We start from the raw sequence: 121,896 nt of genomic DNA on the forward strand, positions 1-121,896 counted from the left end.
GCTCAACATCATTGATCAGTAGAGAAATGCAAATCAAAACCACAATGAGATACTATCTCACACCAGTCAGAATGGCTATTATTAAAAATTCAAAAACTAAGATATTCTGGAAAGGTTGTGGAGAAAAGACACTGCTTACACACTGCTGATGTGAAGGTAAATTTGTTCAGCTAGTGTAAAAGCAGTGTGATGATTTCTCGAAGAACTTAAAACAAGTACCATTTGACCTAGCAATACTTTTATTGGGTGTAGACTCAAAGGAATATAAATTGTTCTACCAGAAAAACATGCATGCATATGCTCATTGCAGCACTATTTACAATAGCAAAGTCATGAATTAATCTACATGCTCATCAACAGTGAAATGGATAAAGAAAATATGGTACATATCCACCATGAAATACTACGCAGCCATAAAAAAGAATGAAATCATGTCTTTTGCAGCAGCATGAATGAAGCTGGAGGCCATTATCTTAAGTGAACTAACACAGAAACAGAAAACCAAATTCCACATGTTCTCACTTATAGGTGGGAGCTAAACATTGAGTACACACAGACACAAAGAAAGGAACAATAGACACTGGGCCCTACTTGAGGGTGGAGGATGAGAGGATGGAGAGGATTAAAAAATTAACTATCAGGTACTAGGCTTATTACCTGGGGGATGAAATCTTCTGTACACCAAACAACTTGACACATAATTTGCCTATATAACCAACCCGCACCTGTACCTTTGAACTTAAAATAAATGTTAAACAAAAAATAAATAAGTAAATAAACATAGATTGTACATAGATTATACACCTTTCAAAAAATTTACTCTAACTAGATCATAGGCCTAAATGTACAATTCAAAACTATAAAATTCTAGGAGAAAATATAGGAGAAAATCTTTGTTACTTTTTGTTTGGTAAATGAGTTTTTAGATATAGCACCAAAAGCACTAAAGCAAAAATAGATAAGCAGTACTTTATCAAAATTAAACACAGTGACATTGGGCAAAATTTCCTGCTGTATAAGAAATAGCTACTCAAACTTCTTGTTTAACTCACTCCCATGGCTTTAAGGTTGCTTGGTGTTTAATAAAAAATTAATAGCAACATATATCCATATAATAATTTTATGGACATATTACTTTAACAAACTTCTTGTTGCTGATATGTCAGGGATTCTGTTTGTTGGCCAGGACAGCCAAGACTTATTACCTTCAGGTAGAGAGGAGACACAGAGGCTCAAAATGGTTAAAAGACTACTTAAGGAAATAGAGTTCGTTGATGGCAGAGATCAATCTATTACTGAGGGCTTCTAACTCCTACCCCCGTGTCCAAAGAAAACTCTGATCCAAAGTATCAATACTGCACTTGACTTACTGAAAGTAACAAACTGTACTAATGGAAGAAGCCACATCACCAAAAATCCAATCATACTATTATTTCATAGGCATATGCCTATTGAATTGGTAGCCCCTACACATTTTGGAGGAGAAGCCAAAAGACACAATACGTTCCACAATAGAAAACATAACCTTCCATCTATTGCTTAAATTATAACATCAAAGATAAATTCTGGCCCTTCTACCTTCTAGCTGTGAGAACTTGGGCAAGTTATTTAACTTTTCTAGGCTAGTATTTATCAATATAATAGACATAATGCAAAGAGCCACCACAAAGTAGTATTGTGAGGATTAAATGCATTAATGCAAGTAAAAGACTCAAAATAGTGCCCTGCACATATGAAGCATGTAATTATTGTTAACTATGACTTAATTGCCCATGAAAATAATTCAGGAAATTCTTTTTAAGGAGTGTAATGAGAGATCACTCAAGTCCAATAAACATTATTTATGTATAATATTCACTACAGCTACACATTCTAAACTCTTTGAAGATCAGCTATTTTTCCTGTTGAGCAATTCATTAGTCATGGTTCTGGCCTTAAGAAAGCACATGTGGAGCTGAAACCTTACCTTTCCCTCCCTAAGAGAACTGATGTCACCCAAGTTGCCACTCTACAGTCACGATCGGATAATTGAAAATCTTGTAAAGAGAAAAGAATGTTGCTTGAAGGCCTCAAATCCTAGACATGTCTCCGATTCAATTTGGTCAATTATTGTTTTTCTCTTTGTGATACAAGTATATAAATACTGATTCTGTAGCCTAATAAATGAACTGAGTGTGAACTCCTTGATGAAGACTCTTTCATGGTAGTGATTAATGGGCTGCAAATATTTTGAAATAAAAACCTGAAACCACAAACTAGTCATATAGTTGGCTAAATATTTTGTTTGGGTGCTCACATCCAACCTACAGATAACCTTGTGTTGACCCTGTATTCCAAACCAAGAAGGAAAGGCTGGGGTTTTCAAAAGGATGATTTGTGGTTTGGGTTTGGTCTGTCTGAAAAGAGTTGTGGCTCACAGTCTTAATGAGGTTCATCTTCCAAGTCTCTGACCAACTGAGCATGAGGTTCTCACAGAAGCAAGTTGTGACAGCTGGAATTTGGCATCCACAGCTTCTCAGAAAAGGCTGCTGATCCCAGACTGATAGTTTTAAAACCTTAAAACAAGCCTGTTACCATTTTTGAAATTTGTTTCAGCAGGCGCCAGGGAGGAATGTTACTGCCCCTCATTGCTAGACAAGAGTCTCGTCCCAGCATAACTCTGAAGATCTTCTGGGGTCTGGGCTCCTGCCTCATTCAGAGATTATGTTTCTCTGTCTGTGGCAGGATGCTGGCAAAAACCACATGCTTTGTTTAAACATATGGAACGAGTGGCAAGATCAGCAAAGGCCCTTAAGGCCAATGTCAAAAGGCCATCACCATATGAGAGAACTGAGCAAAATGCACTGAGGACAAGCAATTTGTCTGAATCTTGCGGAAGTAGCTTTTAAATCCTTTATAAAAATTTAAGATTTATTTTTGAATTTTGATACATCTTGTCCCGCTTGTAATTTGTGGACTCTCATGCAAAAGAAACCATACATATGCTATTAACTCTTGACTGTGTAGAATATAAAACTCAATTTGTAGGTGATTCATGATCTTTCATTTCCCTGCTTAATTTTTCATTTTTTCTAATGCTTTAGGACAAAATTATTTCTTCTATCAAAAAAATAAAAGTCAGCAAGGAATAAGAAACTTAAATATTTCCTTCTTTGTAGCATCTTTGAGGAAAACAGCTCTCAGCCCTGGAGCGGGACTTTGTAATTGGTGACAGTTAAAGACCATAGAATATTTATGTGAAGACACGTAATTTTTCCTAATATTTCAAGTTCTTGTTCTGTCACTTACTAGTGTGTGATCGTGGGCAAGACTCCAAACCTCTAGAAGCCTAAATTCCCTACAGTAAACAATAATAATAAAGTTATGTGTTGGCTGTGAGGATTTAATGAATAAATATGAAAATATTATTTGAAAAAAATCAAAAAGTGTTACATTATATTGTTATCATCTTTGCTCATGTTTATTCAATTATTTATATTTTCTGTTATTTATAAAATAGAATTTAAAATTATAATATTGATAGATTTATTAAGTTAAATAGAGGTTTTATTTTTAAGTCACACAAAATTGAGTAGGAAAAAAAACAAGAGCAAAGCCATGAAGAGTTAGAGCAGGCCAGTTGGAGTCAGAAGTTTAATAATTGCCTCCTAGAAGCTGGAGGGGTCAGCCAGGAGGTACTTCTGGTACTGTGGGACTCCAGCATGCCCCAATGGCTCAGGAAGGAATCCTGGGCTTGAAATTTCAATTGCTTTAGTCATCATCCCTTTCAGTGTCAGTGAAAGCCAACTGTAAGGATGAATTCACAGAAGGAGTTAACAGGATGAGGGGCAAATAAAGACCCAGGATTGAACTCTGGGGGTAGGAAAGAACAGTATTTAAGGAATGCTTGGAAAAATGTGACCATCCAAACCTGAGAAGCAATACCTAGCAAATTAGGAGAAGAACCTAGACTGAATGGTTATTCTGAGAGCTAATGGGCAAAATTCCAACAAGGAAAATGTAATCATTTGTTATGCTGTCAATGCCACTGAGAAGTCAAGTAAAATGAAAACTGGAAAAGGTGCAGTAAAGAGGCCAGTAATGAGGTTGTATGAGCAGCTGAAATGAAATGATGAGGGAAGGGTCTAGCTTTCAGTGAATTGAGGTCTGACTAGCAATGAAGTAAAGAATGACCGCAAATGTGGACCACTCCTCATCTTTTTCTTTTAAGCCAGGAGACACTTGATATTGAAAAAATACCTTTAGATAAATAAGAAAGAAAGTGGAATCCCAGGAGAAAAAGAAGGATCACTGATGGAGTAAGTTCTCTTAGGAAATGAGAGGGTGAAATACCATGCATTGGCAGGAAGATTAGATATGAGGTGGAGAGAGAAAGAATGGAGAGAGATCAGGATAGCACAGACAGGGAAGTTTACAGGTTTAGAAGCAGGAAAGAAATTGACCATCTCTATTTTACATATGAAATGCTCAACCTTAGTATGCTGCTATATATATTATATTTAATGTATTTCAACAGAGTTCAATGCAATGAAAATAAAATGGGAAAATTTAATTTGAGCTATTGATTTTTATAGTTAAATAGTGACCAAAAGAGGTGCAGAAACAAAACACTATGAATAGCTATCTGTTTGCTCATACATTTCAATTAATATATTGAGAGCTTAGCAAGTGTGATAAACTTTGTTTCTACTGAGGGTACAAAAAAAGCGCGAGATTTAGCTCCGACATGAAGGATTATAACTAACCATACAATGCTATGGCTTGACTATAAGAATTCTTAAACATCAGAACGGAATCCTTGCAAGAAAATCAAGTATTTTACAGCTGTCTGGAAAACACCAATGGTTACTGTTTTATCTAAGACTATTTAATATCTAAGCATCGACCTGTTGCCTGGGTGGGGATTGACAATGTGTCTTGTTCAGGGAATGAATCTCTAGAACACTTCTGAGGCATTTAAGAATATGATATCGAATCTTGTGTGGCATAAAAGTGGTCCCACAAATTTAAAAGCAGGACAAAAATGTAGATATCCTCCAATATTTTTACAATGTGCAGAATCTTACAAAACAATACATGTAATATTGTTTCTATACTGTTCATAGATGATTAGTATTATAACAAAGAAAGCTGTTAATACTTAAGGTTAGTATATTTGGGTTGAGATACCTTTACTGAGAAATGAATTTGCCTTTTGGGAAGTTATTCTAAATATCCAGAAGCGTGTGTGTGTGTGTATGTGTGTGTGTGCGTGTATTCCATTATAAAAACTTTAAATAAGCTCAGTGAACATTGAAATTTACCATGGAAGTATATAATATTAATTTTCAGTAGCTTACATTTTGACATGTATTTACTAGATAGAATTAACTAAACTGTTCTCCTAATAGCAAAATTTTAACTTATGAATTAGTGTAAGATCATTTCAGCTCCACTCTAATTTTTACATTGATTAATAAGACAAGGAAAATATAAATTAAATTCTTAGAAAAATTTAGAAAATTATGTGTGTGTGTGTGTGTGTGTGTGTGTGTGTATTCTTAGAGTTGTAAAAAGCCTATAAGAAACTAGATGTTTTGAATTAGTCTGAAATTAGTATTCATTAGCAGGCATGTGCTTTTGTAAGAATGTGTGAGGTCTTTATGTCTTAATTTTGATATTCAGTTGGATGTTTACTGTTTTAGACTTCGGTCTTTTGTTTCCTATTTTTCTTCCTATTAAGAGTTACAGATTTTCTGGGGGGTTTCAGCCCAGTATAAAAGAGCAACTCTGTCTATATATAATAAAGTGCACACAAATACACACATGTATAGATACTTGAGTAACTACCATGCTATTCAATTTTTGGAACGCTATTTGTGTCATTTCATTTTTCTCTTGAGATCGAGCTTCTGTGAGATGGATTTGACGTTGCAGAATGGATTAGGTAGCCACAGAAGTGAGCTATCCTTTTCCTTACTCTTTTCAATGGAGAACCTGCTGTAGGAATATAGTAAGAGACGCAATTTACAGAAACTAATAACTTACGTTATCACTTATTATGAAGTCAGAGTTCCAAGTCTGAAAAGTATTTAATCTGCAATTGTTTTGAATTGTTCTTCCTTTTTAAAAACTGTCTTCTCAGGCAACATGTGAATGGACTTGTTAGCAACCATTTAAGTTATTAGAAATCTGTGTTTGCTGTTTAAGAATCTATTAAGCATAAGATTAATAATTCATTTGCAAAGATATAGCAGATACAATTGTCTGAAATTTTATGAATGATTAGATGCTTTTACAGACAAAATAGTTGTCTCAAATTATTGAGACAACTCTCTCTTCATGCCTAGGATGGTGGCATAGCTGACTGGCAATTAATATTGGTTAAATAAATACAGAGATACGATATTTATTTAATATGTGTGTATATACAGTCAAAATGTACATTTCACTCTTAATTTAAAGCAAATAAAAAATACAACTATTATATTAAGATTGAACTACTTTATTAGAAACGTACATTGATTAGTGCAAAGATCTCATATACAAATGACATAATTCTATACATAATTCAGTGATACTTTGTGAGAAAAAAACAATAACAGAATTGCTATTAAATGTAGCACAGATACTCTGACCTTAAAAATACAGAAAAGTGTATCTAATAAGTCAAAGAAGACAAATACTAAGGCCTAATAAATGACCTAAAGAAATTTTTATGGCATCAAAAACAAAGCATTTCTAGTTGTTCTATCTTGCAAATGTCGAGGACTATCAGCACATAGAATGATTTAGAAAAATTGGTTTTAGTGAGGTTGACAGATTAATTACAGATATCAAGGGAAAAACTCAGGAGTGCTAATTTGAAATTTTTTTAAGTCAGTGATAAAAAACCTTGGAATTATTTAAAGTTTGACTAGGGTAGTTGTCAGGATATCTTGAAAAAATATGCTTCTGGGAACATGGTGGTATGAATAAGTATTTCCTTTTCCAACATCTATGATAATAAATAATGATTAAAAATATGCTAGCAGATGGGAATGGACATTTTGGTGTTTAGGGAAAATTAGGTGGATTCTCTATGCATATAAATTACATGCTAGGAGGTGCCTTTGAAAGTTGCTTTAACTCTTTCAACTCACTGGAAACAACTTCCATGGTCTTTCCACGTCATGGAACTCCCCAGGCTGCCTGTGAGAATACAACTTGGACGTGACATAGGCTCTGATCAATCCTATTTTATCTAAGAGAACAGAAAAAAATAAAAATAGCATATATATATATATGTGTGTGTATATATATGAAACTAATATGTAAAACTTATAAACTTTCCTCTAGTTAAGTTTTATTTATTTGTTCAGTGATAACTTTATACTACTTTAAAATATTGAACTTTACCCACATCTGATACAATAGGAATGCAATTAAAGAGTTCATTACAGGAAAAAAGATGAATGATCTCGCAATTTTCAGAACTGTATAAAAATGTTACCCAGGCACCTTTCCCCCAAGAGAAGTCAGTGACAGAATGTGTTACCATAAACAATCCAAGTAAAATCAACAGAGTCTGTTTGGATCTATAGTTGATGTGAAACAAAGCAAAACAAGGTTGTTGTGGGCGGCAGTGGGGGGCTTCCAGAAGAAAAATGTTGTCACCCATTTTGCCCCATATTTGCAAGTATTTCATTAAAAAAACTCTAAACTCCTCAAAATGACACATTAAAAATGAATGTATTTACTAATATTTTAATCATTTAAAAGATTTATTTGAAAAATTGACTCAACAAAGATAAAAAAATTGTTTCCCTTTCACCACACAAGACTTTTAAAAAGCATCGTGGACTAGTTTTTTATTTCCCTTAAAAGGTTTTCCAAATTGGAATGCTGGCAGCTCTTCCTATCCCTGAGAAAAATAGTGAAGCAAGAATATTTGTAATTAGAGCTGCTTAAAAATCAGAGTTTATCCACATTGCAGAATATTCTCATGTTTTAACTAAAATAGCTGTGATGTCTGAGCCACACTTGGGGCTAATGAAAAAAGAAGGCCACAAGAAAACTAAGGTATGTGCATTCCCGTTTTAACTCTGTAAACGGAAGGAGAAAATGGCAAACACTTGAAAGGGCATCTTATGAGGAAACTCACTGATAGGTTTTAAATGTTTTCATGATTATTTAATATGCAGGTTTAGTGAAGTGAAACAATATCCAGCTTCTCTATAATTCTCAGTCTTTTACTAATAATTATTAAATGTTCTTATAAACATTGGAAAGCAGAATCCCATGATGTAATGATCTATAATTATCTCTGTTAACAGCAGAATTAAAAAGTCATTAGAATAGTTTCTTTGACTCTGAATTTTAAAAATGTGAAAATAACACAATGGAAAGAATAACTGAAATGGGTTAAAATACTAAAACGTTGTTTCCAAGGCTCCCGAAGGTAAATAACATATATAGTATTTCTAATGTACGTATGTTTAAACTGGAAAATGATTAAAGGGTTTTAAAAACAAAGTCTATGAAATCATTCTTGCATAAGTATAATTTTTATGTAGCTATGATTATGCAGTTAAGATTTTTGCTTTTTAAAATGTATTCTACATATACTGATGATTATATTTATTATTATTATCAGTGAAGATATTATTTTAACTCTGGCATAGGAAGAAATCACTCCTACATCTTTGGTAATGTTGACGTCTCTCTGGATTTATGAATTGTTTGGTGAAACAAATTAGGCCTTTAGCATTCTACATAACTCTGAATAAGTAGTGTTAACAATATTAAAGCATTCTCTTAAGAGCCTATTTGCTTTACTTTAATTATAAATATCTAAGTAATATGTACACTTATGTGTTTAATCCTTTAAAATTAATTTCAAACCCAAATAATTGCATGCCTTCTGTTGCAGTACACTTAGACAAAAATGCTTATTTGCAGTTTTGTTTCTGCCTGTGCAATTTTTTAAAGTAAAAATTAATTTAGTCAACATAGAAAAATGTTTTTTCAAGTACAATAAAGAAGCATTCAGTAAATTTTATTTTTTAACTTTTCAACCAATTGTTAACTTGCATTGCCAAGTCTCACGATGGCTAATAACTGGTTGTGTTTAATAAGTCATCCATTTTAGATAATAGATTAACAGGTTGTTTTTCCTTAAACTGACTACTTATTTTAATGGCTTAATTAGAACAAATGTTTGTGTGACCAAACTTGCAAATCATGTATTCACATTTTCAAAATCATTTAGTGAGTACTTACTACATGTCTGATGCTGGGCTAACTGCCAATGATCCATAAATGGACAAGTCAATTACAGTCTCTAGCCTTAAGCTGATTAGGATCCGGTTCCAGTCCCAGTCTGTTCTGCCTGTCATTAGGTAAAATGAAATTACTAATTTTCTTTGGTCATCATTGTGATTCTTCATCATTGCATCATTGTGCTTATTTCGTTTCTGACCTTTGGTAATGAGGTGGATATGTAATCATCGTAAAGACTGGCCATAACTTCTCTTTAGGGTGGAAATTATTTTTTTTATGGGAATATACCTTGGTCAGCCCTTTGGGAGTAGAGAGTGACTCTGAGGGAACTTGGATGTTTGAAAAAAACCGGAGCTGCACTGCTCAGTAAGAAATAAGAGGGCAAATTTCTTTATTTCTATGAGGGAAGAAGAGCAAAGAAAAACAAGAGCAGAGAAGAAAGAGGAAAGAGGCAGAAAACTTAAAGTTAGTAAGAGATGAGAGGGCTCTCAGGAGAAAGGTTAGGTGAAATTCTCTTGTGGTGGGTTTCCAGAGGATATTACAGAGCAGGAACACAAATGCCAAATGTTCAGTTCGAAGTTTTGTTGCTTGATGCTACTTTTTACATTTCTGCCATATAAGCATTTCTTCTACCGTACTCAAATCATCAGTAAATACTACAACTTTGCCAATGCTTTGAGTGAATGGGTTGTTTGTGGAACCTGTTGGCAGGACTGAATTTTACATCTGTTTTTGACTGGTACCAAAATGTGGTACTTGAGGAAACAGGAACCCAGCAACAGATGTGACTATAAGAACATAAATCTTCTCCACCTCCCAGAATGAATGAATGTGTTAAAGAGAGATTTGGACTTCCACAGAATGTGGAAATTATAATTTAACTAACTTTCCTGAGATTTCTAGAAGTCAAGAGACTTGTGTTAATCTAGGTTACTCATGTGCTCTAGAATCTGACAAGTGGTTTTCTTGCTTGTTTCTGAGACCTGCATGCCAGGCCTTAGTTCCTGGGTTTATTTTTTAAATTGTCTATACTCTTTGGGACACAAATCCTGTCGTCTCTTTAGAATCTTTTTATATCATTCCACCATTCCTGCATTTATTAATCAATTTCTTTACTCGAAGTTATCAAACATTTCCTGAATACCTAACCTATGCCTGATGATAGAGTAGTTGATAAAAATACAAAGATGAATAAGGTCTAGTCTCTGAAGATGCTCAGAGCCTGGTGTAAGAATAAGACATAAATTTAAAACAGTTACAATAGAAGGCAGTAAGGGCTAGGGCAGAGATTCGGGGAACATGAAGAACATACAAAAGGAAGACTTGTTTCTGTCTAGTTTTTGAGTTTCAACAAGGGTGAACAGCCATTCTAATTTACTCAGGGCTATCTCAGATTTATAGCTGAAAATCCTGTGTCCCAAGAAACCCCTCAGGCATATGCAAACTCAACTATGACACTTTCCGTACCTATGGAAGTGAGCACTTGGTCTTCATATTCAGAATTTTATTTACGTTTGACACAGACAAATAAGAAAGAGTACTTTAAGCAGAAGGGACAACAAGTACAAAGGCACGAATTTATGGAACAACATGCTGTGTTTCAAGAAGACAGAGCAGCTCATTGTGGCTGGTGTATCGTGTTCCCTTTGAAGATTGGTAGGAGACTGCTGTAAACAGGTAAGAGAGGAGCCAGATCATGAAGGACCTGGTATATCATGCAAGGAAGTCCGCATTAGATCCAAAAAGGCTTTAGGCGGCATCGAATGGTTGTAAGCAGAGAACTGATCTAAGTTTCATTTTAGAAAGATTACTCTGAAAAAGTGTAGTGAATCAATTGGAAGTTGACGAAGACTTTGGCAAGAAAACTGGTGAGCAGGATATTGTAATATTTGAAGTGAGAGATGATAAAATTCTGAACTAAGAAACTGGTGGTGATGATGGACAGTAGGAGGCACATTCTACAGATACTTAAGATTGAACACCACCATAAGTCTGCGCCTCGTTGAATGTGGGGCTGAGAACAGGGAGAGTCAGTCAGGAGGGTTAGGCAGGTCCCTGAGAGAGGCCCAAGAGTTGATGAAGGAGGAACACATTCAGAAAAGAAAAATTAATAGGCAGGAGTGAAACCATAAATAAGAGATAAGGAACAATTTAGAAGTGAAGTCAGCTCAGAAACAACTCAAGATAGATGAGGCCACTCAGAAGAACTTGAATCAGCAGTTGCATGTTTGTAGTTTATCTTTGTAGAAAGACATTGTATGTGGGTGTGTCAGTTTGGACTAAACATCCATGTGAAGGATGGACAATTACTTGGAATTGTCATTTTAGGTAAAATTGTACTTTTCGTGTTTTTTGTTTTGTTTTGTTTTTTTCCAAATTCATTTTAAAATTCTGTTTTCAGGCCGGGCGCGGTGGCTCAAGCCTGTAATCCCAGCACTTTGGGAGGCCGAGACGGGCGGATCACGAGGTCAGGAGATCGAGACCATCCTGGCTAACACAATGAAACCCCGTCTCTACTAAAAATACAAAAAAATTAGCCGGGCGAGGTGGCGGGCGCCTGTAGTCCCAGCTACTCGGGAGGCTGAGGCAGGAGAATGGCGTAAACCCGGGAGGCGGAGCTTGCAGTGAGCCGAGATAGCGCCACTGCACTCCAGCCTGGGCGACAGAGCGAGACTCCGTCTCAAAAAAAAAAAAAATTCTGTTTTCAGAGTAGGTACTGATCCTCATTTTTAATAAAAACAAGCTAGCATTACTCACATTAATACTCTCTATGTAAACTACTTATTTGTGACAGGAAAAGTGTTCACATCTTCTTCTATTGTTATCTATTAATTTGGTACTGACAGCAAAACGGCAGTTTACAAGGAGCACAGGGAATATTTGTTCTTAAGAGAGAGGTTTAAGGCTCACCACAGGAGAAAGTAGTCAACTGGAAGAAAATTTAAGCCACATATACATTCAATGTAAAACCTAAATCCTCCGGTTTTACTTTTTCTCATGCCGCACAGAAGATTATTTAAAATGAATTATTTTTAAAAATGTATACCTGTAATTTACCTGTTGAATCATTTTCTGAGATCTAATCAAGATGGTCTGTTTTCAAAACAAATGAACTAAAACCGTATTGTTAGCTTGTGTGTATTCTATGGATTTTTATGCTTATACACATTAAAGAATGGCTTTTATTAACACATTTTCATTTTTCAGCCCAATTTTCACATTGCACAAATTATTCCCTGGGAATAAATTGAGATCTTTATTTATATTTTTCTTTTTTAAAAATACATTCACTTCTTTAGATTACTGGTGTTCAGTTTTCAATGTATCGAAGTCATTATTTTTCAAATGATTTGCCAGAACACTTAATTCACATGATTTTAGCACGTATGACTTAAATCTTATATTTACGTAATCACTTCATTTTAATATGAAGGATCCTGATAAATCAAATCATCTGTTTCTGTTTGTTATAGCTAGTTACTTCCTTAAGCTAATAGCAGGGGTTTTCCAATTTGGATTGCCAACGAATAATTTGCTTTTGTTTTTGTTTTTGGTTTTTTTTTTTTGTATTTGTTTTGCTCTGCATAATAAGAGTTAATTTGCTAAGAAGACTGACACGACAATTATATAACAACAACACTTACAGTACCACAAAGATCAGGTGAAAAGCCACATTTCAATTTAACACTTTACTTTGAAGAAAGATGGAACTGTACTTAAAATTTTGTAAACTCTTTGAAAGTTAATATTTGTTGGCATATTTAATGTTGAGTAGATACCTCCTTAATGGTGAGTTGTCTTGCTTGAAACAAAAGCAGGAATTACTTTAAACCAATAGATACGGAAAATATTTTATAAATTAATTTTACATTAAAGTAACTTGTAAATTTTTTTTAATGTTTAGAAGATTAGTATCCTTTTTTTTTTTTTTTGTCTTGCTGCAAATACACAATGGATTAGTAAGCAAAGCCCTGGCCCCAGTGACCTCATTGGAAGTACATTTATATTAATGCACATTTCATTTGCAGGTGTCTTTTTTCCTGGCCACAGGGTTTCTCTTTATATAAAACTGATGATGGCATAAATCTTTGTGAAAAGACATATTAAAATTGTTCCTCTTCAAAATGCTTTGGGTGTTGCATGACAGTCAGTCTGGAAAGAGATTTTATATTCACTATCTTTTACCACAGTGTAATGAAATCTGCCACATAGTTCTGTTGACAATAATAAATGATTAATAATTTTGATAAAATATTTTTCCAGAAATTAAATACTGTCTACAAATCCATAAATTCTATATCAATGTTAACATTTATCTTGACATATAAAATACAATTTTGTACCATAATCAAATCATTAACTGTGTTCTCTCATTTTTCATTCACTAGAATGTCAGGGAAATAGGACACAGTGTTCAATATGGTCATGAATTTAATAAAATAAGAAACGGGACAAAGACAAATGTTTGGTGATCGTTTTTACTCCAAATGAAAACATTTGTGATGACTTTATCCTTTTGCATTTCTTTTCAATTATATACACCTAATTTTTTGCCCTGTTTTTTCACAATTAAAAGATGTTGATTATCATTTTAAAGGATGTGGAGCTGGAATTCTAGACTGTCTTGTTTTAGTTTTTCTCTGACTCTTTCAACTTTTCAATCGTAAAACTATTTTTGGGGAAAGATATATTTCTAAAATATTTTCTTGTATCAACATAAAATCACTTTTACTAGGCTAACTCATTTGAAATTATGAAGTTCTATTTGTAAAAACATAAAAATAAAACAAAGCAATAAAAATTTTAAAAAATAACCCACCGAAGTCAAAAGCAAAGGCTAAAACTGGCATAGTTAAGCAACAATAAGCTATAAAAATAATGTTAAATCTGTCTTTTTTGTATTTGTACCTTAAGACCTGGCACACAAGAGGTGCTCAATAACAATTGTTCAGTGATTACATAAATTAAAGTACTTTCTCAGCCAAGGATCTTAAGCAATATTGTATAAAGAATGCATGTAGCTTTTTTCTTTCTTATAAGTCTGGAAGCTCATGAAGCATAGTGGGCTCTCCTCCCCTCCCACCATCAGGTACACTAAACAAAGCAGGATATGCTGCCATTTAAACTAAATTATAGAACACTGATAAACACTGAATTAAATGGAACAATCTACTTGCAAAGTACTGGGAGGGCAATGCTGAGAATGAGAGAAATAAAGAGCCAAGGAGAGTGAATGTTTACTACTAGCCTAAACACCAAATCTAACTTCTGAGTAATCGGTTCTCTATATTAGCCAGTCAATTATTGCTTTATATTAGGGATATTGTAAGTGCTTCAACACCTACCCCTCCATACATGTATTTTAAACCCAAGCCCTTGACTATCTGAAAAAGATTAGGGCCTATCAGTCAGATACTGGAAAAAAAAAAAAAAAAAAAAAAAAAAAGAATGCATGTAGCTTTCATAGTTAGTGAACACCCAGCTTTTGCTATTACTACTTTTTGTAATTGAAGCAATCCCCATTCTAAAACTCAATAGCTAAGGACATTGAATATGTTATTTCGCTTCTCTGGTTCATAGTTTCATTGTGTGTAAAGTGAGGGTGATAATTTTGTGTGATTGTAAAGAAAAAAAATACTGTAAAGGGAGTCAGGGTAAATAATGTCTTTATTACCATTAAACTACTGCAAATACTAATATTAGTAATAGTACTACTGCTGTTGCTACTATTATTATAGACTATTATTAAACTATTAGAAGAACGCTGCCTCTCAATATGTTTGATAACACATACATAGTTGAATTACGTTATTGTTAATGTCAAATAAAATAATGTTAATCATTAAAAATGTTGTGAGCAAACTTTTTCAATTACTTTAAAAGTACATATGTTTTCTCTTTTTAATAGAAGGTTGTCATGGGCTGATTTATGTCCCTCACCTCTGTACCCCCAATTCATATGTTGAAGCCCTAGCCCTCAGTAGCTCAGAGTGTCATTGTATTTGGACATAGGTTCATTAAAGAGGTGATTCATTAAAATGACATGCTTAAGGGGGACCCTAATCTAATTAGACTGAAATTTATGAGAAGCAGAAATTTGGACACACAAAAAACCATCAGTGATGCCCACTTACAGAGGGAAGAACATAGGAAGACACAGCAGTGAGGTGGCAATCAGTAAGCCAAGGAGAAAGGCATAGGGAGAAACCAACCCTGCTGATACCTTGTTCTTGGACTTCCAGCCTTTAGAACTGTGAGAAAATAAATTTATGTTGTTTGAGCCATCCAGTCTATGGTACATGTTTATGGCATAAAGCAAACTAATACAAAGGTTATTAGATCTAGATAATATATTTTCAGTAAAATTTGTCTATGTTTACTACTTCGTTATTATTTTTTCTTTGCCTCATTGTTTCTATGGATTTCTTCAAAATGTTAAGCTCTTTAGGGGAAACTTTACCATGAATAGTTTTAGAAAGCAAGCTTGCATAAATGTCTGAAAAGGAAACATATTATTCATGGGTACATTTTAAAGTTACTTTAATGACTTATACCTTTGTTGCCTACATTATTTGATAAATGGTCTTAAAATCCTTATGAGTCTTAAATAGTAAACCCTGATTTAAAACTTTATTATATAAAATATAAAATTGAAAAAATATATCTGTTAAAACAATGACTTTAATCCTTTGAAAATTGTTATATCCATATTGTCAATGTGTATCTTTTACAATTTTTACAATACTTGCTATGAAATCTAAAGCACATAAAGTATGCCACCCACATTCATATATGAAATATATGAATTTCAAAATATGAAAAAAATTTTAAAATATTATTCCAAAAATTTACCTTACTAAAATAGTTTGTCTTATATTTTCACATTTATTTAGAACTATATCATGTTTTTACATGTCCCATCATAGAATTTGGACAATGTTTGCTATATGGCAAGAGATTCTGACCCATGTGAAATAATTCACATGCTTGAAATTAGAAAAATAAGATAATAGGAGTTCCCCCAAAATGTAGCTACCTTTCATAATCAATCCTAAAATAGTGTTTGTTATTCTTTAGTAGCAACTAATAAGCAATGTTAATAAATATAAAATATTCACAAAGTTTATGTTATTATGGTCAACTTATTCAATAAATTGATTTAGTCTTTTGTTAGACAATAAAGACTTGCTGAATGGATGAATGAAATGAATGAAGCATGGCAACCAAATAAATTCAGGCTAGCTTATTTGATACTATGTTAGTAACTAGGCTTCCAAGACATGATGACCCTTTTTTTTTTTTTTCTTTTTTTTGAGAAGGAGTCTTGCTCTGTTGCCCAGGCTGGAGTGCAGTGGCATGATCTGGGATCACTGCAACCTCTGCCTCTTGGGTTCAAGCAATTCTTCCTACCTCAGCCTCCTGAGTAGCTATAACTACAGGTGACCACCACCATACCCAGCTAATTTTTGTATTTTTAGTAGAGATGGGGTTTTGCCATTTTGGCCAGGCTGGTCTCCAACTACTGACTTCAAGTAAAAAAGTCTGCCTCAGCCTCACTTGAAATGGATTAACTCATGAGTTTTTTATGACAGGACATCAGATCTAACCAAATTCTCACCACTTTACATTGACTATAGATAGACCTATTTGTATCTGCCTCTTATGCAACATTCAAAATCTCATCTAATTTCATATGAGATGAAGTCCTAAGTTTTCTCATTAAAGTGTCTAAAATATTTTTTCTGTTGTAAGATAAAGAATAAATTTTTTTCTTTTCTTTTTTTCTTTCTTTTTTGGGGGAATGTCATTAATGAACCTTGAGACAATAGTATCAGTTCTTTTATATAGCCAAAAACCTATCCCCCCAAAAAAGAATGAAACTAATATCCCTAAATTGAAGATGTTTGCTTTTGCAATTGACTTGAATCTATTGGAAAAATGAGTATATCATTTTATTAAAAAGTTCAATCATTGATGTCAGATGTCAGAGCTTACAATAATCAGAATACGTAGCATTGTACACATCTTCATGATTCTAAAATTATTTGCGCAAGTATCTTGAGAGTGACAAAGAAAGAAAATGAATTTATCACTGAACACAGAAAACACATCATCCCTTTTTACCACCTGTGACCCACGCCCCACAGTCATACGTTATGATTCCATACCAAGCAATTTCAAGGAGACGCTCTAGGAGGATAATTATGGGAGGACTTTCCTTCTCTTCTGGATTACTATTTCACCTTTTGCTGTGCCAAGTCAGAATCAGAAAGACTGATATTCTAAGAGGTATTTAAAAATCAAATTCATCAAGAAACCAAGCATTCACTAAAGGCTGGTATTAATTTGGAAGTCTGCATTTTTGCATGTGAGTTATATAACCAAATCTTCATTGAAACATTGCAGTTCACTTTGCCAATCTTAGTTTTAGAATATGAAAACTAAAATTAAGTAGAGAACAAAGCATTTAACATTTCACAAGCTGGAAGAGGAACAATGGTTATTTATTAACATCAAACTTCAAAAAGTTATTTCTAGGACTGGAATATTGGCCTCCATTTTTTTTACACTAAAGTTACCATTTTAATATGAAAGACTGAACAGACTAAATGTTTTTTAAAGTAATTTATTTATACAATATTTTCACATAGTTCAACTTGAAACTGCACTGAGATTTTAATACATTGGAAACAAAATTTAATTTTCAGATCTGTCTTTAGTGTATCTTTTGAAAAGTTGTGTATAATGTAAACTTCTAACATGCTCTGGCCAAAAATGAATTTTTATATTCTGTCATTCAAATTATGCATGAGGTTTACTAAAAGTCCCATCTGAATTGTGAGAAACTGTTTCCTAAATGTGTATGTGCACACACAGACACACATTTATGTGCACATATATCAGAAAAACATTTATTATGTTATTTCTATAACAAGTTCTCCATTCTACTATCATCATCTGTAAGTTTCTGTGATTGCAGTAGTTTATAAAAGGGCATATCTTTCCTGTTAAAGCAAGAAGCATCCAAAACTCAGAGTGTGGATACTGAAAGTCTAGTTGAAAATAAATATCATTATTCATATTTTGATTTTATGCACAACTGTGGTCTTCCTTTCTCTGTTGTTAGCAGAGCTGTCTTCTCTTTTTAGTGAAAGCAAAACAAAGAGCAGATTGGAGATTCATTTATGGTGAGGGTTAATGTTAGTTAACATTCAATCTTTAGTTATAATAAGCATGTACACGTGTGGGTGTTTTATGTACATGTGTGTTCAATTTCTTCTACCAGTATGGTTAACCATGGATTTAAATAGTTTCCAAGTCTTTCCTTCATTAAAGGTTCTTTAATGAAAGGAAATAGATTGAGAACAGCAACATTAGCAAAGGTGACATTTGCTCGATGTTAATATGGTATGAATAGCAAAAGTCACCATGTCACCAGGTTGGATGCGGTGGCGCACGCCTGTAATCCCAGCACTTTGGGAAGCTGGGAATGATGGCAGGTGACTGTAATCCCAGCTACTCAGGAGGCTAAGGCACGAGAATCGTTTGAACCCAGGAGGCAGAGGTTGCAGGGAGCCAAGATCGTGCCGCTGCCCTCCAGCCTGGGCGACACAGAGAGACTCTGTCTCAAACAAACAAACAACAACAACAACAAAAATTATCAATAAAACCTGTGTATGAAATGCCAGGATTGCCCATGAGGAGGCATATGACCAAAGTTTCTCCTGTTGTTGTTTTGTTTTGTTTTTTTCTCCTAGAGCATCAAGAAAATTCCAGATTAAGACTATTCCTCTAAAACTGAAATGCACTCAATATTCAAACAAGCCTCAAAGATGTCTTTTAATTTTCACCCTCAGCATTTGTTTTGCCATACTGCAAGAACAATCTCCACATATTAATCCATGAGACACAGCGGCAGCAGACCATACATTTTAATGGGACCATTTTCTTAAAATGTCAGTAGTATACCTTGGCTTGCATATAAAAATATATACTGATAATTCATATATTTTCAACAAAAACCCCTTGCTTTTGAACACACTTAGGTTCACAACTCCCACAAATACTTTTTCCTTCTCTCAAATTTCAGGCAACAAGAGTGCCAGAAGATGTGGAATTTGTATAACCCCAAACTGTGTTTTCCTAACTAATCTTGGCAAGCTTAAAACCCTGGAAAGTCACAATTCACTTCCCAGGCGATCATCCTGGACAGCTCAACAGCAGAAAAGCAGAACAGGATATCCAGCTATTGAAGCCGGCCGCCGGCCCAGGTGGCCAGCCTTGCAGCTGTGGAGAGCGCCTACCAGGAGGGCCGCATGGGCTGCAGGAAGACACGTTCCTTTCGTCTGTCTGTTGTGAGCTGGAGAGGAAAGTACAGTCTGCACTCCCTAAACACTGACTGCCAACACAGCACTTTTCAGCAAAGGTGAAAAGAGAATATGTCTGTAACAATAAATGTCACAAGAGGAACAAATCATTTATGAGATTCAGGAGGCCTCAACTCAAGCAGATAGTTGGCAGTTTAAAAACAGCTTCAATTTTATTATTGTATTGAATGAGACATAGCTTCACAGATTTGAGACCATTTAAGACCATTTGTTTTTGTACCTAAAGTTACTTAAGTATATAGGATGAAAGAAGTAATGGGTTAGGGGGCTAGGGTTAGATTCTCTGGTCTTGTGCTAAGAGTTCCATGACAGGAATTTTTGTCGTTATTAATGACAAGGTCTTTCTCCTGATGCCATTCTTCTATTTTTGTATTTTCCTTTGTTTGTTTTTTTTTAAAGAATGAATTATTTTCATTTAAGTTGTGAAATCCTCATAACATTCTGCCTCAGAAGTCTGTTTATATTTATGAAATCATCTTAATTTATATTTATGAAATAATCCTCAAAAAAATAAATAATAAAAAGAAGCGGGAAGGATGATAGAAAACATGTATTTCCAAAATTGATAAAGCAATCTATTTGCTTGTCATTGTAAATCAATACAAAATAAATAATTTTTTAAAAATTACTACTAATCACAGATTCTTTTAAGAAAAAAATTTATATTCTTTACATCTAGGAAACTTTTATTCTAGTTCATAAAGTGTGAAGAAATAATGTTCTGTATGTAATTGTATATCCAATTGGCAAGGTAATATATGTGTTCATTTTTCTTCTACAACTGAGTCTCTGTAAATGCATATATATGATAAAAAGATGATAATAGACAGGTAGATAATAGGTAGATGATAGATATGACAGATGAGTAGATGCTAAGTCTACACAGCTGAGGAATCAGACCTAAAATTATACCATCATTTTAGTTGCAATTTTGTGCCTACATAATATTTAAGAAGCCTAAACATTAAAATGTAATCCTCCTGTTATCCTACAAGAATAACGATTAAAATTTGAATTACTGTAAAAAAAATTCTAAAAGAGTAAAACCAATTTACAATCGCAATATACAATCAAGATCACCCACATGAAGACAAAATTAATAAAGGTGCATCAAAGAGACTTTCATTAACTAAAATAACCAGTAATATTATTGTTTTCCTAAAGATTAAAAAGTTTCATTTTAAGAATAAATGTCAAATTCTTTTCAATTTGCTGTATAAGAATTACTAGTTGGCAAAATGAGTCAGTCCACTGTTGGGGAGCAATGCTGTTGGTGAACAGTGGTCTGTCAGTCTATACTTTGGGGAACATGAGCAGGATTGGTCATCAAAATGAGAGAAACTGACCTACTCTACTATCGTCTATGGGATATCTTTCATTTTGATGTAGGTTTCTCCTTTTAGTAAAGAGATGACTTTTTAGTCAGGAAAAAAAAACCTATTCTTTTCATCTCAATAGTCTTCTTATAAATTGATGAAGAAGCTTATCCATAAAGAAAAATTGGTACCCACCAGCGTTCACATAATATGTATCAATTCTTAACTAGATTTTGCCTAGGAGCTAATTTTTCAGACATGAAATTGTTTGGAAATACAGAAAGATTTTCTTTTTCATCTGAGGGCAACCTGGTAGCAATTTCTCATCCCTTACTAAACTTGAGAGTTTCTCGTGTGTGCCTAAGTGCATGTGTATTTATGTGGATGGGTATACTAGACTTTTCCTTTTTTTAGTTTATTTTTTAATTAAAGATTCTCAACTCAAAATATTAGAAATTTAGTGAAGCATAAAAAGAAAGTTATCTAGAAAACCACTACTCAAAAAATCATTATCAATACTTTAGTAAGTGTATATTCAGAATTTTCTATGAACAAGCTTATTTTAACAAAAATTAAAAAAAGAGGCATAGGCATACACACTGTTTGAGTATCTTTATTGTCTTGTTCATTACATTGTGACTATGTTTTCTATCAACCCTTATACATTTGAAGTATGGTAATAACATCTGCATGGCATTCCATTATGTAAATGACTCTAACCAATTTAACTAATCCCTACTCTGAGACACCTACTGTGCTTCTGACTTTGTCCCATTCTAAAAGATGCCTCAATTAATATTTTATCAAATCTTTGTTAAAACTGTGATAAATTTTTACTAGTGGAATTACTAAGCCAAAGTCATTGTCTACTTTTAAAGCTTCTTATTAATATATCCAAATTCTCCTCTTTAAAAGTTTGTATCAGTTTACTCTCCTATGAGTAGTGTATATTAACACTTGCTTTCTCACATATGCACTGTCACTGGGAACACTTGTATTTTTTCATATTCACGGTCACTGGATACTACTAAAAAATAAAAAATCAGGGTCAATTATTTTGTTCAAATGTGTTATCTCATTATTTGTTTTTATTTGTATTTCTTATTTTGTTATCGATTTTTTATTAGCCATTTTAATTATTTTTCTTTGCTTACTTTTCTATTATATTCTATACATTCTGTACATTTTCTTATCTTCTGTATTTTATTAGTGATATTTGGTTTCGATATATGAAAACAACCATTTGTGACAAATGAAACAAATATTATTTTTCAGATGGCCCTTTACAAAATAGTCTTTCAGTAGAAGAATGACTCTGGAGTTAGGCAAACTTGGGTTTCAAATCTGAATGCTCTAATTTACAAGCTATGTGACTTTAGACAAACTACTAGAGCTCACTGAAACTCAGCTTTAACATAATATAAAATAGGGATGGTAAAACCCGTTATGGACATAAATGCTAAATAGTTCTAAGAAACAGCAAGTACAAAATTAATGATAATTGTTATTATTTTAATTGTTTGTAATGTTTTAGACATTTGGACACTGTTTGAATGTTATAAAACCAAATCTTTATCTTCATAGCTTCTTAACGGAGCTAAAGTAGGAAAGTTGTTGAAAACTCAGACTTGGGAAACAGTCTAAGTTGGAAACCTGGCTCCGGTTTTTAGTAGTTGTTTGATTTTAGGCAAGTTACTTAACCTTTCTGAGCCTCAGTTTTCTCAACTGAAAAACAGGTGGATATTAATACCTATGTTATAAAGGCATTGAGACAATAAAATAACGTACCGCTTATCAAGCATCTAACACAATGCTTGGCATTTGAAACATCCTCAGTACACACCAGCTTTTATAACTATGAGGGTGATCATTATCTTTCTGCCTTTAATTGCTCTTGCATTGACTAAGGTTTTCTTAATCATTCAAATGGCATGAGAGGATTCCTCTAGATCTCACAATATAATCAAATAAATTATCTTAGGCTTTCTTGGCTACGTTCCTATGCTGGGGGCTCCTATGGAGTCCCTCAGTCTGGCTAAGAAAAGAATTTTCTAGGAAAATATCACTGCTTGGGTAGGAAATCTTGAGAAATATATTAATGTATCTTAATGATGCTGTGTTTGATAGCTGATATCTAAACAAGTACTTTCACATTTAGCCTAACTGAAATATGAGGTTTCTTTTCACTCACCATCTTTTAGTCTCCAGAATAAAAAAACATATTGTAACAAAAGTGATCTCGAAAATTTGAATCCTAAAAAATAAAAAAAAATTACCTCTGATATTTATTTATTTTGTTTGATATTTTATTTACTTCTGTCTATGTGGATTTGAATCCACATAGACAGGATTCATCCCAGCTCCTGGTAAGGGATAAAACCCTATAATGATGGAAGTGTGTTCCTGAGTAGGCCTAAGGAAAAGCAGTCACTTTCTAGTTAGCTAATGTGGTCCAATGATAGGTGACATTGTCTTTGCATTCAGAAAATAAGATTTTCAAACAACCCACTCTGATTTGCTAACTGGAATAAGCTGACAGTGATTGCTTGGATGTTGGAACAGTGAATGTGCGTGTATGGGCTCCTATCCATTGGCAGATACAACTTTTCTGTATCTCAATACAACCACAAAGCAGGAATTTTTGTTTGCTTGTTTTCTTTCTCCCTGTGGAGGACCCAGCAAAATGGCTTTCTAAATCGCATGGATTCTCTTTTTGCAGTTTAATTGGTCTTTGGAACAAGTTTGGAAGTCAGGATAATTCCTTAATATGCAAATCCTGTTGAGTTTTTTTTTTCCTATGAAGCTGACCTTCATTTTCATGGAATATTATTCCCACATAGCTCACTTTTCTTCATCTTCCATTGGCTGCATTCTCATGGATTGCTTTTGCTGTATATTTTGAATTAGTTCCCAGTTGTACTAGGTAGTCAGGCTCTAGAGATGATACTTTTATCCTCTGGTTATAGAATTTTCCATCAGTCAGCCAAGAATTTATGCAAAAGAGCACGGAAGCCTCCCATGCAAGTGTGACAGTTTTAGAAGTAATCCCATTCTCACTGATCTGTCATACTTGAGCTAGCCCATGGTCTTCTTCCTGCTGATGTCTCCTAAGCTTATTACTCTCAGCGGTGTCATATGAGACTTCACTTTCTCATGTCTTTATCCACTGTATTTTAACCAGAAGGTGTGATCCTTTCATCAAACCATAATTCTTGCTTATATTGAAATGTATGTAGATTTCAATATCAGCCTTCTTGATTTAGAATTCACAGCCACTTCTCACTGCATGGGGGTGAGGAGGAAGAGATGAAAACATCCATGTCTAGACACAATTATCATTGCCCAGATTCCTTACGTTTTGCATTTCTTCTCAGCGAGATATCCATTTTCTATTTGCAGAAATAAATATCAAACATAAAGAATTTGTAGAAATTACAGATCCTATTCTATAGTTTTTTATTGATATAAATGTCTTATCACATATTACTGTTGAAGAGGATTCTAAGTGCTATGCAGTGTTTACCATCTAACACCATTAAACTCAAGTCAGATTCCTTTGTGCTGCTCATCACTACTTGGGAAAATAAAGAAAAAAATCTTTGAAGTAAGTGCCATTTATGTGAAAGAAATAATTTGGAAAGGAAATGTTCCTTTACAATATTTAATTTTATCAAATAATGTAGGGGGAAAATAGAGCTTGACTTTCCCTTTATGAAGGGAAAAAAAAATCCTCTTATTTTGTAAAGTAGTTCCAAGAGACAGCTGGCATATTCAACATATAACAACCACTCTAGGGAGCAATGAATACAAACACACACAAGAAAATCTGTCGTTCAATGGCTAATATTCATAAACTATCAACAGAGAAATGAATTTCATAATTCAGGCAGAAAACCTATTTGCTCAGTGTGTTGCTGATAAAACATGCAACATAAGCAAATTAGTAAAAGCCTAATGGTAGTAGGTCGATAGAGAGCTCTGCCGCTTTCCCCATAATCCCATTATTCAATTAAGCAATACTACAGGTAGAACGGGGGACACAATCATTATCACCAACAATGTTGCCATTCATGCATCTACCGTACGCCAAACTTCTCTTAGATTTTTGTGGAAGGTGTTTGTGTGTCATAAATAAATAAAAAGTCAAGACACATATAAATTACATCTATTATCCTTTCCAAGGGTGATTCAAAGAAAATGTCCAATCTAAGCTGAAACTCTTAGTTGAGTCTGGTAAAGATATACTTTTATGTCTTTCCTTATTATAAATATCTGGCTCATTGTTTTCCTCATGGCACTGACAAATTAAATTTATATCATTGTCATCAGTTCACGTCCACTTTGCATGCACTGGAGGCTTGGCATTGTGATTAGCCAAATCATTATCAAAAGAGTTACTTAACTCCATATCAAATGGAACTGACTCAATAGCTAGAGAGTAAACCTACCTCATCACAAGCTATTAAAATACAAAAGGGAGATTTGAGACCAGCCTGACCCAACATGGAGAAACCCCGTCTCTACTTAAAAAACATACAAAATTACCCGGGCATGGTGGCAAATGCCTGTAATCCCAGCTACTCCGGAGACTGAGGCAGGAGAATGGCTTGAACTCAGGAGGCGTAGGTTGCTGTGAGCAGAGATTGCACCATTGCACTCCAGCCTGGGCAACAAGAGTGAAACTCTGTCTCAAAAAAAAAAAAAAAAAAAAAAAATCATTGCATATTTGATTTGCTTTATTCCAATATACACATCATCAAAATTTGTTAAAGAAATACTAATGGTTGAATATTAAAACTTTTATTCTGTGTTATTAATATTACAAGATCCTTTCCAAGGGATGCCAAAAACACAGATTTCAAATATCCAGTGCTGTTTCTTATTATGTTTAAGTCAAGTGTACCACGTGCATTTTAGGTGAATTGAAGATACAGATAAAAATCATCCCTTTAACTGATTATAATGTTGCATTCAAATGAATGGATAATTAAATTCCATCTTCTTTCACTAGTGTAGTAACTCATGTAAAGGTGCTCCCATTAAAATGCACAATTTTATAATACGGCTTTTGCAAAGATTAGAGGAAGTCTATGGTCCCTTTAATCTTGGGGATTCTAATTCATAGCAGTACTTTCTAATGTGATAGATGTGTTGTATTTTTGATGAGAGGAGTTGCTGCCTTGCTTATCTGCATGTGATCTTTTGCCTTAGGCGCCCGAGAAGTTCTTTTATAAGAAGGAAAAATTCCAGAAGTCGGGCTTCAGAACACTCTGCTATGGCTGTTGCTTCACTCATTCCATCCTCATGCCCAATTCAGTCTCTACTCATGCGTTGTACAAGGGAGTGAAATTTTGTTCTCAGGTGCTGGTATTCCTCAACGAAGGAGCACATACCTTTGGGAAAGACCCAGAGAAACTAAGGCTGATATGAAAACACAGACTTTTGTATGAATCATAAATAATGCAAAGTTAGTTTGAGACTCTTCAATAAAAATATAAAGGTGGTCATCAATATAAAAGACCAAAATAAATTTCAAACATGAAAGCCCGATGAAGATTTGAAGAGGTCCAACACTCTAAAATGATCATGTCCCCACCTCCCCACTCATCCATATTATAAATTTAGAATAAAAACAATACCGAAACATAAAATAAGTATCAGGAGATCCAACAAAGGTTTTATTTTCTTAACGTATTTTTAATGTCGACATGAAAGTCTTTGCCATGCTCTGCCAAAATATTTTGGAAGTCATACCATGCTGGTGTCAGCAAGCAAGCCTAATCTATTGATTAGACAATCTAGGCAGGGTAGTAGTTATCAGTTTATTTTCTTTATGGACACCTTGAACAACTGAGTAGTCTTAATCATAACACTTCATCTGGTGAGTCTTCAGTTTCTTTACCTATGAAAGAACAGGATGGCAAATAGGGTGCCTTGTTAACCTATATTATAAGGAATTGCCAGGAAAATAAGAAAGTACAGTGTTCAGTGCTGTTTCCTTTTCATAGATGAAGAAGTTTACTCAGAATTCTAATGCATCATTTGTCACACTCTTTAAAAGAAGCATAAAATGTTGAAATGGCAAGTGAAAGAAATTTCTGGCTAAATTTTCCCGGTATTTGTGCCACTTCTACCACATACAAGCACTACAATCCAGCTCCATTGTAGTTCTCAATAGAGAATTTTGTGTGACAAACACATTTTTTAAATATCAAGGAACATACGGAGAAATTGGCTATTTATTTTTTCATAATGACATCTTGTCATTCTCAATTATGAATGAACTACTAAATAATGACATCATAGTATCTACTATACAGATTGTCCCTTTTCTGCCTGGTAGATAACATAAACAAATGGGTAACATTATTACTAATCCCATACCAGTATTTCTTTATCTCAAAAAAATCCCATACAAGTGATAGAAACCAGATCTGGCAAATACTGAGTTAATTATACTATCACAAAAAGTTCATCTGGATAATTGATGATTTTTCATAATGTTTATTATTTAAATTGCCACTGTAATATTTCCTGCCACTATTGGAGGTAAGGAATATTTACTGGCTTTTTCTTTTTTAATAGAAATTATGAAGGATAATGAATCCAACTCTACTTTGATAGTACAGCCTGTAAGGCAGATTGCTAAATTACCAAGTCAAGGGTCTCGTAATCAAAGCTGGGAGTTGAAAGGGGCATTAATAATTACCAAGACATGGAATTGAAAACTCAAATACCTATCAGAGCCAGGTGGATAATGTAAAGTAGCACATTTCAGCTCGTATGTCCGTCTAATGTATACAGTAGCTATATAGCTTTAGACAATGGCTGCCATTGCAATACTGCAAGCTAAGGTTGCCATTTTTCAAGAGAAGCCAAAATGTTTATTTTTATGTGAAATCTTTCTATCACGTATTATTTCACTTTTGTTTGGTGCAAGTCATTTTGTTTCTTCAACTGTAAAATTATCACCTCCTTGAAAATAGGAGCCAAGACTATCATTCTCCATCTTCAAAAAGCATTAGCTGAGAGCAATAAAGAAAGCACTCAATGAATGTTGTTGATTGACTGACGGACACACTAATTGCTTGTATGTTTTTCAGGGCAGAGTAGGCTGCTGTCTATGGAGTTAATATTCAAAACTGTAAAAATATAAGCTCTTAGGATTGAAAGAATATCCAAGAATCTCAACATAGAAGAGTGTGGCCATGGCGGAAAGTAGCTGTGTTGGCAGCAATAAGATGATGTATTTTTGAGCAAAACCTTAATCTGAAGACGGAAAGTAGCCATTAATCATCTTGGAAATATACACACATATAATGGAGAAATATTAAGCTCATATCAAAAGACAGATTATTATTAAATTTAAATTTTTCGCTATTAATAACTCCTTGGCATTTCGTAGGGAAAAAAGTGACATTGAACATCTAATCACAAATTTAAAGTTACATTTTTAAAAAATTTAACCCTCTTAATTCAAAAGGTATCCTCACAGCTGGTTACATCATGTAAATAAAATGAAATATCTAGAGGAGAATTTTCCTAATAGAAATAGAAAGTGAGTCACTTTTGTAATTTTAAACTTTAGCAGCCACATTTTTAAAAAAGTAGAATGAAACAGGTAAAATTAATTTTAATAATACATTTTACTGACCCAATGTATCCAAAATATCCTTCACCATGTAATCAGTATAAAAATTATATACAAGATATTGTACATTTTTTAATGTCTCTGAAATATTTACCACATAGCTGTCTTTGAACAAGACACATTTCAAATACTCAAATTTGCATATACAGTACAGACATAGAGGAAAACTGCTTTCTCTATACATGTTAGACAAAATCCAATACTGACAATATTGTCTCCATAAATGATAACTGTCTTTAGAAAAAAATGGCTCATGTTTCTGGGAAAACTGTGACAAGAATGACTTCGGTAGCTCAAACCTGGGCTTCTCCTTCTTTGAAATGTTATAAAAGTCAGTAGCAGAATTTCCCCTTCCGGTATTTGTGCTCTTTTAGTGACTTATAAGTCAAACATGAACTCACAAAATAGTTTAAGTCACAAATGTTTTCTTAGAAAGCCACTGTATCTTCTTTCAATCATACGATGGTGGTTATGAGTTACTGTCTATTCCTTCTCAGCGGGGGGTTCATCCTATTTCAGAAGGCTTTGCTTACCTTATAAATTGTCTTTTAGGAAAGCCAATATAGCAAGTAAATTCCAAATGTATAGTCACAGAAACAGTTAAACTTGGTATTCTTATCTACATCTTAAAAGATCCATCTTTTTCCTGAGAATTAGTACATTTGTAGTAATTTATGTTTATGTGTTACAAACCTGGATTGCTACTCTCGTTATACAAAGTGAACAAGACTGCTGCACTTAATAAATATTTGTTACAGTAAGCAAATAACTACTTGAACTTAGTGTTTTTATATTATTGAGATTACTTTTTCTCATATCTGCAGACTCAAGTGTACTCTCATTCTGATAACATGGGGGAAAGGAGCAAATGCACATATTTCTTTTCTACTTCTTTGCCATATTTTGGACAATCCATTTGCAAATGAAATGCTAATCTTGAAAATACTGGTATTTTACATTTTAGTACAACAATTGTGAGGTGAGAGCTGTCTGTGTGTGCGCATGTACGTGCCTTTGGGTGTGTGTTGTTTTTGTGTCTTCACGCTCCCTACGTTTGTTGAAGCCAGAAGGAAAAGGAAAGAGGCATGTGAAAAAGAAAGGGAGGTATTGAGGAAATGGGGTGTGAACTCCTGTGTTAACAATGAGGACTATAGGCTCTTTTTGTGACTTAAGATAGAAAGAGTAATTTCATCAAGAGCCCAACACAGACCTTCAGGAGTGCTTATCAAGCGTCTTCAGAGAGGAAGCGGCCATTTTTTGTTTTTGCAAAACAAACAAACAGTGCTTGTTTTTGCAGCCCTGAACTAAGATCTCACCCACTGTATCCCTCTGGTTTTCAAACCTCCTCCCTGGATCCGGTAGCAGGTGTGAGGGAATTGAAAACAAAATGTTTAAACTAAGGAGTCCCTGTCCCATGTAAGAAGCTCTGCTACCCTTTGAGTTCTTGGAGAGGCACTGGTTGAGGTCAGCAACATCATTCTATGAAGTGACTATAGCAAACTGGCAGACAAGCCCCAAAGTCATAGAGAGTCTAAAAAGTGAAATATATGTTTCGTCATTTTTGTTAAGTTTAATATTTTGCATTTGTTTATATAGATTAAATCCCGTCAAATAAAAGTTTCCATCTGGATAAAAGGAAACCAAAACATAGAAGTGCAAGTTCTGTGACTGGAATATTTGAAGTTGGGAGAAAAGATAATCCCCCTCCTGTTCGGAGACAGGGATTTTTGCAATCAGGAGTCTATCCATTTTTCAAACCCTGAGGCCTGTTAGAAACAACTTCTTCCTTAGGCTATACAGTTTCATCTCTTCTCTTTGAATCACTCAACCCCAGCAAAGAAAAGCTGCAAACCAAATTTAAGCATTACACAATCTAAGTGCACAGGATGGGCCCGCAGGTACATAATTAGGTGCATTCTGAATGTCCATGTAAGGTTCCTGAGTCTGCTTTATTTTAATGTGGTGATTATTGTTCAGTTTATAAGACCTTATGAGAACTGAGTCATTTGGGTTGCAGCTTTGTGTTTGCTCCTATGAGAATGGCTAGTATGAAGGAAAGGGAAAAGGCTTGTGCAATACAAATCTATGATTATAAATAACCTCATTTTTCAAGTGACAATTCATTTGAGGGGGCCTACTAAATACTGACACGTCTCCTCAAATCCAAAAAAAAATCATATTACCCTCATTATAGGAATGGATCACACCAACACAGTCTCCTAAAGAATGATGAAAGAATCTTCCTCTGTCCTCCCTCAGTCTCTGACTCTGATGCACAGTGCATGCACATACACAACACACACTCTCATATATCACAAACATACACACACACAGCACATGCAATCACATACACAAACACATACACACACACTATATACACAGAAACATACACTGTTTTATATGAACATTTGACATCGTTTTTCCTAATAGTTGTTGCTTTTTCAGGAAAACAGCTTCATCATTTTCTACACCTATTAGGCAATTTACTCATCTTTCTAAGACTAAATTCCCATGTAAAATAAGAATCATAATCATAATTCTATATAGCACTATTATGAGAATTCAATAAAGTGAAGCATACAAATTATTTGGAAAAGTCCTTGGTATATGATAAGGGATCAGTAATGCTGAAAATTGTTAATATATATTTTTATACCCTGAAGCAATGGTTGTCCTTCTGAAACACTTCTATCTCATTTCTGAAAAGAATTGGAGAATAATATCCTGAACACAAGGTACAATTTAGTCTGGTAATTATTGCATGGATTTTATTTTTGTGTTATACATTTACAGAAAATTCTTCAGAAATCTTTCCTATCTCTACAGTAATGTGATAATCTGGTCTTAATTCTGTTTCCAGTTGAAAAAGCCATGGGTGGACTGGTAGTGAGTTGTCCTCTGATAAATACACATGCATACCTTGGAGATATTGTGAGTTTGGCTCAGAATCACTGCAATAAAATGAATATTGCCATAAAGCTAGTCACACATGTTTTTTGGTTTCTTAATGCATATAAAAGTTATGTTTACACTATACTGTGCAATAGCATTATGTCTTTAAAATGTACATACTTTAATTTAAAAATACCTTATTGATAAAAAATGCTAACGACTAACTGAGACTTTAGCAAGTCCTAATCTTTTCATTGCTGGAAGGTCTTATCTCTGTGTTGATGTTTGCTCACTGACAAGGGAGTGATTGTGGCAATTTTTAAAAGTAAGACTACAATGAAGTTTGCTGCATTAATTGACTCTTCCTTGCACAAAAGAGTTCTCTGTGGAATATGATGCTGTTTGTTAGTATTTTACCCACTGCTATAGTTTGGATGTCTGTCCCCTCTTAATTGCGTGTTGAAATGTGATCCCCAGTGTTGGAGATGGGGCCTAGTAGGAGGTGTTTGGGTCAAGGGGGCAGAGCCCTCATGAATGGCTTGATGTCATCCTCACAGTAATGAGTGAGCTCTTGCTCTGTTAGTTCATATGAGAGCTGATTATCTAAAATAACCTGGCATCTCTCTCTTGTTCCTCCTTTTGCCATGTGACATGTGTGCTCCCAGTTTGCCTTTCACCATGAGTAAAAGCTTCCTGAGGCCTCACCAGAAGTAGTGTAGATGCTTACATAACCTTCATGAACCATGAGCCATTCTTATACAGCCTGCAGAACCATGAGCCAAATAAATCTCTTTTCTTTATGAATTACCCAGTCTCAGGTATTCCTTTATAGCAACATAAAACTGACTAACACACACACACTAGAACTTCTTTCAAAATTGAAATAAATTCTCTCAAACTCTGTCACTGCTTTATCAAAAAAGTTATATAATACCCTAAATCTTTTGTTGTCCTTTTAATAATGTTCATACCATCTTTGCCAGGAATAGATTCTATCTCAAGAAACCACTCTCTTTGCTCAATAAGAATTGAGCAACTCTTCATCTGTTCAAGTTTGATCATGGGATTGCTGCAATTCAGTTACATCTTCAAGTTCCATTTTTAATCTCACTTTTCTTAGTATTTACAGCATGTCTGCAGTTACTTCTTCCACTGAAGCTTGAACCACTCAAAGCTATGTCTTAGTGCTTTAATCAAATTTTTATAAATTCCTATTATTGTAGACATTTCTACTTCCTTTCGTGAATCATGGATATTCCTAATGGATTTAGAATGGTGAATGCTTTCCAGAAAGTTTTCAGTCTACTTTGCCCAGACACATCAGAGAAATCACTCTCTATGGCAGCTACAGCTTTAAAAAATGTATTTCTTAAAAAATAAGACTTAAAAGTCAGAATTAGTCTTTGATCCATGGACTGTGGAATGAATGCTGTGTTAGCGAATACGAAAACAACACTGATCTCTTTGTGCATATTTGTCACAGCTCTTGACTGACTAGGTACATTGTCCCTGAGCAATACTATTTTAAAAGGAATCTTTTTTCCTGAATAGTAGGTCTCAACAGTGGACTTAAAATATTCAGTAAACCATATTTCAAACAGATGTGCTATCATCCAGGATTTGTTGTTCTGTTTATAAAGTACAGACAGAGCAAATATGGCATAATTCTTAAGGGACTTAGGATTTTCAAAATGATAAATGAGCATTGACTTCAACTCAAAGTTACCAACTGCATTACCCCCTAACAAGAGAGTCAGCCTGTCCTTTGAAGTTTTGAAGCAGGCTTTGACTTCCCCTCTCTAGCTATGAAAGCCTTAGATGGTATCTTCTTCCAACAGAAGACAGTTTTGTCTACATTGAAAATTTGGTGTTTCATGTAGCTATCTTCATTGATGTTCTTAGCTAGATCCTCTGGATAACTTGCTGCAGTTTCTACATCAGCACTTGTTCTTCTTGCATTCTTATGTTATGGAGATGGCGTATTTTCTTAAACCTCATGATCTGACTGCTCTCAGCTTTCAACATTTTTTCTTCAACTTCCTTATCTCATAAAATTAGAGAAAGTTAGGTCCTTGTTTTGAATTATGCCTTGGCTTATGGGAATATTGTAGCTGGTTTGATCTTCTATCCAGGCCACTAAAACTTTCTCCATATCAGCAATAAGACTATTTTTCTTTCATGATCATTTATGTGTTCACTGGAATTGAAGTTTTAATTTTCTTAAAGAACTTTTCCTTTGCACTCACAACTTTGCTAACTATCTGTAGCAAGAGACCTGGCTTTCAGCCTATCTCTTCTTTTGACCTGGCTTCCTTACTAAGCTTAATCATTTATTTCTAGCTTTTAATTGGAAGTGGGAGATGTATAACTCTTCCTTTCACTTGAATACTTAGAGGCCATTGCAGTGTTATTAATTGTCCTAATTTTAATAATACTCTGTTTCAGGAAACAGGGATGCTTGAGGAGAAGGAGAGAGAAGGTGGGACACCCAGTCATCAAAGCAGACAGAACACATGCAAAATTACTAAGTTCACTATCTTATATGGGCATGACTTGTGGTGCCCCCAAAACAATTACAATAGTAATATAAAAGATCATTGATCACAGATCACCGTAACAGATGTAATAAAATGGAGCAATTTTAAAATATTGCAAGATTACCAAAATGTGACACAGAGACCCAAGGTGAGCACACACTATTAGAAAAATGGTGTCAATAGATTTGTTCCATGCAGGGTTGTTGCATACCTCCAATTCATTAAAAATACAAAAGCCCTGGAAGACAGCCTAGGCAATACCATTCAGGGCATAGGCAAGGGCAAGGATTTCATGATGAAGATGCCAAAAGCAATTTTGACAAAAGTAAAATTTAACAAATGAGATCTAATTAAAGAGCAAAAGAAACTATCAACAGAGTAAACAGACAACCTGCAGAATGACAGAAAATTTTTGCAAACTGTGCATTCAACAATGGTCTATATTCAGCATCCATAAGGAACTTAAACAAATTTACAAGAAAAAAACATACAACCTTATAAAAAGTGGGCAAAGAATATAGACACTTTTCAAAAGAACACATACATGTGGTCAATGATCAGTCATATGAATAAAAGCTCAATATCACTGATTGTTAGAGAAATGCAAATCAAAACCACAATGAGATACCATCTGACACCAGTCAGAATGGCTACTATTAAAAAGACAAAAAAATAACAGATGCTGATGAGGTTGTGGAGAAAAAGGAATGCTTATACACTGTTGGTGGGAGTTTAAATTAGTTCAACCATTGTGGAAGACAGTGTGGTGATTCCTCAAAAATCTAGAAGCAGATTAAATATAGCATAATTCTTAAGTGACCTAGGATATACCAATTACTTGGCATATACCCAAAGGAATATAAGTCATTCTATTATAAAGACACATGCATGTGTATGTTTATTGCAGCACTATTCACAACAGCAAAGACATGGAATCAACCTAAATGCCTATCAATGATAGAATGAATCAAGGAAATGTGGTACATATACACCATTGAATTATATGCAGCCACAAAAAAGAATGAGATCATGTCCTTTGCAGGGACATGGATGGAGCTAGAAGCCATTATCTTTAGCAAACTAAGACAGGGACATAAAAACAAATACCACTTGTTCTTACTTATAAGTGGGAGCTAAATGATGAGAACTCACAGACACAAGATGGGAAACAACAGACATTGGGTCCTACTGTAGGTTGAGGGGGTGGGAGGAAGAAGAAGATCAGGAAAAATGACTAATAGGTACCAGGCTTAATACCTGGGTGATAAAATAATCTGTAAAACAACTCCCCATGACACAAGTTTACCTATGTAACAAGCCTGCACTTGTAACCTTGATCTTAAAATAAAAATAATATATCTGTGAAGTGCAATAAGACAACGTGAATAAAACAAGCTATATTTATATAATAAAGATAAATATATAAATACATTTCATATAAATAATAAATAATTATATAACAAGACTATTTATCAGTATAGTTATATAAGGCTCTGCACAGATATTCTGGGACGCCACAGATGGAAACGTCAATATGCTATCATATGTGCTAAGTTTATGCCAAAAAAAAAAAAGAATGAAACACAAAGAAGTACTTAAGCCACCACATTAAAGTAATAATTTGCCAAGCACACAAAAATGTATTTTTAGACTTGCTTTTATTTACAGTCATGCTCCTTTGTAATATTGTCAAACATCAAGTAGGGACTGAATAGACTGATTGGCTCAAAAGACTCTCTGCTTTGTAATTTTCACTTCTAAGACTCTGGCTTTCCAACATGTGATTTTCTTCAGGCTGGTTCAACTAGCCTGCGTGAAACATTCGGTAAATTAATTACCTATACTGCAGGCTGCTTAATAAACAGCCAACAAAAGACTGTGGTTAACCCTTAGGGAGTTTAGCCATTAGTAAGTAAGAGTACTCGTGATTACCAAAATGCACCTTATCGTATGGAGTCTATTCCTAATAAATCAAGAAAAATCCCTGTCTAGTATTTTCCATGGAGTATAATGGCTATAATTTAAAGAAAAGAAATAGTGAGCCTTTCTCAGGCGCAGGCAACATTTTCCTCATTCTTTGATTTTAGTTAACGTAGAGAAGAAAAATTTGAATGAACTTCCCAATGGTTTGGTTTGATGCTTTCGGTCTCTGCAGGGTATACTCTTTGGTACTGCTATGATTTGAATGTGTCTCCTAAAGTGCATGTGTTTAAAACTTAATCTTCAATGCAATATTGTTGGGAGATGAGGCCTAAGGGAAGAAATTTATGTCATGAAGACTCCACCCTCACGAATAGATTAATGCCAATTATAGAAGCACTTGAGGCTGTGAGTTCAATCTCTTGTTCTGTCTCATACTCTCTTTGCCTTTCTGGCATGAGATGACACAGCAAGAAGGCCCTCACCAGATGCAGCCCCTCAATCTTGGACTTCCCACCTCCAGAACTGTGAGTTAAATAAACATCTATTCTTTTTTTTTTTTTTTTGAGACAGAATCTTGCTCTGTCATCCAGGCTGGAGTGCAAAAGCACAATCTTAGCTCCCTGAAACCTCCACCTCCTGAGTTCAAGCAATTCTCCTGCCTCAGTCTCCTGAGCAGCTGGGATTACAGGCATGTGCCACCACACCCAGCTAATGTTTTTGTAATTTTTAGTAGAGGAGGGATTTTGCCACGTTGGCCAGGCTGCTCTCGAACGCCTGACCTCAGGTGATCTGCCTGCCTTGGCCTCCCACAGTGCTTTATAAATTACCAGTTTGTATTATTTTCTTTATAGTCACTTGAAAGGGACCAAGACAGAAAATTGGTACCAACAAATAGGGCTGTTGCTGTAATAAACACCTGAGAATGTGGAAGCAGCTTTGAAACTGGGCAATGGGCAAAGGTTGAAATAATTTAGAGGAGCATGCTAGAAAAGGCCTATCTTGCCATGAATAAAGAATTAAAGACAATTCTGATGAGGACTCAGAAGAAGAGAGCAGTAGAGAAATCCTAAATCTTCTTATAGATTACTTAAGTGGTAGTCATCAGAATGTTGCTAGAAATATGGACATTCTCATGAGGTTTCAGATAGAAATGAGAAACAGATATTAGAAAGTGAAGTAAAGGTCATCCTTTTTTTTGCGGCAGGGGGGAGACAGAGTCTTGCTCTGTCACCCAGGCTGGAGTGGTGCAGTGGTACAATCTCCTCTCACTGCAACCTCCACTTCCTGGGTTCAAGCAGTTTTCAGCCTCAGTCTTCTGAGTATCTGGGATTACAGGCACCCACTACCACGCCCAACGAATTTTTTGTACTTTTGGTAGAGATGGAGTTTCACCATCTTGGCCAGCCTTGTCTTGAACTCCTGACTTCGTGATCCACCCTTCTCAGCCTCCCGAAGTGCTGGGATTACAGGCGTGAGCCATCGCCCCTGGCCAAGGCCATCCTTTTTATACAGTTGCAGAGAACTTTGCACTAGGACTTTGTAAAAGGCAAAACTTAAGATGATGAACTAGGATATCTGGCAGAAGAAATATCTAAGTGGCAAAGAATTCAAGACGGTGCATGACTTATTTTAGTCACTTGCAGTAAAATGAGAGAAAATAAAATTGGTTTAAAGGCAAAATTTATAATTAAAAGGGAATCAGACAGAAAAATTTGGAAAGCTCTCAGTCTGGTCATATAATGAATAAAAAAGCATGTTTGGGAGAGAATATTAAGGGTGTAGCCCAGCATTTGTTTGCAAGAGAGATCAATATGGATAGGAGAAAATCAGGTTCTACTCATCAGAACAAAGGGAGAATGACTCCAAAAACATTTTGGAAATCTTTGAAGCTGCTCCTGCCATCAAAGGCCCAGAGCTCCAGGAGGGCAGAATGGTTTCAGTAGATGGAACCAGAGCACAGTCTGGAAACTCACTACTCAGGGCCACATCAGGCCTCTGTTCCCCACATTCCTGCACAGTATTCCTTGGTCACCTCAGTTGTGGCTCAAGTGGGCCCAGGTGTGGTTGGGCGATCATTCCATAAGGAGCAAGCTGTAAGTCTTGGCAATGTCCATGTGGTGCTGACTCCACAGACGCACAGAATTTGAGAGCTGTAGGGCCATAGTGGCCTCCACCTAAATTTCAAAGAATGTCCCAGATAGACTGGGGGAGCAAGTGGAGATTTGTCACAAAGGAAGAGCCATTGCAGGGAGACATCAATAGGGCAATGCCTCGTGGAGCCAGGAGAGCAAGGCAAATCCTAAGAACTCAGAACTGTAGAGCTACCAGCATGCAACTCCAGCCTTGGTGGGCTACAAGCACTAGACTCTAATCTGTAAGAGTTGCTGGGTAGACAGCCCAGTAAAGCCATAGGGACAGGGCTGCCCAAGGTCTTGGGAGCCCAACTCTGTCCCAGCGTATCTAGGATGTGGAACATGGAGTCAAAAAAATTACCTTCCAGCTTTAAGACCTAATGTTGTTTTCCCTGTTGAGTTTTGGACTTACGTGGTAACTGCTACCCCTTTATTCTTGCTAATTTCTTCCTTGTGGAATGAAATTTCTATTCTATGTCTGTTCCACCACTGTATTTTGGAACTAGACAATTTGTTTAATTTCACAGGCTCACAGCTGGAGGAGAATATGGCTCAGGAAGAATCCTGCCTTGACTCTCACCCATATCTGATTTAGATGATGTGTTTGTCTGTTCTCATGCTGCTATAAAGAAATGCCTGAGACTGGGTAATTTATAAAGGAAAGAGATTTAAGTGACTCACAGTTCTGAATGGCTGGGGAGGCCTCAGGAAACTTACAATCATGACAGAAAAGGAAGCAAACACATCCATCTTCACATGGCAGCAGGACAGAGAAGTGCTGAGCAAAGTGGGGAAAGCTTCTTATAAAATCATTAGATCTTGTGAGAACTTACTGACTATCATGAAGACAGGATGGGGGCAACCACCCCCATGATTTAATTACCTCCCACCAGTTCCCTCCCAGGACACATAGAGATTATGGAAACTACAATTCAAGATGAAATTTGGGTAGAGACATAGCCAAACCATATCAGATGAGAATCTGGACATTGAACTTTTAGTTGGTGCTGGAATGAGTTAATACTTAGGGGACTATCAGGTTGAAAGAATTTATTTTGCATGTGAGAAGGACATGAGTTTTGAGGGCCAGAGATGAAGTGCTACAGTTTAAATGTGTCCCCTCTAAAGCATATATTGGAAATTTAATTCCCAATGCAACGGTATTGGAAGGTGTCACTTAATGGGAGGTGTTTCAATCATGAGGGCTTCACCTTCATGAATGTATTAATGAAGATTGTAAAAGGATTTAAGGCTGCAAGTTTGATCTTTTTTCTCTCTCACCCTCTTTTTGCCTTTCTACCATAGGATGGGTGAGAAGGCCCTCGCCAGATACGGCATCTTGATTGTGAACTTCCCAGCCACCACAACTGTGAGGCAAATAGGTTTCTGTTCTTCAAAATTTTCTCAGCTTGTGATATTCTGTTGTAGCAATACAAAACAAACTAAGACAGGTACCATTTGCAAACTCCCCTACAAATACTTTTAAATTGCCCATGCATCACTAAACTCTGGTAAGCATTGCCAAGGAGAACTCCTATTTATAATACCTCCTTTTCCCACTCTTTTTTTCCTCAAAACAGTATTCAGATTGCTGCTGGGATGATCTTTTTGTAAACAAAAATATGGCCATATCACTCTGTTAATTAAGATTCCTGATTTATTTACCATTATCTACTTGATAGAATCCAACTCCTGAGCATGGTTCTCTGGAAGCCACTATTGTCTACTCCCGTATTCTCACTTTCAAGTACTTTGCCATTGAATGTTTCTATGAGCCTAGAATTCACAACTATTAGTAGTTCCTGACGCAACTCATATTTTTATTCTTCCTACTACCAAGACTCAGCACATCTGTATTCGTTTGGTAGGGCTGCTGTAATAAAATATCACAAAATGGGTGGCTTAGACAACAAGAATGTATTGTCTCACAGCTCTGGAAGCAGGAATTCTGAAATCAAGGTGTCAACAGGGTTAGTTCCTTCTAAGGGCAGTGAGGAAGAATTTGTTTCAGGCTCTCTCCTAGTTCTGGTGGTTTGCCAGCTATCTTTGGTGTTCTTTGGTTTGTAGACGCATCACTCTGACCTCTGTGTTGATGTTCACGTGACATTCTCCTTGTATGCTGCTCTGTCTCCAAATGTACCATTTTGTAAGGACACCAGTCATATTGGATTAGGGCCTACCCTAATGATTTCATTTTAACATGGTAAAGGCCCTATCCCCAAATAAGTTTATAAAGTACTGGGGATCAGATTTTAATCCATGAATTTGTTAAGGAACTATTGAACCTATCACACCGGCCCTCTTCTTGGGTTATTCAGAACCCACTCCCACCCCATTACCTTTTCCTTATTTGGTGAGTTATTATATACCTGTCAAAATCTGTTGAGTAAGGTCCTCCTCTGGAAGCCTGCCCCAAATCTGTCACCCTTCACCTATCTCTTGTGATATGTACTTGCATTTATTCCACGGATTGATAATTTTCAATTTTATACCTATGCATATGATTGTTATGTATCCATATTATTATATTACACAAATATTATTATAGTATCCATCTTTTGCATTAGAAAGGTCTGTGAGGCCAGAGTTTTCTTATTATTCATATTCTTCACACCTAATATTGTGCCTAGCACATCGTAAGAGTTCGATATATGTTTGGAATGTTTTAAAGTTTGTTCTATAAAATGGAAAGGAGGCAAAAATCAAACACTGTTTTGAATCTTTTGAATAAACATTATAAAGAGAAATATTTTACCTATGCTAGGTTGCAAGTGCTTTGAAAGGAGTGAATGTAATGAAGATCTTATCAGTAAACAATACCTTTTGACTTATCCTTAGATACTTTAAAAGTGACAAATACGTTGAACACAATATAATTTCTTTAAAAAGAACAGTAGATATTCTAACCTATGTATGTGTTGCCCCTACCAAGAGTTTTACATGATCAGCTTACTTTCTTATAAAATAATCTATAGTCTCTAAAGGACGTTCTCAGGTTTTGAAAAAATAATTGATTGCAGGTTTTTAAACAATTTGGTAACATTTTGCGACAATCGAACATGCATTTAACTATGTGAAGGGAGAGCAAAATCCAGCAGTTAGAGGGAGCTTCCTCATTTAGGTAAACAGGCTCTCTGACACATGGTTTACCTCCACCCCCATTCCACCATCAGAATCAGGTGTACAATCGGGAAGGGAAAAACAGCATCCCTTCCCTTCTTCTGAAGCACACGCAAGGCAAGGCAGACCTTCAGAATATTTGTGTCTAAAGGAAACAATAACTACTTGGGACCTTGAGGAAACAGGAATTGAGCAAGGAACTTCCCACCACCATTCTAAATAATAAATAACGCCACAAACAATGCCTAATCTGCAAAACCATCCTTCTCTATGGAGAGGGATCACATCTTTGAGCATCTTTTAAAAATAAATAAATAATGATAGCAAAGCCAACAAGCAACAATAACAACAACAACAAAACCTTTGGAAGGCAAAAGTCTGGTTATTTTAAATTTAAGTACACTTGACAGATACTTAGTGATTGTGGGTATTCTGAAATATGTACAATTCATTGATTATCACATTGTACTTCGTCTACTAATTTTAGACATGTTTAAAATACTTTCTATATCATTTAAAGAAAATGATTGATTAGAAACCCATGACACTTTTGCTAGTATTATTTATGCACCACTTCTAGCATTTTTACAGTTTAACATTCTCAAAAGAAAAAAATGCTTTGAAAAGAAGTTGTTGCTATGATAATAGATATGGGATATGATAATAGATAATAGATATGATAATAGATATGGGATAAAGATGCACAATATCACTTAAATATATATTTACTATATATTTATTTATTTAAATTAGAAAAAACTATGGTATTTCAGACAATAAGACATATTCTCAGGTAAGAGTGAAAAAGAGTACTAAGTTGAATTAGTTACTTAAGTAGGTATCTCCTGAGGGAGGAAAAAAATAATCAAAAATAAACATTTTTATATTTTCAAAGCAGTGATTCCTATAGTTCACATAAATAATTGACATTTTACATTCTTTGTTCAAAACTACCTTATGAATTATTTCAATTATTTGTTTGCAGAATAAAGCACATAATTCAAATATTTTCATCAAAGGTGACATTGGGCCATCTCTTTTATGTAAATATTGTATTTTGTTTATTTTCAGCACAACTTCCTTGGTATATACTTTCTCTACCTTGCAGCTTGTTCAAATTTATTGACAGAACATGAACTCATTATGACCTTCATGGCTTAAAATAACTTTCACTTGTCATGTATGATCCTGTATTTGTACCTTTAAAATACCAGTCAAATTCTATGCTTTTCCCCATTTAACCACTTGCTTTGATCTTGCACCAATAGCTGTACCTTTAGAGACACAGAGAATCACGAAGTATATTTACGTATATCTGGGACATAAATGTGCCTTCACATAGTGAAGACAGCGTAATGTTCAGGGTTCTGGACTGGGAGTCTAAGCCTAAGTTGATTCTTCAGACTTGCCACATGTTTAAGAGCCCTTGAGCAAGTCACCGCACACAGGTCTCTGGCCTCCTCTGCTTTCCTAATTTTGAAATAAACACTTTGATCTAGATGAGCTCTAGGATCTCTTACATTATAAAATACAGAGACTTAGAGTGACCTGTTTCTACCTGGACAAAATGTAATTTGTTTAGAGAAAATGCTATGGCACTCTAAGGACTAATTTTAAGATGTTAGTAAATATTAGAAGCAAAGTCTGTTGACTCTGACTGTGTTTGGCTCTTGAAAAAGTAAAGCAAAGAACAGATACAATTACATCATCATAATCATTTAAATTACTGTAACTCTTCTGTTAGAGATAGCCTCAAATTGATGGAGAAACAACTCATTTATTATAACAACAACAAAATCACTCACAAGTAATATCCTTTTTAAGCTGTTTGCTTTGTTTTGGCATTATTTCATGAGGAGATTGAGAAGAAAATAAAATTGGAGATGGATTGGGAATACAATGAAGTAAAGATGTTTAAGAATAATACCCACGGCAGTGTAAATCCTAGAGCAAAGATGAACTGAATAAATTTGGAAGAAACTATATAAAGTCCTCATGTGAGCTACATTCCACAATGCGTTATCACGTGAGACTACAATAGCAATAAAATGCATGAGATGATTACATCTCCTGTCTCCAATTTAGTTAGAAGAGATATAAGCTTTATAATAAACTCACTTATTCATGGATATTCTAATACACTGACATAGTATAAAGATCATGCATGAATGTCATCAGTTTTTGCTATAAGCAACAACAACAACAAAAGCCAAGAACATTAATTTTTATCTCTCACTGCCACAAAAACACAGCGATTGCAAAGAAACAATCCTATGGGGTGCTTGTTAATAGACATTTTGTTTCATGCTTCAGAAGGGAATTCCTTTCCTTTATCAGAAAGCCAGTTAAAATTATACAATCATGACATTTAAAAAAAAAAATTCCTATACGAATTCCACAATCCTTTTTGACCATATTCTGCTAGTAAGTTAAACTTGCCACCACAATTTTAGCAATTTTCTGTTAATTGTAAAATGGATTGCTGAAAGCAGTAAGGAAACATTTTTCTGGGTGGGATATGATTTTCTTCCATCAGCCTTACCTAACTGGGGACCAATTATTCCCCTGAACACACAAAAATACAGCTTACATCTGTTTAGAAAGGAGTTGGAATAGCAGCCTTGGCTATAAAAGTGAAACTCTTTGTCTAAAACTCCCAGGAAATAGCAGGTATTTGAATATGAAATTCACACAAGAAAAGAAGGTTACGTTTCTAAGGTTTGTGTAGTATTTAAAAATAAAACTATGTTTGCATTAAGAGCACCCTTGCACTTAAAAACAACCAGTTTTAATTATTTGTATCACCTGCACATTTGTCATGTAACTATGTTTAAAATTTGCCTCAACAGTTAAATCTGGATGTTGAGGTGAAGGTATAGTTCCAAGAGTAGAAATCTATTGTTCATTCCTATTGGATCATTGCTTCTTTGGGTGTCAACAAAATTAACCAGAACAATATTTAAAGTTAGCACAGTTTCTATAAGGGAGGGTATTTGGAGAACAAGAATAGCTTGTTACTATTTGTTCCCAGTGGTGTCTCCTAGAATCAATAGATTTTGGAATCTCCTATTCCAAATTCAAGACCATCTCAAACATCAGAAAGCTCTAAGTGGCAATCAAAGAGCTATAATTATCTTTCACATGAAAGATATCATAGTTCATCAGGTCATTTGTCTAAGTAATAGAGATTGATAATATTTATTAATTATTGTGTATTTTTAAAATAATACATTAAAAGAGAGCATTTTAATCAAATTTATTGGATTCAAATATCAGTATTATTCAATTGACCTTGGGCCAATGCTTAACCTCTCTAGTTCTTAGCTTTCTTATCCACTAAAGGAGTCAAATAATTATTTATAGGTTATTTATTAACATTAAATGAAACTCTGCATGTAAGCAGCTTGTTACACTACATAGCACATATCAAATACCTGATTACTACTAAATGATAAGCACTGTCCTAGATTACAAGTCTGGATAACCAGTTATTTTCTTAAGGATGCTTTACCAATACTATACAAATACTATACAAAGTTATATCCTCATTGTTGCTTACAAACTATGACTGCCCAACCATTACTACTACTTTAGAAAGAATGTTCACTTACTACAAATATTAATGAAAACACTTATTTTAAACAGACTTCCTATGCTCTAAAAGAGTGATATTTTAAATTAGGCTTAGACCATGGCACATGTTCAAAAAAAGAGGTTAAAAGAAAGATTATCAAAGCAGAAGTGTAAGGGAAAAAATTATTTTATAAATCTATGATAATTTTTAAACCCTTTGAAATCTTAATTTTATAATCCAATCTATGCTCTATTTGACAATGGTAAATTTTGAAATCAGAGTAAGTCATTTACATTTACAAAAGTCATTTCATATTTTTATGAGGCTGATTCTTAATATATAAATTCCTTAAATTACATATGGAAGATTATAGTAGTCTCTTCTTTTTTGCGTTTTCTGAAAGTAAAACTAATAATATGTGAGATCTTCTCCACTTTATTTTGAAATTTGAAATACATCAATAATTGTAACTTATTTGAAATTTACATTTCACATTTTGATTTAATTTTGGTTGTAATTAATATATTTCCATTTTGTACATCATCTTATTATGAATTTAAAAATCCCTATTTCACTTAACTTCACGGTCATTTGAATGATTACGTAAGTTGACAGCCATTATGTTAAGTGAAATAAGCCAAGCACAGAAAGACAAACATCGCATGTTCTCACTCATACATGAGAGGTAAAAAGTGGATCTTATGAAGATAAAGAGTAGAGTGGTGGGAAGACTTGGAAAGATAGAGAGGATGGGAAGATGAAAGGGAAAAAATAATATAAGTATATTTATTACTACTGATCTGTACAATTAAAAATGGTAAAGATGGTAATTTTTGTATGCATATTTTACCCAACAAAAATGAATTCATAGAACCGTAAAAAAAATAATATATATGTAATTGAAAGAAAAAATCTCTATATTTTGTTCTTCCTTATATTAATAATTTAACAAATTTTGCTATATTTAGTAGCTTTTTTCTATGACATCTATTAATTTAATTTTCATCTTTTAATTCTTTATAAGATATTTTGAACCACATAATCTTATCAGATTTTAAAATTCCCTCTCACAAAACTGCTTGCAATTTTCTCACAGAAAGTATTCATTTAATACAATTTTTAAATTAGGACTTCTCAATAAATTATGAATATTCATGCCATATGCCCCCTTGATTGACTTAGGAAGGTACATGTTTTTATAATTGTCCAATGACAATGATTTTCACTTGTCCAAGGGCAGAGGGAGGCAACTGTAGACCTTGAGTCTTGTTTGCTCCTGGGAGAAGAAATAAAGAATTGCTGAAACATAAAAGAATAAAACTAAGATTATTGTAAGGGAAGAATGCTACAGATTTCCATCCTAGTGCTAAAGCTAGAAATAGAGAACAATAGTCCACATCCTGCTTTGTATTTTTTAAAATGTTTTCATGTTTATTGGTAAATCTCTTGGACTGTGACTTAGTTCCTCTAAATTAACATTATAATTTTATCTATATTTTAAAAATCAGTAAAAGAACTATAGGTCTAAATGGCATATAGATGCTTTAAGTAACTTTTATTTATTACAATAAATCTTATACCTGGTCCTTGACATTGCTCTAACACAGCCTGAAAAATAAAATATGGTCATTGCAATAAATGTTTTTAAGGTAGTAATAAAAATGCAATAAAATGTTGAATCTGCAAAAGTTTTATTTAAATAATAGTGTCAGTTCATGAAACTTTTTCTTAAAATTATTTTTCCTTGATCCCTGGCATCACTCTTTTATTAATTTAGTCTCAGAGGAATTCGGGCTGCAGTTCTCAGCCTTGGTATATATCTGGCTTGCGGTTTGTTTCTAAGAGGATACCTTCTGACTTAAGAGCATTTCACTAGCTAGCTGAAAATGGAGAGCAGGAAAATAAGGCTAAAAATAAACAAAAAGGATGAATAAAAATGCCCACAAATGCTTGAAAATGAAAATATATATACCTAAATAACTGAGGGAATGAAGAAATTACAATGGAAGTTAGAATTTATTTTGACCTAAATGCTAATGAAATTATGACATCAAATTTATGGAATGCAGCTTAAGCCCTGCTTAAAGAAAAGTTTATAGAATTAAGTATAAACATACATTAAAATATTAAAATATATGTTTATATTTAATATATACTTATAGTTAAACATATTAAGTATAAGCATATATTAAAAGTGAATGAATACTAAAGATCAAAGTCTCTACCTCAAGAAATTATATAAGTAGGTCGGGAACTGTGGCTCATAACTGTAATTCCAGCACTTTGAGAAGCCAAGGCAGTGGATCACCTGAGTTCTGGAGTTCAACACCAGCCTGGGCAAAATGGTGAAACCCCATCTCTGTGAAAAATATAAAAATTAGCCGGCTGTTGTGGCGTGCACCTGTAGTCCCAGTTACTTGGAAGGCTGAGCCTGGGAGGCAGAGGTCGCAGTAAGCCAAGGTCACGCCACTGCACTCCAGCCTGAGTGACAGAGCGAGACTAAATTCAAAGAAACTATATGGAAGGAAATAATAATGCCAGTAAAAATTAATAAAACAAAATAAAACACACAATATGTTTGAAACAACTAAAAGAAATTGATAAACATGAGATTAGGATGGGAATAGTAAAGACAAAAAAGAGAAAGAGAAAAACACAAATCATCAATACTGGGAATACAAAGGGGGATATCACTGCAGATTATAGCATTGTTTACTAGTAAATAAGAGTACACTAGAAACAACTTCAGCCCAATACATTTAAAAAATAGATGAAATGGACAAATTTCTGGAAAAACACAAATAACCAACATTAGTATAAGAAATAATAAAATGCATGAATACTGCTATGTCAGTTCTTAAAATCTGTAATTAATAACCTTCCCCCCAAAATTCAAGGATTCAGATGGTATTACAATTCATTTCTACCGAACATTTAAGAAAAATATAAAATAAATCTCACACAAATTTTTCTAGAGATCAGAAAAAGGAAATACTTACTGACGTATTTTTTTAAAACCAGAAAAACTTGATACCAAAAACTGACAAGGACAGTATAAGAAAGGAAAATGACAGAGCAATCACCTTCATGAACATATATGTGAAAATCATAAAGAAAATATTAGCAAAGTACAGCAATATATAGGAATGATAATCTGTCATGATCTAATGGATTTACTTCAAGAATGCAGCTTCAAGTTGATTTGAAATTTGAAAATCAATCCTTTTAATTTGCCACATAAAAGGATAAGGTGTAAAAGTCACATGATATTTTGAGATGCAGAAAATCCATGATAAAATGAGATATCCAATAATTATTAAAAAGCACACAGTAGGCTGGGCGCAGTGGCTCACGCCTGTAATCCCAGCACTTTGGGAGGCTGAGGCAGTTGGATCACCTGAGGTCAGGAGTTCTAGGCCAGCCTCACCAACATGGTGAAACCCCATTTGTACTAAAAATACAAAAATCAGCCGCATATGGTGGCATGCGCCTGTAATCCCACCTACTCGGGAGGCTGAAGCAGGAGAATCATTTGAATCTGGGAGGCAGAGCTTGCGGTGAGCTGAGAGATTGTGCCACCGCACTCCAGCCTAGGTGACAGAGTGAGACTTCATCTCCAAAAAATAAAAAAGTATACATTAGAAAGAAGAGAAGACATATCTACAATGAAACATGATGCCATAAATAAAGGAATATGTATGAAAAAGGGGGTGGAAAGGAGGGTAGGAGCTCTTGGATATTAAAAGTGCGGTTAAAATATATATACCCAAATGAAGGTTTGGGTTATAACAATGAAGAAATCTTTCAGAAGGTAGACCAAAAGGCAACAACATGAAAAATTAGATGATTAGTCTACTAAGGGCGAACCCCAATAAAAGAAGTTCCAGAAAGAGAAAACAAAAGAAACAGAGGAGGAAAATTACCAAGCTACTTCTTTGGTAATTTAAAAAAAAAAAAAAAGAAAAAATCCCAGAATTGAATTCCGTATTTCAAGACAAAAACAGGCCAGCAGAGTGCCCAGCACCAATTAACTACAGAACTTGAGTGACAAACAGAACTCAAGTGACAAATATTCAGATGTCCCCTATATTTATTTGTGTATTCAATTCAATAAATCCTAATCACTTCACTATCTTTTGAACCAAAACTACCAATAAGGAAATTTATATGAATGTTAAAATTTTGTGTCTACTTCCATAAATAAAAAGCATGCTTCAGTGTGTAGAAAGTCTAGCCTGTTTTGAACTAGCACTAAATCAATTGGATATTTAGTTAGAAGAGTGTTTGGCAAGGTAATCCACAATAGAAAAGAGTGGTACAACATAACCAATAAGCAAATAAATATATATTTATCTAAATGAAACAAAATTTCACAATATAATATTTACTCTTACTCTATGCGAAGGACTCTTGTCTGCTGTATCCAATTTAAATGAAATAAACACAGGTCTTGAGGCTCTTAAATGGATTTCACAAAGTTCTCAGATCATTAGTTTAAGAAACGCTGCCTTTTTAGACTAAAGATATAATGAAACTTACTTCTAAGTTCCTTTATACTGAGTTTTTTTAATTGTAGTGAAATTATGGCAATATTATAATTTATCACAGCTCAAGGGGTTATGGGAATGTTGAAAAAGTTCAAGAAGAAGTATTCTTAGAAGTAAGATAAATTAAGTTTCTTCCATTTTTAACTATGTGCTCTAAGTAGCTGAGATTGTGTGCAAGATTTCCATTTACTACCTTTTTGACCTTAGAGGTGGTCTTCAAGAACATTATCAGTTTTTACAGTAATATTGTGATTCTGATTTATTGTTAAAGTGATCATTAGGCCTACCACCTGCTTTTGCAGATGTAGCTAAATCAATAGTATTCACCGTCTAAAGATCACTAAAGAGCAAAATCTGTTTACTTTTTTACAGAACTTAATGACCTTTACTAAACATAGTGTATTTCCCAGGTATCAACATCTTAAACTTTACAGCTTCATAGATCGTTTACCAAAAGGATGAGATCAAGTAAGATTAGAAGATTCTCTAATATACATCAGAGTTTTCCATAAAACTTAAAACAGTATTTTTTTTCTCTTTCTCAACTAATAAGAATACTATTGTTCTGATACTTTCTTTGTTCATGTTTCTGATACATCTGTACTTGTTGCTGGCTTTCTTTCATGCACCCCTAGGAATAACATTATTTTAGGACATTATTGCAGCAACACAGTGAATAATTTTATCTTAGTGAAATTCTAGAATTAGTTTAGGAAGCAGCAGTCCTCTTTAAATTTGATTAAATAAAAACTAAATAACTACAAGCAGTAAATAGCCAGAAGAGAAAAGAGCAATATTAGAAATGCTAATAATCTGAAGACACAATCTAAATGAAACACAGGATAAGGTAAACGTTTACCCAATTAACTCCTCAGAGCCCCAAGAGTTTCATTTCCTGTCTACCTTTTCCTTTCCTTCAGTTCTCAGTTTTGTGTGGTCATTGTGTATATCTGCATTTGTGTTTCCATTTTCCCTATTGTTTATCTTTCACCATAAATTTGTCCTTGTTCTTTTAATTTAAAAATAAAAGAAATTTTATCTTTTATGTTTCTTAAAGGAAAAAGAGTGACTTTAGTTACTTTTAGATTATGACCCTCAATTTATCATTTCATGGGCCACTTGCCCCAAATAGGTAAAGTCTTCTTGACTCACACTCTATACCAGCACTGTCAAATACAGTGGCCACTAGCCACGTGTAGTTATTTAAATTTAAGCTTAAATTAATTAAGCTAAAGAAAATTAAGTTCCTCAGTTGCACTAGTCACATTAAATGTGCTCAAACACTGCTTTTGCCTATTGGCTATTGTACTGGACAGCACAGATATGGAATGTTGCTATGACTGCTGAAGATTCTTGCTAGTCATTGTGTTTCCACATTTGCAACTTATCAAAAGGGACAAGGAACCAATATGGGTATTCTATTAGTCTGTTTTCATGCTGCTGATGAGACATACCTAAGACTGGGCAATTTAAAAATGAAAGAAGTTTATTGGACTTACAGTTCCACTTGGCTAGGAATCATAACGGAAGACAAGGAGGAGCAAGTCACATCTTATATGGATAGCAACAGGCAAAGAGAGCTTGTACAGAAAAACTTCCCCTGATAACAACCATTAGATCTCATGAGACTTACTCGCTATCGTGAGAACGGTATGAGAAAGACCTGCCCCCGTGATTCAATTACCTTTCATTAGGTCTCTCCCACAATATGTGAGAATTCAAGATGAGATTTGGTTGGGGACACAAGCAAACCATAGCAGTTATCTCCTCTAGCTGACAACTTTAAGCACAAGTTAAAGGTAAGGGATCCCTCTGAAAAAATAATTTCATAATTTCCGCAGACATGAGCTAATTCCTGAAAAGGGAAAACCAGAAAGCAAAAGCAAAATAGGCCTTCCTAAATGGACTGCAAACAGTTTAAATAAAGTTTTTAATTAAATATATTGAATTAACTCATGGCATTGCCCATGGAAACACAGGTTTGGAACAAAGCTCTGTATGACATTTGTATCACCAGTGACAGGGAGTTATGAGGGAGATAAGAGAAAAGGGCAATGATGACCTATTGCAACAGGAATATCACAGATGTATAGTTATCTTTTGATGTTCCCCCTACAATACATGTTAGAAGAATTGGTTTTAGCCTTCTAAAGAATTTGAGCCTCATATGCCACCTTGTCCCTTATTAAAAAATGTATTCTCACCACATAAAAAAGATTTGGGGGCCAGGCATGGTAGCTCACGTTTGTGAGTTTGGGAGGCCAAGGCAGGCAGATTGCTTGAGCTCAGGAATTTGAGACTAGTCTGGGCAACATGGTGAAACTCCTTCTCTACTAAAACACAAAAACTTAGCCAGGCGTGGCGGTGTGTGCCTGTAGTCCCAGTTACTTGGGAGGCTGAGGCAGGAGAATCGTTTGAACGGGAGGTGGAGGTTGCAGTGAGTTGAGATTGTGCCACTGCACTCCAGCCTGGGTGACAGAGCAAGACTCTGTCTCAAAAAAAAAAATAAATAAAAATAAATAAATAAATAAAAAAGATTTGGGGATATTCATTAGTTATATTCTATTCAATGCAAATGTATTAAATACCTCCTATGATTAATACTGTCTGCAAAGAATACAAAGGTGAATACAAAATCCCTTTGCTGGGGAAGCTTATGGTCCAAGAGGAGTGGCCTGAGATTAAATAAGTATAAAAGCAAGTGTACCAGTAGAAACATATGTAAACACACAAAATTCATATGCAGAGTCAGAAAAGAGATATTTCCAAATTTGGGACAGGAAGGGATTGGCTGGAATTGCTTTATTAGGGTCTGAAGTAAGCCTTGAAGATAGTGTAGCATCTTCAAGTGTGACATCATGCAGCACTTTACAGTTTATAAAGGGCTTTTATATGTATGGTCTCATCAAATAAATCTTCACAAAAACCATGTGCAGTAGACTTTACTATCTCTATTTCATAAGTGGTATAACTATGACTCAGAGTTATGTCACTTGCCCCAAATCACACCATAACTAGCAAAAGTTACATTAAAAAGCCAAAGGTTTCCAGTTTGCCAAATGCTCTCGTCTTCCCTATATAGCACTGGTTCTCCTATTCTTTACACTGTTAAAAACTATTGAGGATCCAAAACAACTTGTGTTTGTGTGGGCTATCTCTCTCAAGGTTTATTACAAAACAAAATTTTTAAATGATATTATTTATTAATTCATAGAAAATAATAAACACATATGCTAACAGACATTTTATTTTTTTACAACTACATTTGTCTGAAAAACTAATTACTAGTAAGAGTGACATTGGTTTACATATTTGCCAACTTTAATGTCTGGCTTAACAGAAGACAGCTGGATTCTCAGATCAGCCTCTGCTAAATCTGTTGAAATACATTATTTAGGGTAAAGTATATGAAGAAAATCCAGCCTCGCATAAACATGTAGATGGATAGGAGAGGAGAAATTCAATAGCCTTTTCAGGTAACTGTAGATATTAATCTTTGATATCTACAAAAGCTCAACCAAGGGTAGTTAGTGCCAATGGAATGTAAACAACTGTATCAGTGAATTTTTTTTGTACCATGTTGGTTTTAAATCTATTGGTCTATATTGCACATTGAAGAACTCCTTTACTCATGAATGACTTTGTACTGTCAACCATTGCTTACGTGGAAAATATTGTTTCACTGAGTGATACAGTTTGGGTATTCCTACCTCCAAATCTCATGTTTAAATGTAGGTGGGGCCTGGTGGGAGATATTGGATCTTGGGGGAAGTTCCCCCATGAATCACTTAGCACCACACCCTTGATGGTGAGTGAGTTCTCCCTCTGTTAGTTCAGGTGATATCTGATTGTTTAAAAGAACTTAGGACCTCCCCCTTCTCTCTCTTGCTCCTGCTCTTTACCATGTGACCACCTGCTCTCCCTTTGCCTTCTGCCATGATTGTAAGCTTCCTGAGGCCTCACCAAAAGCTGAGTCAATGCCCATGCCATGCTTCTTGTACAGCCACAGAACTATGAACCAATTAAACTTCATTCCTTTATAAATTACCCAGTCTCAGGTATTTCTTTATAGCAATGCAAGAATAGACAAATAAACTGAGTTATGCCACTTCTAAATGTGGATACATTACATATGATTTTAAAATTCACGTCTATTAAGATCACTGAAGTCTCTTCTGACCTTCAAGCTACAATGATAGTTACAAGTTTTCCAAAATTCAAGTTTTCACTTGAAAGCTCAAATTTTATCATTGGAAAAAATTCCATCAGTTGTTTTTCTTGAAGTGACATGCTCACTTTATTCACTGTCAAGAAAATGTCTGCCAAATACTCAAGTTTGAGTACTATAAAGTGTCTGTTAGTTGCTCTTTAAAGTAAAAATAGTGTTCCAACAAAAAAGTGGTCAGTTCAGCTTGCAACTCAAACAATCACACAAATTATTTTCCTCCAGATCACCATCGACCATCCTACTTCAGCATGCAGCAAGTGTTTTATGCTTATTTCTCATTTTAGGACACACAATATTAAAGAGATGGGTGATCAACAGTAAAAATCTAATATACATTTTACTTTTTCATCAAGAGCAATTTTCGGTGACATGTGTATGTCTGTGTGTATATGTATGTGTGTGTAGATATATGTGTCTATATGCATATATATATATTTATATAAACTGCAAGTACATGACGGTAAGTAATATAATGACTACTAGAGCAGTTGGTGTCACTGCCTCAATTCATGTTAAGGTGCCAACAATTTTATCACTATTTTTTTTGTGTGCCATCAGTGCAAATGTCAGTATAGTCAAAAATGCAAATAACAACTCTAGGGTTATTCTAAAAACAGAATTGACCTTGCAGAATAGCTCTCAGGAACCCACAAGTGTTCGTGTACCTTGCTTTGAAGACTGTTTCACTCTAAACATTCCTTGCTTCTCCTGCTCAATTCCTAGTGTTGGTTGCTAAATGAGAACAAAATAGTCACTAAATGATATATTTCTGAAAACACTATTTAGTGTATTAGAAATCACCAATCAAAAGGTAAATAGGTTCATCAAGTAGTTTATTTATAACAAAAATCAAGTTTGCCCAAGTCACTGTTACAGGCTGAATGTTGTATATTCCCCAAAATTCACATATGGAAATCCCAACTCCTCCCTGCCCTCAGTGTGGCTGCATTTTTAGATGGGGCCTTTAAGGAAGTTTAAGGTTAAACGAGGTCACAAGGGTAGGGGCCTGATCCAATAGTATTAATGTCTTTATAAAAAGAGATTCCAACGTGCTCACTCTTGCTGTCTCTGCCATCTGAGCACACAGCAAGAAGGCAGCCATCTACAAGCCAGTAAGAGAGCACTTACCAGGAACTGACCCTGCCAGACCTTTACCTGCAACTTCTAGCCAAAAGAACTGTGAGAAAATAGATTTCTGCTCTTTAAGTCACCCTGTCTATGGTATTTTGTTATGGCAGCCTGAACAGATTAATACACCCACTTACATTATAACTCATGAAAATGCAGTCCAAGCTCTAGAGTTTTACATTAAAATAATAGAATTGAAGACTTGCATGTGAAATGGTCATTTTTTAAAAAGCTATATTTTAAATGTCTAATGTAGGGAGATATTATACTAAATTTACATATTGGTTCAGCTCGGTTCAGCTCTAATGTGAGGAAGTTAGATTAGATTATTTCTTTCCTTAATGCCACATATATTGCGAAAGCAAGAGCATATTAGCTTGAAGAGTCTGGATATATTTTCCAAAATCAATACTTGTTCTTTAGCAGTGACACAGTAGCAGACAATTGCATAATGAAGCTGTCTGTCTTTATTTACACAATGTATTTTTGTATTCACCAGGCCAGAAAGAATAGTTCTGTGTAGCAGCTGTCATTGTATTTTTTGCTTATCTCAGTCCTGTCTGCCAGTGTTATAATTCACCAGCTGACACCCGCCTTGGCAGAAACCAAGGGCCGTGATTTCATGCCAAAGCAACAACGGGGCTCTGAACTCTGACACAATTCATCTTAGTTCTAGTTAGTAAAGGGGGATTCTTTGAGTTTTCTCTCCCTTCTGTTGAAGCATTTCTCTGTTGGGAGGGGACAGGGAGAGGAGGAGATAGAGGGGGTGGTGGTGCAATGGAAAAGAACACTGGGAAACAGTTATGGCTCTGTCTGGTGCTGTGGAAGAAGGTCACAGGAAGACAGGGTCAGTTGTGAGGGATAAAGACTGGACACCCAGATAATGAAATTCCTGCTTGTTTGATTTTTCAGAGTTGGAAGGATATGAGAGCACATTTGGTATCCAAAAATACACTTCTGTTCAACTCACACTATTTGGAGGTTCAAAGTGTAATTTCTGGCACTTTCTGATTTAGGAAGCTTAGACTCAAGCATGAAGGCAGTTGATTGTAGTCATCAAAAAGCCCTGTTTTGGTTGTGAATGCTAAATAAAATAGAAAACATTCTTGCTCGAGTTAATTTCTACCTATTAATGTTCATGGTTCATATAGGTTTTATTCTGCAGATAGAGTAATGGCAGGCTTTACAATGTAGGCAATGTTAAACCTGAAAGAAGTTTTGGCCAGATAATCATAATTTTTAACAATCTTTCCTTTTTATTGTAAAAAAAAATAAAAATGCTCATGTACCGACTGTAAGAATCCCCTAGGTGTCCCACCACCTACCTAGAATAAGAACTGTACTTTCCATTCTGTTTCCTGATACTGGGCGTGTCATGATGCACAAAGTAAATTGCCAAAAAAAAAAAAAAACAAGATAAAACAAACTAGATAACTGAGGTCTTTCAATATCACTTTGACTGAAATTATCTTAATATAGCAACAACAAAAAATTGTAAAGCTAGATCATTAAGGTCAGTGCCTTTGTTTTTCTCTTTGCTTTCTGTATATACACATAATCTGATTAAGAAATCCTTCAAGAAGGGATTGTCTTAAAAGTACTTTTACTTAAAAGTAAATTGACTTTCTATTGTATAATAGGCTGACATTTCTTGGCAACCTATGGAACCTGTTCTGATAAGCCCCTGTGTTAGTAAAGAATACATATAAATTGTTTCTGATTGTGATCTTGGTATTGTGTTAACGGCACAGCCCTAAATATGGAGACAAACCTCATGTATTAATGTTGAAAACTTACTAAGAAGAGCAAAAACAAAAAGAATAATAATTTATCAAAATATCAACTAAAACTACATTATATGACATTCAATACAATAGTCACTGAATACCAAAAAGAATATTGGTTTCATGTGTTTTGTTAAATAATACCAGATTTTCCCATTGAAGGACAATTTGCAGAGAATATTTGGACTATGTATTCTACTGAAAAGATCATCCTTATTTGAGGGAAGAAGCTTGAAGGACATTCATTTTTTGCCTTTAAGCTCATAAAGGAATTCTGATGTATCAGTGATGAACCACACATACTCCAAAGGAGAACAACCTCACTGCCATCAACCTTTTAAAAAAAACAAGGCAGAAGAAAAGACTCTATAGATCTTTGTGATCATCTTGAAGTTTGGATTTAAAAGCTGACAGACACATTTGAGTAGAAATGGCTAAATGTGAAGAAAAGGTATGGGAGCACACAAGATAACTAAATGGTTTAGAGCAAGGTGGTGAGCAGGAAAAACACAAATGCTGAACCAACAGTACAATCCCTGGCCCCCAGTCAAAAACTGAGCTCTGGCCACAGAAGGAGGCTTTGGTCATCTGAGCAATGTGAGGTCAGAGAGGATGGGCAAATCTACTTTCTCCCTAACCATCCTGTAGGTGTTGAAAAACTATATCTGGCCCTCAAAACACAAGCAGCCTATGAACACGTGAGGCTGGTTCACAAAAAGTTAGGAGACAAAAATCAAGTATGTCATCAACTTTTTAAAATTAGCAGGCTATACATAGAAATATAGGTTTTCAAATTCTCCTTTTAAGAAACTAGCCAATCTGACAAAACTGAGTGTGTGTCTCCACAAGCTCAAATGACATGTTTAGGCGAGCCCTCCGATTTGCCATAGCTCCTATACTGCCTTTTTAATCCCCATCCCACCTGCTTCAGTCATTTATGTGAGATATTATTTCTTCAACTTCTGTCAACTTCAACTATGTCAACCCAGATGAGAAATCAATTGTTCCTTTAATGACAGTTTCTTTGTAAATTTACCTGGTTTCTGTTCCAGTAATGTTACATAACAAACAACCCCAAATCTCCATGACTTAAAAGAGCAATGGCTTATTTCATATTCACAGATCTATAAATGGATTGCAGCACAGCTGACCTTGACAGGCTTATTTGGGCCTAATCTGGTTCTAAGCTTTCTGTTGAGTTCAGGTATGTTCTTCATGTCTTTATCCTGGGACCTACGTTAAAGGAATCAGCCTAGCTGGGACATACTCTTTATGAAAGGTGCAAACTCAAAAGGGTTTCAGATTTGGAGCTTGTACATTGTCATTTTGCCCTTGACCAAAACTAATCACAGAGCCAACCCCCAAATCAAGGATCCAGGGAAGTATATACCATTCACCCCGGCAATGGTAAGCAAGAAGATTTGTAAGCAAATAATACCACCTACTACCATAGGCAAACTGTATATCCTCTCTTGTACCTTTGAACATTTCATTTTTATTCCTGATCTATCACAATCACTATTTTTTATTCAAACTGCTTGACAGCTGTTATGAACCTTTTGATTTAAATATCTTCCCTCAATTCTAGAAAACTTTCCTGTTTCCTTTCCATCTTGTTGTTGTTTATAAGCCACTTCCTTTATTACCTTCTAGAATTTCTTTTAGATAGCTGTGGACCTGTTCACTCTACTATATGTGTATTGTAGCTTCTCTTCATATATATATATATATATATATATATATATATATATATATATATGGAGTCTCGCTTTGTTGCCTAGGCTGGAGTGTGGTGGCATGATCTTGGCTCACTGCAATCTCTGCCTCCTGGGTTCAAGCTATTCTCCTGCCTCAACCTCCCGAGTAGCTGGGACTACAGGTGTGTGCCACCATGCCCAGCTAATTTTTTGTATTTTTAGTAGAGATGGGGTTTCACTGTGATAGCCAGGATGGTCTCAATCTCCTGTCCTTGTGATCCTCCCACCTCGGCCTCCCAAAGTGCTGGGATTACAGGCGTGAGCCACCACGCCCAGCCTCTCTTCTCTTTTTTAAAACTTTGTCTCTCTATGTCTCTGTTTTACTGCCTTCTGGACAAACTGCTGGATTTATCTTTCTTATCTCACTTTGTATCCAGTTTGGAGTAACATATCTACTGTTTTTTAATTAGCAAATTTATCTTTTTAGTACTTATAATTAATTTATTTTGGCTACCATTTGTTTTATTTATTTATTCAACTTCAATAGCTTTAGGGGTACAAGTGGTTTTTGGTTACATGGATGAATTGTACAGGGATAAAATTTGGAATTTTAGTGTACTTATTTAGTACCAAATAGTGTACTTTGTACCCAAGGGGTAATTTCTCATCCCTCATCACTTTCTCATTCTTTCCTCTTCTGAGTCTTCAATGTCCATTATACCATTCTGTAGGCCTTTGCATATGCATAGCTTAGCTCCCACTTATAAGTTAGAACATGAAGTATTTAGTTTTCTCTTCCTGAGTTACTTCACTTAGGATAATGGCCTCCAGCTCCATCCAAGTTGCTGCAAAAGACATTACTTCATTATTTTTTATGGCTGAGTAGTATTCCATGGGGGGTGTGTGTGTATGTGTGTGTGTGTGTGTGTATGTGTGTGTGCGCTACATTTCCGTTATCCACGCACATCGATCAACATGCATTTAGGTTGGTTCCATATCTTTGCAATTGTAAATTGTGCTGCAATAAATATACAAGTGCAGCTGTCTTTTTGATATATTGATTGCTTGTCAATATATTGACTGCTTTTCCTTTGGGTAGATTTCCAATAGTGAGATTGCTGGATTGAATGGTGGATCTACTTTTAGTTCTTTGAGAAATTTCCATGCTGTTTCTTACAGAAATTGCACCAATTTACATTCCCATCAACAGTGTATAAGCATTTCCTTATCACCACATCCATGCTGCCTATAATTTTTTGACTTTTTAATAATGGCCATTATTCTGACTGGGGTAAGGTGGTATCTTGTGATTTTAATGTGTATTTCCCTGATGATTAGTGATATTGAGCATTTTTTTCATGTTTGTTGGCCATTTGTATATCCTTTTCTTGTTTTATTTCTGCCTATTTTTAGTTCATGTCTATCTCCCTTCACCCATAAGCTTATTTGCATCTTTTCCCATTCTTATCTTTTCCTCTCCAAGTCAGTAAAAGAGAAATCTCTGCTTCTATCTATGTCTAATTTTTGTAACTTTCTAGATCCCATTCTCCTCTGTGTCCTCATGGTTCTCCATTGATTATTTTATTTTACTTTCACTTGTCTCTTTAAACTTTCCATTTCTACTATGTCTTAGCCTCTAGCCTTTAAATATATTCAAGTTCAGGTGATCTTAAAAAAAATTAAACAAATCTTACACCTCTCTGATATTATCCTCTTTCTCCTCTTCACAGTTCATATTATGGAAAACAGTACCTGCCATCAGGCTTCTGTTAACTCATCAACAGCTTTGTAAAACCTAAGAAAAATTGCCTATTTCTCTGGATGTAAGTGACTCTGTGCCAGGGCATGACTCACTGAATGGAACAAGTAGCTGTGTTTAACCCACACTCACCTATTTAGCTGAGGGTTCTCATTCAAGAAATCCCATACATAACCAGATTAAGCCATAGGGCCCCTTACAATCCAATTAATTCTCAAAATCCTAAAGTCTGTCTACTGACCCACTACATATTGAAAGAACTGCCACAGGCTCACCAATATCAAACAGGATGCTAAATCTCAATCATTCGTTGTAATTCTTCTATTTCTCAATCCCTGCACTAAATTTGACACCAGCAACTATGCTCCTTCTCTCCTACCTGAAATTATCTTGCTTCTTGGTTTGTAGGGATCTCCTCTTCTGAATTTTATACCCAGTTTTTACCTACAGTCTCCACCTACTCTTGAAGGCTGAGTATAAAGATCATCTCTTTTTGGGAGTCTTACATAATCCCTTCTTACGATCTGCCAAAGCAAATGCCTTACATCTATTTCAATACATATAACAACATATCATAATCATATTTGCACATTCTGTTCCCCTACCTCTACTTCCAGCTCTCTTATATAAAAAAAACCTAGCATATAATATCTGCCATAATAGATAGATGCTCACTAATTTGAGTAAACGAATAGATAATTATGATAATTCCATGCAACATAGCATGTTAAAATTCTTGATATATGTGAAATATACAAATAATGTCTTGCCATTTGAAGGAAGTGATATTTTAAGATGAGAAATTTGGAAGGTAAAGGGATCATGATGGTTTCAGATGTTAACAAGGGGTCTAAAGAGGCAAGAATAACCAAAGATATGAGAATTGAAAACAAAATTCTTTGTTTCCCTGTAGTCCTGCCAAAATGTTCCTGAAGGCATCAGCAAACACTTTCTTTAAGTCTCCTTTATTCATTTTTTAAAGCTCCTTGCACTTCAGGCAACAACACCTAAGAGGATTTTTCTGGCAGGCGAAAAAATGTTTCAATGACTTTGATGATACAGTGACTGAGGTGAGAATTTTATTGAATTTCTTTTTTTGTTTTTAACACTGACAAGAATTTACAAACAGTAGAGCTAAATAGGCCCACATTTCTCTATATCCTTTGTCATTTGGGGAGATATACTTCTAGTCATTTGCCAGAAAAGTAATAGGTCTAAATGTGTCCTTTTAAGGAAAAAAAAAAATGTAGAGTCTTTTATAGATGATGGCCAGTCCTGGTACAGTATTCAAATCACTCTGACTTTATTAATCATTGGTTGAAGAGTGCTTGATACTTTATGATACTCTTAATAATAGATGATGCTTAAAGTTAGAAAATAATCTGCATCCCATGTATTCTCAGGTGTATTTTTCCTTGGTTGCATAAGCAATGGCACACAACCAAAGACTGGCTGCTACCTTCACATTCCTTCTAAAGGGGCTAAAAGGAAGAAGTATGGAAAATGTATCCACTCAAGTAGAAATTTTGAGTATGCAATTTTGATTTTGAATGTCTGACTTTTGTTTGTAGACCAAAAAAGACTGTGATTCCAAATTTGTAAATTAATACAAATAAAAATTAAAATTGCATTAAACTTCTTTGTGCAGTAGGATAACAGTTTTTGAGATGTTAACAATTTTTTTTATTTTGATGTTTAGATTTTTTTTTCTTTTCTCCATTCAAGCTCAGTCAATGTGTTTGTTGCCTCAGAGATTAATGTGACAGAGTGTAAAGTTGAGAAGAGGAGACTCTTACATAGGTGATTTCCAAAATCCTCAGGACTTAGGAACATGGAGAGGATGACTTAGGACATAGAAAAATTCAGAGAAGAAACATCCAAAGTGAGAGAATGAAGTTTCTTCCCACCAGAAAGGAATATAGTGAGAGCAGAGATGTTGAGAGGTGGTGTGGAGAAGACATCTGAAAGGAGATAACAACATAGATATGAAGAACATTTCTGCAAAGGGTCTTACTCTCAACCTTTCATTATGGGAGCTGAGTGTGCAGCAATAGACTGCTCCCGGTGAAGATCACTCAGCCTCATGCTCATTGGTGCTCTGGCACTGCCTAACATCTGAGGGACCATGTGTAAACTGTCCAGTCCTCAGTTTTTCCTTGTACATTAAGGCCAAAGAGACAAAGGACCATTCTTTCCAAGGTCCTGCTCTTGTTGGGCAGAGAGGTCCCTTCTTTGTCATCACTTTCTTCCATATGTGCCCAGCATGACTGATGCTGTCTATTATCTAAAAATGTCCTTCAATAACTTCCTTGACTTTTATAGCATCCCAGGACATCCTTAAATGAAAAATGTGTATTTCTCTGGACAGCAAGCAAGGAGGTAGGCATTGAGGAAGTGTTAAGTCCCTATACTTGTAATGGGAGTTGGGATGGGGAAGTGGGTGGTATTGAATGGAACCAGTTTTCTGAACCAGAGACTCATCAATGGCATTGGTAGAGGGATGGAAAATTTCTTCCCTTACTCAAGATATTTCTAACAAACATGTTATCTAAATGCGCATATTATATTTATATTTCTTTTCTAAATATTTTATGTAGCTATTAAGTAAAGTTGGTAAGTAAAGTGTGGTATAGCATTTTCTTTTTTAGCTATACCCTCTGTTTTACAGAACTGGCACACTGGGCACCCATAAACTTATTTTGTTTAGCTCACACAGTTTTTAATTAAAATTAATTACTAACATTTAAATATTTTGAAATTGAAAATGAAAATCCAAATTTCTGACTACTCTTGTAAACCTGGATGGTCGAACAACACTGGGACTGTTCTTGCATAGCTGCAGTTGACTGCAGCTGAATAGACACTGGCGCCCTAAGCCAAGGCAAGTGCTCTCTAGCCACTTGCCCACAACTACTTTATTCATTGCCTTTTCTTTCTGGGCCTTGAATTAGCGTGCAAAAATGCTTGCATGAGGAAGCATAATTTCCCTTCCAAGAATGATCTAGCCTTTCAATTTCAAGATGAAATATGGCACACTGATAAATATTTGCTGCACACCCACACATACACACACTTAAAAACACAAAGTATATGCATACTGATGAATCAAATCATCCTCAAGTGTGAATTACTAAAAGGGAGATGTATCTCCTGTATTGAAAGAAAGCCCTGTAGGATTTAAAATACAAGGAATGCATGGAGAAGGTGGGCAGCATGTACACAGCTGAAATATAATGGATCAATCTAACAAGAAATCTTGCATAGAGAGTCTAAAAGAATAGTCTGCTTTTTCCCCTTAGAAAAACAAGTTGATGGGTGCAGCACACCAATGTGGCCCAAGTATACATATGTAACAAACCTGCATGCTATGCACATGTACCCTAGAACTTAAAGTATAATAAAAAAAAAAAAAAAAGAAAAAGAAAAAAAAAAAAGAAAAACCAGCATTGATAATGGAGAGAATAGGGAAGGTTCTGGGACACAGAATAAGAAGGACAAAAGTTTATCTTTGGAAAACTAAACCTGTAACAACTTGTTAACACTTTATTTTAAAAATCAGCTTTTGATTTATGAAATTTTCAAAGATAGTTAAAATGGTCGTTTCCTAAGAAGAACCATTCCTTTTTTATAGTTAAAAGAATCCTAGACATTAGAGTAATAATAATTTATAGATACTATTGCCTTAAATAAATGTAAAAAAGAACTCATGACATCTCTTTTGCCAAGGTTACTCAAAATTTAGGAAATTACATAAATACACTCAGAAGTTCAAGGGTCAGCTTTTCCTTATCTTCCATCTTCTTCATGCATTTGCAATATATTACAAAGACTGATAGCTGCCATATAGCAGATGAAACATTTGTTGGGACAGGAAAGTTTAACTGATGTGACTTAAAAGTACTGCAGATACCTGATGAATGTCAAAATGTCATATTCCCCTCTTTGCTGTATTACTAGAACCATTTGATTTTAAAGAGAACATAAAATGTCAAAGCATCAGAAAATTTCTATATGGTCTTTCTGTTTAAGGTTCACCACCTTTCTTGGCTATTAATCAATATACTCAATAAAAAGCTTTCATCACTCCAAAAAAATAAAAATTCAAGGGAGTTAGCACTTGAGGCATTGTCTTCCTTAAAACACTTACAATTTGATTCCCCCTGACAGCTGTTTATGTTGAAGATTACTAACATTCCCAAAGTACTTCATAGTAAAGATTAAACCTGAAGATTATGAAGGCTTATGCATTTTAACATCCTGTGATGTGACCTTAATCTACTTAAACCTAAAGAAAAAAAACTCATTTTATAAAGACCCTTTTAGCTATTTAGACATGATTCTTTATTTTTTGAATGCTTATTTGGCATATGAACCAGAAATTTAAAGTGTACCAAAAAAATATGTCTTGAAAAAAATTAAAAACAGCCATTTGCAGCATGATGGAAAAGTTCTATAGAGCTCTGAGGGAAGTCCATTCAATTTCACTGGCATTCATAAATGATGACTAATGCATTCAAATAGAATGAGTAATTTACCAAATTACGGACATTTGGATGGGCTCAGAATGAAGATGTTGTTTGTTTGGATATGTCCTGAAGTGAATCTCAATGAGGTTTACTTCGTTATGCCTGACTCTACAAATAGACTTCAGTCACAATTTGAACAAAAGCCCTGACATGTAAATAAATGTGCAAATGATGCTCAGCTACATTACTCTTTTTGTCCTCGGACCACTCAGGAACAGTCAACTCCATTAAAAAATATCAGTCACAAATAGATGGCACCATTGTACTTATCACAAAAGCACCATAAACTTGGCAAGTTATCAGTGTTGCACCCATTCTCTTCATGCCACAAAAACCAGGTCCACACATGCTACAAAGTACCTCTTCTAGCAGCCGTGGGCTACCCTACAAAAAGTGGACCCACCACACTTGCATGCTAGTGCCTCATAAGACTGGCACCTCCCATTGGACAGCACAAGAAAAGAGCTTTAAACTTCAGAGTGCTTCTTTTAAAGGGCTTCCACCCACTTGTATGAAGCAGAGATGAAGGGCAACAGCAAACCCAATTTCCAGTCACAATAACATGCATTGCTAAATGTCTTGTGATGGGGCTCAAACTCCAACACACTTTGGCAGTTTCTGTAAAGATCAGAAATTCCAGGTGACAATATAAAATCAGTCCTTCATATAATCATTTCATCTGTATCCCAAAGTGAATTAGACCTACTATACATCTGGTCAAAAAATTCTGAACATTTTCTAAAGTTGACTGAGGAAATAAAAATATAACCTTTGCCTCATAAACTGAACTGACTTACTAACAGATTATTCTAGAGGTAATCACTTCATTACTTAAGCTATAAAATCTACCTAATTGAATTTTGATAATCAGGGGAAATCTTACTAACACTGTGTCCAAAGCAGTTCTGTCCATTTTCCTGCCAGAATGGTCATGATCCTGGCTACTGTTAACCTGTTCATTCTGAGGCTTCATTCAAACACACATAGAGCACCAAATATATCACAGATCCAGCAGAAATGGTACTGAGACCTGGAGGATACAATCTTGCATAGAAGAGATATGTTGACCAAGTGACTGGAGGGTCATAAGGGCTTTAAAGTACCAGTACAAACTTCTGTGGAAGATTACCACAGAATTACCACAGATTCCCTTGTTCCCTAGTCTAAGGGAACAAGGATGGCTTCTCTAAGGAGCGATGTTTAAGCTGAGACTTGAAGGATGGTGCTACTGACTAGGTGAGTAAGTAGCATGAGCAGGTAGGAGGATTCTAAGCCGAAGAAACAGGACATCCAGAGGCTCCAAAAGAAGGAGGATGATGTATGTGGAACTGCACAGAGACTAGTGTGGCTGCAATGGAGAGAGGCAGGAAGTGTCTAAGGCTGAGGCAGCAGAGGCAAGAGTCAGTCAGATCATCCTAGGCCTTAGAAACTTTTTAGAGCCTGTGGGCTTTATTCCAGAGATGACTAAAAATCATTAGAAGGTGGAAGAGTTTTGCTAGGGCTGCCTTGACGAAGTACCACAGACTGAGTGGCAGAACCAATTCATTTTCTCAAAATTCTGGAATTTACAAGCCCGAGATCACGATGTCAGCAAGGTTGTTTTCTCACAATTCTGGAATTCATTTTCTCACAATTCTGGAAGTTAGAAGCCCAAGATCACGATGTCAGCAAGGTCGGTTTCTTCTAAGGGCTCTCTCCTCGGCCTGTAGGTGGCTGTCTTTTTCCCTGTGTCTTCACATGGTCTTCCTTCTGTGTGTATCCGTGTCATAATCTCTTCTTGTAAGGATACTAGTCATATTGGGTTAGGAGCCACCCATCCTAGTGACCTTATTTTAACTAAGTTAGCTCTTTAAAGAGCCTATATCTAAATACAGTCACATTCTGAGGTACTGGGGGCTACGGATTCAATATATAAATTTTTAGGGGATGCACAATTCAGCCTGTACCAAAAGGTTTAGCAGAGGGCAATTATGTAACCCCATTTAGGCTTGTCATGCGCACTCTGCTTGTAAGTTGGAAAGTGTAGCAGAGGGCCAGGACAGAAGGTGGGCCAAGAGCCAAGGTGCCATTCAGAGGGCCTCTGCTGTAATCCAGGGAAGAGACCACAGTGCGGCAGAGCCCCAGGTTTGCTTCCTGGAGACTGGTGAGTACATCCAGACAAGAAGTAACTTGGGAAAAAGGGCACTTATTACTTTGTACCAGGAGAGAAGAAGAAAAGGAAAGGAGCAAGTAAATAGCTTTGTAGCTATGATGTCAGGAAGTTGAGGTGGTTTGTTTTCATGGTTTCTGTTTTAATTTTCTTTGAGGTAGGATATCTGCTGAGAATGAGAAGAGAGAAAATTGCAGATGTGAATTGAGTAGAAAATATTTTAAATTGCCATTTCAGGGAGTGGGGAAGCAAGCTAACAAAAAATCTCATTAGAATTTCTATGCAGTGTTAAAAGCCCCGATGAGTGACCACAGATTCAAAGTGGCACCCATGTCCCCTTTTTGTGGGTTTTATTTTGCTGTCATGCTTGACTATGTGGGGACGGATGTGGAGATGGTGAAGAGCTGAATTATTCCAGAGTTCAGATTCTCAGGACACAGTATTCTTCCTGGAGAACTGCAAAAGGAGTTCTGGGCCACAGCTGTTCCAGCTCAACCCCTGGGAATTTCCCAGGTGCTTGGAATTTGAACTTATAATTTCACAAAAAAAGGCTGGGATGGTAGGTGTTTGCTGGCGGTGCTGCTGAAATGAAAACCTGCTGGAAGCTGTTTACTTTGCTGTGTGGCTCCTGGGGACTCCTTGCATATCTTGCAGCTCCTCCTGTGAACCACATCTATGCTAGATACATTGTATCATTTTTATATTTCTTTTCTCTCTCTCTCTCTCTCTTTTTTTTTTTTTTTTTTGAGATGGAGTTTCGCTCTTGCTGCCCAGGCTAGAGTGCAATGGTGCAATCTCGGCTCACTGCAACCTTCACCTCCTAAGTTCAAGTGATTCTCCTGCCTCAGCCTCCCAAATAGCTGGGGTCAGAGGCATGAGTCACCACACCCAGCTAATTTTGTGTTTTTAGTAGAGATGGGATTTCTCCATGTTGGTCAGGCTGGTCTCGAACTCCTAGCCTCAGGTGATCTACCCAACTCTGTCTCCCAAAGTGCTGAGATTACAGGCATGAGCCACCGAGCCCAGTCTGTATTTCTTCACTTCAGCTATTTCAAATGTCTTCTTGCCTGCATGTTTCCCTGTATAAGAAACATGCTTATAATTTAGTAAAAAAACCATTATGTTCATGCCACATAGCACTGAATAAAGCACAAGACATGATGAAGGGCTGCTGCCCCTATGTCATTCTCCTGGTTCACATGCTAAAGTACCACTGGGATTTTGCGTCATTCTGGCTGTCTTGGAATTTGGAAAAAAAAAAAGAAATCATTTCTCTTCTGAAAATAATATGGAAATCTTACAGAGTCTGAATGCAAAGAAGGAAGGTACTTTGGGATGCCTAGGAATTTAATGCTTCCATCAGGCCATGTGTGCATGAGAATTCATTCCAAACTGTCCATTGTCTCCCTACACCAAACACACACACACACACAAACACACACACAAACACACACAATCTATCACAGTATTGCGCTCTTCAGAAACATAGGAGTTCAGATTTCACATATCTCTAAAGGACGGAATTTAAAGATACAATTTTCATAACACAAATTGTTTTTAAATAAGCTCTACTTACTGTGTTTTATATCAGTATATGGGCTCTTGCTGTGTAATAATAATAAATTACAAGGAATTTGTCAATAAAAAGAAGTTGAATACTGTAAAATATTGTCCAAGCAAAGTGTAGGTCTAAGATAATGCCTGAACGATTTCAAAATATGCTTATATTATAAGATAATGCCTGAACGATTCCAAAATATGCTTATCTGAAACTTATAGCTGAGGCAGGCATCGAGTTTTCTGAATAACTTCATGATTTCCATGTGAAACATCATGGTATAAACTACAGTAGTAGAAATGGGAACTTGGTGTATTCGGTCTACAATATAAAAACATAATAAAATTATTCTTAAAAATACGTTATCTTTCCATTGTTTAGGTTGTGATTGCAAAGAGGTAAAATTAGATACTACAAGCTGCTGAAAGGGAAGAAACACACTTGAATTTAGTTGCTGTTTGTAACTGGAAACCTGAATTTGTAAGGAAGGAACGGGCAGGAAGAACAGAACACAGCTGGGTAGTATTTTTATTAGATGGTATCCTCAGAGAATCATTTATGTGACATTCCAAAGATAATGAATAGGATCCCCCAAGTGAAAGACCCAAATAAGATATAATTATGACAGCTAGCTCCCCTGCAGTGATGGTAACCAAACTTTTATTTTCAGGACTTTTCACTAATTTAGATATTTGTTTCTAAAATGTAGTGCATTTCTAGTTTCAGATCACTGAAATAGATACGTCCATAGAAAGTTATAAATTCTACATTCAGAATTCTTGAAATTGAAGAGAAATATAATCTCTATAACAACTTTGAATAACTGTCACAGGCTTCCATAGTCTTCAAATTAAGAGAAAATCCTTTCTCATATGTCTATCATGTATCTCACCACCTCCTTAAGACTACAGAAGGAAGCAATGCCTTATGTTTTATATAAAGCGAATAAATTTATCTAAAGAAATAAAAGGGTCACATTCACCTTAAATTAGGGGAGAAGTTTTGCCTCTGGAAATTGGGCTTTATTTCTTTTCATTGTAGAAACAATTCAGATGTTTTAAATATGCTCTATGACATAGTAAGATCTTATTTTATCTGTGAAAATTAATGGCCTCAAAGAGGCAAGCTAAGAGACAGAAAGGAGGCACCTCCATAGTTCCACAAAGCGATTTCGCCAAACTTAAATGACTATTAAAAAAACCACATGTGGCAAACAGACCTGAGAGTTTGTTCTAAATTGGAAGCATTCCACCTTCCAACTCTCCACTGAGAACCAGAATTACTTCCTTCTGCCAGAGATCTGAGAAACTCATGCTGAAGAGTGCACAGGCTATTTGCTATAATATTATTTCAATTCCATGGACTTGTAGCAATCTTCAACTATGGCACTGTGAAATTATTTTTAGATTTTTTCCACTATAATATATTTTCCTTTTTTTTTTTTTCTATTTTCTTCCTCTATATAGGAGCTTGTGACTATGCATGTCTAAAAACAGTGACTATCTTTGACATCCCATGGCATCACACCTTTGCCTATTAGGTCAATTTCAGTGCATACTGTTTCTTCTATTTATCAGAAGATCAAGAACTGAGTTTCCTTAGGATATGTATCACTTCTTATGCTATGGTTCATTTCCTACTAGCCCAATGTGTTTTTTTCATGGAATTTTCTCCATCCCCACAGCCATTTGTACTCTGGAGCTGAGATGAATTCCAAGGTGGGCGTGGAGGTGATGGGAACTATCAACACACACTTCCTCAAAATGTGGCTCCTTGGATTTGAGAGAGCAGCAGAAGCAGAAAGGTCTCTGTGATCTTCTTGTACCCTTTTCCCCTGAAGCAAGCCATAATAGAATGTTCTGACTTTCCACTGAAGCAGGTCTTAAGATTCTCATTTGAGAGTGCATTCCCTCTACCTTTATCTCCGAGGACACAGGGGCACAAATAATAATTTAAACGAACAAGCCTTACTAAGTTCTCCCCAGTTTATTACCATTAGGTAATGCTCCTTATTTCCAATCACACTTCTCCACAACCATCCACTTCTTCACCAAATTTAGCATAAAAATACACAGTTTCCTCTGTTTCTTTGGGACTTCATTTTCTTATGAAGGCTCCAATGCCACGTAAAACTTACATTAAATATATTTGCATGCTTTCCTCTTGCTATTCTGTCTTTTGTTAAGGGATCTCAGCCATTGTCCCAGGGTTGGATGAGGAAATAAATCTTTTCTCTCATACAGAGAGAATAACAATTTACCCAGGACCTAGGCTTCTCTGTATTGCTGTAGTGTACTCTGGTTGAAACCACCAGTATAGTGGCCTACACGGCAACTTTCAGAATGGACAATCTCTTTCTACAATTTGTTATGTCTCCTCCCCTCAGTTCTCACATTTCCACATCTCTCTCCATCTTTGTCTCTCAAAACTTACTTTCAGGAAGGGTTGCAAAAAACCTCTGCACAGATCTGCAAACACCTTAGCATACTTGAGTAATTTCAATCTCAGGTGCAATTGAACTTTAAGAGCAAACACAGTTTCTTAAAGCAAAGAATTGTATCTGCTTTTGCAGAATTTCAGGCTTGAGCAAGTTTGCAGAAACTAATTGTGGAGCTACCAAAGAGACTTTGGTTTATTCAAGATATCAGAAAGTATTTGTAATCTAGTAGACAAAAAGAGACCTCAAAACAAAGAAGGTTATTTAAATGTTATAGGGTACATACAAAAAAAGAAGTTTACTTTAGGGTGTCAGTAAAAGCTTCAGGGAAAAGATGATGCTCCAGCTAATGTCTAAAAGAGATGCAGATTATTTTTAGGTGAACCAAGGAGTGAAATGTTTTCTAGCACCTAGGAATTGCTGTGAGCCAGGTGTCTAAAATAGAGTGGATTTGAGGGAAACATGAATTACTATTATTATTCAAGCAAGCTAAACAATGGGGTGTAAAACATGGCTCAGAAAGAGATGAAGAGAAACCAGGGCCAGATCATGAAGGCTTTGTGTACTTCAATAATGAAGACCTTGCCTGTATGACCATAGTTCCCAAAGTGTGTCATGTGTGCTTTTAATGGAACATAAGCTGATTCTGGGTGTTTTTGAATACTTTGGTTATTTTTATTCAAAAATTTGGGGGAAAAATCTTTTAAAATGAGTTTCTTCTATGAAGGCCATATGATACAGGTTTTTACATTTGTAGAAGTAATATAAAATGCCCTACACTATTGCTACTACTAATAATAAATGTATCCAATGTTTTATGACATAAATAAAAGGATACATTAAGTAATTATATGAGTGGTAATTAGATGTGGCAAATGTCATAAAAGTGGTATATAAATGACTTCAGTTGGAAAAACATAAGAGAGATAATAAAGGACGGTTGCAATCGTCTCCCCGAGTGAAAACCATCAGCAGGAGTTACCATGCATGTCATTACATGCTTGTCCCAGATATTCAATCAGTGCCATTCTGGGTTTTAACAAAGGGTACCCATTCTGAGTTTCACCCATCTTCCTCAGCCTTCTTCCTGCCTGATGGAAACACCAGGTGTTAGCTCGGGCTTGTGATGTGAAGAAACAGAATTGAGTGGTTTTTGGTGAAAGATACCCCTCTCCATTTTAATGCAATAGGTAGTCAAGCATTTGATTTGAACATGAAGCAATGGATCTTACTTCCCCCTTGTGCATGCATGTGTGTATGTGCACATACGTGTGCCCCTGCACGCGCATGCGTTTGCACGCACGCACGCGTGCGCACACACACACACACAGAGGCACAGAACAAGGCAGGGAGGAATTCCTTTCTGGAATTCAGTCAAAAATTATTATTTTCCACTCCAGTGGAGATCACATTTCAGAACTCATCCAAGGAGACAAAATCAAAGGAATTGATATGTCTTTGCATTAAAAGTAATTTGCAGGGTCAGTGACCTGAGCTATTTCTAGGGCTATTTCAGTTTCCACTCGTTTTCTGTCCCTTCCAATAAAAGCAACTAATGAGATGTTATTGCCTAGTCTATTAAACAGACTCTATTTCTAAACTCCCCCTAAGTAAAAGAGATACTGTGAACAGTTTCACATGAAATTTTGGTGGTATTTACAGTCGTCACTTAACCACTCATGACTTAATTACATATTGACTTATATTGCTTACTAGTTATTTTGTTGGTGACAGTCTTGTTCACCCGACAAGACTGTAGTTTCTGATGAGGGTGTCGTTATTTCTTGTATGCATCTCTCAGAGTAGCTTGCACAGGATTAGGCATATGGTAAGTGCTAGATAAATATATGTCCTTTTGTGGATACAATACTTAGTTTATAAATTTTTACTAGGGCATGGAGGAAGCATAAAAGATGAATAAGTCAAACTTCAGGGATGATTAGGGGACTTAGAAAATCTGATTCTATCATGATTTCTCATGGAGTAGGTTTCCTCTTGAAGCTGTTTGGCACAAAATTGTTGATTTCACCTCTTTGACCATTTTAACCAATGGTTTCCTTTAGAAGGAGAAATTTTTCTGCCATTAAGCATTGGAACACAGTTTAAATTCTCTGGTCTTGCTGAAATCACAGTGGTATGTCCTTCTGAACATAGTTGTCCAACTTTCAACTTGTCAGCGAAACAGATTGTAGTAGGTAGCATGAGAAAGTATCATTACTGGGTACTCTAGGACAGCCCAAAATGGAGACTGCAAACCCTTGGGTACTCTCAGAAATCCAAAAGTATCTCTATGCAAAATGTTTGTTTCTGCACTGCAATTTTAATATTTCAAAAGTGTCATTCTAACCTTAAAGTATTTTAAATTAAATGAAAATACAACTTATCAGAAATTTGTGTACAGTAAAACAGTGTTTAGTGAGAAATTTACACTAAATCTATACAATAAAAAGATGAAAGATATAAAATCAATAACCTGGATTCTATTATACACAACTAAAGAAAAATTAAAAAAAAAACGAAATAAGCAGAAGAAAGTAAATAATAAAAATTAGAGAAGAAATTAATGAAATTGAAAACAGGAAAACTAGAAAACAACAAAAACAGAAGCAAATTCTTTGGAATATTCAAGAAAAGTGATGAACTCTGACAAAACTAACAAAGAAAAAAATTAGACGATGCATATTACTGGTATCAGGAATAAAACAAGAGAATATTCACTAAGACCCTGAAGACATAAATAATAACAATGATAATAATAATAAGCAAATACTGCAAATAGCTCCACAAATGTAAATTTGACAACTCAGAGGTAAGGAAACAATTCCTTAAAAAAATAAGCCTATCACAATTTATACAAAGGGAAATATATAGCTTAAATAGCCTTATAACTATTAAGAAAATTGAATTTTTAATTTAACAACTATCAAAATAGAAATTAGCTGGGCTAACCAAGTCAAAAAGAGAGAAGACACAAATTATCAATATTAGAATTAAAAGAGGTTTCATCACTACAGATCTCATGGACGTTACAAGCATAAGAGACAAATACTGTGAACAAGTCTATGTCCATAAATTCATTAACTTAGAGGAAATGGACCAGTTCCTTGAAAGATAGAAAGTATCAAAAACTCACACAAGGAGAAATGGAAAATACAGCCTGTATCTAAGAAAAATTAAATCAATAATTACTAATATTTCCCCAAAAAGCACCAATTTTAGACGGTCTCTGCACCATAAATCTTTCAAACTTCATACTTTTCTAAAGCCTCAATGTCCCCACAAACAGGCTATAAACACTCCACTCAGGTGACTAGGTATATCAGTGCCACAAAGTTGGTCATTACCACAAGTTAAAACTTCCTGCCCTCCTCTGCCTATGACCTAATGACATTCAACACACCAACAAATTTCCCTCATGTCCTTTGCCTGTGAAATCCCACTGTAAGTAAGGACACTTACCCACAGGTTGATCCTCATTCATTCTCCCTCCCACCCCACTATGCCACCATTTCTCCCTACCTGCTTGGTTAAGTCCACTTTGGGAGCTCCTCCCGTATGGCTCCCTGTGTGGTATGCCATGCCTCTGGTCTCTAAGACCTATGAGCTACTCAGGAGGCTGAAGCAGGAGAATGGCGTGAAACCAAGAGGCAGAGCTTGCAGTGAGCTGAGATTCAGCCACTGCACTCCAGCCTGGGTGACAGAGCAAGACTCCGTCTCAAAAAATAAAATAATAAAAAAAATAAAAATAAATAAATAAATATTTCACTTTCATATACACCTGAGAGTAATATTCGTGGCCATGTTGGAATGATTCTTAAAGACTCTATAAGAGTAACTTAATCCCCCATTTACAACACAACGTTCTTGTTGAATTCTACCAAACATTTAAAAAAGAAGAAATGCCATTTCTCCACAATCTCCTCCAAAAATTAGAGAGAGACTTCTAGAGTATCCTAACTTACAGCTCATTAGAGAAAGTAATTATGGTCTGAGTAAGTAACTCTCTGTAAGTTAGAGCATCCTAACTTACAATTCATTCTATCAGACCATCATTATTCCAATAGTAAAGCCAGATAAAGACATAACAAGAAGAAAGAAAAGCTATAGAGCGATATATCTCATGAACAAAGATGTAAATATTTCCCACAAAATATTACAAATTAAATCCAACAACATATAAAAAGAATTATATACCATGACCAAGTGGAATTTATTCTAAGTAGGCAAGGTTGGTTCAACATTCAAAAATCAATGTAATTTACATATCAACAAGCTAAAAAGAAAAATCATATGCTTATATCAATTGATGCATAAAATGCAGTTGACAAAAGCTAATATCAATTCATGACAAAAAAATGCCAGCAAACTAAAAACAGAGGGAAATTTGCTCAAGTGATTTAAAAAATCTACAAAAAAAAAAAAAAATCACACAGTTAACAACATATTTAGCGGTGAGGAACTGGACACTTCACCCCTAGGATCAGCAACAAGGAACGACTCCTATTCAAAACCATACTGGAAGTTCTAGTTAGTGCAATATTAACAGGAAATAAAATAAAAACCATGCAAATTGGAAAGAAATAAAACTGTCTTTATTGGAGAATAGTGTTAAAAACCATGATCTGAGGATGTTCAAGGACTAGTTGAGAAGATCAGAGGAGCCTGACTAAAGTTTGGTCAGGGAGGTAGTCCATCAATATGCAAAAAGATGAACCTACGCACAAACCTTTCACAAAAGTTGACTCAATATGAGTCACAGATCTAAATGTAAAATGCTAAACTCTAAAATTTCTAGAAGAAAACATAGGATAAAATCTGCATGAATTTGAATTTGTTTATCAGTTTTAGATACAATGCCAAAAAACATAATTTATGAAAGATAAATGGATAAGTTAGACTTTATTAAAATTGCTCTCCAAAAGACAATATTAAGAGAATAAATAGGTGTTACAGACCGTGAGAAACTATTTACAAAATACATAGTTAATAAAGGTTTTATATTAAAACAAATACAAATAACCCTTAAAACTCAGCAACAAGAAACCAAGCAACCCAATTTAACAATGTCCCAAAGATCTAAGCAGACCTCTCACCAAAGAAGGTGAACAGTGATGAATAAGTGTACAAAAACATGTTCAGTCTCATTTGTCTTTATCTGTATTCATTTCCTATTGCTGCTGTAATCAGTTATCACAAACTTAGTGGCATAATCAACACAAATTTGTTATTTTACAGTTCTGTATATCAGAAGTTTGAAATGACTTACGGCAAAAATCAAGGAGTCAGCAGAACTGCATTCTTTCTGGATAATCTAGGGGAAAATTCATTTCATGCCTTTTCTAGCCTCTAGATATTGAGATGCTTCTAAACATATATATGTATGAATTCATATACACATATATATGTCCTTGCTCTGTGAACTGAGGGGGCCTAGAAGCCATGACACCCAAGTAGCAGTAAGCACATCTAGAGTTCAGATCATGACTGTTTCCCTGGGCTCCTTGGAGAAGTGGCTGATTGTAGGCTTGGGGAAGGAAATATATAAGATTAGACTGAAGCATCTGGTAGTGCCAGTAAGTAAGGAAATGAAAGAAAAAAAACACACATAATTTTGGGAACATGCCAAGCGATACCAGGGACAACTGAAAAAGCTCCCAATGGCCAAATCTAAAATTATTTGAGCAACAAGATAAATAAAATATTATTGGATTATAGCCCAAAGAATTAAATAACTATCCATGAGTCCATACTGAAATAAATAAGTGATTTAATAAATAGATAAGCAAGAGAGAAGAACCAAATTTCCTATACAGAGGAATTCCAAATAATTTAGGTTCAAGGAGGTGGCACATAACTCCTCACTTTTTAAGTGCGGGCTGCACACTGTGACTCCCTTCCAGAAAGTAACGTATAAAAATGGGAGGAAAAGTAACTTCACAACGGAGAAATATGCCAAACATTTCCTCAACAATATAGCAAATGTTAACATTAACAGTGATAAGTCATTTTGATAGCATGCACCCTTGCTATGATGTGATGAGAATGGTGGTTTACCTGTATCTTCCTCTGTAAAACTTATAATCCCAGTTTAATCACGAGAAAAACATCAGATAAATTCCAATAAAGGGCATGCTACATGACACCTGACCAGTACTCTGCAAAACTGACAAGGTCATCAAAGACAAAGAAAGTGTTTGAAAACTGCCACAGTTAAAAGAAACCTAGGGAGACAAGACAATGAAATGCAATGTAGTATCCTGGATGGGGTCCTAGAACAGAAAAACAACATTAGATAAAACTAAGACAATCTAAATAGGTTTGGACTTTAGTTAATAATGATATCAGTATTGGTTTGTTAATTGTGACAAACGTGCCACATTCATGTTAATAAGGGGAAACTGGGTTTGGGTTGTATGAGAACCCCCTGTACTGTACTGTCTTCACAATTTTTCTGTAAATCTAAAACTTTTCTGAATGTAAAAGATTTTTTAAAAATCTTTATTCTAATTAATCTAGATCACCATCTTAGAACAGTTTTACCACAAGACTTGGTATACACACTTCTGTATTTCTTACAGTCATGTTTATGCCAAGTGATTATAGGTATATTTAATTTGGGATCAATATATCTGGGAACCAGTAGCAGGTTTGAGCTAAATTATTGTTTTTATATTGAATTATTTTACTAGAAATAAATATGAAATGTATCTACTGCATGAAACATCCACATGTGACAGTTCCATGATATAAAAACTTAATTTTTTAAAATAAAATAAGGCTTCAATTCTACATGGTGAAATGACAATGTGTGCAAACGCAATACATTGCCTTCATCCTTTTAGACTACAGAGAATAGAACAGTAACTTAAAAAAATAAAATATTCAAGTCAAGTAAAGGCTTAATGACAAATAATAGCTTCACGAGGATTTGAAATTTTAAATGCAAAATGAGAGGATTCATTTCTAATAAATTGTAATTTCCTTCAAGAGTCCAGTGATGTACTTTGTTGAAAATATAATTTTTTTCTTACTTTGCAAGAGTTGAAGCCAACTTCATATACAATTTTCCAGTCTCTGATTCCAGAAATAATTGGATTACATCCCAATTTAATATAAATTTCAATGTTACACATGCTAATTTTATCTTGAAATGAAGATAGTTAAACATTAGGATTTTGTTTGTGGAGGAATGACAGATTATGCTGAATTTTAATTTATTGCTATTTAGATACTATTGTAATGCCAACAGTCATATTCTGAATTTGCTTGATTAAAGTCAATGGATAGTAATAAAGACAAAAATGGATCAAAAGCATTATATTTCTCACTATAATTAGAAGTTCTTTATGTTTACTTATTATTTTGTATTAATTCATAGATTAGTTTTTGATTGCATTGTTGTATAGAAACCATAATCATAGTAAATTTATACCAAATTGTGTTATTATTTATTTACTTATTATTTATTATTATCTTTTTTTGTTGTTTTTGAGACAGAATCTCACTCTATTGCCCAGGCTGGAGTGCAGTGGTGAGATCTCGGCTGACTGCAACCTCTGCCTCCCGGTTCAAGCTATTCTCGGGATTTGGGTTCCCCAGTAGCTGGGATTACAGGTGTTTGCCTCCACACCCAGCTAATTTTGTATTTTTAGTGGAGATGGGGTTTCACCATGTTGGCCAAGTTGGTCTCAAACTCCTGACCTCAAGTGATCCTCCTGCCTAGGCTTTCCAAAGTGCTGGGATTACAGGAATAAGCCACCGTGCCTGGCCCCAAATTTTATGTTATATATGTAAGTCACATTCTAATAAAACAACACTATAGGTCTAGAAGACTGTTTCTTTGAGATAAGCTAATGCATTACTCAAATTTCAGAAACACTGCATACAGGGCTCATAAAATTCTCACAATAGCAGGCCACCATTGAAGAATATCAGTTGTTATTTTGAAGTAAATCAATATTAGATTCCACCTGTTGGCCTTTTGTTTCCACAATTAATGCTAATATGCAATGATCTTCTAAAACATGCATTATTCAGATAGAAAAGTCACCAGGTATAAATAAATCTGTTATGAATAGTGAGATCTAGTGAACTGCCAAGTTTAAAAAATACGGTGGCACAGTGAAGAGATAAAATGCAGTTTAGTAGAAAGAAAGAGTAAGATCATTGAAGCCAAATTATCAAAGAAAACAGCAAAAGGAAAGATTTTTCATTTTTTTAACTAAAAGGAAACGGAAATAGAACTAGTGCTCAATATAGCTTCATTAATGCGTACTTTACCAGTTCTTTTTCCTGGGATATCTCTTCTTACAAAATCAGACAAAAGTGCTGTCTTTTCACAGGGATTGGAAAGTAAGGGAAACTGAGTCTGCATATCAGGGAGATAGGTTAAAATTGTTAACCTATGGTTGATCTATTTTTATTATACAAAGCAACATATGTGACTACTTTGTTTAATATACAATTAATATTTTTTTCCACTAAACCAAACTGTGCTTTTTAAGTCTTAAATGCAGATTTGGCACTAAGAAAATCCTGGTGTTAAGGCTTATGTTGTGACAGAAGCTAGTTTATTCAGAAAAATAAACTCTTGTTTTCTATTTCTATGGCTTCTCTTCCAGGTTTTGGCAGAAATGTGAATATTAGCAAGGAAACTGTGGGATACATGATCCAGTCATCATAACCTTCTTTGGAACTGGTATTGATCCAGCAGCAGCTTTCAGTACTGATCTTAAAAACAAAAAATATGATTGGATCGATCATCACAAAGGGAGCAGGAATTTGAAGGATGTATCTGGGTAATTCAAACCGAAAACACCTAACTCCAGTTCATTAAAAATCATTTCATATTTGTATAAGAATAATTTTAAAAGAATCTAGATGTAGTTATAATTTTAGAAGTAGTCATATTTCTAGAATCTTCTTTAAATTCTTGTTATTTGAATATGAAATTATTGTAAATCAGTTGAATAAATAACTATATCCGTATGAAATTTCAAACTAATATGTACATTAGAAGTATATTCATTTTTCGAGAAGAAATATTTTTGTCCCACAATATTAAATTTGTATATGTGTTTGTATGTTTGTGTGTGTTTTAAGTAACTAAACTTTGAGTTCCTTTTAAAACTGTGGGAGTATTTTATTACATAAAAAATTTTCAGACAGAATGGAATCTAGATATGGAAAGCCTATTTCTCTCATATCTAAAAATTCTGATCTATTTTAGCAGTCTTATGTGGTTACATCTAGCATGAACTCACAGTAGCTAGACATGTTTTTCCAAATCTGACAAAAATTTTAGTTACATCTACACAAATATTTAGATCTTTCCAGTCTATAATATTGTGTGAAAGAAACCCAGTATAGAATTTTATTTTCTTTATTTTGGGTAATATTGTATTTAATATGACACACACGACTAGATGAAACTGTTCATCTCTATAAAAAAGAGAAATTATGCATTTAGTTCATCAATTTGTGCTCTCTGCAGTCCAATTAAAAGTGTCATTTTAGGCCAGGCACAGTGGCTCACGCCCTTAATCCCAGCACTTTGGGAGACCGAGGCGGGCGGATCACGAGGACAGGAGATCGAGACCATCCTGGCTAACACGGTGAAACCTCGTCTCTACTAAAAAATAGAAAAAATTAGCCGGGTGAGGTGGCGGGTGCCTGTAGTCCCAGCTATTCGGGAGGCTGAGGCAGGAGAATGGCGTGAACCCTGGAGGCGAAGCTTGAAGTGAGCTGAGATAGCACCACTGCACTTCAGCCTGGGCAACAGAGCAAGACTCCGTCTCAAAAAAAAGAAAAAAAGAAAAAAAAAGAGGGGGAAAAAAGGTGTCATTTCGACTCTTTGGCTTGAATAGATCAATCCCCAGTTTCTTCCTGAGTTCAGGCTTTTCCTGCAGCCACTCATCTTTTGCATTGCATTCAGATTTTTTTCTTTCTAAAACAAAATAATTTCAAAAGGTAAACAAAGACTTCCTTGTCAATAAACACAAGACATATTTACCTGCCTTTCCTTTCTTGACATCACAGAAGTTTTAAAATAACTCTTTCCTTCCTGAACTGCAGGTTTCTTCTGCCTCTCCAAGCTTGATTCTCTCCTGTCTTTCTCCCGAGATTCTGGCTTCACTTTCTTTGCTCCTCTTGCAGAGTTCTTTCTTTACAGAGAAGTCATTGCTTGAAATTCCTCAAGGCACTCTACTCAGCCACCTAGACTCTCTCCTTAGGAGTTCTGTTTTACTTTAATTACCACACCAAAACAGACAATTTATAAATGTATGTCTCCATCCTAACTTCATCTCCGATCTTCAGACCAGGGTATTCAACTACCTCTCTTAGATGACTCAGGGGTACCTTCAAGTGAGAATGTCCCAGATTGTACTGAGATGGTTTTACCACATGGTTGTAAATTCTTTGAAATTCTTTCCATTGAGAGGTGGAGTTTCTGTACCCTCTCTTTGAATCTGTGTGAGTTTGTGATTATTTCAACCAATAGTACAGTGGGAGTGAAGGTATGTGATTTCTGAGACTAGATATAGAATAATGTCAACCTTATTTGTTGGAATGCTCATGGAAAGCTGCCATGAGAGAAATTCAACAACGCTAAGGCTGCCATGAGGAAGCCCAGCCTACACGTAGACACTGCGTATAGTTATACCAGTAGACAACCCCAGCTGAGCCTAAGCCTTTTAAGTCATCCCATGCCAGCCTTTAAACATGCAAATGAAGGAGTCCTCAGATACTGGCATCTATTCAGCCATCCAAGCCATTTCCAGCCATTGGATTTTCTTCAGGTGAGATTCCAGATACCATGAAACAGTGACAAGCCATCCTCATGAAGTCCTGCCTAAATTCTTGACCCATTGATAATTCAACAACCAATTGCAATCTGGTCTTCTTTCAGTATCTCCCTCTGTTTCAACTCCATCATCAACTCCTCCTGCAGATTTCTTCCTTTAAGTATTTATTGAATCCATGAACTTCTCTCTATCTCCATCAACACCTTTATCCAAATTATCATGATCTGTTGCCTAAATTGTAGCATTGGCATTCCTATTTATCAACATTCTCCACACTGCCTGTGAGTGATCTGTTCACATTTTAAACCTCTTCGTGTCACCCCATGCTTAATACTCTTCTGTGGGGCCCATTGATTTTGGAATAAAGACAAAATCCTTTATGAGCTTTACATGACCTGAATGATCTGGCGATAGTCTCATTCCCCTGTTCTGCACTGCCCAGTGGGGTAACTACCCGTCTTCCCTGTGGCTGTTGATCTCTTAAAATATGACTGGTGTGACTGAGGAACTGAAGTTTTTATTTTATTCAATTTTAATTAATTATAACTTAAATTTTAAAAATGAATACTCGATTCAGTTTATTGAAAAACTTTTAAGTGTGTTTGGAACAACTTGACTATACGAATTTACTTTTTTTAGATGTCCTCATCTCTAAGTGGGGATACTAATAGTAATCATGTCAAATAGCTATTGTAAAAATTAAATGGCGTGATGTATTTATCTGTGATGTAGGAAGCTTAACGACTTTTAACTATCAATATTATCTCCAGGACAAGCACAAGATAGCAGTTAAATACTCCTTTTTAAATGCTTACTATATACCAGTCATTGTATTAAGTTTATCATTTCAATGACTCCTCACTGTAGTTACCATCACAAAAAGAAACCAAGGTTCAGAGAGGTTATTTGCACAGAATCACACAGCTAGTAAAAGGAAGAGATGAGAGTCACATGTGGACAATTCAGTGACAAAACCCACCTTTTCCACCACCATGTTTCCCTGTGTTGCAGTAGGCACTCAGGCAATCTTAATTTCCTGTCTCTTTTCATGTTTCCTATGCTCCTAACATTTAAATAACCATTGCTCCAACACAGCATCGGCTGTCACAACTCCATTTGTCTGTTCACTCTGCTCTCTTTATTCTAATTTACCTTCTCCTGCCTTTCTCTAAAGGGCAAACTTCTATTTAAGTTTCAATACTCTCTCACATATCATCATGATCTTCCTCTATTGATTGTCTATCCTTTCTCTGAATGTGTAAGCCCATCCTATCTGCTAAGTGCTTCATACATTAAATTAGTAAAACATGCATTTTATTACTTTAAAATAAAATTTTACTCTTTGTATCCAAAGTTAGCTCTCCTGTTTTGCTCTGATATTTTTAAGGTCTAAAAAAGGATCATACTCATTTTTGGATCATGTGTGTCTCACTAAATGCTAGGGACATACGTGTGTGTCTCACTAAATGCTAGGAACATATGTATATGCTCAGTGAATTTATGTTGACTTGAAAATTAACCTAATATGTGGTCTACACAAACTGCCTATTTACACACATGTATATATTCACAAACATGCACACACGCAAAGGCCCACATGAATGCCCATGCACACAAACATACACTAGTATACATGTAAAAATATGCAGGGACACACAGATACATAAAATTCATGCTCATACACATGCGTGTATGCACATATGCAAATGTGTACACTCAGAGCTTATGTCAGTTTTTGTTTGCTTACGGCAAGACAAATGAAATATTAAAGAAAGTATGAGCTAAATTACTGTAGAAATAAATGCAGCATCTTTTCTCTTAAAACAATGAAAGTAATTTGCATATTTAATTTTAATAAGAAACAATAGCTGAAGGGGTATTTTGTTACTTAATTTTTCCACTTTATATTACAAAAATGTATTTTGAAATAAAGATGATCTCAGTATCTGGTACTGGGAAATCTCTCTTTGATACACACACATGTACACACACACACCCTTAATTGATGTTCACATACATTTTTGGTAAAATAACAGAAATATTGAGAAAATTCAGGCCAAATGTAGTAGCTCATACCTGTAATCTCAGCATTTTGGTAGGCCGAAGCAGGCAGCTCACACGAGCACAGAAGTTCAAGATCAGCTTGGACAACATGGTGAAACCCTGTCTATACAAAAAACACAAAAATACAAAAAAGTAGCCAGGGCAGTGGTGCTCCAGCTAGTCAAGAAACCAAGGTGGGATGATCACTTGAGCCTGGGCGGGTGGTCGAGGCTGCTTCAGTGAGCTGTTATCACATCACTATACTCCAGCCTGGGCAACTGAGTGAGATCCAATCTCTAAAAAAAACAAAGAAAAAGGAAAAAAAAAAAAAAGAAAAAAGAAAAGAAAAAAAAAAGAAAGAAAGAAAATTCAGACCAAGATCATCTTAAATAGATTATGCCAGAGGCTATATACCTCGATATTTTTATACAAATTAGTTGGCTTTCAGATTTTATGTTCTATTAAGAAACCATACACTTCTAGAATAGTTTATTTTACAATCTGAACTTTTAAGACAGTAAAGCTACCAGTAAAAGTTGTCTTAAAGAATTAAACAGATACTTTCACCTTTTAAAAACAAACAAAATGTACCATCAAAGCAGGAGAATGATCTTCCATTATCATTAAAATTTTAACAAAGTAGATTATAAACAACTAACAACTGCCCATGTAAAGATAATTTGGCCCCAGATCACTGATGGCATTACTAAATCACAGTAGCATCACTTGCAGGTTAGGATGCCCTGGGAGCTTATGGGGGAATTATAGCCCTGTTACACACAGCCAAGCCCACATTAGTGTTGGGAAGAGGTGTGGAGGTTATAAACATCCAATACGGTCTGCACTCCATTAGATAAGGATATTAATCACACAGATCAATAGGACACCATGAAGCTATTATGATCACTGACAGTTAAAATAGCCCAAGACACTCACTTGTGTCCACCAAGAGAGGAAGAGTATTTTATATCTTTGGGTATCAAATGTAGCTGCATTCTAAATCTTTCTGTTTGAGGCTTCACCCTCTCTGTCACTAAAATGCACCATTTATATTTGCATACTCTTCCTGGTGCCTGCAACATAAGTGCCTGAAATGGTGATGTCAAATGGGCTTGATTTATGTCACTTTAAAAGAATCTAGTAATTTTAGATCTTGTAATGGGGTTTTCACTCTTCTAGCTACATAATGCATGCAAACATTATCCTGATGCCTTTTTAAAGTTGTCAAAATGCATGGGGAGAACCAAATGTATTATATGTTTGCTTCCTATAGGCTGCAGCAGGGAGAGAGTGGCTCAGAGAGATTTAAGCTGTGTATAATTATAAGTAGCTGTACAGCTGAATAGCTATTGTAATGCCTTCAGTGTGTGGTATCTGGAAAAGAATACAAATAAATGTGCACCACAGTATTGTTGCCTAATACATTAAACATATATTCACACATACGGCAAGATAGGATCACTACGCCCCCATCATCCCACATGTGGCGATACCAGCACACCCAAGTTCCCACCTACCTGTGACTCCCTCCATGGCTACTTGTCCTCTAAAAGAAGGGAAAAGGAAAAGTGGAAGCCCGTATTTCTTTTCGCCAGTCTGGTCCACAGCTTTCCATCTGGTCTAAATGGTGGCATTGATTTAGTGGAATTATAAATCTGTCAGAAAACAATTAGCTCTCACTGTGTTTTCACAGTGGACCACACTGAGAGGGGCAGCTCTGGGGAAATCAGCTCCACTCCTACGAGAGACCACTTAGCAATTCTTTTAGCGACATTCAGGTCAGGACACTGCCATAGAAACTTGCACACACTGGCATTTCCCCACGCCCCGGAAGCCTGTTGAAGATGTGAGGGAGGAAGCCCAGCCCCGCAGTGCCTTTACTCCCTTCGCCTCATTCCCAGAGTACTGAATATTTTGTAAAATCCCAGCCTCCAAGAAATACACATCATTTGGGGGATACAGAAGTCTCACACCTCAAATAATTAGACATAAAACAAGTTAAACAAACAAACTGCTAAATTAAACACCATTAGGGGCTAAATATACAGATTAAACAGTGTGAGATCAGATGGGAAGTTATCAAATTGCCAGTTTTAACAGAAAATTTTATAGAGAAAATGGATTTTGAGATAAGCAACTAAGAATAGGGAGAAATGGGATAAGTCAGCCAGGCATGGTGGCTCACACCTGTAATCCCAGCACTTTGGGAGGCTGAGGTGGGAGGATCACCTGAGATCAGGAGTTCGAGACCAGCCTGGCAGACATGGTGAGACCCTGTCTCTACTAATAATACAAAAAAAATTAGCTGGGCATGGTGGCCTGTAATCCCAACTACTCAGGAGGCTGAGGTAGGAGAATTGCTTGAACCCAGGAGGCAGAGGTTGCAGTGAGTTGAGATTATGCCAGTGCACTCCAGCCTGGGCAATAGCAGCAAAACTGTCTCAGAAAGGAAGGGAAGGGAAGGGAAGGGAAGGGAAGGGGAGGGGAGGGGAGGGGAGGGGAGGGGAGGGGAGGGGAGAGAAAACAGAAAAGTAAAGAAAAAGGAAGGAAAAAAGGAAGGAAGGAGAGAGAGAGGAAAGAAGAAGAAAGAAAGAAAGAAAAAGAAAGAAAGAAAGAAAGAGAAAGAAAGAAAGAAAAGAAGAAAGAGAGAGAAAAAGAAAAAAAGAAAAGAAAACAAGAGAAAAGAACAGAAAAGAAAAGAAGTAAGTCAGCCAGAAAGGCTGGATAAAGGAGCAAGGATGGAGGCCTCAGGCCAGATCTCATGACATCACCTCTCCGTGTAGTAGGGAAGAGGATTAAGACAATGGTTGATAAAGGTGGAAATACAGATTGTGGATTGTATTCTCACCTAGATGAGGAAAGAACTGGCAGAGCCATTCTCAGTTCTTGAGAGCAGTTGTCATCTGTCAAAATCACTTGCATCCAGGGTCAGCTCACGGCTGCACAGGACCTCATGCTCGGAAAAACTGTACTTGGTTTAAAGCTCTGCTATCACTGTTTCAAAATTCTTAATAATTTTTATACAAGCATCCCTGCAAATTATGTAGCCAGCCTACCTGCAGTCACTATTCTTTGTACACTTTCTTATTAGACATGCAGTCTCTGTTCCAAATCACCTCAAAACCGACATGCATGCTGATACCTGGGTGTGGGTGTGTGTGTGTGTGTGTGTGTGTGGTGTGGAGGGTGCGAGGGTCTTGCTTGTGGGGGCTGCTGGAGCAGGAGTCACTTATTTTACCCTTGCGTACTGAGTACCTGTTAGAGCCTTACAAGCCTCTCCCCTATAACTTCTCCCGGGTCTTGTGACTACTGGGGAATCCCTCAATTTCATTCAGCTTCTTCTAATAGCTTTTCACAATAGTCTTTCAATAATCGTGTCACCTTCTAAAATTATTGGAAAAGGTCAATTTTGGACATTGCAGTCAGACCAACTACCATTTTCTGATTCTCTTCCTCTCCTTCTTTCCTTTGGTTTTACTATCTATGACCCTGGGAAATTTTTAAAATTTTTCCAAGTCTTTGTTCCCTTGTCTGTAAAACTGGGAGAATCACATCTAGCTTAGGAGTCTTACAAAGATTCAAAGGGAATGATGTATTTAAACATACTTAGCAGTCAGTACAGTGGATCTGCTCTTCCATGCCTGTTCTCCATTTTCCTTCCTTCCTCCCTTCTCTTCTCTTCTCTCCTTCCTTCTTTCCTCCCTTCCTTCCTCCCTTCCTTCCTCCCTTCCTTTTTCTATCCCTTCTTTTTGTTTCTTCTCTATGGAAATATGTTAACATTAGGGCATTCTGATGATTAATTTTCCTCCAAAACCTTTCTTAGTTCTGGGGAAGTAAATATAGTTAATAATGAGGAAATAAGAGACCTCACAATCAAAACTGGAAATAAGACTTTCATTTGAATCACTTCCATGCAGGAAGTAGGAAAGTGAGAATTCTTCTGCAACCACTACACCTAAGTTCTTTAAGACATAAAAATTACAGAGTTTTTAAAATGATGTCCAGTCTAAGGCCTTTGACACACACTGCCTAATTGTTATTAGGAAATCAAGGAGAAGGGAGGAGACTGGGTCCCTTATGAGGGCAGAGAAGTTCACCAGCAGCTCTCAGAAGGTCTTTTTCTAAGTGGACAGTGATGATGCACATTTGAAAGGCATTATGGTGTTTGTCCTGGAAAACATTACTAATTTGTCATTTTCTTGATTATCTTCTTATTGTTTGTTTTATCATTGAGACAGGGATTTCTTCATTAATACAAAGGGTGATGCAGAGACAACTAGATCCATCATTGGCTCTAGTTCTTTCCCTACTTCCCCTCTTGGATTAGAAATTCCTCCTGGCCTTCTCAGACGAGTTATCTGTACCCAAGTCATATTTTCTCTTCTTAGGCCATCTTATCTCTGCCCTGATCTCCTTAAGCCTTCACCTGCACCCAGACTTAGAAGTTAGGGCTCCCAAGTTTCTTCTTTAATCTTCCAGTCCCGAAATTATTTGTTCACTTCTGATCCTAAAGCGAAGGTGGAGGGAAGATGGTGTTGAATCTGCAATCTAGCTGGGGCACTGGAGGTGCCAAAGACTGAAACAAAAGAGTTCTGAAGGGTCCCTTCTTTATCTGTTTTAGGTGAAAGCCAGGCGGGAGATTAATAGGAGAGGCTGAGGAGACTGAAGATGCTGCATTCCTATAGAAGAGCTGGGAACAATTCTTACCTTTCAAATGGACCTTTACCTTTCCCAGTAATCAATGGAAAGTCAAAAAAGGAACCCAAATAGGAATAAGTAGCTCCACATATACCTTGGATAGGGGACAGTGGGATGAAGAGGGCACAAGAGACACTGATAACGAACTCTAAGAATTACTATCTTGACGGAATGAAGGAATTTCTGAATAAACTGAATTTATTTTCTACAGCTTATGGAAACTGAACCAGTACTTGCACATCTAGCATCTATTCTCATTCCTCGTTTCCTCATTTGAAATAATACACAGTCCCTTTCAGCCTAAATCTTTCATCACTTACTATAACATAGCAAAACAGATCGACTTTGCTGCAGCTCATCTTCTTGATGAATATATATCACTTCAAAATATCCCGTATTCCATGTTCAATGTGAATTACTAAGAAACACAACAGCAAACTGTGAAAACAACACAATCTGTGTGGTACTGCATATTATCCCCCATCCTGGAGATTTTGCCTGCACTATGAGTTCATAAAGTATCTATCTAAAGTGGTGTTCTTCTTGCAGAAGGAGTTCAAGGCTATTCATGAATAGACAACAATGGCATATGTGACAGGGAAAATCAAACCAAAGCCTTCCATTGTGTTACAGATATAAAAAGCTCTGCTGTTGGAAGGTTTCTTTATCCCAAAAACCATCACCAATAAATTTCATTGCAATATTCTCCCCCAGCTTTCAGAAATAATATTACTTCACTCACAGGGTAAAAAAGAGAGACACTGAAAACAAACTGTGCATCCTCTCAAGCTCTTATTGTTTGTTAACCAAGATTTTAGAAAGGAGAATTAAAAGCCTACTTACTGTTTAGGGAGTAATAGGAGAAAAGACAATTTTCCCATAATTTTAAAATAAATTATAATACCAGATGGATTGTTTCCCTGCTTGAATTAAATTGACTTTGACAGCAAGGGATTTTTTTTTTTTTTTTTTTTTTTTTTTTTGAGACGGAGTCTCGCTCTGTCCCCCAGGCCGGAGTGCAGTGGCACGATCTCAGTTCACTGCAAGCTCCGCCTCCCGGGTTCATGCCATTCTCCTGCCTCAGCCTCCCGAGTAGCTGGGACTACAGGTGTCCGCCACCATGCCTGGCTAATTTTTGTATTTTTAGTAGAGACGGAGTTTCACCATATTGGTCAGGCTGATCTTGAACTCCTGACCTTGTGATCCACCCATCTTGGCCTCCGAAAGTGCTGGGATTACAGGTGTGAGCCACCACGCACGGCCAGCAAGCGCCATTTTTTGACTTCAAGAAACTTCTGAATTCTTACCTGTTTCTTTCTCTGCTTTCCTAGGGACTAGATTCTGATTGACTTAGATATTTAGTCCACCAATTAGTGCTGATAGTGTTGAGTGACAGCCTCAATCTTGCTTTGAAAAGGCACCTTCCCTTCTAAACTCTATTTGCCTAGGAGTTTGAACTTCATTAACTTTTGTCGGTGTGTCCATTATCCAAGGTATCACACCACAGCCTGCAAGTAAAAATCTCCATTGCTCAGTTTTATATGCACTACTTAATGGAAAGCAAATGATCCGAATTAAATGCCATCACCACCAAATAAAATACCTGTCCTGTCTGATACAGGAGCTTTACTGGCAGAAGTTAGATTACATCCTGATCAAATATGGGGAGATTCCGTCATTTGTTTTTCTTCTTTTCAAAAGTGCTGCATTAACTTCTACAAACTCATGATGACCAATAATAAGGAATAATACAACCCCAGACAGGAAAGACAGAGCGTTTCCTGATGACAGAGGGTATTATGAAGGATGAAAGTCAAGGCCTCGCCATCTCACAAGCGAGGGAGTGTGACTTAGGGGGCCTAAATAAAATGACTGCCTATATTAGTGATATTAACCAACTTGAGTGAAAAATGTATTCAATTAATCCACACTAGATATTAAACTGAAAGTAAATAATGAATCTCACGAGTCTCATTTGGTCACCAAATTGGTTACCAATTCAATCAAACTGATGGTATGTGTACATCCTTCTTCCCTTTGGGTGTGTATGTGAGCATTCCTTAGTGTTCATGTGAGTGTTCTTTCATTTTTATTTCATATGTGAAATGCTTGGAATTCTTGGGCAGAAACTGCAAAGGAAAAGGTTACATTTGTCAAACACCACGATTTTCATAAAGAAGGCTACAAATTACTTTTAAATAGGAACTTGAGATTGTCTAACTAAATCAATTGTATTAATATTATACTGTACTGCCTAGGGGGGCACCTATTTGGGCCTATTATTTCCCCTGCCGCCCCCTTCATTAACATTAGACATTAAATATTTAAAATTAATTTGCTAAAATTATAATGTTCAATGTTTTAAATCAAACGAGTAGTCAATATTTAAATATTTTGTCTTGAAATGAGAAATCAAATATGTGCTTATACCGAGTTACTTACTTTATTGATAAAATGACCACATCATCAGCTAGAACAATACACTAAAGTACCGCGGAGACGGTTGACCACCTTTCCTCTTCAGCTAAGACCAACACCAAGCTAAACATGCTCATGTTACTCCTTGATTTGTCCCAGAGCAAGACCTGTGTTTATGTACTCCCCTGCCCTTCCGTTTTAGGAAATACCTGCTGGTACCTCCCATGAAGGAATTCCAGGTTCCTGCTTCCCAAAGCATCTGGATTGTCTCCTCTGCGGCTCTGGTGCCTGAGGAGGCCAGCACACCTTGACCTCTGATGGGCTGCAGCCTTTGAACAGTGACCCAGCATCTGGGCTGTCTCAGAGGCCCAGCTGGGCTAAGAACTGAAGTCACTTTTCACTAATAAACATAAATCCAGCTTTAAAATCATTGCAGTTTTATTTATTTATTTGTTTTAATACACACATTTTTGGAATAATGCAAATAGAAGAATAAGCTTGTAATTGTGCATTCTGTAAGTATTAGCTATTTTGAAAATAAAACATGATTTTATTAGTTCATCAATATTCTTGCTTGACCTACTTTCATAGAGAATGTCAATGTAAACAGGAATGTATATGCATGTATATAATGTGGGAACGTGTATAGGGTACAGAAACATATATACCACCCTAAATTTTGTATGTGAAGAGATATTCAGCTATCTACCCATCTTTTGACAATCTGGACATAGAGCTACGCAGGAAGGTATTTATTCCTCTGCAGCCATAAACAATGTTGTTTACATCCCCAGAATCAGGAAGCTAGAATACTGTCTTCTGGAACACAGTAAGTGCCTGATAAATATTTTCAAATCAAATTCTTATTTTATGTAATTTTAAAAAGAAAGAGAGAAACTGAGGACTGAGGTCAGTCCTCTTGGGTGGTTTGTCCCAAAAGCTGTTGGTCTAAGGACCTGAGATAGACTTTTTGCATCTAGCATGGGGGTCCAGGAAGCAGAGGAAGCCAGTCACAGTAGGAAGAAAGAGAAACAGACCTGATGGGCAACAGGTAGTCTGATTCCTTTTCAATCTCTGTTCCTGAAATCTACATTACAGTCCTGACTCCTATAATCTTAAAAGTATATTCCATATATTTTGCTGAAGATATATTTTTATTAATTTTAAGGAAAGGAATTATAAATTAGTTAATTCACATGTGCACACACACACACACGAAATTTTTAAAAAGAATTAGAAGTGTTCGCATCGCAAATAAAATGAAGCAAAATTATTTCAAAACTTAAAAATAGAAGAGCCAAATAATATGAAGGTCTGAGAATAAATAAAATTATTATTACAGAAAAAAAAATTAAGAAAATCCCCAGCAATCACCCCTGAGCTTCCTGGAAGTCAAAGAGGAAAATAGTCTACAGAATACCCATTGTTAATTGAAACTAAGCACTGAAATTCAACCTAAAAAGACAAAAACGTAAACTTTGAAGGGAACTATGTGGTCATTATTATAAATACCACCAGTTAACGTAATATATTATACATTCATAGTATGTATTTATATATAGCATATAGTATATATTTATGTATACTATATGCTATATATAAATACACATCTTGACCCTTGACTAAATACTTAACTAAATGGCATACAGTTAAAATGTATTTCTAAAAGAAAAAAAAGAAAGAAATATTAGCATCAAGTAACCCAAAAGTGTAGTTAGTTTATTATTTATATGTGGGATCAGCCTAAAGGATTTTTAATGTGACGATTTAACCTGCTTAAAAGCTAGAACCAGATTTCTTGTCTTTATGGTATCTTTCCAGATTGTATTTTCCCTTATTACCTGCTTTTCCCATCTACTTACTTCAAAATACATTTTACCTTGTTATGCTTTCCATGTTTATAAACCTGGGGTAAATTCTTTCTGGAGTTAAATGGACTACGCATACCTATGTCCTTACATATGTGCATACAGAGACTGGCAGAGAAAGGGAAACCCTCTGAATTCATCCCCACTTGGCTTCCTTGTTAGACTAACCAATGTTCTCCATTTCTTCTGTAAAACTTTTGGCTTTTGCCCAGGGCACATTAAAATTCAGTTGGAAAGTAACTTTGCATTATGCTAGTATATATATGTCTCCAGTAATAACACAAACTTAGATCAGTTGTGCTTGTTCTTGTTGTTGTTGTTGTTGTTGTTGTTGTTTTTGAGACGGAGTCTGGCTCTGTGGCCCAAGCTGGAGTGCAGTGGCCGGATCTCGGCTCACTGCAAGCTCCGCCTCTCAGGTTTACGCCATTCTCCTGCCTCAGCCTCCCGAGTAGCTGGGACTACAGGCGCCCGCCACCTCGCCCGGCTAGTTTTTTTCGTATTTTTTAGTAGAGACAGGGTTTCACCGTGTTAGCCAGGATGGTCTCGATCTCCTGACCTCGTGATCTGCCCGTCTCGGCCTCCCAAAGTGCTGGGATTACAGGCGTGAGCCACCAAACTGGTTTCATCCTGTACTGCTTGTTATTTTAATAACCAATTTAATTAAATTGTATTTATCCTTGTGAAATTATATTTACCCTAGTTAATTAAGTTGCATTTATCCTTATGAATATATCCTTGTAAAAACAGATTACATCTTTAAAAATTTAATTTCTGACTTCATAGAGATTGATACAAGAATCTTGCTTTAAAAAAAATGTAAAATTTTCTAAATATATCCAAAATCCAGCTCTTTCTCAGCAGCTTCACTGGTGCCATCCTGATTTAAGCCATTATTTTTCATTTTTCCTCTGGATTATTGAAATAATCTGCTCATTGACAGTCCTGTTCCTCTTTTCTTTCTTTCTTTCTTTTATTATTATTATTATTATTTTTTGCCTTTTGAGCCTATACTCAAGATGACTGCCAGGGTCTTTGTACTGGCTGATGCCCTTCCTGGAAGACTCTTCCCTCAGATGTTTATGTAGCTAATTTATTCAGTTTTTTTTTTTTTTTTTTTTGGACAGAGTCTCACCCTGTCGCCTAGGCTAGAGTGCAGTGGCACTATCTCAGCTCACTGCAACCTCCGCCTCCCAGGTTCAGGCAATTCTCCTGCCTCAGCCTCCCGAGTAGCTGGGACTACAGGCACCTGCCACCACGCCTGGCTAATTTTTTATTTTATTTTATTTTTAGTAGAGACGAGGTTTCACCATGTTGGGCAGGCTGGTATTGAGCTCCTGATCTCAAATGATCCACCTGCCTCGGCCTCCACAAGTCCTGGGACTAAAGGCATGAGCCACCGTGCCTGGCCTCATTTAAGTCTTTATTCAAATGCCATCTTCTCTTAATATAGAGGCCAGCCAACTCTGACCTCTCAAGTGGGACCACAAATTCCCACAATTCTAATTCCGTTTACACTGCTTTTCCTTTTCCTAGAGCACTTTCCACTTCTATATACTACTTTATTTATTTATTTATTTATTTATTTATTTATTTATTTATTTATTTTTTATTATATTTATTGTTTGTACTCATGAGGCAGGCAGAATATAATCTCCATGACAGCATTCTGTTTTCTAATCTGCCCCCAAGTGCCTGGTGCAAACTAGACTCTAAATGTTAGTTGAATTAATGAATAAAATCAAATGTGAACAAGATAGCTATAAAATGTAGGTAGGAAATGAGTTGGTGAGTACTAAGTCGAATTTTGAAAACCAAGTGTCTCTTTTTAACAGCAATAACTAATTAGAAAAACAGTTTAAAAAATAATTGTTTACAATAGCCACAATATTATAAGGAATTGGCTTAACCAAGAGTCTAAAACACTTCCATGAATAAAATTTCAATATTTCAAAAAAAAGAAAAAAGATAATCTGAAAAAAGATGTTTATATCAATTATTCTTATCTATTAATTTGTAAACTCAATGCAATCCAATATAAATTATATTTGAATATTTGAGAAAATTAGTATTCTACAATACATGAGGGAATAATAAGGGAGCATGAATAGATACCAGATTTCAAAAGAAGATTAAATGTTGAGATTTGCCCTCCCAAATATTAAGCCACACTTTGCAACAGACCACTGCATCAATGGTGCAGAATAGAGAATTGAGAGAAGACTCTTAATTTATTGTACAGTTGGTACTTCAAATTAATAGGGAGAAACAGATTGTTTAGAAAACGAAATTTGAAAAATGGGTTCATTATATAGAGAAAAAGAAAATTTTATTTCTACCTACCACAACACATAATGTGGATTCCAGGTAGATTAAACACTTAAGGTTGAAGATAAAACTAAATGTTTAACAGAACAAAAAATAGAGAGTATCTGTGTAATCTAAGGGAAGGAAAATGTTCTCAAAACTTCAAAAGCCTATACCATAAAACAAAAAGAATAAAATAATGTGATTACATAAAAAAATAAGGAATTCTGGTTAATGAAGATTTCCATGAAGAAGTAGGTTGATATGTAAATATGGAAAATATTTTTTTCGATGTCTAAAACTGACAGGACTAATCTCTAGCATAAAATAAAAATGTCTTTGCATTAACTGGAAAAATACAGGATCTTCAAATGAAAATGGGCAAAGATGTGAACAGTCCATTTACAGAAGATTATCGAATATATGAAGCTATACCCTGACTGACTAGTAAAAGGATAAATGCAGTTGAAAACAACAATCAGATCCATTTGACTTAATTACCAATGATAAGTTGAGTCATGTTGATATTACGTATTCTCTAACATGACATAATAAGAAGAGAATCTTGTCTCTATTATATACTTCTCGAATCTGAAACCAAGGTCTAATAAGGAAAAACACGTCAGAGAAGCCTAAATTAAGGCCATTTTACAAAATAAAGACCTGTTCAGCAGTCTTCAAAAGTCTCAAAGTCATGAAAAACAAGGAATGACTGAGAAATTATCACAGATAGGAGGAAGCTAACGAGATACAATAACTAACTGTAATGTAATATTCCAAAGTGAATCTTGCAATAGAAAAAGGACCTACAAGGAGAAATGTGAGATCTAAATAAAATCTGTAGTTTACTTAATAGTATTGGGCTGATGTTGATCCCTTAGTTTTGGCAAATGTATCATGGCTATGTTAACGTTAAGGATGCTGGATGAAGGGTACATAGAAACTTTCTGTACTGTCTTCACAACTTTCATGTAAATCTAAAATAATTTCAAAATATAAAAGATTTTTAAAAATAAAAAAATCAATATCCCTTTACATTTCTAAGGCTGATAAACTTAGATCACTGGAAAATGTGAAGTATTGGAGAAGTTGTGCAAATACAGAAACTCTTACGCATTAGTAATGGCACTGTAGACTACTGCAGATATTCTGGAGATAATATGTTATATGCCATGAGCCAACAATTTCTCTCCTGAATATTTACATCAAAGAAATTCTCAGGCCAAAATGAGACGTATGTGATATGCATGTATATCACAATATATCCGTAATTTTGTAGCGGTGAGTGCCCATTATGGAAAACTGAATATACAAAATACAATGGATTCACATCAAGGAATATCATGTAGTGTTAGAAGTAGTAGATAAATTGCACAGAAAGCAACATGGAGGGCTGTTGAAAATATAGTGCTCAATGAAAGTAGACAAGAAATGAGATATACTGTAATTTATACTACATTTATAATACAGCACACAAAATACTACAAATTGTACAAGAACATATACAATTCAAATTTTACACACTTAAACATATTGGAATGGTTGCCATCCTGCTAAACACATTGGAATGGAAAAGAACTCAAGATTAGGGAATAGGTATTCATGCCAATCAAGTGATAAATTGACCTTGAGCAAACCAATGGGCCACAAAATAAGTAGTATGACTTACTCAACTTGCTATACCAAAAACTTTTTTAAAGTAGCCAAATCTAGGATAGTATGCTCAGATTACTTAGCAAATATCCTTGGCTTTATTTAGTTTTGTTTTCATTTTAAAGAATCTGAAACTGGATACCAGAGAATCTACCACAGATTCAGTTTTCCAAGGAAAGATGACCTCAGACTCCATTCAAAGGGCTCATACTTGACAATATCACCTTGACCTTACACCTAAAGTTTGATGGATAAGTTTGGTATTAGATTAAAATATGTATTTTAAGTTAAAATTGTGAATTATATATGTATTTTTTAATGAACCCCAATTTTACCTGTATATTTCAATGGACTAAATAGGCTAAATTATAAAATAGATTTAGTGCTACCCGACTGCATGCTAGAAGAAATCTGCTTCAGATTAGAAGTTTATTTTTGTCCTAATCAGTATTTAGTTTCCCCCACACCCATAGCAATTAACAGTTTAATTATTTTTTCTTTTTTTTTTTTTTTCTTTTTTTTGAGAAAGAGTCTCACTCTGTTTTCCAGAGTGCGATGGAGTGCTGTGGTGCAATCTCAGCTCACTGCAACTTCTACCTCCCAGGTTCAAGCAATTCTCATGCCTCAGCCTCCCAAGTACCTGGGACAACAGGCGTGAGCCACCACGCCCAGCCTAAAATTTCTTCTAAGGAGGGTCTTAGAATATAAATAATAAGGTCATGTCCTCAGAATAGGGAAAGACACCATTCTTCTTTCTGTTGGCTCTGATAACAGGACTAGTATACATTTTTACCACAAACAGAATCTGGTCGAATAATGGCTTCATGAATTAATATATTCCTATATCAATGCAAACATTTTTCACTTACCCAATGGCAAAGACATTTTTAAATTAGCAAATGATTCCAGGTTTATTTATTCAAAGAAAATACAACTAGTGAACATTTTAGTTTATCTTCATTGTGTTTTCCATTAGGGAATAGGCACCATTTAGCTATAGCATATCTGGTAGTTAATCCCTTCCCAAGGTATTTATTACTGTTCTGTGGAAAGACATAAATTATAAATCAAAAATTCATCTGAACATAATTCTATCATTATCTTGAAGTCAACATGAAAGAGATGCTAATCGAATTTGTTTAAATACTGACAAGTTAACTGCATTTTAAAATTGTTTATTTATGCCATATAGTATTCTAATCTGTGTAATATTAGACTTTTTTGTTTTTATTATTTTGCCTAATTTTTAAAACCTGAATTGCTTCTTTATAAGCATTTCATTTGCACAGGTTACCATTTTGGTAGTTCAACAATAATTAATGGTTAACATAATTAACCTAAATGCATATGATTATAGGATTTTCACCCTATAATTACGTTGCCTAATTAAGAAATTATGATGCAGAATAAAATGATTATGAAAGGTGATGACTTTAAATAAAATCTATCCTAAAGTATTCTTTGTTTACTTAGTAAGGCATATGATTAGCAAAATTACATAGTACTCTGCTCTTCCTAGTTAGGTATTTTTGAAGGAAAGCAAATAACATGCATTCAGCACTGATTTTTCCCTTCCAAAGTTGGGAAGAACCCACTCCCCCCTAGAAAATGGAAGGGAATCAATCTTATTCTCAACTGTTTCACAAGAAAGTACAAATGGGAAAGAACAAGACTACTTGCCAGAAAGTAACATTGAAGTTTTGGTAAACTTGTACTTACTTTTTCTCTTTTGATTCCAGGAGTCAATATGTGACTAAGGCTCCTAGAATTAAATTCTAAATCACATTTTTGAGTGTGAAGAACAGAGAATAATTTGCTATTAATAATTTACCTTCACTCCTGTATAAGGAGTCTCTCAGCTCCTGACTGCTTCCCTACCTCAGGCAACATCAGCACAGTGTGGTCACAAGTGAGGTCATGACCACACCCCCCTACCCAGCCTGCACTTCCACATGGAGGCCTATACAGAGGCCTATTTCTCTTGCAGAAAAGCTTACCGGGCTTACATTTATTTGACAGTAATGTTCAATGTCACCAGTTTGTTTGAGAATCCAGTAAGAAGGTATTTATAAAGTACTTTGGAGCTGTAAAAGGTTATAAAACCTAAGGGTTTTTGTTGTTTTCATTACAGTCCACAGCTGCCATATGATGAGATTAACTGCATTTTCAATCCACCCTCTCTTCCAAACTATGGACATTTTCACAAATGTTTGCTGTGTTGAAAAGTCCCTCCTCCCCCAAATACCCCACCTAGAGAATTTACATATTCCCTCCTTTGTGCTATCATAACACATTGTACATTTCTCATTATGCATTAGCCTGTTGTGGAGATGTGGGTCTTCTTCACTAGGTTGAGGGCAGAGGTCACATATTACATTTCTCTTCCCTGGTACCTATTAAAGTGCCTCTTATATAGTGAGTATCCAATTTATGTTTGTTTAGTATATAAATTAATTAATAAATAATAAATTATGATATTCTTGGATGGCAGAGCAACATTCTATATCCAACCTATTAGCAAATTTACAACCAGAGTTATCCAAAAGTCATAAAAATAATGAGAATGTAAGATTTAAACTCTACACCTAAACAAAATGTATTCCTGCTACACAAAAGAAACTTGTTGACCTTAGGAAAAACAATTTCTTGAAATTTCAAGTAAACTAAATTTCCATGACCATAGTACAAAATCTAGCCACAGCTTCTAAATAAAATTACAAATAAAAGACTTCATAGGAAATAGACACACACACACACACACACACACGCATGCACACCATGCACATCAGTTTTATTTTACCTTTTAATGAAATTAATAAAAGATGTTGTTACCATATTTATTCTTTCCAGCACCTCTAATCTTGAATAATCTACAGTGGCACAGAAAGTATTTTGGGACACACATGAATGTAATCATTACGATGTTAATGTATCACAGTTGTTACAGATCCAAAGCATCTGAGGTTTGTGGAAATTGTTAAGTAGGAGTCAGATGATTAACCGACAGGAGGCAAGCCCAGCTTGGGGAGCCATTGAAATCATCTATAGTCACTTTAAAAAAATTTTTTTTAAAACTCAGTCCTTGAGACCTAATTCTCATAATGCCAACATAATTTAGTTCAATTCACTGGGGGAGAATCCTTTTTCTAATCTCTTAAATTCTAGTATATTTCTTTCAAAATTTCTACAACATAAATAGCTCATCTTGCATTAACTGAAGGAAACCATCTTCAAAACAGAACTTCCTTTGGTAAGTGCATTTTCCAATTTTTCCAAAATTTGGATGCCATTTGCAGTTAATCAAAACCTTTGCATCTTGTTCCTTTATTAGCATGTTCAGAAAAATAAATGCTATAGGCAGACGTTATGACTTAGTGATGCTGTCTAAATGCTCAGTTCTCAAAGGCATTCTGCATTGCAACCACTGTTGCTCTCCAGCGGCAAAGCCCCAGAATGTTGACTTAGGGAAAACAGCCCATGAAACCTGTGAATAGCTATCTTTGACTTTTGGCAAAATCAGCGTTAAAAGACTAATAAATAAATAGAAACAATCTAAACATTCCCTTGTTTGAATAGTTACACATGTAAATGTTGTTAGTCTTTGGTGAAATTGCCAAATCAAACTTTGCTTTATTAACTAATTTAGGGTTTTTTATCCAAAACGACTCCCCTGGGGAGTATAAAAGATAATTTTCCATTCAGCAGATAATCTGTAATCTGGTACAAGTTGGGAGGAGAGGAGACGTGGTCTGATAAACTGTCCTTCCAGTTGGTTTGCAGAAATAACTGTTAACAGGGGAGGGAAAGGGGAAGCCAGGGAAGAGCTGGAGGCGGTCGGGGAACGGGGTGGGGACTGGTGGGAGCATTTGGCGGAGGTGGAGTCCCCAGGCTCCATCCAGAGGAAGTGAGGCTGGTGAGGCTGGTGAAGCTGCGTTCGCTGGGCAGTCGGAGGGGACGGGAAGCACCAGAGGGCTAGGGGACTCGCCCTGCTGGTAACTGCGCCATCTGGACCAGCCCTGCCTGGCCGCAGGTGCCCTGGATGAGGCTGCCTGCGCGCCCCGAATGACTTTATAATAGATGGATAAAGTGGGAAAAATGTGGAATAACTTCACATACAGGTGTCAGAATCTCTTCGGTCATGAGGGAGGAAGCCGTAGTGAAAATGTGGACATGAACTCCAACAGATGTTTGTCTGTCAAAGAGAAAAACATCAGCATAGAGACTCAACTCCTCAGCAACAAAGCAGTCCCTTAAGAGAAAATGTTGCCTTGCAACTGGGATTAAGCCCTTCAAAGAATTCTTCAAGGAGAAATCAAAATTGTGCCACTGAAATCCCTCAAACTGTTGAAATAAGCCTTGAAAAGGATAATGAGTCTGGCGTTACCCCAGGAAAAAGGCTTGCCCGAAGAGATTCCTACTCTGGACATGCTCCATGGGGTGGAAAGAAAAAACGTTCCTGTTCTACGAAGGCCCAGAGTTCATTGGAAACTAGTTCAACCATTATGGAAAACAGTATGGCGATTCCTCAAGGATCTAGAACTACAAGTACCATATGACCCAGCCATCCCATTACTGGGTATATACCCAAAGGATTATAAATCATGCTGCTATAAAGACACATGCACACGTATGTTCATTGAGGCACTGTTCACAATAGCAAAGACTTGGAATCAACCCAAATGTCCATCAGTGACAGACTGGATTAAGAAAATGTGGCACATATACACCATGGAATATTATGCAGCCATAAAAAAGGATGAGTTCGTGTCCTTTGTAGGGACATGGATGCAGCTGGAAACCATCATTCTCAGCAAACTATGGCAAGAACCGAAAACCAAACACCGCATGTTCTCACTCATAGGTGGGAATTGAACAATCAGATCACTCAGACTCTGGAAGGGGAACATCACACACTGGGGCCTATTATGGGGAGGGGTTAGGGGGGAGGGATGGCATTGGGAGTTATACCTGACCTAAATGACGAGTTGATGGGTGCTGACGAGTTGATGGGTGCAGCACAGCAACATGGCACAAGTATACATATGTAACAAACCTGCACGTTATGCACATGTACCCTAGAACTTAAAGTATAATAATTAAAAAATTAATTAAAAAAAAAAGTTTGGTGGAACTCGAAGTGGACTTCAAAGTAGAAAGAGGCGCTACGGCGTAAGTTCTGTACACAACATGGACGGTACTTCCAACAAAACTGTAGGAAGTCGCCCTCTGAGACAGAGGTTGCAGGATACTGTGGGCTTGTGTTTTCCCATGAGAGCTTACGGCAAGCACTCAAAGCCTTTCCTTTCCAATAAAAAGAAAAATTCAGGCCAGGCGTGGTGGCTCACGCCTGTAATCTCAGGCTTGATCACTTGCAGTGGGTGGATCACTTGAGGTTGGGAGTGCGAGACCAACTTGGCCAACATGGTGAAACCACGTTTCTATGGTGAAACCCCTGTCTCTACTAAAAATAGAAAAATTAGCAGGGCGTGGTGGCACATGCCTGTAATACCAGCTACTCGGGAGGCTGAGGCAGGAAAAACGCTTAAACCCACGAGGCGGAGGTTGCAGTGGGCCGAGATCGCGCCATTGCACTCCAGCCTGGCCAACAAGAGCGAAATTCTGTCTCAAAAAAGAAAAAAAAAAATCATCTTTCTGAATTAATGCTTGAGAAATGCCCCTTTCCTGTTGACTCAGATTTAGCCCCAAAATGGCATTTGATTAAACAGCATACAGTTCCTACATTCAACATTTTTTGATACATTTGATCCATCTTTGGTTTCTAGAAGATGAAGATAGGCTTAGAGAGAGAAGGCGGCTTAATACTGAAGAAGAAGTTGATCCCCTCGCAATGCACAAATACATACATTTGAAGCTACCGCACAGGTAAATAATCCATCATGTAAACTGGGACCAAAGTTAGCTCCTGGAATGACTGAAATAACTGGGGATAGTTCTGCAATTCCACAAGCTAATTGTAACTCGGAAGAGGATACAACCAACCTGTGTTTGCAGTCACGGAAGCAGAAGAACCGTTAGGTATCTGGAGACAGCCATGCTCGTGTTAGCAGACAAGGAACTTGGAAAGTCCGCACACAGATTGATTACATACACTGTCTTGTGCCTGATTTGCTTCAAATTACGGGGAATCCCTACTATTGGGGAGTAATGGACCGTTATGAAGCAGAAGGCCTTCTTGAAGTGAAACCTGAGGCCTGAAAGCACGTTTTTGCTCAAGGACTCTGCGCAAGAGGACTACCTTTTCTCTGAGCTTAGCGGTGGCAACGGATCCCCGCATACCCAAATTGAGCAGTGAAATCACAACTTTAGTTCTGATGCCCATGATTCGTGTGTACTTCACTCCTCCACTGTAACAGGACTTTTAGAACACTATAAAGATCCCAGTTCGTGCATGTTTTTTGAACCATTGCTTACTATATCTCAATGGGACTTTTAGCCTGAAGTATATCCGTGGCGCGGTAATCGGCAGGTGCACTAAGTATGATGGAATTGATGGGCTCCCTTTACCCTCAACGTTACAGGATTTTTTAAAAGAGTATCATTATAAAGAAAAAGTTAGAGTTCGCTGGTTAGAATGAGAACCACTCAAGGCAAAGTAAACTCTCCTTTCCCAAAGGGTGTACACTAGGTCCGCTTTCATGTGCATCAGACGGTACACCTATAGAAAGCACACATAGCAGTGCTAAGTTTTTTCATACAGTATGTTAGCATAGTGTTAGCATCTGTCAAATGCGACCTGCTGTTACTTATTCAGAAGAACATGGTGCCTATTGGAACAACATAAGATAGAGCTACAGGTGTTCAGTAAGACTGCAAGAACATTTCGCTGATTTATCTAACAGTTTGGTTTTTAACGGTTGTAGTATTTGAGCGAGACAACTCTGGGGCATTTGCTAGGAAGAATTCTATATCTTACTGAAGAACAAATCATTAATATTGGATGAGTATTTCAACAGTGTGACTAATGTTTGAAATTATTTTTTCTGAGAGTTTTTCTTTGAACTTCCAAAAGTAATGATGTTTGTAGTTACTATAAATCAAGCTTTGGAAGTCAAAAAAAAAAAAAAAAAAAAAAAAAAAAAAAAAGAATGTTTTCCTTTTAGAAAAAAAAAAATGCAATTTTCTGTCCACAAGGGCATAGTGCAGTTCACTTACGTGTTGACATAGTTTATATTCAGGCTCCTTTTCTCTTCTGCAAAAGGTACTGTTAGGTAATACAGATTTTCTAAGTCACTCATAAATTTCAGACTTACAATGTTAGTAGTAGAATTTTATTGAAAGGCCCTAGGTATTAATTTTTTAAATGAGTGCTTTAACTTAAAACAGGTATTTGAAATAACTGCTGCAATGTAGTCTTGCATGTGATTATTTTTCAAAGTTGATGTGCAGTCTAATTTTTGTCACATAACAGTTGGATCTTTTCCTATGCCCAGGATGATTTTGTGAACCATGAAGTACATGAGATTAGAAGATGCCCAAACAAGTCAGATAATAGTAACTACAGTAGTTGCTGATGTTGATATTATTGTTGAACTGTAATTAATAATTCAGATGGCAGCATTTATCTCTTTTTTTGTAAATGCTCATAGCTGAATTGCTTAAGTATAATATATAGAATTTTGGTGCAGTTAATTCTTAATGGAAAACCTGAAACCTAAATTGCAGATTTAAAAGGTACTGTACAATGATCATATCTGTAAATAACTTTACTTAGCACCTTTTTATCACTTAAAATAATGTGTACTATTACTTGAGTGAGCTCTTCTGGAAGTTATTAAATTCTAGTGTTTGCTTCTTAGTAACTGAACTGAATCTACAGTTCTGTTCTAGACATTTTGCACTAAAGTAGCTGAATTCATTCTTGTGTCTTTTGTTAATGTGCTCCGTACCACTGGTGAGTATTCCATAGTTTCGTTACCTACTGCTACAGAATGTTATTTTACATCCCTTTGGCTATTGCCAAGGCTACAAAAAAGAAAACCTTTATTTTATAGAACACTAATCCTTTAACTGCTTATGTATGTTTCTACTTGCAGCATCTTGTTACGGCTACTTTTTTGTTCTAATAAAGTATGTTTAGTGTGCTCCTTGTGTATCTGCTGTTTTATACATTTGCAACAGTTTCTCTTATAAATTGAATGATTTGGGTTTTTAAATAAGCATTAACTTACAACCTTTCTATAGTTAATGCAGAGTTACTGTACAGTCTAATATTGACTTATCAGAATAAGCTAACTCTAAACTTAATGCTCTACAGCTTACCAATCATAATCACATATACTGTGGAACCGTGTCTACGGTTACTGCAAATTACTGTACATTTTAGATTATAACAGAAAACTGACAGAGAAATAATAAACCTATTGATTTCTCTGCTTATCAGTGAAAGATTGAAATATCCAGTGACATATTATAGTAATGAGTATCTGTAATCTCCCACCACATCAGAGGTAGAGTAAATGAAGTCTTGTAAACTAGTAATATATCAGCACCATTAATTGGTTTGGGGACCATCTTAACAAAAACAAATACCCCAAATGCAGAACTTTAACCAAGGACTTGTCCATTGTAAAGCAATAATTTCTATTGTTTCTAATTAAAGTTCCTGAAAATCAAATACCAAAGTGTTTGAGAACTTGATCCAAACCTACTTCAAAGCATTATGTGCAATTAAGTTTTTGTGACATAATTATATTGTTGAGTCTGTTTTCTTGAGCTTATAATGTATCTGGAAAATAAACCTCTTAAGAAAAACAAGAAATTACTGTTAACTGCTAGTTTGAAATAAATATTATACTGACCTAAACATTCAAGATAAGATGGCTAACTTACATGGGCTTTGCTAAATCAGTTCTTAGAATTGTGCTAAGGGTTTTCAGAACCTCTCTCTCTCTCTCTTTCTCTCTCTCTCTCTCTCTATATATATATATAGAAATATATATATATATAGAAATATATATATATATATATTTCTAATGAAAAGGATTTCTATGAGGTGTTGACAAGATGTCCCAGGACACAGACATTTGACCTTATAGAAGCTGCAATTAAAATGTTCTTTCAAGATTACTATTGATTTGACATCATAACTAGATAGAGATACACATTTGATTTTAAAAAAATGAACTAAACAAACTATTGTATCCTTAAACACCTTGAAGAATAATTTGATCTCATTTTCTCATAAGAGAATAACATCTTAGGAAGAACAATCTATTCCCAACAAGTTGTTTGATGGAATGTTCCTGCCTTGTCTTCATATTTCTTCACAATAACCAGTATAGAGCCAAGTAGGCAGTAGCCATTATGAGTATATGGTGTCTTCAATCAAATCACTGTTGAGTGTGTCCTAGAAAAGAATGTATGATGTGTTATTGAGTCCCAAAAGGAATACAAGACTGAAGCCTTGTAGAACTTATTGTCTTATTGGGGGAACCAAGCTCACAAATATGAAATGGTAAGATGACAACAAATAAAAATGTAACACCATGAAAAATTCTATATAAATTGTTTTCTAACTTTAATAACCATAAAACTGAATTAGAAAACTATCAGATGTAATTAAGTATATAAACATAATAGAAAGAGAAGAAAAACATGGGTCCTGAAACCAACAGACAGCATCCAAAGACTGGAATTGGGTAAAGTTTGCTGGTGGGGATGGTTTGCTACAAAAGTTCAGAGAGGGAAAGATTAATAGAAACTGATGTGATTTTTTTATGGAGAGATGGCATTAAAGGACCATGAGGCTCTTAAAATCTAGAGGGGAAGAGATGAGTTTGGCTGACTGAAGGAAAGCAGAAGCAATGTGCAAGAGTATGAGTAAATGAAGGGCAACAGAAGAATTGCAAGATGACTAGGTTGGCTCACTTATGGTTTATGTTATAAAGATTAAAATAGCAAACAAGGCAAAATAAGTAAGTTGAGGTTAAGAAAAAAAAACTCTCAATGGTAGGTAGAGAAATCTGGGATTTAACTTTGAGGAAATAGAATTCACTTGAAGATTTTAATCATCTATGAAGAAAAGATAGAGTAGACTTAATTAAATTTAATCTAAACATGTAAAAGAAATTAGGTTTATTTTTTGTGGCTAAAGGATACATCTAGGACCAGTGAGTATAAACCATAGAAGGAGGAATTTTGCTCACAGAGAAAAATATAAAACTATTTGATTAAACTGAACACGGCATAGAGTGACTTAGAAAGTGCAAATTCAGCACTACTGATCTGAAAGATCTTGTTCTTATTGGTTCTGTTGTGGAAAAAAGTCATACATCAAACAGATGTTCTCAAAGATATTCTGATTCCAGACCTTTAAGGAACAGGAGGTAGGAGATAATGGCTGGATATAGTTGCCAGACGCGGCGACTCACACCTGTAATCCTGGCACTTTGGGAGTCCGAGATTACTTGAGCCCAGGAGTTTGAGACCAGCCTGGGAAACATGGTAAAACCCCATCTCTACAAAATATTTTTAAAAATTAACCGGGCATGGTGGTGTGCACCTGTAATCCCAGCTACTCAGGAAGGTGAGGTGGGAGGATTGCTTGAGTCCAGGCTGTCAAGGCTTCAGGGAACCAAGATCACGCCATTGCACTCCAGACTTGGGGACAGAGTGAGACCCTGTCTCAAATAAATAAATAAATAAGAATCTGGGTGTAGGGAGATCTACCAGCAAGCCATTGCTATAGTTCTGGGCTAAGTGATACAGCCCATACCACTATCATCACACAACTATTGATCCTACCAGTTCATGGTGCTAAGTGATTTACATACATTGTATATTTTAATCCTTTCAAGAGCCTGTAGAGTACACATTACTCCTTTCTTTGTTTTACAGATAAGGTATGGAGCAATGGAATAGGAAAGGTAAGGGAGGCATTTTAAAGAACAGTATGAGTGGAATGATGAAGATGTTACAGATAATAAAGCAATGAGATGAAGTTAAGGTTATTCAAAATGACTTAACATGCTCCCTATGCTGCATTACAGCACAGTCCTATACAATCCAGGGCAATTTAGGATGTATTGTGTTCAGTGAGTACTGAATCTCAAACATTATCATTTTACTCTTATTAATTTATTTTTTTTCAGGCTGCTTTACAGTAGATTAACACCATCATCATCAAAAATATTCATGATATAGCTGTTGGTTATAAGCACTGGGTGAAATCTTCAGCAATAAGAGATAAACAGATTCTTGTGACATGAGGCTGAAAGCAAAGTAATCATTTAATGCAAAGATTTAATAATTGAAAAGAGAAAGCATCCATCAACCCATTCTTTTACTGTCCACTGGTTAGGGATTGATTTACTTAATTATTTTTAATGAATGAGTACACAAGAACTATGTTATTTTATTTTATTTTTTGAGATGGAGTCTCTCTCTGTTGCCCAGGCTGGAGTGCAGCAGCGTGACCTCTGCTCACTGCAACCTCTGCCTCCCGGAAGAACCATGTCATTTGATCTTGCTGTTGACCATGATTTTTGGAAGCAGGATGTAGGGGCATCATTTACAAGTATACTCCAGTTTCAGCCATCTTCAGACCTCTATAGCTGCCTACATCTAGAATTTCCTCTGACTTCTGTATCCTGTGGAGAGAGCTAGCTCAATCCACAACCCATGCCACCTCCCCTCACCTGTGAAGCTTCTCCTCACTCCCCTCAGCAGCAGTGGCTCTATCGGAGCCCTTGTCACGTCGTGTCTTTCATATACCCTGAGGTTCTCATAAGCAAGAGAGCGTTTGTTTGTTGTTTGACTTTTTGCTGTTTTCTTCCCCTCATTACTTCCCTCTCCCCAACCCTCAGAGCTAAGGACATAGCTGTCACTCATGATTTGTCAAAATAAAAAGCACAGAAGTGACAGAGATACACGCATAACCAGGTTAAATCATTCCAGTAAATAAGAAGAGGAAAGGATGGATTAACATGCTTCTCCTCAGGCCTACCTGAAGCTTTTTCCGGTAGCTGGTATAATATGTCATATCGAATTATCATAAGTTGTTTGCCTGTATGTCATGTTCAGCAGATGGTATATGACAGATAGTTTATATTCAACATATGTTCCTTGTGTTAATTCAAATTATTAACTGTCTTCCAAACATCTAATATAACTTAATGATATAAATTATTATTCCAGTCCTGGAGTAGAAATGACCAAACAGATGTGGGTCAGTGAAGCTAAAAAAATGGTATTTAAAGCTAGTGTAAGTCAAATCCCTTAAAATAAGTGGCAGCACATTACAAGTCAGTGCATACAAACATAGCCAAACTACAGGTAGTTTGCTTGGCTCAAAATGCTTCTACAATACTTTCAGGTGTGGTGTACAAGCTGCCTTCCTGAAACCCCACCCCTGCCCATTCATTTACACGAGGCTTTTTAACACACTTATATTAATTTCTTGGCCTCTTGAGGCATTTGAATTCGTGGTCTCTCTACTATAATTTGTCTTGACACTGTGAACACAATCTATATTTTCCCTCAAGCATTTTATCAAATTTCTTTCTTTAAATTTTGGTTAATCTACTAAACTTTTAAAAATATAAGTTACATTCCTAAGTCAAAGTGATGTCCACATAGATTCAAAGATACGAGAACCTGAATAATAAACATAGTGCATTTGCTTCTGTGTGTATATTAAAGCATGACTATTTGGTTACGTTTATATTAAAAACTTTGTTTTGATTATATTGAACATCATAGATGTGATTTTTTTCTTATTTAAATTGCTCTCTAATATTTTTATTGTTATTTTGTTGGTTTTAACCTTAACTGAGATATAATTTATACATGAAAAATGTACACAACATATACATTTTGATGAGGGTGGACATATGCATGCATCCATGATACCATCACCACAATTATAGTAAGAAACATATCCATCACCTTCAGAAATGTCCTTGTGTTCTTTTGAGGTGTTTGTTTTTTGGTGCAAACACGTAACATGAAATCTATCCTCTTAATATATTTTAAAGTGTATGATACTGTACTGTTAATTATAACAATGCTGTTATATAGCAGATCTCTAGAACTTACTCATCTTGTACAACAGAAACTTTATACCCATTGAAAAACAATTGCCCATTTCCCTCTCCAACATCCTATTATCTGGGAATCACCGTTCTAGTCTTTGCTTCTGTGAGTTTGACTGTTAGAGACCTCAGGTAAGTGAAACCATACAGTATTTTTCTTTCTGTGACTGATTTTTCACTTAGTATGATGTCTTCTAGGCTTGTCTATATTGTTGGAAAGAGCAAGATTTTCTCTTTTTTAAGGCAAAATGGTATTTCTTTTTATGTATAAACCACATATTCTTAATTCATCTGTCAAGGAACATTTGGGTTGTTTGCATATTTTGATTACTGTGAATAATGCCGCAATGAACAGGGGCTGCAAATATCTCTTAGAAGACATATCATACTTAGACACCACCAGGTCTCTAAAAAAGTGCTTAATGTCACTAATCATCAGAGAAATGAAGATCAAAACCACAATGAGATATTATTTTACCCCATTAGGATGACTATTATCAAAAACAAAGATAACAACTATTAGCGAGGATATGGAAAGATTAGAGCACTTACCATTTGGTAAGAATATAAATTGGTACAGCCACTATGAAAAAAAAAATGGTAGAATTTGATTAGTATTCAATTGACTCACAATTAAAACAAATAACAAATATTCACAACTCTTACCACATAACTGCATTTATAATTCACAAGTTCTTATTTCAACTTTTGTCCCTAAAATACCAAGAAAGTATTTTTTTTTTTTTTGCTCCAGTTATAAACGTGCATTGTACCACTTTGGGGGAAATGTTTACTCTTCTATAACTTTTGGGGGAGAATAAATTCATCTTTAAATATCAACTTTGATTCTGTAGCAGTATTCCAAAGATTAAATGGATTAAAATCTGAAGAAATATAAGAAAGCCAAAAAAAAAAAAAAAAGGCATATGCACTATGCACTGACTTGTTCATCTCTTTCAGATAATTTATAGTTATTTTAAAAGGAAATGTTCCTGGTATAAAGTGAGGCTTGCCTAAAGGTTATTGATGGTAATAATAATACCTAGTGTTTTTTAATTTCTTACTAAAAATAGTTCTTGGCAGATAACTAGTGCTCAATAAATGTCAGCTACTATTGTTGCATATCAGATATTACTTAAAGAAATTTACCTGTATTCAACTATTCCCCAGGAAAGTTCTAAACGGTAGGTCTATTATTCTTCTTGTTTTATAGACGAGGACACTAATGCTCAACCTCACAAACCAGAATCTGAACCTAGGCCAGGACTCTGAACTACTCATGGACCAGATTCAAATTGAAGATTTGCAAAAACACATAGCATTATTTTTGGTCACTGTTGTAGTTAAGTTTATCAATACATCATGTACTTAAGGGTCATTGCTTGAGACATAAAAAAAGAAAACGCTCACTCATTTTATCTAATAATTTTACGTGTCCTCTGGTAACAAATGTTCCAATTAGATTTAATTACATTAGCACACTAAAGAAAGAATATTTGCTAAACTTGAATAATTGTATACAATATGCCTCCTCAGTGTGGAATTTCATTTTATTAGAATTAAAATCAAGGAGATTGACCAGGCACAGTGGCTTGTGCCTCTAATTCCAGCACTTTGGGAGGCCAAGGCGAGCCAATTACTTGTGCTCATGAGTTCGAGACCAGCCTGAGCAACATGACAAGACCCTATCTCTACAAAAAATTAAAAAATAAAAAAAATTAGCCAGGCATGGTGGCAGGCACCTGTAGTCCCAGCTACTTGGAAGTCTGAGGTGGGAGGATCACTTGAGCCCAGGAGGTTGAGGTTGTAGTGAGTCATGATCATGCCACTGCACTCCAGCCTGGGTGAAAAAGTGAGACCCTGTGTCAAAATAATAATAATAATAATAAAATGAGGAGATTAAATGGTCATAATTACTTCAAAAGTAAGTATTTTTTCTTATAAGACACATAAAAACAGTTGTAGTTTTGCCATCTCCTAATTATTTTTACTATCAAAACAAAGTATATATGTGATAAATTTATTGTTAAATGTGTGGCCAGCTCTAAAATCAGTACTTTTAGCCTTGATCTCTTTCCTGGAATTTAAGAACATGGTTTCCAATTTTCTAACGATTGGTATAATCCATTGATAAATAAAACAAGAAAATCCCTCATTTTCCTTTTGACTTCCTATTAGTATTAATTATACACCATCATTTTTTTAAAATCCAGGATTAAAACTTTGGTCACAGTCTTTTTGGTCTCAGAGCATTTGTTCAAGTTGTGATGTGTCTGTAGAATGTCCTTCCATCTTAATGCACCTATCAAAATTCCACCATCTTTCAAGTCTCAATCCCTTCTGTCACATGGGGCCTCTTTTTCCTTAGCATCTCCATCATAGTTACTTATCCTTCTCTTACAGCAGCATAGATCAGAAGTTATGAGAATGAACTGCAGAAGGTCAATACCACTTGGGTTTATATTCTGGCTCTACCACCTACTAATCCATGTGACATTGAGCAAGTTAATGTGTCTTTGAGTCTAATTTCTCATACATAAAAAGGAAAACCTATAGTATGTATTTCATAGGAAAATTTGGATAGTTAAATCAATGAAGGTAATCTTTATAAAGTGTTTAGTATATACTAAGTGCTCCATAAAAGGTTTTATTATTCTTATTAGATTAACATTGTCATCACCATCTTTGAAAATGTGGGGTGGCTTATCATATGCCATTCAAAGGTCCTAGCCCACCTAAGAACCTTTTCTTTTCATTTTCAGCAATCAGTTTCATGACAGAATTGCCTTTGATGTTGGGTAAGTAGATGTGACTGATCAGCTATAACAGACTAAGTAACCCTAATGGTAGATATGAAAGTCAAATTATCTTTAGGTATTCCCTGAGTAATATTAGTTTCCAGGAACAGTAATACAAAATAATTTTTTTTTCAGACATGGCTATCTAATTCCTTTGTCATCCTTGTATTACCTAGCACAGTCTTTGGTATGTAGTTGGTCTCAACATGTTGAGTTTGTTGTATACTTAATGCAACATGAGTAAGGGCAGCAAAGTATGTCAGAAACATCACATAGTGTCATTCCAAAGGCCATAACATGGAATACATTTTGGATCATGACCTATGTCTATATTACTTTTCTACTTGTCCCTGGGTCTTTTAATGCAAGAAACTACTAAACTCCCCTAATTATTCACATTCATTTTTATTCTTTTGTTCCTTCATTTAACTAGTATATATTGAGCATAGACTGTGTATTACAGGTTGTTTCCTTAGGATCCTAAAAATATAGATGAAGTCATTGTCTGGAGCCTTTCCACCCAAAGTTTATCTGCAGCATGAGTAACACCTGGGAGTTTGTTAAAAATGCAGACTTTTAGGCCCTAACCAAGGCCCTAAACCAGGCCTCTCGAATCAGAGCTTGTATTTTTACAAGATCATCAGGTGTTTCATGTACACATTCAATGAAACACTGGACTGCACATAAGAATCACTTGTGTTTATAAAGATACGGACACCTACAATCAAGGCGGAGGGCTAAGTATATTGAGAGTTTAGCCAATTAAACAATTGTTTGATAATTCAAGAAGGTTTTTTAAATATGTAGATGAACTTTTGTGGAAGTATCTTTTGACTTTGCTACATAATAAATTTTAATAATTTGAAAACTATTCCATATCATAGCCTGTTGAGATAAACAAAGGTACTTAGATTATATGCATTTGGTTGCTTTGGGCCCATTGTTGATATAATCTGGAGAGGTTATATCAACAAATGCTGTTTTGTTTTAAAATACATTTCCATGAATTTTAATGGCGATAAATTCTAGATGAAAGAAAAAAAAGATATTTTTTGCCAGAACCAAAGATATTAAATCTCCCTCCATCTCAAATGATTAAATCGGTGTTGTACTTCCTTTAGGAGACAGTCATTTCTGTCACTTGGAAGAATGTAGCAGGAAGCAGAAAGGACTGTTTTTGTTTTTGAGACAGGGTCTTGCTCTGTTACCCAGGCTGGAGTGCAGTGGCACTATTTCAGCTCACTGCAACCTCTGCCTTCCAGGCTCAAGCGATCATCCCACCTCAGCCTCCCAAGTAGCTGGGACCACAGGTGCATGCCACTACACCCCTAATCTTTGTATTTTTTTGTAGAGATGCGATTTTACCATGTTGCCCAGGCTGGTCTTGAACTCCTGAACTCAAGTGATCTGCCTGCGTTGGCCTCCCAAAGTGCTGGGTTTACAGGCATGAGCCACCACACTCAGCTCAGTAGAGAGTTTTATACAAAGGGGCAGCCAAGAGCCCCAGCTCACCAGGTGAGCCATGCTGGGACCAAAAGCACGTAACCTGGAATCTACAGGTTCAAAATGAAAGCCAAAGAGTTAAGAGGGAAGTTGAATCATGGCTAGGCCTGCATTCAGTAAGAAACCAAGAGGCACCCACCTAAAAGGAACCTCTAGGTAGAAACAAACCTTAGTCAGGGTGTCCAAAGATAGAAATGGAGCAGGTTGAAACAGTGCCAAGTGTCAAAGACACCAGAGGCAATTTGACTTTCGTGTGCTAACCAAAAAGTCCGTCTGAAGAAGAAACCTGAGACATCCCATGTGGTCCTATGGAACTGGCATTTGCTTCTAATACAGCTAAGGAATTGCTGAGGCACATTATATTAATGGCAAATGTATTATAATGTGTTCTAATCAAACCTTGTTCTAATTGTTGTAATCAGTATAGTTGAAGGAAAATGTTCTCTCCTATGCCTTCTCAAGGTTTAATGATGCTCCATGACCTGCACTGGAACAAGCTTTCCAAGGCACTTCGGTGCCCAGAGATGACCATATTTTTGTGTATTTAAAATTTATGATAGGAAAGTTTCCTCAGTGTGTTTCTTATGTGGCATTTCCTGGATTAAGGGTCATGAAATAAAATCACCAATAAATTAGGGAAAACATAAAACACCATTGGATACTGTGAAAATGGCCTGGGTCCAAGAACAGCATGCTAAAAAGAAAGCACTTTGCACTCCTTAAACCCTCCTAAGTTTTCAACACTTTTTTTTTTTCTGTACTTCTTTAAGGTGAACCTTTAGATATACATCATGGCAAAGCTTTCTGTCCCCTTGGGTCACTTGATTTCCTTATTTATGTACTGATTTAAGAGCTGGCCGAAATGGGCTGACTACATGCCAGGTAGAGCACCTTTTCAACAAACTTAACAGGGACCAACACTACTACATTATACCCATGTTACATTCAGATCGAAGCCTGTTGCCCATGTGAACAGATGAGGTGTAAATGGCTTACAAAATTTTTTTTACAGACTTCATTTTCATGAAAGAACAAGTGTGGAATTGTGTATCAGCATTCCGTGTTAAGAAGACAAACATTGCTATTCCTAGATTTACACCTTCAGCTGAAACAGTTTAGCCAGTCTATTCATTGTGCCCCAGACATGCTTTTCTACTGCTTTGCCTTTTTTATGGCTTTCTCTCCATATCCAAATTGTAACTATTTGTCAAGGTCAAGTGCAAGTCCCTCTTCCTCTGGGAAGCCTTCCCAGACCACTCCCTCAATTGGAATCAATCTCTTTCTCTTTCAACATAGATAGCCTCATATACTTCATAAAGACATCAAGAGAAGTTTACCTACTATATTTACATCCATCATATTTTGTGTGGTAAATGGGATTTATAACCAGTCCCACCTAGCCCTGATAAAATGCCTGCTCTGTGAGATAAGTTACATAGCTCTACCTGTCAGAATTTAATAGAGAACATGCCCATTCCCTCTTCCTTTACACCATCCTGCCACTACTCATGGTCACGCTTAGCACTAAATAGGTATTTAAATAATACTACAAAAATAATGAAATCAGTCAACAAATGAATTGTAAATAATATATAAGTGTACTGTACCAAAAGAAAAACTTCTAAATAAAGACATGGATAAATGTGGTTAGTAGAAGTGCATGTTCAGAAGGAATCTTTCATTATGAGATTATCTCCACAATAGCGCTCTTGGTTCTCTCCCTGAATAATCTACAGGACCAGAGATGCTCAAAACCAGTGCAAGTGAGGATCATGGAGGCTGGGGGTGGGGAGGGCAGAGGTGGTTAAAAGTGCCTTGGGGTCCCAGATCACAGGCTTATTATATTAGAATATCCAGGAATATAAGGGGAAATTGGGAGGGTAGGAGTGAGTATTTTATCATGGACTTAAATTATATCACCAGGATCCACATATAGGTTCTGTTTCCTCTTGGGTGATTGCAAGTAGCTCCTGGCTCTCTCTCTGTGGCTGTGGCTGCAACAAGCCTCTCATCCTTATAGTATTAATCCTAGCACAAAGAATCTACCTTTGACATCCAGAGAATATCTGAGATTCACTCCGATCAGCCTTGATGTGGTTACCAAATCCTTTCTCCAAAAACCAGTCTTCAGACCTCTGATGAACCTAAGCCAATTATAAAAATTAATGGGGGCATTCATTTCACTTAAATCCATTCAGCTGGGAAATTCAGATCCATGTTGTGAAAGGACAAGGAGAAATGGATGCTGGGGAGACAATTAGGAGACATCCACTTGACATGATTTTTATTTTCCTACCAGAAGGTAGGGCAGCAATGTCTTACAATCATCCATCTAAATGGTAACTTAGGGTTCTTTATTTATAAAATGATGATACAAAAATCAGCCCCAGCCTCTTTACAATCATAATAACTTAAAATTAAGTAGGCTATTTTATTGACTTTGGAAAAAAATGCAAAGCTATTTACATGCATTATCACATAAATGAAAAAATTATGTGCTTCTTTTAGTAATGAGGAAATTGCGGTCTAAAAAGGTTAAATATTTGCCTAAGTTTACACCTGTGTATCGGGAAAACCTGCTCCCGATGGTTGCTTGGATTCTTTTCTATTTCCTAGGTGTCTGGGCTGGTTTGAGAAATAAAGGGAAAGAGCATGAGAGAGAAATTTAAAGCTGGGTGTCCAGGGGAGACATCACATGTCGGCAGGATCCGTGATGTTCCCCGAGCCCTAAAACCAGCAAGTTTTTATTAGTGATTTTCAAAAGGGGAGGGAGTGTATGAATAGGGTGTGGGTCACAGAAATCACATACTTCACAAGGTAATAAAATATCACAAAGCAAGTGGAGGCAGGGCGAGATCACAGGACCACCAGATGGGGCGAAATTAAAATTGCTAATGAAGTTTTGGGCATGCATTGTCATTGATAACATCATATCCGGAAACAGGGTTTGAGAGCAGACAAGCTAGCTGTCTGACCAAAGAATTTTCCTCATCCTAATAAGCCTGGGAGCGCTACAGGAGACCGGGGCTTATTTAATCCCTTCGACTTCAACAATAAAAGACAGCATGCCTTGAGGGGGCCATCTATAAACCTACCCTCAGGGTGCATTCTCTTTCTCAGGGATGTTCCTTGCTGAGAAAAAGGATTCAGTGATATTTCTCCTATTTGCTTTTGAAAAAGGAGAAATATGGCTCTGTTCCATCCGGCTCACCGGCAGCCAGAAGTCTTATCTCTGGTGTTCCCTGACATTGCTGTTATCCTGTTCTTTTTTCAAGATGCCCAGATTTCATATTGTTCAAACACACATGCTCTACAAACAATTTGTGCAGCTGACACAATCATCACAGGGTCCTGAGGCAACATTCATCCTCCTCAGCTTAAGAAGAAGATGACGGGATTAAGAGATTAAAGTAAAGACAGGTATAGGAAATCACAAGGGTATTGATTGGGGAAGTGATAAGTGTCCATGAAATCTTCACAATTTATGTTCAGAGATTGCAGTAAATACAAGCATAAGAAATTATAAAAGTATTAATTTGGGGAACTAATAAATGTCCATGAAATCTTCACAATTTATGTTCTTCTGCTGTGGCTTCAGCCGGTCCCTCCATTTGGGGTCCCTGACTTCCCACAACACTGTGTTTGTGCCAGGATTAGAATCCCAGTCTTCTAAGTCCTACTCCAGTGAACTCCTACTTCCCACCTAATTTTTTTTTACTGTTCACATTAGAAAAATAAAAAATAAAACCTTTCAACCATACAATGGTATTTTTATATAAAACTGGTTTCTATAATGGCTAAGGCAAAGTAGAATATTATCTAGCATCTACCTTTCTAAGAACTTTGTGTAGCTTGAATTAATCCTTCTGCTTATATCTGAAGGGAACAGCCAGTTTAGAAAGTAAAATTTAAAAGACGGTAACTGGTCTGAATCCACACTCTATGTTTTAATCTCCATGTCTCTGTTGACATGTTAAAGCTATGACAGAGAATCATATGGTGCCTTTTAGATGTCAGACAGAACCAAAGAATCATGATTCACAGCTGGCTAAGGGAAAGCTAGTAGAGGCAACAAGCTAATCATTCAGTAAAATTTGTCTTCTCTTTCCCACCTGACCCTTTCCTCTAATCTCTGACCCAGCATCCAGACTTCTACTGCTCTCTGAGGAAAGCTGGTACTGACCCTGCTCCTTATTCTTTATTCTTCCCTCCCCTGATGCCACACATTTTTTCCTCTCCTCCAGGGCCTTGGAAACAACCTAACTCCTGGTTTCACTTTCCTATTACCAACCTGGCATGGCTGCCCCCAGATTTGATATCTGACTAGCCGTCTTGTGCCAGTGCCTGGCAAAAGCTATTATTGACTGAGTTTTAATTTGGAAAATGCAAATATGCCTCATGTTTGTTTGTTTGAGACAACAGGTAACCTGTGCAGAACTCCTGAGACAAATAACAAAATCTAATTTGCATGCCAGGGCACTTGCAAATATCTAGAGATACCTTTTTGATGCTCTCTTCATACCTTGTAAACCTCTAGTGGCAATACTTGCTCAGAAACAGTAATGCATACACTCAAAGGCCTCACACTGTAAAAGCTCCTGTGCTCATTACAGCAGAGCTTTGTTATTTCATCTATGATCCAGGATATTATGAAGCAGCTGGATGGGAGCTGTGCTTTTCATACAATAATAATAAGAAAACACTAAAAAATAAAAGTGAAAATAAAAATAAACATGTACAGCTACTACATTTGCAGAGAGCTAAACTAGTGTCAGTGCTCAGATCAGCAATCATTCCCCTGCTGTGGCTTGTACCATCATCAGAAGCATCTTGATGCTACAATCCCAACACTGTCAGAGGACGGTGGAGGCCTTACTGCATGGGTTTTAGTTGTTTCCTTCAACCAAGTCCTACGTGTTTCCAAATGTGAGACTGGAGTCACTCTCTTTTCAGTGTCCAGTCAATCACTAGACAGCAAAGTTACAGTCAGTGAATGAGAGAAAGTCAAAGTTAGAATGAGACAAAAAGTTAGGGAGAGAGAGAAGAAGGAAAGAGAGAAGGGAGGTCAAGAGGAGGGGTATAGAGAATTCATTGATTTCTCGTGTTTTACAAAATAGTCTGTCTTAAGCCTCCTTCAAACCACAATCTAGAAGATGGCAGCTCATCCAACTGAAATCACAAAATGACTGTGAGGAAGAGGTAATTTGAAGGACTAGTTGAGGAAATTGTTCCTTCCATGTTGTACAATGTCTATTACTGCTTGTTCCACTATAGAATCTATTAAGAGAAATTTGCCATCTGGAGGATTTAGCTATATTTTTGGAAGGTCAGGAGTCTTACTGCTGGAATAGATCCGTTTTAAATTTTATGAAATCTGATTACTGTCGTTAACAGTTTTATTCCCTCTTTGAAAGATGCTAAACATAAGTCAAGGGTAAGAGGTTCTGCTCTGTGGGGATTGATTTTCATTCCTTTCTGAGAGGACTAGTTTGGTTATAGAATTGAACAAGGAAGACTGTTTAGGCCTCCTGTGACATCAAATGCTTGGTACCCAGCGAGCAGAGAAGCCCTATCCTGGGACATAAATATGCAAAGTGAGGTACCCTGACCAATGGGCTCTGACCCCTTCTCTTCACACTAGCTACTTGTTCTCAAACCTTGTTGCATTTTCAAATTATATGGGAGTTCATTTAAAAATGCATATGCCAGGATACCTCCCAGGAGTGAGCCTGATGGAATAAGCCTGGGAAGGTCTTAGCATCTGTATTTTAACAAGCTAACCTATAATTCTCATACACACTAAAGTTAGAGCCACTGCTCTAGGCTCACACTTCTCCCAATTCCCTTAAGTGGTATGCTATGCAATGTCCCTTCATCAAATTGGTTTTCTCTGTAAATCAGTGTCTACTTGAATAATCACAAGAAACTAATTGAAGATGAACAAGCCTTCAAATAAAGCTGTTTATGAGATATGAACTATGTTACAGGTAAACTCAACCTTTAATCATTGCAGTAGCTAATGACTGCAAGAACACAAAGGGGGGACAAAGTACTAAATAGAATTCTGAAAACCCAACACAAATACTGAATTACAATGGCCACATCTCTCGAACCCTTAGTCCAAAACAGAAATGTCATTTATTGAGGCTGGTTTTGTATTTTCCCATTGACCATAGAAATATCAGGTAAGCCTATTGCAACATTTGCCCTAGCAGTTGAGAAAAGTCTGTTTTCTTCATTTTTGTCATTCTGAGGGGTATTTATATGTGACCAAAATTGTTGTTACTGAATAGCTTTAGAGGAGTTGCTGGTTTTAAAATGCTGTTGTCAAAATTTTCCACAAAGAAATCTATTTTAGTTGATTTTTATGGTAAGATTATGCTTTTTCATCTTTAACCTGTGACTTTATAAGTATCTTTCTAGGGCAAAGTACATGTTTTTTTGTAATCAGGGGAGTGAACTTTTGTTTCTATAGCTTTGCGTTTTAAGTATTAAAATGCCCTGCATTGAGTGATATAAAGTGTTAGTTTCAGTTTAACCAATAGTTAGCCCTGTGCTGATGAAATACATTTGTCTGGGTTCTTTGGTATGTAAACTAGGATATAAGTTTCTGGAATACCTACAGTGCAATAGAATAGTTCCTCGGTGACATGCGACCTTTTGAGTGGGAGGAAGTTTCCAGGGAATTAAAAATATATTATATCAACTGCTTTTGAATATCTTATGATCTGCTTTAACATTGCTAGGTTAACTTGATAAAACTAAACTTATTTTAGAGTTGGCCTCTGAGTAGAAAATGGCTTTATTGGCTCTTGGCAAACCAAATCATCACATAATAATCTCTGCCAAAATATATGTCCTTATTTGTAATCAAATGGCTTATCAACTGATAAATATCTTCCAGGTGACATGTATGTTGCTTATTTTTCTGGGCAAAATAACGTGTCTGTTCATATTGTATTATTTACTATGGCTCATGTATGCTGTCATTGTAAGACAGTTAAAATCAAATATTATTGGAAATTCCTGAAATGGTAAAGATTATTTTATTTAATGCTGAGTTCCCCTCCACTTTCTTCAAACCTTTTTCTTTCTATGACAGAGTAATGGGAATTGACCCTCTTTCTTTGAAGACCAATATAAATTTCTGATTTTCTTTAATTATATTTTTAATTAGATTTTTCTCACTCCCTCCTGGAAGCCTCAGTCTGTGGATGCTTCTTTTCACTTCTGTTATTGCCTTGGTGTCACTACCATTGTCCTTTATATTCCAAGATCATAAATAATTGCCTCTTGTTGGATTATTTTAAAAAGGAAACTTGTTGTTACTTCCCAAATTATTTTTCCTGGAATAAACACTAATGTTCTGTAATGCTTTTCACATCAAATTCAGTAGTGACTATTCGAAGGCGAGAGTTATTTATTGCTGCATATCAAATTATTCTAAAACTGAGCAGTTTAAAACAAGACACACTTATTAGACATTCACTTTTTGTGGGGCAGCAATCTGAGAGCAGCTTATCTGAGTGGTTCTGCTTCAGAGTCTCATGATGTCACAGTCAAGATGTCAACTGGAGCTGCATTATCTGACGGCTTGATGGGAACTGGAGGACTCACTACTTGCATAGTTCACTCAGGTGGCTGGCAGGTTAATACTGGCTATGGGCAGGAGGCCTCAGTTCCTTAGTACATGAACTTTCCTATACAGCTACTTGAGCAGCCTCATCTTGCAGTGTCTGGCTTCACTTAGAGCAAGTGTTGTAAGACAGAGTAAGGTAGAAGCCAATGTCTTTTATAACCCAGCTTGGAAGTCACACGTGATGTATCTTTATTTCTGCAGTATCTTATTTGTTATACAAGTCAACCCTTCTTTTTTTTATATATCATACTTTAAGTTCTAGGGTACATGTGCACAATGTGCAGGTTTGTTATATATGTATACATGTGCCATGTTAGTGTGATGAACCCATTAACTCGTCATATACATTAGGTATATCTCCTAGTGCTATCCCTCCCCCCACCCCCTCCCCACAATAGGACAATGTCTGTGATGTTCCTCTTCCTGTGTCCAAGTGATCTCATTGTTCAATTCCCACCTATGAGTGAGAACATGCGGTGTTTGGTTTTCTGTTCTTGCCATAGTTTGCTGAGAATGATGGTTTCCAGCT

General features: G+C 35.9%; 2 long non-coding RNA genes and 1 pseudogene across 2 annotated transcripts; 2 read left to right on the plus strand and 1 right to left on the minus strand.

Moving 5' to 3' along the window:
* Window positions 1-25,432: 25,432 nt before the first annotated feature.
* LOC114677466 (uncharacterized) lies at window positions 25,433-85,245 on the minus strand. Its single transcript, XR_003728767.2, has 3 exons — window positions 84,952-85,245; window positions 83,468-83,730; window positions 25,433-25,628 (listed from the first exon to the last, which is right to left on the minus strand). It is a non-coding gene; the product is annotated as an uncharacterized LOC114677466 (long non-coding RNA).
* Window positions 66,514-79,586, plus strand: LOC144340709 (uncharacterized). Its single transcript, XR_013416979.1, has 3 exons — window positions 66,514-66,585; window positions 69,834-69,953; window positions 79,208-79,586. It is a non-coding gene; the product is annotated as an uncharacterized LOC144340709 (long non-coding RNA).
* A 15,207-nt stretch (window positions 85,246-100,452) lies between the features above and the next one.
* LOC694342 (suppressor of cytokine signaling 5-like) lies at window positions 100,453-102,992 on the plus strand (annotated as a pseudogene).
* Window positions 102,993-121,896: the final 18,904 nt, after the last annotated feature.

Source organism: Macaca mulatta, chromosome 4, assembly GCF_049350105.2.
Source record: "Macaca mulatta isolate MMU2019108-1 chromosome 4, T2T-MMU8v2.0, whole genome shotgun sequence".
Classification (NCBI taxonomy): Eukaryota; Metazoa; Chordata; class Mammalia; order Primates; family Cercopithecidae; genus Macaca; species Macaca mulatta.